General features: G+C 36.5%; 1 long non-coding RNA gene across 1 annotated transcript; it reads left to right on the plus strand.

Moving 5' to 3' along the window:
* The first annotated feature begins 54,071 nt into the window (after window positions 1-54,071).
* LOC149770734 (uncharacterized) lies at window positions 54,072-57,193 on the plus strand. The gene is made up of 2 exons (XR_016418482.1): window positions 54,072-54,439; window positions 55,646-57,193. It is a non-coding gene; the product is annotated as an uncharacterized LOC149770734 (long non-coding RNA).
* The last annotated feature ends 86,986 nt before the right edge of the window (window positions 57,194-144,179 follow it).

A 144,179-nucleotide genomic window follows, 5' to 3' on the forward strand; every position in this document is an offset into this window, starting at 1 on the left:
ATCTTTCTTTAGGTTTGGGATTTTTATGCCATCTATTTCTTTATTTCTTAATTTAATACTTAGGATTTCAATTGTTATTCCGTATAATAGCATATATAGTTTGAAACCTAGCCTCACCGATCTATGAATATCATATTTATCCGTCACAGCCCCGTTTAACTGTATACGGGCAGTTTTGTTGTACGGGAGTTCCAGTTTCGGAAGTTGTTTCCAAACCCGAATGTTTCCAGTATTTTATGGATGTAGTTATGTTCTAATCTGTCGAAAGCTTTTTCTTGGTCAACAAGTACCATAGCACCTTTCTGACCAGTTTTATTTAAGCAAATAGTATTGTACTTAAATTTAAAATGTTTTGAATATTTGTTACATTTCCCCTCTCACGTTTGATTTACATTTATCATATTAATCATACATTATTTACCTCTGTATGCTAAAATTCTGCTTAAAATTTTATGATCTATATTAAGGAGGAAGATGGGCCTCCAATTTATTAGATTCTCTCTATCACCCTTCCTTTTTATAGTACTGTTATCAGACCCTCCCTCCTGTAGTTTGTTATGGCATCATTCGTTAATGAAATATTGTTAAAGCGTTCTTTAAGAATCTGCGCTAACTCACTTTGGAGGGGCCCCGAGTGGCCTAGTGGTCTAAAGCGCTCTCCGTTACGTATCACTGCCATCTCACCTGTCTGCGTGGGTTAGAGTCTCAGAATCGGCTAATGTGTATATGTGAGAAAGCTTGCCAGTAGCTTCTCGTGGGTCGGTGGTTCTTTCCGGGATTTTCCCGGGTTCTTCCTCCACCATTAATACTGGCCGCCATGTATAGCCTATCGTGTGCTGAAAAATGGCGTTAAACCCTACAACACCAAAATCTACTACTCACTTTGGAATCCTTGGTAGAATTCCGCCGTGAGTCCATATCTACCCGTGGATTTTCGTTTCGCTAATTGTTTTATTGCAAGTTTAATTTATTTCATTTAGATGAATTCGTCACGTTTGTCTTTTAAGATGATATGGTCACGCATGGAACTCATTCTAGGTACTCCGTAATAATTTCTGGATCTATTTGTTTTTGTGATGTTTATACATTTGAGTAGAACTGTTTTTTCAATTATTTCTTCCTTGTTATTTGTTATTTTCAATACATTCCCCACTTCTGGTCTTTTCTTTTATATAGGCCCTCTGCCCGTTTGTAATTATTATTGAATTTGCCAGCTCTTATTTCCTTTCCCAGGATTTTACTTAACTGTACTTTAAGAACTTTTTTTAATTTTATCTGCAATAGGTTTTTTTCAAACGTAATTTTATTTCTTTGTTTTTTATCTTTTATTACCCATTTATTGAATGAATGTTTCTATAGGATTGTTCATCCGACTAGGATTGTATCACCTTGCTGGGAATTCCGTTCCTAGTGCGTTTCTTTGACCTTGGCTAGAGGTCTCCTTTATCCCATGTGTGCTATTTATGTGTATGCTATAATTTATTTGTAGGTGGGGATAGCCTTCTATATCAATTTTTTCCCAAGTTGTCCTGTAATCCTTGGATCCAAATGAAAAATTTGCTTTAATCATTTATTCCAATTATTTTTTAATTTTGGCGAAGTAACGGTGCGGTAACATGTTTACGAGAAAAATATCCTAATGTGTTGGTGTCTGCTATACATGTGTCGTTCTTCGCATCTATTTACTTGATAGGGTCAGCTGTATTCGGGTGGGCTCCTTATTTTCTCTAATTTTTTTTCATACTTCACCCAGCTCGGATTTGGCTGCCTTTTTGATTGGTTAATATTTATTTGCCACATTTTCCAAAAGTTCTTTTAGTCCCTCAGAGGGGTATGTTGTAGAGTCATGGAGCTGCACTAGGGTTAATCTATAAGGATAGTTTCACACATGAGGGTGTTTTCCAGACTCTTCCATGGGCCTGTTCACTTCCCGTAGCGCCATGTGACTTAGCCCCAAGGCGTCCTTGTTCTGTACTTTCCTCATGGGTGGTCCCTTTAATATATAGAGTGGAGGTACAATATACCTCTGAGTTACTATCTAGACAAAAGTCTCATTGCCTCCAACCTTACTTTTTATTTTTATTTACCTATGACAATTACTTGACCACAGACCCTCGTTGTTGTTTTAATATATTCAGTAATTTTGTATAGTCTTTTTACTAACATTCCATCTAAGTATAATATATTGTTTATTTGTAGACGTCGTTTTAACATATTTTGGCTATTGTCTTTATTCTATTTTCCTTGGATTTTGTACATTTGTGCCATCGTATGATATATACTTTTTTTCCGGGGGGTGGGGCACCAGACAGATGTTTCTTTAGTTATATAGTGTAATTTAAATTCCCATACGTAGTCTATTATACGTTTATCTATTGTATTTAATACTTTGTTACTAATATCTATAGATTTAGGTATATAATTTGTGTGCATACGTGTATGTTTTTGCTACTTGCACTATTTCCATAAGGTAATGTGGCGTTAGTTCCCAGATGTTCACATATTTTCCAATTGCTTCTTTTATCTGTTTAGTTTTCTTTCTCTTCCTCTTCGCCAAAGTAAATTCCCAATGCTTTGACTTTTTGCTTGATCAGGTGTGGGGTAAACCTGGACGGTTTCCTATCCAGATCCCTATTTTAAGTATTTCGGTTTTGTCGTGATTAATTTGAGATCTTGATGTTTTTCCAAATTTTTCGAATACATTGATCAGGTGTGTAAAGGAATATGAATCCTTTATAAAGTTTGTACAATCGTCTGCATGTTGCAGCATTTTAACTTTTATGTTTGGTATTTTGATGCCTTCAATGTCTTTGTTTAGTTTAATGCTTATGCTAAAGATTTCAATTGCTATTACATATAATAGCATAGATAGTGGGCAGCCGTGCCTCCCTGATCTTTTAATTTCAAATTTACCTGTTTTTGCTCCATTTGCCTGCACCCTTGAGGTTATTTTGTTGTACAGGATTTTGGTCCATTTTTGCAAGTTGTTTCCAAAACCAAATTTCTCTAGTACTTTTTGCATATAGTTGTGTTCCAATCTATCAAAAGCTTTTTCCTGATCTAAAAGTACCATAACACCTTTTTTTCCACTGTCACTTGAATGCTCAGTAATAGTTTTAATACTTATATATTGTGTTTTATATCCCTACCTTTGGATCCACATGTTTCATTTTTATTTATTATTTCCCCCATTTCCTTTTTTATCCTATTTGCTAAAATTGTGCTTAATATTTTATATTCCGTATTAAAGAGGGAGATGGGGCTCCATTTTTTTTAGTTATTCTCCATCTCCTTTCCCTTTGTATAGTAAGATGATTAACCCTTCCCTCGTACTTTCTATCATTACATCATCTCTAAGTAAAATATTATTATACAACCATTCCAAAATGGGCGACAACTCGCCACAGAATTTTATGTAGAAATCCGTGGTGAGTCCATCTCCCCCCGGGTAAGACTTTGAATACTTTTCATTATTTCTTATTGCGAGATGAAATCATCACATATGTCCTTGTGTTCTGATGATATCTCTCTTAGATACTCTTCAATATTATCGTCCTTAATTCCCTGAGATGTGTAGATTAGTGCAGTATGGTTCAATGTGTTTAAGATTTCAAACTTATCGGTTGTTTTCTTATCTCCATTAACTTTTAGACTATCCATATTTTTTTCTCCCCCTCTCCTAATTTCTTCACGTTTATATAATCCTTCTGCGTTTTTTTAGATATGTGTGAATTTTCCTGCCCTTATTTCTTTGCCCCTAATCTTTTCTTCTATAATTTTATTTAATTTCTTTTAGATTTTCTTTCTCCATTTCTGTTGTATTAGTTTTTTTGAGTGGCCAATCAATCGCTTCCTGCCCTAGAGTTAGATTTATACTTATCTGCGCGTGTTTCATAGCTATTATTTTAATTTTGTTTTTGAGTTGTCCCGTTCTTCCATAATGGTTATATTCCCGTTTTGCACAAAATTTATAAAATGAATTTTTATTTCTCTAATACAGTTTGGCTCTTTTAGTAGTTTGTTGCTGAATTTCCAGTTTCCTTTACCCCAGTTTTTTTGGTGTTCAACATTCATTTAAATATATATTGATTTGTGATCAGATACTTTAAAATCTAAAATTCCTGCTCCTTTATATTTTATCCCCTCAATGTTGCTACATAAAAATGTGTCGATCCTACATCCTTTATTTATTCTATACTCAAAGTTATATTCCTTCCTTGGCATATTCAGGATACGATATACATCCGTAAATTTGTGTTTAGTTATAAAATTTTCCATTTCTAATTTGTATCTTACGTCATGTGGTGTTAACTCTCCTTCCCTATCTGTTATCCCCTACGCAATTATAATTCCTTCCCATTACGACCTCTTCCATCGTGTATTTCTTCAAATATTTCGATAGTTTTCCCAAAAACTCTTGTTTACGATATTTGTTAGCTGGTATGTATAGATTTATAAAAATGTGTTTTCCCAATTTGTACATGTAATAGCCTCCCTAAGTCTTTGTCATCTTCTATCCTCTCCCACTTCAAACCAGATTTATTTTTAACTAATGTAGCTACACCTCCTCTTACATCATCTCCTTCAAAATCATTTTTTATTACAATCCCATTTAGATGACTGTCACAAAAGGTCTTTAGATCGTCCTTAAAACCGTTATGAGTTTCTTGAAAAAATAAGATGTCATAATTTAAATATTTTCTAAATTTGGTAAGTTTTTAATTCCATTTACGTTAATGGATAAAATGTACCATTCTACCTTTGAAAAACTCATCTATTTCTACTCTATCCCATGATAATCCCCTTTTACTTTTAATTAACATTGCCACCCCCCCCCCCTTTAATGTCTGTATGTTCATAATCACTAATTTGTAAAATACCGTTCAAGTGGCTTTCAAATGTTACTTTTATGTTATCTTTAAATCCATTGTGTGTTTCTTGTATAAACAACACGTCATAATTTAAGTCTTTCGGAAATTTGAATAATTTATCTCTATTAATACCATTTACATTAACAGACAGGAGTTGCAAGTTTTTTCCTTCCATTCCTGTCTCTTACCAGGGTGTTGCATTTTTTTCCTATTTATTTAGCTGTTTAGTGTTTAGCATGGTACATTATATATTTATTGATGAGTTGTCGGGGCGAGGGGGGTGGCACTGGTTCCCCCACCCCCCTCTGATGACATAAGTGTACTTTCGCTCTCTGTATTAGTTGTTGTTAGCGTTTCCTGTTCTGCATTGTTTGTTCCTTCCGTTGTGTTTGTTTTGATTATTTCGGTTGTTTCCTCTTTGTTACTTTGTTCCATTTCGGTTTCCATTTCTGTCCCTGTCTCATACTCAGATTCTGTATATTCCTCATCTTTTTCCTCTTTTTCACTCTCCTGATCTGTTTCTTCTGGTATCTCATTGCGTGTCGTTTCTAGCCCTGTATCGTTCTTTTTCTTCCTTGTTGTTGTACTTCTGTCTTGGGGGGATATGGAGTTTTCCTGTCTTTTTCGATTTCTTTTGGGAAGCGGCGTTGATGTTAGGGGTAAGTTGCTTTCATCTTGCTGACTGTCTTCTAAGCTTTTGTATCTATTTGCAATTGTAATCCCTTCATCAGTTTGTAATAGGGGCATCCGGCTTGTCTTGTTGGGACTTAAGAACCCTTCCCATTCTGGTGTCTTATGTCCTTCTATTTGCGTAATATCCAATTCCGGAAGATTTTGAATGCCCTCTTTGTCTTTTTCTTCTCTGACTTGCTTAACGAGGTTTAAAATTGCTTTCATTTGTTTTTCCTCCTCTTGTTGTTTTTGTTGTTGTTGTTGTTGTTGCTGCTGCTGTTGCATATTTGGATTGGCAGCTGCCCTGCTTGCATATGTCCCTGTTGAGTTTTCAGGTGGATTGCTGCCTCCTTTGCAGTCCCGTGGTCCATGTCCTTTTTGGTGTCACATTGGACATATCCTGTCGTCTTCACTCCCTCTGTACCATGTCTTGAGTTTAAACCCAAGCACGTAGAAGAATATGGGGATCTTTCTTGCATCCTCCCTGCTGACATATATTAATCTGTTACCAGATTTTATGGGAGCAAACCCCCATATTGTGGCCATTTTATGGGTGATTATTTTTACCCCCATTTTCTTCTCTATTTTCTCTATCAGTTCTTTGCTATCCACTTCCAGGGGTAATCCCATGACATGAACCTCTGTTGCACGGGGTTCAAAATTACGAATAAAGGGGGCGGTTTGTGTTATCTCAATTTTCTCCATGTTTAACAGCGGCATATCTCCCTTTGGGTATAAAACATACTTGTTTATGCCCCCGTTTTGTAAGGCCTCCACTTTTCCAATATCCACTCCCATGGTGTTTAACGTCATTAAAACCTCACTCTGTCTTGGTGGTGTGGCCGCTACCTCGAAGTCCAAGGTTTGGCAGCCATCGGGGTGGTTCACTACCATCCTTGTCTATTCCACTATTGTCCGGAAATATTTCTTTATCCTTCATAAATAAGATAGACCTGCTCCATGGGGGAGACATACAAAAAATAAAAAAGTGTGAACCCCTCCTGGAGCTTAGTCTTATCTTCTAACTAGAGAGGTGAACTTAAATACACACGATAATCTATAATATTTTTTTTTGGGGGGGGGGGGGGGGGGCACCATACAGATGCCCCCCCCCCCATCCTAATTACATTGATTATTTATGTGTTTTTGTATTCCCCCAGATTTGTTGTAATGTATCATTTCATCGTTTTTATAACGTGAATTAGGAATTCGGTATTTTTCCAATCCCTAGTGTGTCTATAGGGGAGTATCTCCGAGAGTGATTTCACTTATCCTCTCGGTTTGACTTCCCCTAGTTTGTTTTTCCTGTGACCTTGCTAGGGTCTCCTACATCCCATGTTTGTTATGTTTGTGTTATGGGTTATATATGCTATATTGTGTTTTTGTTGGGATAGCTTGTTGGATCAAATTCTTGTAGTGTATAACTTTTCCTATTATATTCCGTGTTTATATACACCGGAAGATCGTTATTATACTTTTATAAATTTGGAAGAACGGTGATGTCCCTTTAATTTTTTAATCTTATTGATTCTTATGAATGTGTTAAATCACCTTTCTTAATAAGATTAGACTGAGCTCCAGGAAGGGTTCACATTTTTTTAATTATTATGCTTCTCCCCCATGGAGCTGGTCTATCTTTTAATTATAAATATTCCTAAATTGGTCCAATAGTAGTATTTTTTTTTTTTTTTAAAAATTTAAATTTAAATTTAACTTGATTTGAGTTGCAATCCGAACTTCTAATTGCATACATTTTTTTGTTAAAATTTAAAAATAAATTTAAATTTAAATTTAAATTTCATTTCACAAGAATATTTGTTGTAGTTAGAGACAGAAAGGATAGATATTCGGTTTAAATTATTTTCAAGAGGGTTTCTTTCCAGACTCTTCCATGGGCCTGTTCATTTCGCGTAGCGCCATGTGACATAGCCCCATGGCATCATGATCTGTACTTTCCCTCTTGAGGTATTCCCCAAGTTAAAATTTAATTGGGCCACACTTTTTAATATTATTGACAATAAAACTTGAAATTTTGTATAAGGTTGGTTTGCTAAAATCACCATCAAGATATAGTAGACATTGTGGTTTAAAATTACTGTTTATATTAATTTCATCAATTATAATCTTTATATCGTTCTGTGTTTCCCTACAATTTAAAATTACATGTTTTTTATTAAAAGTGCCTATTTTACACAGCGGACATTTTGGCGGTGCTCTGACCATATGCCGTCTCGCTGCAACCTCTCCTGTCAACCACGCATCATGCATGTATTTGAAGGCGAGGCTTTGTATTTTTAAAGATCCTAATTGTGACCAGTGCCCCCATGCCTTTTTCCAGTTAACGTATAAATTCTCCCTTTCAACTTTACATTGTATATTTTTGGTTATGTCATTCCGAATCCATTTATATGAGAGTTTTTCGTCCTGGTCCCAAAATTCTTTTTTATCCCTATATTTCATTAATAACTCTTTTATGCTTTTAAACTTCCTAGGTGTTTCTAATAATTTCATTACTTTATTATTTATATATATCCCCTCCCTGTTCCGCAAACGAAACCAAACCAATATATATATATATATATATATATATATATATATATATATATATATATATATATATATATATATATATATATATATATATATATATATATATATATATATATATATATATATATCCCTTCCCATGGTAATTTAGGTTCGTCATTCAGTCGTTTAAATCTATTTAAAATATTGGTAATTTTTAAAATTATGGGACTTGGTATCCCTATTCCCCCCAATTCTCTTGCTTTGTACAAAGTTTCTTTTATTACATAATGTAGTTTAAAATACCATATATAATTAATTATAAGTTTATCTATGTTCTTCAATATTATGTTACTTATGTTGTTGGGCTTCATTAATTAATTAAGATTTACATACATATAAGTTTTGGCCACTTGGGCCCGTTCCATTAAACATAACGGCGTAAGTGCCCAGATATCGACATTCCGTTTTATCTCATTTTCCATTTTTTTACAGTTATCCTTCTCTTCGTTTTGGCCAAAGCACACCCCGAGTGCTTTAACAGTATCCTTGAATACATGGGCTGGTATGCTTGAATGCCTACCACGCCAGTCACCTATCTCTAATATTTCCGTTTTATCATGATTTATTTTGGACCCCGATGCTCTTCCGAATTTTTCATATTCCTTTATAAGGTTCTCAAAGGATTTCTGGTCCTCTAAAAAGTTAGTGCAATCGTCTGCATGTTGTAGCATTTTCACTTCATCTGTAATATTTGGAACTTTTATACCTTTAATTTCTTTGTTTAGTTTTATGCTAATGCTCAGCATTTCGATAGCTATTACGTATAATAGCATTGATAGTGGGCACCCTTGCCGCACTGATCTTTTTATGTCGAATTGTTCTGTCATTGCTCCATTATTTTGTACTCTGGATGTTATATTATTATATAGTATTTTAATCCATTTAACCCCTATCCCCTTTTTAAGTCTATTACTTAAGATCCTACTCAAGATCTTATAGTCTGTGTTAAGGAGAGAGATGGGCCTCCAGTTTTTCAAGTCTTCCCTAACACCTTTCCCTTTGCATATTAAAATAATTATCCCCTCTTTCATCGTCCCTGCCATTTCCTTATTTTTTAAAAGTATTATTATAATATCATTCGAGAATGGGCAACAACTCTCCACAAAATGTCATATAGAATTCTGCAGAGAGTCCATCTCCTCCTGGCGATTTTCCCTTATTCATTAATTTTATGCTTTCTAAAATTTCCTCTTGTGAGATAAAATCATCAGAGTTGTTTAAATTCATGGTCAATTTTTCCACAGGGTATTTTTTCTAAATAATTATCAATTTCATTCCCTGCTATATTTTGTGATTCGTAAAGTGTGGCATAATAGTTTTTAATGTTTCATAATTTCCTCTTTTTTTGTTATTGTTGTTGTTGTTGTTGTGTTGATTTTAATTTTATCCATAGTTTTATCTCCCCCCAATCTTTTCTCCTCCCTTTTATACAACCCCACTGCTTTTTTGTATATCCCCGTATATTTCCCTGCCCTGATTTATCTACCCCTGCTTTCTGTTTTATTTATTTCGTCCAATCTGTTTTTTAAAATGGTCTCGTTATCATTAGTGTTTAATTTTTGCAGTAAATATCTAATCGCTTCCCTTTCCATTTTTAGTTTCTTACTTTTTAAGTTAGTGTTCTATCGCTAATTTTTTAAATTTGACTTTTAATTTTTCCCATTCTAATATTATATCTATATTTTCCCTACTTTTAAGTTTATCTATCTCTTTTTTGATACTTTGCATGAATTCGATATCCTTTAGAATCGAGTTATTTAGCATGCATCTTCCTTTCCCCCATTTTATTCTAGTTTTAATTGTTACAGTCATACTTATAAGCTTTTTCAGACATTTTAAAATCAGTAATATTAGTTTCTTTGTGTACATTTTTATCATAATTATTACAGTAAAATTTATCTAAGCGACTTCCTTTATTAATTTTATATTCGTAAGTAAACTGTTTCCTTAATAAATTTTGTATTCTATAGACATCTATCAATTTGTACTTTTTAATAAACCATTCCATTTCTGGTTTAATCCTAATGTCATTCGGTGCCAGGTTTCCCTCCCTATCTATATTGTCTCCCACCCAATTAAAATCACCCCCTATAAGATTTCCTGTAGCATATTTTTCTATATATTTATTTAAATGTTCTAAAAATTCTTTCTTCTGATCCCTGTTAGCTGGCATATATATATATTATGTTTATTTCCTCAATTATAATATGCATCATTCTACCTTTAAAAAACCCTTCTACTTCTATTCTATCCCATGACAATCCCTTTTTATTTTTAATTAAAATTGCCACCACCACCCCTTTAATGTCTGTATTTACATAATCACTAGTTAGTAAAATTCCGTCCAAGTGACTTTCAATTGCTACTTTTATGTTATCTTTAAATCCATTGTGTGTTTCTTGTATCAACAATACGTCATAGTTTAAGTCTTTTGGAAATTTGAATATTTTTTCTCTATTAATACCATTTACATTAACAGACAGGAGTTGCAAGTTTTTTCCTTCTATTCCTGTCACTTACCAGGGTGTTATTTTTGTTTACATTAATTTACAAGTTTGATTTTTTAATATAATTTTAAGTATTATGTAACAAGATAACCGGGTGGGATATTTCGGATTAACAACAGAACACGTAATGACGACACATATATATGATTTAATGTGGCGATTTATATGAATATTGGATTATGAAGATGTGTGCGTATTTATAATCCAAATATTGGATCTATTTAACATAAAAACGCACAGTTTCAAAGACGGAAAAAATATACAAATAAATTTAGTTCAGTAACCCTAAAATACAGGATAATGATTTCACAAATGATTCAATAATGGAAAAATGAATATGGTTCACTCAAATAGTAAACAATGTAAGTGTTTACACATAGTAAAAAAAATGTATTCGCTCAGGTAGCGAAATTATGTCACTAAACAAGAACGGATATACAATCTATCCTTCCAGTCCTGAATAATACACTGGGTCTTACTAACCCAAAATTAGCATACAGCTAAAAATACATGTGTGGAGATGCACTCCGTCACCCGTGCACCATATCCGCTCCACAGCTCCTCCGAATCAATTTCACAACCAATATAGACTCCGGACCCTCGGAATACTATGATCACTTGAAACATTAGACCCTCCTGACACTTGAAATATTAGACCCTCCGGACCCCCTGGTCCTTTGACGGCTCTACAGCTGGGTCACCTTAGTCCCTCTGGACACTCCGGACGCTAGACATTAGACGCTAAGGCACCTTAAACGCTCCGGACACACGGACGTTTCTACACTCTGACAACACCGGACACCCCGGATATTCCTACCATCAAAACACTGCCCTACAGCTGGAGTTGTGCGAATCCTTTTAGCAGGCCGCTTGCTGACAAAACCATTAGTATTGTAAAGGTCCTTTACATGTAGTAACGTATTTATACCTTTAGAATTTTCGTTATTCTTTATCAAAGGCACCTTGCACGTGTGGCACAGGACGAATCGTACTCACGATTTCGAAATACAATAGACCCTGATATAATCACCCTCGGGCATCGTTGTACAGCGAAAAGAAACGAAACCCGAGTACATGTATTTAATTAACAACCTTTACACCATTCCGTGACATATTATTTATGCGCTTAATTGAGAATTTTCGGGGGGGGGGGGGGGCACTGGTTTCCCTACCCACCTCTGATGAAATTGTACTACTTTGGGTTTCTACTGCACTTGTAACTGTTGTTTGGATCGTACTTTCTGTTTCTGTGTTATATGTTTGTATAGATTCCATTGTTGATCCCATGTGTCCGGTGTCTTCTTCAATTTCTGTGTCATTTTCTGTGTCCGGTTCTGATTCTGTTTGCCCCATTGCTTCTCCCTCGCTTCCGTTTTCTGGGTCATCTTCTTCTTGTATTTGCTGTATTTCTGTTTTCGCGGTTTTCTTTCCTTGTTTATTCTTTTTCCTCCGTGATAGTGATTTTTCCTGGGGTGATATTACATCCGAGTTCCTTTTCGCCCTCCTCCTCTTGGGCATCGGCGTCGACGTCAGGCGGGTCTCTATCTGTGGGCTATCTTCTAGTTGTATGTTCTCATCTCCTAGAACGTCAAATCTATTTTTTGTTGCTATCTCCTTCGTTTTGCACGCATGATCTTGAGGTTTTGTTTGGGCTCAGGTAGCCCTCCCACTCTAGTGTCCTGTGTCCTTCTATTTTTGTGATGTCAAGGTCAGGGAGGGTTTGTATTCCTTCTTCTTTTTCCTTTTCCTTTTCCTCCCTGACTTGCCTTATCAGGTTTAGAATTTCTTCCTGTTGTTGTTGTAGTTTTTGTTGTTGTTGTTGTTGTTGTTGTTGTTGCTGCTGGGGTGCAGTTTTTTGCCCTTGTCCTGCCGCTTTGCTGGCATAGGTATTCTCCTGTTGTTTGGGTCTTTCTATTCCCCCTTGGCAGTCTCTGGGTCCGTGCCCTTTTTGGTGGCACAGGGGGCAAACTCTATCCTGTTCGCTCCCCCTGTACCACGTTTTGAGACGGAAGCCCAAAACGTAGAAGATCGGGATTTTCTTAGCGTCTTCCCGGCTTACATATATAAGTCTGTTCCCAGACTTGATGGGGGCAAAACCCCATACCGTCGCCATTTTGTGTGTCACAACTGTCACTCCTGTCTTCTTTTTAAGCTTTTCTACCAGCTCCTGGCTGTCCACTTCCATGGGAAGCCCCATTACGTTGACTTCTGTTAGTCTTGGTTCCATGGTCCTGATGAATGGTGCTGTTTTGTAGACTTTGGCTACCCTATAATTTTTTTTTTTTTGTGGAGGGGGGGCACTAGACAGATGCCCCCCCCCCCACTCCTAATTACATTATTTGAGTTTTTGTGTTCCCCCATATTTGTTGTAGTGTATTATTTCATCGTTTTTATAACGTGAATTAGGAGTTCGGGTATTTTTCCATCCCTAGTGTATCTATAGGGGAGTGTCTCCGAGAGTGATCTCACTTATCCTCTCGGTTTAACTTCCCCTAGTTTGTTTTTCCTGTGACCTTGCTAGGGTCTCCTACATCCCATGTTTATTATATGTTTGTGTTATGGGTTATGTATGCTATATTGTGTTTTTGTTGGGATAGCTTGTTGGATCAAATTCTTGTAGTGTATCAGTTTTCCTATTATATTCCGTGTTCATATACAACGGAAGTTCTTTTTTTTTTAATACTTTTATGAATTTGGAAGAACGGTGATGCCCCCTTAATTTTTGAATCTTATTGATTCTTATGAATGTGTTAAATCACCTTTCTTAATAAGATTAGACTGAGCTCCAGGAAGGGTTCACATTTTTTTAAATAATTATTATGCTTCTCCCCCCTGGAGCTGGTCTATCTTCCAATTATAAATATTTCTAAATTGGTCCAATAGTAAGAGAAAAAAAAATTCTGATTGCATACATTTTTTCTTTTAAAGTTTAAAATAAATTTAAATTTAAACAATTTCAATTCACAAGAATATTTGTTGAAGTTAGTGGTAGAAAGGATAGATCTTCAGTTTAAAATTATTTTCAAGAGGGGTTCCTTTCCAGATTCTGTCCTGGGCCTGTTCACTTCGCGTAGCGCCATGTGACATAGCCCCATGGCATCATTATCTGTACTTTCCCTCTTGAGGTATTCCCTAAGTTAAAATTTAATTGGGCCACACTTTTTAATATTATTAACAATGAAACTTGAAATTTTATATAAAGTTGCTTTGCTAAATTCACCATCAAGATATAGTAGACATTGTGGTTTAAAATTACTGTTTATATTAATTTCATCAATTATAATTTTTATATCGTTTTGTGTTTCCCTACAATTTAACATTACGTGTTTCTTATTAAAAATGCCTATTTTACACAGCGGACATTTTGGCGGTACTCTGACCATATGCCGTCTCGCTGCAACCTCTCCTGTCAACCACGCATCATGCATGTATTTGAAGGCGAGGCTTTGTATTTTTAAAGATCCTAATTGTGACCAGTGCCCCCATGCCTTTTTCCAGTTAACGTATAAATTTTCACGTTCGACTTTACATTGTATATTTTTGGTTATGTCATTCCGAATCCATTTATGAGAGTTTTTCGTCCTGGTCCCAAAATTCTTTTTTATCCTTATATTTCATTAATAATTCTTTTATACTTTTAAACTTCCTAGGTGTTTCTAATAGTTTCATTACTTTATTATTTTTATATATCCCCTCCCTGTTCCGCAAAACGAAACCAAACCAATATATATATATATATCCCCTCCCATGGTAATTTAGGTTCGTCATTCAGTCGTTTAAATCTATTTAAATCTCCACCATTAATACTGGCCTCCATGTATAGCCTTTCGTGTGCTGAAAAATGGCGTTAAACCCTACAACAACAACAACAACTATTTAAAATATTGGTAATTTTTAAAATTATGGGACTTGGTATCCCTATTCCCCCCAATTCTTTTGCTTTGTACAAAGTTTCTTTTATTACATAATGTAGTTTAAAATCCCATATATATTTTATTATAATTTTATCTATGTTATTCAATATTATGTTACTTATGTTGGTCGACTTCATAATATAATTAAGGTTTACATACATATAAGTTTTGGCCACTTGGGCCCGTTCCATTAAACATAACGGCGTAAGTGCCCAGATATCGACATTCCGTTTTATCTCATTTTCCATTTTTTTACAGTTATCCTTCTCTTCGTTTTGGCCAAAGCACACCCCGAGTGCTTTAACAGTATCCTTGAATACATGGGCTGGTATGCTTGAATGCCTACCACGCCAGTCACGTATCTCTAATATTTCCGTTTTATCATGATTTATTTTGGACCCCGATGCTCTTACGAATTTTTCATATTCCTTTATAAGGTTCTCAAAGGATTTCTGGTCCTCTAAAAAGTTAGTGCAATCGTCTGCATGTTGTAGCATTTTCACTTCATCTGTAATATTTGGAACTTTTATACCTTTAATTTCTTTGTTTAGTTTTATGCTAATGCTCAGCATTTCGATAGCTATTACGTATAATAGCATTGATAGTGGGCACCCTTGCCGCACTGATCTTTTTATGTCGAATTGTTCTGTCATTGCTCCATTATTTTGTACTCTGGATGTTATATTATTATATAGTATTTTAATCCATTTTCGGAAAGGTTCTCCGAATCCAAATTTTTCCAAGACTTTTTGTATATAATTGTGCTCAATTCTATCAAAGGCTTTTTCCTGATCAAAAAGTACCATAGCAGCTTTTTGTCCCTTAATTTGTAAATAATCAATTATTGCAGTTATGTTTAAAATATTACTTTGGATATCCCTATTTTTCGGCCCACAAGTTTGATTTACATTTATTATATCCCCTATCCCCTTTTTGAGTCTATTACTTAGGATCCTACTCAAAATCTTGTAGTCTGTGTTAAGGAGGGAGATGGGCCTCCAATTTTTCAAGTCTTCCCTGTCCCCTTTCCCTTTATATATTAAAATGATTATCCCCTCCTTCATAGTCCCTGCCATTTCCATATTTTTTAAAAATATATTATTAAATAACCATTCAAGAATGGGCAACAACTCTCCGCAGAATGTCAAATAGAATTCTGCAGAGAGTCCATCTCCTCCTGGCGATTTTCCCTTATTCATTAAATTTATACTTTCTAAAATTTCCTCTTGTGTGATAAAATCATCAGAGTTGTTTAAAATCATGATTAATTTTTTTACAAGGTATTTTTTCTAAATAGTTATCAATTTCATTCCCTGCTATATTTTGCGATTCTTACAGTGTGGCATAAAAGTTTTTAATGTATTTCACAATTCCCTCTTTTTCTGTTGTTGTTGTTGTTGTTGTTGTGTTGATTTTAATTTTATCCATAGTTTTATCTCTCCCCAATCTTTTCTCCTCCCTTTTATACAACTCCTCTGCTTTTTTATATATCCCCGTATATTTCCCTGCCCTGATTTCTCTACCCCTGCTTTCTATTTTATTTATTTCTTCCAATCTGTTTTTTAAATTGGTCTCTCTATCATTAGTGTTTAATTTTTGCAGTTGGTTTCTAATCGCTTCTCTTTCCAATTTTAGTTTCTTACTTTTTAAGTTACAGTGATCTATCGCTAATTTTTTAATTTTGACTTTTAATTTTTCCCATTCTAATATTATGTCTATATTTTCCCTACTTTTAAGTTTATCTATCTCTTTTTTGATACTTTGCATGAATGCGATATCCTTTAGAATCGAGTTATTTAGCATCCATCTTCCTTTCCCCCATTTAATTCTAATTTTAATTATTAGTCATATTTATGAGTTTGTGATCAGATATCTTAAGATCAGTGATGTTAGTTTCTTTGTGTATATTTATATCATAATTATTACAATAAAATTTGTCTAAGCGACTTCCTTTATTAGTTTTATATTCGTAAGTGAACTGTTTTCTTAATAAATTTTGTACTCTATATACATCTATTAGTTTGTACCTTTTAATAAAATATTCCATTTCTGGTTTGATCCTAATATCATTTGGTGCCAGACTTCCCTCCCTGTCTATATTGTCTCCCACCCAGTTAAAATCTCCCCCTATGATAAGGTTCCCTGTCGCATATTTTTCTATATATTTATTTAAATGTTCTAAAAATTCTTTCTTATGTTCCCTGTTGGCTGGCATATATATATTAATTATGTTTATTTCTTCAATTACTACATGCATCATTCTACCTTTAAAATACCTTTCTACTTCTACTCTATCCCATGACAATCCCTTTTTGTTTTTAATTAATATTGCCACACCCCCCCCCCCTTTAATGTCTGTACTTTCATAATCACTAGTTATTAAAATCCCGTCTAAATGACTTTCAATTGCTACTTTAATATTGTCTTTAAATCCATTGTGCGTTTCTTGCATCATCAATATTCATAGTTTAAGTCTTTTGGAAATTTGTATACCTTTACTCTATTAATACCGTTTACATTAACAGACAGGAGTTGCAAGTTTGTTCCTTCCATTCCTGCCTCTTACCAGGGTGTTTTTGTTTACATTAATTAACCTGTTTAAATTTGATTTTATATTAAATATTAGTATGTGTTTAGTTGTGAATCTTCTGGAGGGGCACTGGTTTCCCTACCCCATCTGATGAAAGTGTATTACTTTGGGTTTCTAAGGTGCTTGTAACTGTCGATTGAATTGTGCTTTCCGTTTCTGTGTAGCTTGTTTGTCTAGATTCTATTGTTGTTCCGGTTTCATCCTCAAGTTCTGCGTCGTTTTCCGTGTCCGGTTCTGACTCCGTTTGCCCGCACTCTCGTCTTCCTGTTCTTTTCCTTGTAATTGTTGGTTTCTATTTCTGCTGTTTTCCTTCCCTGTTTATTCTTTTTTCGTCTTGACAGTGGTTTCTCCTGGGGTGATATAACATCTGCACTCCTTTTTTCTCTCCTCCTCCTGGGCATCGGTGTCGATGTCAATGGGGTCTCTATCTGCAAGTTTTCTCCTGATTGTTGGTTTTCTTCTTCTAGTACGTCAAATCTGTTTGTCGTTATCTCCTCTTCGTTCTGCACGATGATCTTGCAGTTTTATTGGGACTCAGATATCCTTCCCACTCTAGGGTATGGTGCCCTTCTATCTTAGTTACATCCAGGTCAGGTAAGGTTTGTATCCTTTCTTCTCTTTCCTTTTCCTCCCTGACTTGTTTTATCAGTGTTAGGACCTCTGCCTGTTGCTGCTGTAATTTTTGTTGTTGTTGTTGTTGTTGTTGTTGTTGTTGATGCTGCCTCTGTTGGGATGTAGGTCCCTCTGCCGCTTTGCTGGCATAGGTTTGTTCTTGTGGGCTTGTTCCTATTCCTTTACAGTCTCTGGGGCCATGCCCTTTTTGGTGGCACAGGGGGCAAACTCTATCTTGTTCGCTCCCCCTGTACCATGTTTTCAGACGAAATCCCAACACGTAGAAGAAAATTGGGATTTTCTTCGCCTCCTCCCTGCTGGCGTATAACAGTCTGTTCCCAGACTTTATGGGGGCGAATCCCCAGACTGATTCCATCTTGTGGGTCACTACTGTCACCTCTGTCTTTTTCTTTAGCTTTTCCACAAGCTCTCGGCTATCCACCTCCATGGGGAGCCCCATCACGTGTACTTCCGTCAGTCTCTGCTCTATGGTTCTTATGAAGGGTTCCGTTTTATAGACTCTTGCTGTTATCCCTTTTATGCTTAGTTCTTCTTCTTTTAGCAGCGGCACCCCCCCCCCCTTTAGGGTAAATCACATACTTATTAAGGCCTCCATTCTGCAGTGCTTCAATTTTTCCTATATCCACTCCACTGGTGTGCAGTCTCATCAGGACATCACTTTGTCGTGGTGGGTTGGTGGCAAATTCAAAATCAATTGTCTGACACCCAGCCGGGTGATTGACAATCATCCTATTTTCCTCGTATACTGTGTGAAAGTACTTGCTCCATTTTTCTCTTCTTTTACTCAAATTATGTGTGGAAAGCACAATACTCTTACTGTGAGATAATTCTCTATTAGTTTTATTGCAATTCAAGCCGGTCAACCCCCTCTACTTTTAGCTAACTCTTATAGTGTTACTACAAATACAATGATCTATGAGTACATGAAGTGCAAACAAAATGCTGTTTGCAACAGAGAATTGTGAAATCAGCTCACTCTGCTCTGTCGCACAACTCCCAGCCGGGATAATATATATGCAACAGGACGGAATGGTTGAGAATCTTATGATTATACAACTGACTAATTAACCCTTTCTACCTCTCCTTATCGTTCAATCTATGGTAATTCCTTGCTTTGTACTTCTTTTTTTGGGGCACCAGACAGATGCCCCCCCCCCCCTTTCCTAATTACATAAATTATTTATGTGTTTTTGTATTCCCCCAGATATGTTGTAATGTATTATTTCATCGTTTTTGTAACGTGAATTTAGGAGTTCGGGTATTTATTCAATCCCTAGTGTATCTATAGAGGAGTATCTCCGAGAGTGATTTAGATTATCCTCTCGGTTGAACTTCCTCTATTTCGTTTTCTCTGTGACCTTGCTAGGGTCTCCTACATTCCATGTATGTTATATGTTTGTGCTATTTATGTATGCTATAATGTGTTTTTGTTGGGATAGCTTGTTACATCAAATTCTTGTAGTGTATAAGTTTTTCTACTATATTCCGTGTTCACATACCACGGAAGATCCTGTTTGTACTTTTTGAATTTGGGAGAAAGGTGATTTCCCCTTAATTTTTGAATCTTAATGATTCTTATGAATGTGCTGTATCACCTTTCTTCATAAGATTAGACTGAGCTCCAGGGAGGGTTCATTTTTTTTTATTATTATGCTTCTCCCCCATGGAGCTGGTCTATCTTTTAGTTATAATTGTTTCTAAATGGGTTTAAAAGTAATATTTGAGAGAAAAGTGAGGAAAAAAAAAATTAAATTTAAATTGATTTGAGTTGCAAACCAACATTTGATTATATATATTTTATTTAAATTTTAAATAAGTTTTAAAATTAAATTTAAATTTAAAATCCAATTTCAATTCACATAGATTTTTTGTTGGAGTTAGTGATAGAATAGATAGAAATTCAGTTTAAAATTTATTTTTCAAGAGGGGTTCCTTTCCAGATTCTGCCATGGGCCTGTTCACTTCGCGTAGCGCCATGTGACAGAGCCCCATGGCCTCATTATCTGTACTTTCCCTCTTGAAATCTATTTTATACTAAAATTTATTTGGGCCACATATTTTAATGGTGTTTACTATAAAACTAGAAATTTTGTATAGCGTTTCTTTATTAAAATCCCCGTCAAAGTATAGTAGACTTTGCGGCTTAAAAAAAAACTATTTTTATTTATTTCGTTTATTATTATTGTTCTATCATTTTGTGTTTCTCTACAGTATAAAATTATATGTCTTTTACTTAAGACCCTATTTTACACAGCGGACATTTTTGGCGGTACTCTGACCATACGCCGTCTCGCTGCCACCTCTCCTGTCAACCACGCATCATGCATGTATTTGAAGGTGAGGCTTTGTATTTTCAGGGACCCTAATCTAGACCAGTGCCCCCATGCTTTCTTCCAGTTCACATATAAGTTTTCTCTTTCTACTTTAGTTATTATATTTTTGGTCATGTCATTTCTAATCCATTTATATGAGAGTTTTTCGTCTAAGTCCCAAAATTCTTTTTTTATCTCTATATTTCATTAATAAGTCCTTTATACTTTTATATTTTCTCGGTGCTTCCAGTAATTTCATGACATTATTATTTTTGTATATCCCCTCCCTATTCCGTAACACGAACCCAAACCAATATATATATATCCCTTCCCATGGTAATTTTGGATCGTCGCTCAGTCGTTTAAATCTATTTAGTATATTAGTAGTTTTTAAAATTAATGGGCTTGGTATACCTAATCCCCCCAAATCTCTCGTTTTATACAAAATTTCTTTTATTACGTAGTGTAATTTAAAGTCCCATATATAATTAATTATAGGTTTGTCTATATTATTCAATGTTACATTATTTATGTTAGTTGATTTCATTATATAGTTAAGGTTACTGTACATATAAGTTTTGGCCGCTTGGGCTCGTTCCATTAAGCATAACGGCGTAAGTGCCCAGATATCAACATTCCGTTTAATCTCACTTTCCATTTTTTTACAGTTTTCTTTCCTTGTTTTGTACACGCCGATAAACCAACAGACTGTACTTGCCATTTTCAGACGATAAAACAGATTGTACTTCTCAAGAAGGAGTATAATAGTGCTGATATTTAATAAGTTACTTTGTATATCTCTATTTTTTGGGCCACAAGTTTGGTTTATATTAATTTCTTCTATACCCATTTTTAACCTGTTGCCTAGTATTTTACTCAATATTTTATAGTCTTTATTAAGGAGGGAGATGGGCCTCCAGTTTTTTAAATCCTCTCTATCTCCTTTTCCTTTATATATAAGTATTATTATTCCTTCTTTCATTGTCTCCGACATCTCATTATTTTTAAAAGAATATTATTATATAACCATTCAAGAATGAGCAACAACTCTCCACAGAAATTCATAAAAAATTCTGCAGAGAGTCCATCTCCTCCCGGTGATTTTCCCTTATTCATGCTCTGAATACTTTCAGCAATTTCATCCTGTGTTATATATTCATCACATAGATTTTTATATTCATTTGTAATTTTTTCACATGGAATTCTTCCTAATACTCATCTGTTTTTTAGTCTCTACTATATTCTGTGATTTATATAATTGTGCATAATATTCTTTTATGTGCTCCATTATTTTGCCCTTTTCTGTTACAACTGCGTCCGCTATTTTTAATTTATCTAATGCTTTGTCCCCCCCCCCCATCCTTTTCTCCTCTTTTGTACAAACCCTCTGCCTTTTTATATGTTCCCGTGAATTTACCCGCCCTTATTTCTCTCCCCCTAGTTTCAACTCTAAGTATTTCTTCCAATCTGTTTTTTAATTTGGTTTCTAAGTCTTTATTATTTGTTTTTTTGCAATTGATATCTAATTGCTTCTCTTTCCATTTTGAGTTTCCTACTTTTTATGTTGGAGTGTTTTATGGCAATCTCTTTAAATTTTACTTTTAGTTTTTCCCATTCTATCATTATGTCTACATTTTCATTATTTTTAAAGTTCTCTATTTCATGTTTTATTTCGTGTGTAAAGTTTATATCTTTTAATATCAAATTATTTAGCATCCATCTCCCTTTTCCCCATTTGATCCTGCTATTTATTTTTATAGTCATATTTATTAATTTATGGTCGGATATTTTAAAATCAGTTATGTTTGTTTCCTTATATATATTCTCATCATTGTTGATACATAAGAACTTGTCCAATCTACTTCCTTTATTTACTTTATAATCATACGTATATTGTTTCCTTAGTAAGTTTTGCTTTCTATATACATCTTTTAATTTATATTTTTTAATAAATTAATCCATTTTCGGCTTTATCCTTATATCATTTGGCGCTAAATTTCCCTCCCTATCTATATTTTCACCCACCCAGTTAAAATCACCCCCTATAATTAAATTTCCCATAGCATACTTTTCCATATATTTTGTCAAGTGTTCTAAAAAAGTTTTCTTTTGTTCCCTATTTGCCGGCAAATATTTATTTATTAAATGTATTTCCTCGATTACTATATGTAACATCCTACCTTTAAAACTTTTATCTTCTTCCACCCTTTCCCACACTAGACCCCGTTTATTTTTTATTAAAGTTGCTAATCTCTTAACATCTGTACCTTCATAATTACTAGTTAAAAATATCCCATCTAAATAACTTTCAAATGTAGTATTATTACCATTTTTAAATCCGTTATGTGTTTCTTGAATGAAAATGACATCATATATTAAGTTTTTGGGAAATTTAAAGATTTTTTTTTCCCTATTTATACCATTCACATTAATAGACAAGAGCTGCAAGTTTATTCCCTCCATTCCTGTCTCTTACCAGGGTGTTGCATTATGGTTATCTTTCATATGTAATTTAATATTCATTTGGTTGTTTGGTATTTAGAGTTTATATATTATATATTTGTTGATGAATTGTTGGTGGGGGGGGGGGAGCACTGGTTTTGTTGTTGTCTTTTTTTTTGGGGGGGGGGGCACCAGACAGATGCCCCCCCCCCCCTTCCTAATTACATAAATTATTTATGTGTTTTTGTATTCCGCCAGATATGTTGTAATGTATTATTTCATCGTTTTTGTAACGTGAATTTAGGAGTTCGGGTATTTATTCAATCCCTAGTGTATCTATAGAGGAGTATCTCCGAGAGTGATTTAGATTATCCTCTCGGTTTAACTTCCTCTATTTCGTTTTCTCTGTGACCTTGCTAGGGTCTCCTACATCCCATGTATGTTATATGTTTGTGCTATTTGTTATGTATGCTATAATGTGTTTTTGTTGGGATAGCTTGTTACATCAAATTCTTGTAGTGTATAGGTTTTTCTACTATATTCCGTGTTCACATACCACGGAAGATCCTGTTTGTACTTTTTGAATTTGGGAGAAAGGTGATTTCCCTTAATTTTTGAATCTTAATGATTCTTATGAATGTGCTGTATCACCTTTCTTCATAAGATTAGACTGAGCTCCAGGGAGGGTTCACATTTTTTTTAATTATTATGCTTCTCCCCCATGGAGCTGGTCTATCTTTTAGTTATAAATGTTTCTAAATGTGTTTAAAAGTTTTAAAAGTAATATTTGAGAGATAAGTGGAGAGAGAAAAAAAAAGAAAAATAAAGAAAAAAAAAATAAAAAAATAAAAAAATCAAAGATTAAATTAAGTTGGTTTGAGTTGCAAACCAAAATTTGATTATATATATTTTATTTAATTTTAGATAAGTTTTACATTTAAATTTTAATTTAAAATTCAATTTCAAATCACATAGATTTTTGTTGGAGTTAGTGATAGAATCGATAGAAATTTAGTTTAAAATTTATTTTTCAAGAGGGGTTCCTTTCCAGATTCTGTCATGGGCCTGTTCACTTCGCGTAGCGCCATGTGACATAGCCCCCATGGCCTCATTATCTGTTGTTGTTGTTGTAGGGTTTAACGCCATTTTTCAGCACACGATAGGCTATACATGGCGGCCAGTATTAATGGTGGAGGAAGAACCCGGGAAAACCCCGGAAAGAACCACCGACCCACGAGAAGCTACTGGCAAGCTTCCTCACATACCCACATTAGCCGAATCCGAGACTCGAACCCACGCAGACAGAGGTGAGATGGCAGTGATCCGTAACGGAGAGCGCTTTAGACCACTCGGCCACTCGGGGCCCCCTCATTATCTGTACTTTCCCTCTTGAAATCTATTCTATATTAAAATTTAATAGGGCCACATATTTTAATGGTGTTTACTATAAAACTAGAAATTTTGTATAGCGTTTCTTTATTAAAATCCCCGTCAAAGTATAGTAGACTTTGCGGCTTAAAAGAGCTATTTTTATTTATTTCATTTATTATTATTGTTCTTTCATTTTGTGTTTCTCTACAGTATAAAATTATATGTCTTTTACTATAAGACCCTATTTTACACAGCGGACATTTTGGCGGTACTCTGACCATACGCCGTCTCGCTGCCACCTCTCCTGTCAACCACGCATCATGCATGTATTTGAAGGTGAGGCTTTGTATTTTCAGGGACCCTAATCTAGACCAGTGCCCCCATGCTTTCTTCCAGTTCACATATAAGTTTTCTCTTTCTACTTTAGTTATTATATTTTTGGTCATGTCATTTCTAATCCAATTATATGAGAGTTTTTCGTCTAAGTCCCAAAATTCTTTTTTGTCTCTATATTTCATTATTAAGTCCTTTATACTTTTATATTTTCTCGGTGCTTCTAGTAATTTCGTGACATTATTATTTTTGTATATCCCCTCCCTATTCCGTAAAACGAACCCTTCCCATGGTAATTTTGGATCGTCGCTCAGTCGTTTAAATCTATTTAGTATATTAGTAGTTTTTAAAATTAATGGGCTTGGTATTCCTAATCCCCCCCCAAATCTCTCGTTTTATACAAAATTTCTTTTATTACGTAGTGTAATTTAAAATCCCATATATAATTAATTATAGGTTTGTCTATATTATTCAATATTACATTATTTATGTTGGTTGATTTCATTATATAGTTAAGGTTACTGTACATATAGGTTTTGGCCACTTGTGCTCGTTCCATTAAGCATAACGGCGTAAGTGCCCAGATATCAATATTCCGTTTAATCTCACTTTCCATTTTTTTACAGTTTTCTTTCTCTTCGTTTTTGCCAAAGCACACCCCGAGTGTTTTAACGGTATCTTTGAATACATGGGCAGGTATGCTTGAGTGCCTACCCCGCCAGTTGCCTATTTCTAATATTTCCGTTTTGTCTTGATTTATTTTTGATCCGGATGCTTGTCCAAATTTCTCATATTCCTTTATTAGGTGTTCAAAGGATTTTGGATCATCTATAAAGTTGGTGCAATCATCTGCATGTTGTAGCATTTTCACTTCATCTGTAATATTTGGAACTTTTATACCTTTAATTTCTTCGTTTAGTTTTATACTAATGCTCAGCATTTCAATCGCTATTACGTATAATAGCATGGATAGTGGGCACCCTTGCCGCACTGATCGTTTTATGTCGAATTTTTCTGTCATTGCTCCGTTATTTTGTACTCTAGAAGTTATGTTATTATATAGTATCTTAGTCCATTTTCGGAAGGGCTCTCCGAATCCAAATTTTTCCAGGACTTTTTGTATATAATTATGCTCTATTCTATCAAAGGCTTTTTCTTGGTCAAAAAGTACCATAGCAGCTTTTTGTCCCTTATTTTGTAGATATTCGATTATTGTGCTTATGTTTAGAATATTATGTTGTATGTCCCTATTTTTTGGCCCACAGGTTTGATTTACATTTATTATATCCCCTATCCCCTTTTTTTAGTCTATTACTTAATATTCTACTCAGTATCTTGTAGTCTGTGTTGAGGAGGGAGATGGGCCTCCAGTTTTTCAAATCTTCCCTGTCTCCTTCCCCTTGTATATTAAAATAATGATCCCCTCCTTCATTGTTTGTCATTCCCTTATTCCGTAAATAAATGTTGTTATATAACCATTCGAGAATGGGCAACAACTCTCCGCAGAATGTCATGTAGAACTCTGCAGAGAGTCCATCTCCTCCTGGTGATTTCCCCTTATTCATTGAGTTTATACTCTCTAAAATTTCCTCTTGCGAGATAAAATCGTCACATAGTTTTTTAAAATCGAGTTTAATTTTATCACAAGGTATTTGATTTAAGTAGTTATCAATTTCATTATCTGCTATTTTCTGAGATTCGTAAAGTGTAGTATAATAGTTCTTAATTTGTTTCATTACTTCCTCTTTCCCTGTGATTGTTGTTGTTGTTGTTGTTGTGTTAATTTTTATTTTATTCATAGTTTTATCTCCCCCCATTCTTTTTTCCTCCCTTTTATATAACCCTTCAGCTTTTTTGTAAATCCCCGTATATTTCCCTGCCCTAATTTCTCTACCCCTGTTTTCTAATTTATTTATTTCTTCCAATCTGTTTTTTAATCTAGTTTCTGTATTCTGGGTGTTGTACAGTTTTTGCATTTGATATCTAATCGCTTCTCTTTCCATTTTTAGTTTCCTACTTTTTATATTGCAGTGCTCAATCGCTATTTCCTTAATTTTGCCTTTAAATTTCTCCCACTCTATAATTATATCTGCATTTTCCCTACTTTTAATCTTATTTCATTTTTCGTAATTTGTATAAATTCTTCATCTTTTAGAATTGAGTTATTTAACATCCATCTACCTTTTCCCCATATTTCTCTAGATTTAGTTATTATAGTCATATTTATAAGTTTATGGTCTGATATTTTAAAATCAATAATGTTAGTTTCTTTATACACATCTTTATCATAATTATTACAATAAAATTTATCTATGCGGCTCCCTTTGTTTGTTTTATATTCGTACGTATATTGTTTTCTTAATAAATTCTGTATTCTATACACATCTATCAATTTGTATTTTTTAATAAAGTAATCCATATCCGGTTTTATTCTAATATCGTTAGGTGCTAAGTTCCCTTCCCTATCTATATTATCTCCTACCCAATTAAAATCAACCCCTATAATAATATTTTCTGTAGCAAATTTCGCCATATATGTATTTAAATGTTCTAAAAATATTTTCTTTTGTTCCCTATTTGCTGGCATGTAAATGTTAATTATATGTATTTCATCAATTACAACGTGTATCATCCTCCCCTTGAAAAAATTTCCTACTTCCATTCTATCCCATACTAGGCCCTTTTTGTTTTTAAATAGTATTGCCACCCCCCCTTTTACATCTGTGTGTACATAATCATTAGTTATTAATATTCCGTTTAGTCTGCCCTCTATTAGTGATTTCATGTTACCTTTAAATCCATTATGGGTTTCCTGTATTAATAGCACATCATATTTTAAATCTTCTGGAAATTTTAACAATTTTTCTTTACTTATACCATTTACATTTATTGACAGGAGCTGTAAGTTTTTTCCCTCCATTCCTGTCACATACCAGGGTGTTGCTTTTCATTTCTTACTTGTTATTTATCAATTATAATTTATTTTTGTTATTGTGAAAATTCACTGGAGGGGGCACTGGTTTCCCCACCCCCCTGTATTGAGACCATAGTGCTTCCACTCTCGGCCGTATTATTGCTTGTATGTTGTATTGAGCTGTCCGTGTTAGTCATTTGAGTTGATTCTTTGGTCCCTGTATCTGTGTCCGTGTCCAAATCTTTTCTCTTTTCTCCACTGTCCTCTGTTTCATTTCCTTCCGATTCCATTGTCCCCTTTTCTTCATCCTCACTGTCTAGGTCTGTTTTTTCCTCACAGGACTCCGTTTCTATCTGCTTTCCCTCTTCTTTGTTTTGTTTCCTTTTCGAGGTCGATCTTTCCTGGGGTGAGATTGTATCCGTTTTTCTTTTTCGCCTCCCTCTCTTCGGTATAGGTGTTGAGGTTAGTTGTGGTGTTATCCTCTTGCTGAGTAGGCTCTACCTCCAGGGTTTCAAATCTATTCCTTATGGTTATGCCTTCCTCGACTTGTATTTCTGATTTGCCGGTTTTGTTGGGGCTTAAGTATCCCTCCCAATCTAGGGTCTTATGGGCCTCAATTTTTTTAATGTCCAGTTCTGGGAGGGTATGTATAGTTTCTTCTCTCTCTCTAACAGTTTTTATCAGGTTCATTGTCTCCTCCTGGTGTTGTTGTTGTTGTTTTAGTGGTTGTTGTTGTGGTTGTTTTTCTTGCTGGGTTTCTTGACTCGCTGCTTCACCTTGTGGCCTTCTTGCTTCTTTTGCCCCGGGACAGTCTCTAGGTCCATGCCCGGTATAGTGACATAAGGGGCACGCTCTGTCGTGTTCAGACCCCCGGTACCAGGTTTTTACTCGAAACCCTAATACATAGAAAAATATGGGTATTTTGTTGGCGTCTGCTTTACTCACATATATCAGTCTATTGCCCGACTTGATTGGGGCAAACCCCCCCCCATATGGTTGCCATTTTATGAGTGATGGTCTTTACTCCCATTTTCTTCTGTAATTTTTCAACCAGCTCATTGGTGCTCACTTCCAGCGGCAGTCCCATAACGTGGACTTCCGTCGCTCTCGGTTCTATGTTCCTAATGAAGGGCACTGTCCTGTATACTCTCGCCACCATTCCTTTTATGATTATCTCATCCCCTTCTAGCAGCGGTTCATTCCTTTTGGGGTATATCACGTACTTATTCAGTCCCCCGTTCTGCATTGCCTCTATCTTGCCTATGTCGATCCCAGCGGTGTGTAGTGCCACAAGTACCTCGCTTTGCTTTGGTGTACTCTCCGCCCCATCAAAGTCTATAGTCTGGCACCCGGCCGGGTGGTTGACTATCATTTTGTTGTCTTCTATGATGGTCTGTAAGTATTGTTTGATTTTAAATCCGCCTGGGCCATCCTGTCCCTCTCGACCCGTTTCCATTTTGTTTTGTTTGTGTACAACCGAGAATGGGTCGCACACTACTATTATTCCTATTTCAGTTATTCTGAATGGGATTTCAAAGCTTGCGAGCCGGTCAATGCTCAAACAAATTATACTAAATCTATTGAATATCCTATTTAACAACTATGCAACATATACAAGAGCAAAAACAAATCTTGCACTATTTATATGTATGCTGAATATCACTCACTCCGTTCTGCTGCACCTAATCTCAGCCGGGATTAATATTGGGCAGCAATACAGAATAAGTTCAAGTGTTATGAAAAACTATATAAACAAAAGTAAATCTCAAGTTGTTAGTATGAAAACCCTTTTACCTCTCTCTACTACATACAGTTTGCTTTGTCCTTGCCATTTTCATGTTGTTGTCGAGCCAGGTGGTCTGCTCCCCTGGACGGCCTTGATGTGAATGTGTTCCTTGAGCTTGCTTGCTTACTTAATTGGACTTAAGTGGCTTTAGCACATGTGTGCATGTGCCACTGGTTTCTTATTGCACGGCGACCTGATAATTGTTCCTGGGAGAAGGAATGAGAGCCTCATCCCCTAGGCGTTCATGTGCACACGGGCACTGACAATTTTAACCACCAGTCGCGGGACCTTTTGTTAGGACCCATTGCGGTCTGACTTGAGGGCTGATTCATTTGAAGAAATGGACCTAAGCACTCGTGATACTAATACAATATATGTTTACCTGTTTGGTTTATGGTAATTTACCTGCACTTGCCCATTTTTATGTTAATATATCGGACATTTATTCTCGGTTTCCGGACGTGCCAAGGAAGGAAAAGTGCAGGGAAGCTATCATTTGCTGTCCTTGGCGGTGTCCACTGGATCCAGATTGATCGTTACGTTGAATTTTGAATTTAGATAATTGTTGTTGCCAAAGATGAAAAGGATAATATCCGATGCTGTTCTTTTTTTTATTAATAATTAGGAGAGACATAGAATGGGGTTAAGAGAGTGTGAGTTAGAAATTATTTTTTTAAACATTTCCCCTAAATTTTAATATTATTTTTGGTGGGCGTTTTACTAGATTGTTTTGAGTTGGCGATTTAAATGAACCCATGTGAAGTGGAGTGCTTTTCAATGAACCCATGTAAAGAGCAGTGTCCGTGTGATGTGAACGGCTGTGTCGGTCTGTGAACCAACGAGACATAGTCGGCCGTCATTATTATTGACCCGAGTTTGATATGGGTTTTGAATGATTATTTAATTAAGCTGTTGATTAATGATTATATCTTTTTTTCAGTCCTGTTATTCCTAGATATCTTAATATATTTTGAGTAGTTAAGTGCATATTTGAATTAGATGTATGTAGGAAGTTTGGTTATTTATAAAGTGATCTGATTTCCTTTTGACCTTTCTGGGAGTTGTTCCTTGTTTTCCTGTATTTTGTGCAATGATTAAATATATGGTTTTTAGTTGTTATGTTTGCGACGAGTGGGATTGGACCTATCATACGTCCGATTATATTGTATGTTTGGGCGTGCACGTATGGTATTTAGTGTCTGGTCGTGGTAGGAGAGAAATGGTTTAGGCTCGTTAGGCGGTTCCATGGTACAGGTCGGTGGTGCTTTCAGACAACATGGTATGTGCGGTCTAAATGTTGTCTTGAATAATTTTGAATATAACTCTGTGCTGTTTTGAAGAGTATGTTAAGAGTTAGAAACCTAGGTTGACAGCAGTGGTTATTGATGTTGCCACCTTGTGTGGCGGGCCCTAATGGTCGTGGGCTTTTGAGACCCCTTTAGCTGGTATGATTGTTTGAGGTCTTACTGATCTATCCTAAAGTGTTTTTATGTTGCAGCCTTGTGCCGCTGGTCCCGATGGTCTTTTCAGTTAGACCACCTTATGTCTTAATTTGGGATCTTATTTCCTAGCTCAAGTTTTACTCGCAGCTTTTTGTTGCTGGGCATAGTAGTCTTTGTGCTTTAGACTACCTTATATATGCTAATTTGAGGTCCTTGGATGCACTGTGGACGGCCCTGATGGTATGGGTTCAAGACCACCTTATACGTTCTAATTTGGGTTATTGTAGGTAGATCTATACATTTATATGGATGTCACCTAGGTTGAGAAGAAGTGTTTCAGAGGTGTTAATCAGTACAGACGCAGTTTACATACTATGCCATTTGGTTATTAGAGTGTTATGATAGGGAATTAGGGTAGCGGTACGTGCTAGAGCTATAAGTTATTTTTTATTATATCAGGCTGCATTTTATGTGTTTCAGATAGGCGTCTTTGCCGAGCTTTCTGATCTTATTAGACGCTCAAAGACACCTGGTCTGAGTTTCCCTATTTAGTAAGCCTGTATTTCCCTATGTATGTATATATGTATAATATATGAAGTTCCGCTGGCGATGTTGATGGTAGAGCGCCAGTGTTAATCATTAGGGCCTTTCTTTGTATGTTGTCCAGTTTCTTTAGGTTGTGTTTAGGTGCTGAATTGTATATTTGGCACCCGTAATCTAGTTTATATCTAATCAGTGCCCTGTATAAAGCTAAGTGTTTCTTGATTGGATCCCCAGTTGGTTCCTTAATGATTCTTAAGTAAATTAAGGTCCGTGTTGCACCTTTCAACTATTTCATTGATGTGTCCCCAATCAAGTGTTCATCATAATACATACCCAGAAATAGTTTAATCTTAACGAATTTAATTTCATGGTTTTGTATTGTTAATTTAGGGTACTGTTGGTTCATTTTACGTTAAGGAGTAAATAATACTTTAACGTTTTTTTTTTCATGTGACAGTTTATATCCCAATTTATCAGCCCATTTCTACATATTATTTTAGCTATCTTGTATTTCAGTAATTTTGTGGTTGGATGGGTTTCCTATTCTCCATAGCCCACTGTATCAGCAAATTCCAATTAGGTTAGATGCCAGGTTTTTGTCGAGGTCATTGATCATGAGGTTGAACAGGGTGGGACTCAATACACTTCCTTGATGTGTTCCATTTTCTAAGGGATGTAACTAGAGTTATTAATTTGCGGTCTATCAAAGTTTACTATGAAGTTGAACATTCGAACTGTAATGGCGTAATGATTAAGCTTGGCTATCAAGCCAGTACTCCATACAAAATCGAATGCCTTTTCCTGGTCTGTGAATACATTCAATGAGGTTCCTATCTTCTTTCCGTTTAGAGTTAAATGCCAGGTTGATTGCAGTTTCTAATCGTACAAGCTGGTCCGTAGTGGATCTTTTGTTTCTAAAACCGCATTGGTTTTCGGAGATTAGATTGTTATGCTCTAGGGGATGCTTCATGCGAGTGTGGATGATAGTTTCCATTATCTTACATATATTGTTGGTCAGTGAAATTGGTCTATATGAGATGATGTTATGGGGATGTTTAATTTGTTTAGGAATTGGTATAACTATAGCATTTTGTCTATTTATTAGGTAGTTTCCCGATTGTCCATATTTTGTTAAACAGTTTGATAGTGGTGAGCTTGATATTATTTGGCAGGCTTTTATACATAATGTATCCTGTTTGGTCTTCCCCTGGTGATGTATCCTTCTTTGGTCTTAATCCTTGGTCCCATTCATAGGTTATTTAATCCTTATTTAAGTTTGATTCTTTGGGGCCAAAGTCAGTGAATAAGTTTTGTGAGTTTTTTCTACTTTAATTCTATGTCGTTGGAATGTTTTCGTGTGGTTTAAGTTGCTGCTCATATGTGAGAAACAATTCGCAAGTTGGTCGACTTTGTCCTTGTTGGCGTTGGCAGCTGTAATATTTGGCGTATTGCTAGCTGTTTTCCCTCTAATCATTCAAATCTTATCCCATACTTGCTCAGAGTTAATTGTAATATTAATGCTTGTGCAGTATTCTTGCCAAGTTGATCTTTGGATTTCTTTATTAGGTTTCTGAGGTTCTTTTCCCTGTTTTTGTAGGTGGTAAAGTCTACAGAGTTGCCTGTGCGTCTAAACTTATTGAGAGCTTGCCTTTTCTCTTCAAGTACTAGTTAAATAATAGTGTTGCCACTAGTTTTTGGTATGCTAATGGAGGCTGCTTGAGTTATGTCGTTGGTTTGTTTTTCATAATAGATGTTAATATCTTCATTTTCTATATCGCTAGTGTTAACATTATTTAGACATTCTTTGTATTTTGCCCAATCTGCTCTTTTATATTGCCACTTAGGTTTTCGTTTCAGCGAGTCAAACTGAAATGTCATCTGTAGGGTGATAATTATTGGAAAGTGGTCACTTTCAAGTGTATCAGTTTGATCCACCTTCCATTTCGTCACCTGTGCGTTGGTTGGTGAGCATATGGTGAGGTCGATGGCGGACAGTGTTCCATCCTCAGGGTTGAGGCGGGTTTTGGTGCCGTCATTTAGGATGGTCAGGTTAGATTCCGCATCCCGTGTATCGACCAACCTGCCTCTTTTATCTGTCCTACCCCCCAGCTCGTTGTGTGCATTGAAATAGCCACAGATGACTATCCAATCTACTTGCTTACGATTATTGATTTGTCGGTATTGGATTGGATACTATAGCAATGCCACCTGGGTAATAGAAATTAAAGATTTATACGAAATCCCTCCACGTTTGTATTGTGAGTGATTGTATTTCTATCGCTACGTTGCTATCTAATGTTGGGGTGATTTTAAATGGGGTTATACTTGGTATGTTATCAATGATGAAGGTTGCTAATCAACCCACCCCCTGCCCTTTGTTTCTATTTAGGAAGTGGCCTGGGGCGTAACCTTGGATCTTGGGTAGTGATTCGACTATTTTTGTTATTTTGGGCTCTAGGTTGGCAGACGTCAGGTTTCTTGTTGTAGGGTTTAATGCCATTTTTCAACACGCGATAGGCTATACATGGCGTCCAGTATTAATGGTGGAGGGAGAACCCAGAAAAACTCCGGAAAGAACCACCGACCCACGAGAAGCTACTGGCAAGCTTTCTGTCACACCCACCTTAGCTGAATCCGTGACTCGAACCCACGCAGACGAGTGAGATGACAGTGACCCGTAACGTAGAGCGCTTTAGACCACTCGGCCATTTGGGGGTCAGGTTTGTGAGCTAAGTTTTGTAGCTTGATTTGTAGCTCATTTATGTTGCCTGACAGTCTTCTATAATTCCATTTCCATGTGATAATATTCATGCTTGTTGTATTATTCATAGTTGTGGTGGTCATTATATACTAGATTGGTTGATTGAGGTATTATTTAATCTTATTTAGGATTTGTTGGAGTTTGTTGTTTAATTGATCTATTTTTGTGTTCAGACGGCAGGAATCTTTTGGACAAGTCAGATTTGATTTCCGTAAGTTGTTCAATTGTTGTAACTTGTTTTATGTTGTGGTTGGGGCTGTTGATTGTACTGACATTTCCTTGATGTGTTGTTTGAGTGCTTTGGCAAATCATGGGTTTATTTTTAGGTGGGTTCTTTGGTTTGTTTTGGGATTGCTTTAGTTCGTTCTTTATATTATTAGCGTTTAAGGGTTTGTTTCTTAATATTTCCCCTTTTGCATCGTGTCATGGCATGTGTTTGGAATTCATTAGGTTGAGAATTTGGATTTCTCGTACAGTGTGCGGGGCAGTCTTGTGATTGGGGTAGGTGAGGGCCCTGACAGTTGGTACATTTGGGCGTTGTCCTATTGCATTTCCCCTATGGTTCTGCCCGCAGTTATAACACGTTTTCTGAAATTTACAATTGACGGCAAAGTGTCCAAAATGTTGACAGTTACCACATAGGCATGTTTTGTTGAGAAATGGCTCTGTGGGATATTTATTCCTATAGGGACCTAGTTCGACTGGTGATGAGAGTGGTAGCTGTGATTCCAGGACAGCAGTATTGGTTTCCTGTCCCTTGTAATTTTTCAATCTGAAAGCCCTATTGATGGGAGTCCCGACTTCTTTTGAGTTGAGCAGTTAATTTATCATTGCTAAAATTTTGGATTTTGCCTTTTAATTTTAAAACTGTTTTAAATGTAGGTTGCTGTTTCCTGGGGGTCGGTGTGGACGAATTATTGGCCTTGGCTGGGGATTCTTTGTGGGTTTGGTTTGGATTGTTGGGGACAGGTTCAATTGGGCGTATGTTTTTCCTAGTTTGGTAATGTTCTTCTACAACTACTAAGATTTTGTTAATTGATTCTATTTCGAAAAAAGTTTGCCATTTGACTTTGAGTGCAGCAGTGCACTATAATGTATCCTGTATTCGGTCTAATATGACATTGTCCAGAGTGCACCCTAAGGAGTGCCCCTTTTATGCTGTTTTTGAATAAGTTAACTAATTTGGTTGTGTGGATTTTAATGAATAATGTGTGTTCTATTGGTGATATTTTCTTGATTTCTTGTTGCTTAAGGGGTAGTGTCAGTTGAGAGGGTTAATGGCTGTTTTGTGGTTAGCCTTGTTGCTGGGGGTGGGGTTTCTTATTTTGGGGATTTCCATTAGTTCCACTGCATGCCTGGCGGGTTTAGGGTGATAGGCTTATCCAATTTGGGATTATCTGGTTTTTTACCCTCTGGTTTTTCGTGGGTTAAGGGGGAATTTCACTTTTCTGTCCCATGTATTATTATTATTATTTATTTATTTTTTTTTTTGGGGGGGGAGGCACCGAACAGATACCCACCCCCACCTAGCCAAAGAATAAGTGTTTTATGTTTCACCGAGTCCCCCAGATATGTTTCTTTGTTTTTTCATTTAAACAGAATGTCGATCAAAAATTTTAAACGAATTTTTGACGGGGTATTTATTTCCTAGTGTATTCTATAGGATTGTTGTTTCGAGTCGGTTTCGATCACCTGACTCGGAATCACTCTCCTGGTATCTTTGTTACCTTGGCTAAAGGTCTCCTACGTTCCGTGTTTGCTATGTGTGAATGTGCTATATGTTTGTTCGTGCTATAGTTGTGTTCGTGTTGGGACAGCCATCTATATCAAATTCTTCCCCAGTTGTCATGCGATCCTTATAACATGGATCTTCTAGATTTTGTACATATTTATATTTCCAAGTTTTTAGAATAAGAATTTTGAATTTTGGGCGAAGTAGCGGTGTAATAATATTTTTAGGGAAGAAAAAAAAAATTGTTTTAATGTGTGTTATGTGTGCGTCGTTCTTCGCAAATCTATATTCTGCTGAGGTCAGCTGTGCTCGAGAGAGCTCCATATTTACTTTATGTTTGTTACTTCACTCTCTCGAACTTGGTTACCTTTATTTATTTATTGTTTCCGAAAAGGGTTGCCAAAATTTTTATTTCCTCTACAGTTGAGTGACAGTATATGTGTTAGTATATACTGGTTTCTATTGTGTTGTATGTCTACTTTTTCGGACCATGTCGCATGTCTGATCCTTCCTTCCTAGCTCCATGTGAGTGTAGGTCTGTCCGTGTTTCATTCCAAAAATTCTCAAAGATAAAAGAAAGGTATTAGTATTCAATTTGTTTAAGTATAAATGGAGAGGTATACGTTCTACTATTATTTATCAAGAGTAGGCAGGAGCAATGTCGCATTGGGGTAACTACCGTTGGTAGTTATCATTACATAAGCCTCTCACTCTATTTTCCTATGACTATTATTTGGCCACAGGCCATCTTTGTTGTAACGATATAGTCAGTAATTTTATATAGCGTATTTTTAGTAAAATTCCCATCGATATAAAATACTTTGTTGTTTATATTTATGTTTTGTTTATTTCAGCTATTACCTTTTCCCTATTAATTTTTGTTTTTTACATTGTATTATCACATGGAATTTAGAAAATGGGCCTCTTTTACACAGTGGACATTTTGGCGGTACTCTGACCATGCGCCGTCTCATTGCAGCCTCTCCTGTCAACCATGCATTGTGCATGTATTTGAAGCAGAGGCTTTGAATTTTATGGGAGCCTAGTTTCATCCAGTGCCCCCATGCTCTGTCCCAGTTAACCTATAAATATTCTTTTTTCTGCCGTGCTTTTAATATTTTTGTTACGTCCTCCCTTATCCAGTTATATGTTAAGGTTTCTTCTTTATTCCATCATTTTTTTATCTCTCTATTCTATTAGTAAATATTTTATGATTTTGAATTTTTTTTTTGAATTTCTATTTGTTTTATTAATTTATTATTTTTGTAAATATCGTCCCTATTTCTTATGGAGAATCCATAACGGTATATGTGAATACCTTCCTATGGACTCTTTGGTTCTACTCTTAGCCTCTTAAATCTATTTAAAATATTGCCGGCTTTAAGTGGTATAGGGCTGGGGAGTCCTATCCCTCCCCTTTCTTTAGCTTTATATAGTGTTTCTTTATTAATATAATGAAGTTTAAAATCCCAAATGTAGCCTATTATATTATTATCTATTGTGCTTAATGCTTTGTTACTAATATCTATAGATTTTAAGATATAATTAATATGGGCGTACATGTATGTTTTCGCTACTTGTACTCTCTCCATTAGGCATAGTGGCGTTAGAGCCCAGATTTTCACATTCTGTTCGATTGCTTCTCTTATTTGTCTGCAGTTTTCCTTCTCTTCATTTTCTCCAAAATTAACTCCCAAAACTTTGACCTTTTTCTTGATTAAATGTGTGGGTAAACCTGGGTGGTTTCCTCTCCAGTTTCCTATTTTGAGTATTTCCCTTTTGTCGTGATTAATGTGATCCTGATGCTTTTCTAAATTTGTCAAATTCTTGGATCAGGTGTTTAAAGGAGTAATGATCCTTTATAAAGTTTGTAAAGTCGTCGGCGTGTTGTAACATTTTCACTTCTTTTATATTCGGTATTTTAATACCTTCAATATCTTTATTTAGTTTAATGCACATGCTTAGTATTTCAATCGCTATTACATATTATAACACAGATAGTGGGCAGCCTTGTCTCACCGATCTTTTAATATCAAATTTACCCGCCTTTACTCCATTCACCTGCACTCATGAAGTTATTTTTTGTTCAGGATTTTGGTCCATATTTGAAATCTGTTTCCAAAGCCAAATTTATCTTTTTGTATTAATGCAAGCCTTAACAGTCAGGGTGGGGTTATTGGTCTGCTTGATATGTTTGTCTCCTTTATTTTGACTGTATATTAAGTCCTTCTCGGTTAAAGGTTTCGATTGCCCCCGGGATTTGATTATGATAGACTACTTTGCTAGCTTTGTTTGGAGCGGGGAGATCCGGTGAAAGTGTTGTCCCTAGGCGCTAACTGAGTTTTGTCTGCTTCTACCCGTGTGCTTTGGGGTTGCCTATTGTTTGAGGGATAATCCCTTTTGTGATTGTCTGTCCCTGCTGTTAGTGTGGGTTCAATGACAATTGGCATTGAATTTTCAAACGGCGACTGTGCAATACTGCGTAATTGGGGATGGGTTTGCTGTTTGGTGATTGAGTTAGAGTCAAATCAGTGAAATCTGCAGTTATGGTCGAGTCCATTTTCTCGTTTCCTAATGTGTTCTCGAACAAATTAAAATCAATAGGCGAGAGTGGATTCGGGTGTTTCGCCTGCTCTCGAATGAGTTTTAAGTCTGGGGTGGAGGTACAAGGCAATTCAAACGCATGGATTTTCCTCTGGTTTGAGTTGGGCGTTAGGTTAAATTTCCTTATGTTGGTTGGGGTGGTGGTTATTTCAGAGTTTGTTGCTTTAAACGTTTGTTTGTACGTTCTACTTTGTTTCCATATTTGTTTGCTTTTGCATTGATGGATAGTTTGTTAGTCTTTGGTTTTATCGTTTTCCTAGCTTTCCTAGTGTGAAGAGTGTTAATAGAAGTTCTTAAATTGTTAGATTGTTAAGAGTAAAGAAGGTTGTTAATATCCTTATGACAGAAAAAGTTAACAAAATCACATGGGCTTGTAATTTGCAAGGATTCTGTCCAGGCGTGTACTAGTACGAGTCCTAGTGCCTGTTTTAGGGATTGAAGCTAACAGCTAGGAATTGTTAATTTGTTACAGAAGAGTTATGATTGAAATTTACCGTATTTATTTTCTTTAATTGAAAATCGCAGAGCGGTTTGATTGTGCTAAAACGTGTGCGGATTCAATCCAGGAGAGTTTAATATAGGTCCTAGATCCTGTTTGAGACAATAAGCGGCAAACTGAGTAGTGCGTAGTATTTAGTAGAGAGAGGTTAAAGATCTTATTAAAATGGAAACAGCACATAGTTCTGATTGCCCGCAGGCTTAGCAATTATCCTACCATTGATATAATACTAAATTACTGTAATGAGGTGGTATGATCCGAAATGGCTGCTGGGCGGACTGCTTGGTTGGATTTCCTTTGTCTGCACTGTTCAAGATGGCGGCTAATGGCTGCTAGGTGGTCTGGTCAAATTATCCTTGTTTCCTTTCCTCCTAGGCTTGATCTGCACTCTGCAGGATCTAGTGGTTAAAAGACTGTACATCATTAACAAGACCTTCTGTCTAGGAATAATACGTACCTAGATGGGTATAGCGTGTTGTAGTCTGGTAGACTTGTCTGGTGGTGTGTGTAGTTTGGATTTAGAGATAAAATAATATTGAAAGTCATCGAATTAACTTTCATTTGGCGATAATATGAATTTAAAATATCAGATCGAATAATAATAACACATACATGTGTTTCTATGAATGATCATCATTATTTCGATTGAATGTGGAAACATAACTCGAGACGGTTTTGCAACTTTCTGTGCAATGTAGTCGCATATAATGGTAAAATTATTTTACTATTCAAAATAAGGATCATATATGAGCTAGGTTATATTTGTCCTGCACCGGTGTTATCTATGGAAACCGTTATGCTACACACACAGTAGTGTGAAATATGAAAATCTAATTATATTATAGTACATGTTGCATATTTGGTATGTTATAGCAACAGTATGAAATATGTTTATTGTGAATATAACAATAAGTAATGTAGCAATATATTGCCATGATGTCTATGCCTGGCGAATAATTGGCTTGTCATCCAATCGATGCCTGAAAAAGGTTCAGGTTTGGGTTTTATGGAGAATTAAACAAGTCTCAAGTCTTATTTCGAGCTTGCCAAGAATGCCCTTAACACCATCTTGTGAAATAAGTAGTTGGAAGACGAACTCTATCTAAATCAGTGCATTATGCAGTCCATATTTTGTTGCATTACCCACGCTTGAAAGTCAGTCATGCAAAATAGTTTTTGACCCTCCTTTAATGACCTGCCTTAAGCGTTTAACGTTTCTTCTAAACTCCTTTGTCCGATTTCAAACATATTGGTATTATTATTATTTTAAAGTTAATGTTGGTCTTAGTGAATGTTTATTAGAGTGCCCTAGCGTTGGGTGTTGACTGCCTGAGGTTTAAGGTTTGTTTGTGGCAATCTTAACAAGATTCCTACCCAAAGGATTTGTTGTGGCTCTGAAATGAGCCTTTGTATTGTTTTCGTCCTGGCCGAACCAGTCATCTGCCGGACAGAATTTGCTGAAATTAGTTCATACGGGCTAATGCATTTTGAGCCATTTCCATGTTAATGTCTCTGATGCTGGTCCATACGTCAAGTCTTCGCTGCAAATGCTCCTTATAGATACGAAGATGCTGCCTTTTCGCTTGATTGATGCGGATATCAAAATAGCGGATGCGCTCTCTCAGGAAAATGACTTGTTCTGAGGTTATTTGGCCATTCGACCATGTACGTCCACTTGAAGGATGGGAAGGGAGCCACCATCCAACACGATTTAACCATTAATCTTAGTGTATGAGTACTCGTTTGGGGGATTTCAAAGTGCGCAGTCTATTGCTCATTTACTCAACAAGTTGGAAACAGGCGCCAACACTTTTTCTTTCTGCATGCATGCACTGCATGCTTGGTTTTCATACTGGAATGTCAGTTCAATTCATCAGATTTTCAAGACGGACATTCCTGAGTTGTGAATTTTCCCAGCTTATGGTAGTTCTTTAATTTCGTGTACCTTGGTACGTAATGTTTCGAACAGTTCATCGCATCGTGTAGGATTTAAGAGCTCTTTTTCCCCCAACTACCATGCATGATGTAATATGTCTTTTGTCGGGAGAGTGGGTGGCTTGTTTCGATAAAATTATGCTTATTTTGACTTTATTGGTTTTCCTCTGAGTGTGTGTGCGTGTGTGTGTGTTTTCTTAGCGGTTATAATGCATTGTAATTTATAGTGGCAATTTGATCTCTTGTCGTACTATGAATGTTATATTAAAACACCCCGGTCACGGTTTAGTCATTGCTAGAAAACAATGTCGTTTGACCACTCGGATTTGTTATCGTGGATCCAGGTATGCAATATTTTGGCTCATTTCATCTTAGTGGTTATTGCTTTTCTTGTTTGTGTGTTTGATTTTCTTTATTGATTTATTTTATAGTAGCACCTTACATTATATTTGTTCTGTTTTTCCTATTTTGCTAATGAATTCTAAAATGTCCTTCCCAGAGTCTTGTCTTTTGCAACTTATAAACTCCGGGTATGTGCTTCGTTCCACTACTAGTTTCTGTTGGGCTTTTGCTTCAGCCGTCTCCAGGCTGTAATTTGGGCATGTATTAAAATAACATATAATATATTGTTTCTGGAGGTAGGTAGTGGGGCAGTTTGTTGTTCTTCCCCTTTGTTGTTCCCCTACGCATCATGCCAGTAGGGTTTTACTTGTTCTTATTCTATTTATTAATGTTATGTCGTAATCTTTAAAATGTGACTTGATTTGGATGTTTGGTTTAAATGGAAACACAACACAAATTTATGAAAGATATAAGTTTATGGAATCAGTTAGTAAACATGTTTATATCTTCTACAGTGTGATTCAAGCTCTGAACACAATTCTCATTCAGTTATTTTACACAAACATTCACAAATGGAAAAATAAATGTGATTCGTTTATTATCATGTATGAAGGTAAGAATCCTATAATCTCGTGTAATGAACGTAACTCGATTATACTAAACTGAAACACACCATATGTTCCATGTAATCAGTTGAAACAACATAAACAATTGAAACAAATATGATCAGTTGTAATCAACACAACAATCGTGCCAAGCATATGATTCGTGGCACGGTCATTGGTACAGTCTGTACGATTTATAACCACGTATTTTTCATATAAATAGTTGTATAAACTTGCAAACGAAACATTTTGACCTGGTCCATATGTCCATTATCAAACGAAAGTTCTCCTGAATTGTTGGGTTGACTAACGCTTGTATTGGCCACACACACCCTTCATAGATCCACCATGCGCACAAGTTTACAAATCAGCACTTCCGTCCTTGTATGGCCCTGATGGTCGTACCTGCTTCCATCTCCTGACCGATATTCTGATACACCCGCACTCACATGCACATACAGACAGCTAAAATAAAACCAAACTTGTCATAATAGCAGGTACGGAATTTAAACACGTAGACACATGCTACTAGATTAAACTCCTAATAGCAACTTTTAACACTTCAAACGTTCACAACCTTTAAAATCGGCGTAGTGGTTTAGTTGTGGCAATCTTAAGATTCCTTTTTCAAAGGTTTTGTTGTGGCTCTGAAAAGAACGTTTGCATAGTTTACGTCCCGACACCGCCAGTCATCTGTCTGGCAGACTTTGTTAAAGTTCGTTGAAACGGGCTAATGCATTTTGAACAATTTTTATACTGGTATCTGTGATGCTTAGCCAGATGTCAAATATTCGCTGAAAATTGTCCTGGAAGATACGAAGTTGCCGCTTTTTCGCTTGATTGATGCGTTAGTGAAAAAAGCGCATGCGCTCTTCAAAGAAAGGGACTTGTTCCGAGGCCGTTTGGAAACGTATCTGCCATTGAACCATTTCTTCTCTCTTCATGGTTTATTGGTGTGGTCTCTCTGTCTCCATGATATAGAGGATGCCCTAGTGCCGAAAGTTGAATAAATTGTAGGTCTTTGTTACCCCCATCGTATGTGTAATGCGTTATAAAAATGAAACAGAACTGAGAACATTTAATTTTGGATTAACGTCTGTTCCTATTCTAGTGTTTTAATAGCTCTTTGACACAAGCTGGTCTCAAAAGCTTTAATTACAAGAGTGATCCTTGTCAGGAATCTATATTGTCAAGTGCGTACTATGAGTATGCTATATGTATTGCATGCTGTCCATGATTTTTGTATGGACTGGCCATATAATCACATATTTCATTTAGAGTTATGATTATGTGAATTATTGTCTAATACAAAGACGATTTTCTATTCTGTTTAAGAGAAACGGTAATAGCGTTGTTCACATGCTTCCGCGACAGAGGCTGATTCCGTCATTCCCATGCCATTGGTCCTTCTCTAATAAGATCTTGGTACGTGTAAGGTAGATACACAAAGTAGAAAAATTGAAGAATAAAATAAAACAAAAACTTATTTTTCTTTGATCAGTGCATGTATGTTATGCGTATTATACCTCGTAGGTCTAGTAAAATGTGTATGTTCCCCCGCACTTGTGGTGTCGCAATGTTCTTTGTATTGTCCTTGCCTTTGTGGAGAGATCCAATACGATCCTGGGTACTTTGCGTGAGGGGGCCCCGAGTGGCCGAGTGGTCTAAAGCGCTCTTCGTTACGGATCACTGCCATCTCACCTCTGTCTGCGGCGGTTCGAGTCTAAGATTCAGCCAATGTGGGCATGTGAGAAAGCTTGCCAGTAGCTTCTCGTGGGTCGGTGGTTCTTTCCGGGGTTTTCCGGGTTCTTCATCCACCATTAATACTGGCCGCCATGTATAGCCTATCGTGCTGAAAAATGGCGTTAAACCCCCACAACAACAACAACAACTTTGCGTGAGCAACGAAGCTTAGGCCTCGTACCAACATATGTCCCTTAATCTGCAAAGCCAAGACCATGTTCCACTATGTTTGTACTTTTCGTTCCTAATGGTGTTATGAAATATATTAGTTATACGAGGTATTCAGTGTTTTTGTTGAGGTGTTATTTTGTTACCACAGTTTAAAACGAGGATGAGTCGGCTTAAAACAAATTTAAAAGATATGCTTCGAGACTTCTTAAGTGTCATTTCCTAATGTCTGCATAGCTGAGTTAATATAATATATGAATTTAGAACATATACTCGTATCTATAATATAGTTTTTGTATAATAGTTGCTTGGTCTGCGCCCCCACCCCTAATATTCGTTTCTTATTTTATTTGCAAGTCTTTCTGTTGCATTGCTGGTACATCTAGAATAAGGTGGATTTTGGAATCGGTGTGATTCCAGTAAAGACTCCATGCTGGTATTTATTTTATTATGTCTCTTTTAAAATCCTGCTTTGTAAAAAAGAATGTCTTATACGTGTCCAAATTCAAATGTGGGTGACATAACTGTATATCATGTTTATCTTTGAATACATTATTTGCAATTGTATACATGTGTTTATCCATATTCCATATTTTCACGTTATCTTTGTATGTATATATTAAGTCTAATTTTTCTACAGCACCTCGGTGGTTTCAGGAGCTTAGCCAGTATATATATTTGTAAAAAAAAAATAGAAATATTGAATTAGCATAAATACCCATGGAAATTTAGGTACACTGCTTTTTTTAATCTTATTCAAAATATTTGTTTGTACAGTCATCTGCATGTAACAGTTAAGTTCCCCTTTTAAATGAGGTATTGTGATTCCCAACATGTCGAGTGCTTTAAGTTTATATCCAAAGATTATATCGCTATAACTACGAGTATCATTGGCAGTGGTCAAACCTTTCTTACTGATCTATGTATCCCCACATTCCGTGTTAATGCAAAATGTATTGCTATTCTGGGTGTTACATTTTAATACATATTTTTTTAAAAACCCCAATCCGCATCACTCTAAATGTTCTAAAGGTGAAGCCACGTTTTATTCGACCATAAGCTTTCTCCCGATCGAATAGAACATTACTCCTTTCTCACCCCCTACTGGTAAAAACACAATTATTGCGCTTATCCATAATGTTTTATTTAAAATGCCTCTATCCCACCCCCAAATTTTGATTTAATTCAATTATTTTATCCAGACAAGTTTTTATTATATTAGTGATGATTTTACTTAGTGCTAAGTAATGTTATTGGCCTTCAGTTTTTTATTTCATTCATGTATCCCTTCCCTTTATATAGTAAGGTATTTATCCCTTCCCTCAAAGTTTCAGGCATTTTCCCACTTAAAAGTATGTTATTGCATAAAAGTATTTCAATAAGTTCATTAGAAATCAGATGCGATTCCATCTGATCCTGGCGATTTTCCTTTCTCCAAATTAATGATTGCTTTATAAATTCTATTATAACAATATCTTCTGATGTTTTCCTATAGTTGGTATTTAACATGTACTTATTTACAAAATCAATATCCAGTTGTCGGGTTTTATATATCGTCATAGCATGTTTTAACACCTAATGTATTTTTTTAAATGTTAGTCTATTTTTATTTTTCCTCTTTTTAATTCCATCGTTTTTTTTTTTTTTTTATAGTCCCCTCCACTTATTATATACTTCTCAATTTTACCTGTCCTTGTTTTCATATATAGTGTACCCAATTTTACCTGTCCTTGTTTTCATACCTAGTGTACCTAATTTCTAATTCTTTTGTCAAGACCTCTAGGGGGTAATCCAGAAAAAAAATATTTGATGTAAGTTTCTTTCTGCTGGCTTGATGAACGACAGTAGAGCGTATATTTTCGTTTGCTTATCTCGTTTCCATTGATTCATCATTAGTATATTTGGGTACCTCTCCCTATACGAAGAGAAAATTGCATCCTCTGCCCCCATTTGGTAGGCCAAGTATGTCGCTGCCCTTCGTTCCCCTAGCTATTAAGCGTTCTAGGACCTGTGCGGGTCTCGGTCTTTGATTTTCCGCAAAGCTTGACAACCAGGAGTCCTGTAATCGTACATGACTCCACCTTGGTTTGTGCATGCTATAGTTGTCGGTAAGTAAGAATACTAGTCCCCCCATCCCCCATTCCTCAACATTCCCATTGTTCAAATTCGCCATACTAAAACTAATGCAAACTAAACAAAACTGTATGAGAATCATACTGTATGATATAACAAAATATAGTTTACACGGTGTAAATAATGGAAAATGAAAAGAAATTGTTATACCTTCTCGAGGTCATCGGGTATTGAGCAAAACTCGATAAAACGCAAATGATGTAATTCATAAGAATCGCAGGTGAAAACCGCCAGACTTTGCCACAGTAAAACAAAAAATTACAAAAACAGCGGGTGAATGAAAGATTCTATAAAATAAATCTGAAAATAACTGAAAAGTAAGATAAAATACTTAAACAATGGAGAAAAAAAAACTGATATCACACAAGGTATGCAAATAAGGCGGGTCAATTTGGAAAGATATATATATATATAAGGAGGATACTGTACAAAAATAGACTTTATTTTTCCAACTTTAATTCTATTACAACATACTATAAAATTTTAAAGCTATCTAAAGTATACTGAGCCATTTCCATGGTTTTATATATGATGCTTAACAAGATCTCAAGTCTTAACTACAAATAGTCCTGGAAGATACGATATTGCTGCTGTTGCGCCTGCTTGATTCGGTTTTCAAAATTGGGGATGCGCTCTTACAGGAATAAGACTTGTTCTGAAGCTGTTTGGAAACGTATCTGCCGTTGAACCATTTCTTCTCTTTGTGGATTTCTTGGTGTGGTCCCTCTCAGACTCCTTCTCAGAGAGGACTCCCTAGTGTCGAAATTTGAATGTTTTTATATGGGTTTTTTGTGCCCCAATAGTATGTGCAGTGCGTATATCTTCAAAATAGACTTTTCATGTATGTATTAATTTGGATTAGGGGTTTGTGCACCGTATGAAGTCGTAGTTCAGGAATTATGACAATTAATAGTAAATCTGGTAACAAATATGTATTTTAGGAGTAATTTTGAGACATGTCTAATGTAATTCGGTCAGTTTGGAGAGTAATCCTTTAGTACAAAAACTAACGTAACTAATAGGGTGTATTTTAATTTGGTGTTTGCAAGTACGTGATTAGTAGAGAAATAGTAATAATTCTGGCAAATTCTGTTTCTGGTGTAGTCCATTTGTTTTGCATTCCGTAATCAATAATATCCATCTGTAGTCCATAAATATATGCCATACAATATGGTGTCCGTTATTGTAAATTTATCATAAATTCTAGTGTAAGTATTGTCTTGAATCTGAAGTCCGTATTCGTTCCTTTTGGTGAATTGGTGGTTCATCTTTTCCGGCCAATTGCCTGTTAGTGGTATAATCCATTTGTATTTCGTAACCATGTTATTGAATTTTGTTTCTGAAGTTTTAGTTCTGTAAGTATTATCTTTAATCAAAATGTCCGCAATCGTTCCATTTCGTAATCAATTTTTTTTTCTTCAATAGACCGCTCACTGACAAGACTTTTCTTGATGTTGGTCTTAGTGAATATTCATGATAGTGCCCTAGTGGGGGTGTTGCTGCGTGAGATTTAAGGTTTCTTTGTGGCAATCTAGCAAGATTCCATTTCAAAGGTTTTGTTGTGGCTCTGAAAAGAGCATTGGATTGTTTCCGTCCTGGCAGAAAACGTCATCTGCCGGACAGAATTTGCTTTAGTTCGCTGATACGGGCTAATGCATTTTGAGCCATTTCCATGTTAATGTCTCTGATGCTTGTCTATATGTCAAGTTTTCGCTGCAAATGTTCCTGGTAGATGTGAAGATGCTGCTTTTTCGCTTGATTGAAGAGTTGCTGAGCAAAGCGTATGCGCTCTTTCAGGAAAAGGACTTGTTCCGAAGTCTTACCATTGAATCAATGCTTCTCTCTACGGAGTATATTGGGGTGGACCATCTCAGAATTACATCATTTGATGGACCCCGTAGTTCGGAAAGTTAAAGGAATTTATATCTCTGTTTTCCCCCATAGTATGTATGATTGTTTTGATTTTATTAGAAATTATTTCGTTTTTAGAAAATTTTGATATAGGGTTTCTACACCGCCCTACCTACTATGCCGCTACTTCACAACCTTGGCTCGTTTTGGAGTTAATTAAACAAATGATTCATGACAGTGTATCAAAAGTGTCCGGTCTGTGCTATTTGATTGGTATATTGTTTGTACGTTTTTATCCCTTTGTTTTTGTTCGGACTGGCTCATATGAACAAATTCTATTCAAGTTGTTCTTAGTTTACATTAGTAGAGTTTTGGAAGCATCTTAGTGTGGGCAATATGTTAATATAAAGGTGCATTGTATGCGTAGTTGTTGTTGTTGTTGTTGTTGTTGTTAAAAAGAAGGTAAGCAGGTGTATAGTTGTATCTTTGTGTAGTATACCTTGTATACGTATTTTTGTTGGGTCGTACAAGGACCTCCTAAGGTGTGCCATTTGAAAAGAAACGTTTTATATTTAAAGTCCATATTATGTTACTTAAGTTGAAAATCTTCCCTTGTTTTCATGATGGAATTGATATACAATATTAATTCGTTATATATTTTCTTATCATTGATGTTATTTGTATATAGGAATTGCATAGAATTTGCTGTTCCATATTTAATTATAATTTTATTTTTTAAATCTTGCCTTTCTGTATATTTGTTCGGGCATAGTAATATTAAATGTCCTTTTGAATCTGTATGACTTTTGCATAGTGGACAGTGTGATATTTTACTTGTTGCATGTCTGTGAAAAGTGCATCCTCGTGTCATCCGAATTCCATGTATATATAATAAAAAAAACATTCTTCCTGGTATAGGTGATTTTATTTCCGCATAATTTGTCGATAGTGATGGTCAATTTAAGTTAAGATGTTTCAATTATATTAATCGTCTTGACATGCCATATCATTTAATGTTCTATACATACTCTTATTTTTATCCCATATGTTTTGGTTGTCTCTGTATTTGCATAGCTATTAAGTTATTATTTCACAGCTTCCAGGGTTATTTAGTAATTTAGTTAATACATTATTTTTATATATTCTATCGTTAAAACGATACAAGTATACATTGTAGTTGGGGTGTGTTGTTTAAATATTTAAACCTATTTAAAATGTTGTATTTTTGTATGAAGCTTAAGTTTGGTGGGGCTAGTCTTGCTTTGTGCTTACGTCTGCGTATCGTTTCTTTAGTTAGTGAATTGTGTTATCCCAAATAAAGCTCTGTATTTGCCTTTCAGTGTTGTTAATCCTGGTTCATGTTGTACCGTGTTCATCGTGTAGTTCAATTGATTACACATTTAGGTTTTAGCTACCTGTATTTGGTCCATGAGGTTAATCTTCGGGTGCAACCAAGTTTTTATTTGTGCTTCTAACCTAATAACTTACGATAGTTGTTGTGCATAGAGCTCATCCAAAATGCAGTGCCTAATGCTTTTAATTGTTTCTTAATTAAATTGTGTAATCCAGGGTGATTACCCCGCCATTTAACCTATTAATACAACCTCTGTCTTGTCATGTTTAATTGCTGAACCAGATACTCTTCCAAATTTTGTAGATTCAGATTGTAAGTGTTTAAAGGATAATCCATCTCTGATAAAGTTTGTGTAATCATCTGCAACTAGTATTGTTGTAAATTTTCTTTTACAATTTTGGATTTTTACTTCCTGAATGTTGTTGTTTTGGTTCATTGATTCTATAGCTACTACATATAGCAGCATAGACAGGGTGCAGCCATGTCTAAATGATCCGTTTTATATTCATTAGAAAGAGCACTGTATACTATTATCAGAGAAGTGATATCGTTATACATTGCTTTCACCCAGTGTATCATAGTCTGTACAAAACCGCATTTTTCTAATGATTTGAAGATAGTCATGTACTATCTAATCAAAAGCCCTTTCCTGACAATATTCCTTCCCTTCCCTCCACAGCTTTGATTTATATCAATTTGTTGCGTATACAATTCCGTATCCTATTATTTTTACTATGGAATATATAGTCATTGTTTAACAAAGTTGTAGGTCTCCAGTTTATTAACATTTATCTCCCTTTCGTTTATATATTAAAGTAATAATTGTCTGCCCTAGCATTTTTGTCACAGCCATTTTAGCAGGATGTTATTTTATAGGGATTCTAAAAATTCAATTTCAGTTCATATCTAAATTTAATATAGAATTCCGATGTTATGCCATATGACCCTGATTTCCGTTTTTGTAGACATTTATTGCTTCTATAATTTCCATATTAGTAATAACATTGTCACACACCTCTCCTTTTATATATTCTGATTCATAATCTTTTTCATAATACTGTTTTATATATACTAATGTTTTATTTATTTAATTATATCATTTTCTTGTATTAAGTCAAACTTTTGTTTTGGTTTCCATTCTTCTATATAGCCCTCTCCCCTATTTATATATATTTACATGCTCTTAACTTGATTCCCTGTGTGGTACCCCTCTATATTTTCTCCCATTTTTAATTATTTCATTTTTTAATTAATGTTTTTTTGTTTTACTTTTACCATGATATTTCGATATTCGTTTAAGTACACTTTTGATTGCTTCCCAGTCTCTCCTTATATAACCAGTGTATTGTTCTTTGAACATTTTAAGGTACTGGTTGTCGTACATGAGAGCACTGTTCATTTTCCACACTTGTCCCCACTTTATCGTGTTCGGGATTGTTATTTCTAGTAACACTAGTTTATGGTCTGCAAGTTTCTCTTGTAAAATTTCACATTACTTTACAACGTTTGTCTCACCTTGCGATATGTAAAATGCGTCAGTACGACTTTCTTTATGGTTGTTATATGTAAAAGTAAAATCTCTTTTATTAATATTATTTGTTTTTATAAAAGTCTGAATCCATTTGAATAGTTTTTTGTAATTATGTCAATCCGTCATTTATATATGTTTCCGTTGTGACCCAGTTAAAATCCCTTACTAGAATACAGGGGTCTAGACCATATTTTTGGGTATAATGCTTTATATTTTGGATGAAATAAGTTTTCCTTCTATTTATACCTGGTGGGACAAGTATATTAAACAATTCCATGTATTTAATTTTATATAGACTAAAATGTCCTTTCATTTCCATATTTTTAAGGTTTAATCCCTTGAAGGTCTGCATGAAACCTGTAGCTAGCCACTCCAGCGTTATGTTCTGTTGGAGGGTTACTTATTTTTATAAGTGCATCTAGTTATTCTATTTTTTTTTTCATAATATATTCCGGCATTCCTTGCATTAATATGATATCATAGTTTTTGGCTTGTGCTATGATGCATTCAACTTTGTTGTTTATACCGTTAGTGTTCATAGTCAGGATTAGCGGTTTAATTCAGTCATCTTGAGTATATACTGGTAGGTATTTTTATACTTTTATTTAATATTGTTAGTAAATAATATTACTGTTTAATCAATATTTATTTAGTAACTAATAATAATGTGTAATCATTATTTAGTTAGTAAATGCTATTAATGTTTAGTCATTATTTAGTTATCTTAGTTTTTGTTAGTGGGTAGTTTTTATTTCTCTCCCTATATTCAAAACTAATCAGTCTTCTTTTGATGTCTCTTTTGAGACCAAGTGTTGGTATTGACTGTTCTGTTTCTTTTCTAGTTTTCATTGTCTCATTTCCCGGTGACTTGCATTCTTTAATGAAATCCATGATTCCGATGTGATTCTAGGCGTTGACGCTGTTTTTCTCCTTTTATGTGTTGCCGTCGGTGTTACAAATTCCTGACCCGATTTGGTTCCTGCAGCTGTTGCTCCATTGAAGTATCTGTGGAGATCGTCTCTTCAATCGCCGAACTTTCCAAATTGGTTTGTGTGTTATTGGGAGTTTGTTCCTAATTGTTTGGTGGTGCTGCTTTATGTGGCTATAATAGGGAGCTGTTTGTCTTTTCACTAGTTTCGGTCCTTGTCACGTTCTTTGTAGCTAACTATGGTCATTGCTACCTTCTTTTCTGCTGAGGTTGTTTGGTCAGCAGATCCCACTTATCTTGTGGACAACTTCCTGTTGTGTCGTTTTGTGCTTGCATATCTTGCTCAGGCCTCGGGTACTTTGTGCTGTGCTGATATTTTTCCCGTTACGGTATGTTGTCTGTATTGTCTTGGGTATTGTGTTAACCAGTGCTGCAGCGCAAGTCTTTGGGGCTGTATTAGACGGCGTGTTTATATCCTTATTTTGTGTAGCCTGCGGTGGCGCTTGCTGCTGCATTCTTTAGGTATGTGGTCCGTGTTCCCACATAGTAGCATTGTCGGTCATTGTGGCACGCCTTATACCTCGATTTTATGATACATTCCATGATATAAATAAGGGTGGTATCTTCTTCACTTCCTTACGGGAACGGCTCACTACTATCCTGCGTACATTGAGGGAAATCCCCAGTATGTGGCCAAGTGTGCACGAGTGATTTTTACCTCATACTACTTTTATAGTTTATTTGGTAGTTCAGTTGGAAGGCCTGAGAAGTGGACATCTTTCATCTTATATCTGATGCAGAGGCGGTGTTAGGAGTACCCGGGGCCAGAGTATCGGTATCTTGTTTGGTATGCTACTGCAAACACTGAATATGTCTAGACTGGATCAACTTTCGTGATTTGGCGCAGTAATTTTTTTTGTCATTATTTATAAAAGAAATTCTGTTTGTGGACAACAGCTTTTTTAGACGCAAAGCGCACAATCAGAGACACATGTTCTTTGTGATTGATGTCAGGCATATTGAACAAATTTCAGCTTATGAATAATTAACTTCATCATTTCAGACAACACCAATTCTTTGAGCTCGTTCTGGATTTGGTGTCCAAGATAACGATCACGTGTTTCCCCATCTTTAATACGACGAACGTGCTGCTGCATGATTGGATCAAGTTTAGCAAGCATATCAATCATCCATAAAAAAAAATTTTCTGTCTTCCCAAGAAAAGTACCGTTATTCTCGGCAAGACACTTGCCAACCGCCAGAATTCTTGTCAGGAATGCACGCCAAAGAAGCTTTCCTTTCTGTATCTGTTCCAGCATCATATTATATATACCACCATCATTCCTGGACATCCGCTTTAACGCTTAAAGCCATGTCTTCATGTTTTTAATATGCTCTGTAGTGAGTTCCCATTTTCCAATTTTCCTCCAAGATGTCTCCAATCATTACAACCTTCATTTGCCAATTGTCCCGTGGAAAATTTCCCATAAATTTCGCTACAAAAACAAAAACGCTCCATATTTTAACTGTGAATAAATCAACCATCGCTTATCTACACATTCTTTGTCTGACATCATCTGAATATAAAACTTCATTGCGAAATGTATCTTCTCCATTTATTGGATATTTATGGTCACTTAATCATCACTTTTATCATTGTCAGTCTTCGCTGCACTGTCCACACATGCAACGCTAGAATCCAGAACAAAATCAAAATCCTCTTGCTGTTTAACTGCCTCTTTTGAGTACTTATCCAATGCTCCTTTTTGAGTTTTATCAAATTCTTCTCTTAACTTACGAAATCTATATCGGTCCCTTCCACTCATGGCGTCGACGGCGAAATGGCTTCAAAACTCTGAACCACTGTTAATGTTGCCGCGTACACACCACTATTTAGACACTAGTTGAACGCAGTGTTTCACGAAGCATACTGAACTAAGGTGATGTGGTATCTATAGGATATTATAGTACCTGGATAGGAATAACCATAGACTCGAGATAGACGGAACATCACCCGCCTAACCCAACGGTTCCCGCGCAACCCTGCAAAAATTTGAAAAACTTGAGTTATCGTACAGCCGTTGCCCACTAGTGGCGTTGAGAAAATGGCTGTATCTGTCTGCATTTCTGCTGCCACCTGTTAATTGCGTTACGAAGTTGACTTCGTAACTTTGAGTGCATTACGTGCTGCCTGTATAACAGTTTCCAGTTTACCGGAGAATATAGCTTGACAAACTCATAAGGACGACCTTAGCTCTGAAGCGCGGAGTCCTCTCAAGAGCGGTGGCTGTAGCGATTGCCCGACTTGCCACCCCAAACGTCGTTCATGCTCCGATGTTATTGATCGGGAGCGGAGGTGTGTAGATCTTCACCGCTTTGCCTCTGAATTCGATTGTTTGATTATTCCGTATAATGGTTTGTCTCCTTTGGCGAAGAAAAAACTATAACCCTCTGCCACCATTTTGTAGTCCTTTATGTCTCTAGTCTTTGTTACTTTGATAAAAGGCATTGCAGTATAATTCAGCTGGGCGCGGCCTTTCTTTCTCAGCTTGTAAGGTCAAGGACCGGGCATACTGTTGATCTGTACGTAAGTATTAATCTCCCATATTCCGTATTCTTTATATATTTGTGGAAGTAGTTCTTAATCTTCCCTCCCATCTCTGCTTGGGTAAGCATCGCCATTTCTGGGCCGAAAACCTACCCACTAAATTTTAAAGGGTGTAAACCCTCTATAAACTTCAAATATACAGAAAAAAGCAAATAATAGTAATAATTAAATATACACATTGTAAATAATGGCACTTTAAAGTACGAGTATGAACTAAGATGTACCTGGTGGTCCTTCTAGAAAAATCACAGAAAGAAGATTGCTTGCTTAGGTCGGGAGCAATCCCCGGGTCATCTATCCCTTGTCAGTAATTGAACGTCTATCCCAAGAGTCTTTATACACAGTGACGCGGGTGTAACTTGAAACGTATATTAGTGTCAAACTAATTATGGCACATATCTGTTCCATCTATACAGAAATTTGCATCATTACAATGCGCAACTTTTCTTTACAGGATGGTTTTCTTTTCTTTGAGGATACAATTTGTTTCAAACCGACCTTTGAACACGTTCCTTATTCTAGAGGAGCGCATGTCCAATAATGATGACCGGATCAGGCGAGCAAAATATCAGCAACGAAGGTTGATTAAAGCATCAGACTGACAAGTTCAGAAAAGCTCAAACAGCATGTGCCCGCATGGCCGGATGGATCCTTTACAAAGGCTCTTTTCAGAGCCACAATTGTTTTGAAAAGGAACATTAAATCTGATCCAACCATCACCCAACCGTATGTTTCTTTTCCGAAGTAGCAGATTTCGATTGCTCATCGTTGTATTTGTATGACTGATTGTACTCTTCGCAATTCAGAGAAAATAAAGATAAATGTAATGATAATGAATGCTATTCTTTGTTGAAGGTTCGTCATTGAAACCTTATTTTTTGTGTGGCTGTTTATGCAGTCTTGGGTTTTGAAGTTGAGAAATTCTAGACACTATGACAGGAAGCCGCAAACTATAAAATGTATTTACATAACACGGCATTGTTATATCATAATCGATTATGCTGATGTCTTTAATTAAACCCAAATAGTCGTGCTACAATCGACCACCTCTGAAGAAGAGAACTGAATGACTATAATTTACCAGGTAATTGCGTTTTGGTTTACTTTCAGAACAATAAACTAGAACTGTTTTTATTGAAACTTCAAAACAAAACCTTACCTTTCGAGCATTCAACTTTCCGAATATATACTGAGCAAAATTCTATCTCCGTTGATTTTTGCTGCAGCGGTAAGAAACGAACATTTGTTTGGTCATTCAATAACACATGAACAGTCATCAAAGCAAGTCGAAGACCTTTAATCAAATACCTTTATTTTTCATCGTGATTGGATCGTATTTATTGTGCCTTGAAAGTTTCCAACACAAATGTTCATGCTTACGAACAATGCCAAGGGCGGTATAAAACCCCCAATTCCAGGTTACAATATTTTGAAACAACCTGGCCGTCGAGTTAAGTACAGATTGAACTTCTGTTAAGGACGTGGAACGTTTTAATTTGTTCACATGTTTTCAATTCCCCATGAATAGCTACGGCATGATGGTAGTTGTCTCTGGCCGACCATAATCTATGAGAGACCAAAAGCTATGCCAATGTACATGTAGCCACGTGCTACTAGGATAATATCAGACTGAATCGTTTCGGGAAACGTGTTGGTTAACAATGGTATATAGATCAAACGAGGACTTACATATATACGTTTAAGTTGTTTTCTAACAGGATTTGAGTAATACACGAAGTTTCTACCATATGATCGAATTCGTTGATTTTTCATATGCATGACTATTATTTAACACGTTGTGTAGTGTACTACATAAATTTAAGTTGTCAATATACGTCATTTCAAAGTAGTCGTCTCCATTTCATCAATTTCCATTTTAGTTTTCATCGCGCAAGTCTCTTACATGAATGCGAAATTTCAATTTATTTTCAGCCCCACCCATTACTTATATAAACGTCAGCTTTAGTCGACAATATTACCGTGGTACCGAGGAAGTCAAATCGAGACAAACTATTGAGGATGGCGATTTGTTTTGGCGACAAGGATTTTTTGAAAGCCAGGGTCATCCCTGAAATGGGTAAGTTAACAATGAATTATGAAACATATTTCAATAATATCTAGTTATGAGCCTTGACGAGCAAACGCTGACATTAATTCAACGGGTGTTATATTAAATCATTATGTAAATAAAATAGGCAATGATTTAAATACAAAGAAATGGGCAGAGAAACTCGGACTCTAATGATCACCTATCGTGTGTTGCGCATAAAAAATAGTCATAAGAGATTGTCGATTTGTTTTAACCAATAACATCTTAACCCATATTTTGCTTCACAAATTGTAATTCAAAGAGCAACCGTTCTTTCAAATAAGAGAACTTTTGTCTTGGACACTATATTGTTTTAAAAACTGAAATGTGTGTAGAATTTCCGTCTGATGTCACATTGTTTTAGTCAGACGATCAATGAAACAATGTTTACAGTCTCCGTACAAAAAGTTTGTTTCATCTGAATTTCTATTAGCTGATTTGGAACAGCAGGCGGTTGGCATTGCATCACATAAGAAACATTAGATTGTCTGAGCTATTTTACCGCATAACAATGGTGTGGTTTGTTAGGACGAACAGTCTTTCAGTAGAGAAGCCAGTTTTGGTTTGTATTTTTACCACACGAGTATATAGGGCGGATTCCATGTTACAGGATTACCGCCCTCCCAATCATCAATTGACCAATTCTACCCCCACCGCGTCCCTGCACAAGCATTCAAATCCAATAAAAAGAGCCATGACTTTAAAAAAATTACTCCATTATCATAAAGGCAAATCAAAAATGCTATTTTGGAACTATGTTTTTCTGTGTAACTTTAGCGCTAAAAGTTAGGAACATAAGGTAAACCCATTAATTATTTCCTGTTCCAGAAACCAATCAAACGACGCGATCTGGTTGATAGAGCAGAGAATGAGAAATTAATGTCTTACACGAGATTCAAAATCGTGATCTCTGGCATATATACATAACGCCATGTTAATGCTATTTGACAACAAAACGGCGTTTGACAACAAAACGGCGTTAACAAATAAACAAACTTCTTACTTTCTGTTCTGATGTTTTCTTTTTTCTGATGGAGACCACACCAATACACTATCGAGAGAAGAACTGGTTCAAGGGCAGATACGTTTCCAAACGGCTTCAGAACAAGTCCTATTCCTGCAGGAGCTCATTCGCTGTTTTCACAAATGCATCAAGCAAACGAAACAGCAGCAACTCCGTATCTACCAGGCGAATTTGCAGCGAAGACTTGACGTATGTATAAGGGTCAGAGACATTAACATGGAAATTGCGTCACGGATTTTGTCAATAGTGATGAATCGGTCGCACAGTATTCTTGCCTCATCTTTAATTCTATTGAAGTTTTGTTGTTACTGTACTGATCCATTACATTTTGGGGAGGTACAAGTTATTATAAAAGTTGTGAACTTCATTTAGAATTTCCTTTTTATTAGATAGCATTTGATTATTTATTTTCAGTTTGTCAGTCTTTTTAATCTTCCCTCTTTTCAGTTCAAGCCTTATGTATATAAATCGTTTAATTTCCCGGCTCTAATTTTAATACCATTTATGTCACTTCAGGCTCGAATAAACTGTGAAAACAAGAAGCTTTGGGGAAAAAAAAACATTAACTTACGGTTTCATAGAATCAAATCCAAAAATAATCCAAGAATACAATTTTAGTTGTTCTAATAACGAAACGTTCGAATCCAAGATGGAAGACGATGACGTATGCGACAGTCTGTAGTGGGTAGAAATAAGAATTATCACTCCGGTTTCTGATATCTGAATACATTTTTTTAATATAACTGTGCTTGTTCCACAATATTACATGAGAAAACGTATTTTCCAAAAACATAACAGAATTAACACTTTTGAATCCAAATAATGAGATAACTCCAAACAGCCCAGCTTCTACTGAACTTCTCCAAAATCTCGGTTGTATCATATTATTAACGTAAACAAGGGGTCACTTGATCATCTTCTCAAAGGTAATAGAAGGAAAGTACTTGGTTACAGATCACGTTTACCCAGTGTGACCCTGACGAAACGAATCACTATACTCTTAAGAAATAACAAATAATAAAAAGTTGTTTACATCTTAAAGACAAAGTGCCATCACGACATCGATAACTTGTTTACGATGGTTGCTACAAATTATGAAAGGAGGTAGGGATTTAGATCAAAACTAATAGTTAAGGTCAAATTATTTAGTGAATAAATTCACATGTAACGAAAACTAAAAAAACTGACAATTAAATTGAAATAAATATATATGAAATCAGATTCACGTAACTTAAATGACACTTTCCCCCATAAAGAACAAGATTCATATATAAAGCTTTTTTTATTACAGACTAATTATACATTAAGTTAAAAGAACTAAAATTACACAATATACTCGAATTAAACATTGTTATACGCGTTAAATTGCGTCTGTTATTAAATTATATATTCCTGTAATAACAAATTCCACCTTAGTATTTTTTTTTTATCCTGCGGATAACGGTCAAAATGATGTGGTCACTAAATACAAAAATCGAGGAAGAAGATGAACTAAGGTTGACGTCTAAATGTTGCAATGACAATATCAAAGCCTTCCTTTGTCGTTTGTCATGTTGAACTTCTATTTCTTTTTTCCAATTGATTTTTTTCTCTTTCTTTAATATTTCTTTACAATTCTTAAAAGTTCAATATTTGTGTATTCTCTTTACTGTACTGGTATGTTTCGACATAGTTATAAATTATTGTGGTCTTTCCCATTCAAGGAAAATATATGGTGGTTTGTTTAGTATGAATTCATTTAGACAGTACTGAACAGAGATCACATAATCATTATCGTTCAGGTGAGAACTGTTCAGTTTCCATACGCTTTGACCCACACATGGTGAGAATTTTAGTGCGTAAATTGTAACTGGTTTATGATCAGATAAAATTGTACCCGAATCAATATTCGCTGAATACGTATCTGATCTATAAAATGTATCAATCCTGCTCCCTTTAGATTGTGTATTCTACTTTATCTATATATAACAATCTGAATATATCTAGTAAATTAGGTTATTAAAGGTTTTAATATATATGCTGGCAGCATAATCTGCACACGACATCACTCTGTATGTCTAGATCAGTGTCAAACATGTTAAAGAAAATTTTCTAGTACGTAATTATTGTTAATATGTAGTTAGAAAGGTAACAAATTGTGTATGTTTGATATCCAAACTTGAGGGAACATATACATTTCTTATGTTCAGTGACTTTTCTTTTACATGTAAATAACGACCTCTTAGTTCAAACGGCGTAGACTATGCTTCTAGATTTAATCCCTTTTGTTTTCCTTCTAATTATTGAGGCTACCCGATATTTAATCTCCGAGGTATGCTCATTTAAAAACACTAAAGCGTCTAGCCTTTCTTCTATGGTTTGTGTCGTTGCTTTAGACGTATTGTGCCTTTCTTGTACACGTACGATATGAAAATTTCGAGATAAACGGATTAATTCATCTGTTTTCCCGCTGATACCAACGATACGAATTTCCGAGATTTAATCCCTCCATTTGTATTATTTCCAGGGTGTTAATGCTCATTAGGTATTGTTGATAGTTATCGTTCGATTAATGTTATATTATATGTGAATATGTTTTATAGTTCCTTCTTGGCCCGATATTGTTCAAACATAAGTTTATTCGTCAGGTTCTTTATTTGATTTTATGAATTCGTGTATTTCTTTTTCCGTAGGAATTCTGGGAGTGGACTGTATCCTTTTCCTCTTGATGTGGCTCTTAGAGGTAGAGGTCTGCAGGCTACCCCTTTATCTTTCTCACCTGGAACCGTGCCAGAGGTGTAGGGTTCTGTTTGCATGGGACACGCACCCAGCCCTGTGGACACGTTGGCCTTTTTGAGATTTGTTTACACTCTCATTTATTGTTACTTGTGAAGTGAAACTAGGCTCAGTTATCTAGTAGAAGGAAGCAACCGTATTTTCCACTGAACTAGTCTTTCTTTTCTAGCTTTTCCTTCTTCTCGGCTTCCCGATCTTTTCTTATTTCTTTCTTAGCCTTTCTCGTTTCTACTGAGCTCGTTGGCTCACAAGTCCGCAATGGGTCTGAGTTTGCAGTTGGGTGTGTACTGGCCGATGAGGTCCCAACAGTCTGGTCAGTTTGTGCATCTGGCACATGTTGTGGTTTCGACTCTGGAACTTCCTGAACTTGCTATTTGTTTATTTGAGTTGCAGAAAATGGCCTGGGCAGGTGGCCGCGGTAACACGATATGCAGAACTGGCACCCCCTGTACAAGGTTTTGACAATGAAGCCCATTACGTACACAAATGGAGATAGCTTCTTGGCATCTTCCTCACTCATTTGGGAAGCCCCACAAGGTTATCATTTTATCTCTAATTATTTTGGTTCCAAACTTCTCAGCTAGTTTAATTGTCAGTTCTATGGTCGGAACTTCTAGGCGTAGTCACGAACATTGCACTTCATTGAATGTATCACTTAACATTATAGTAACTGGTGGTGGAACACAAGTTAGATTTTGTGGCCTTTGACTTCCATAATGGGGAATGTTTTCCATACTACATCCCCTTGATGTCCTCGACACTTGTTCCTAAGTGACCATATACTGCCAAATTTCAGCAGGCCTTGGCGACCTTTTTCAGGGATACGCGAAAGGTCAAAAACCCGGCATCTTTCCTCCCGGTATGCTCTCAAGGTTCTCTTTTCTTCGTTGGTCTCATGGTCGGTTGGGAAATAAAATCTCAGCCTTTTCCCCTTCTCTTGCTTAGATTGCAACAAGTTTATACAATGTATAATATGGTTAGGTAATACAAAATTGTACTAGCTGGTACAGAGTTTCCAAATAATCCAATATTCTAAGTAATAGAAAAATACATTTTGTTTTCTATGAAGATCGCTCACTTTTTCTAAGCACAGTTTCACTCACCTGCTTGCTTAGGCGTCAATGTCTGCTAACTGCAAATTAGCCTATAAGCTAATGATCATTATCGGTCAGTTTGACCTACTGTAGATCCCAATCAGTTATAAAAGTCTAGGATACTCCCATTTGGATTCAATCCAATAACCTTTTAACTGCCAGGATCAGTATAGATTGAATAGATATGTTCCATAATTAGTTTGACACTAATCTGAGATGTGTCCCGTTAAGTCCGCGAGACTGTATATAAACAATCTTGGGCTAGACATTTCAGTACTCGGCAAGAGATGGATCACCCGGAGATTGCTCTCGACCTTTCTGTGAAGAGACAAGAATTGCTTCAGTGGCAGGTACGTTTTCAAACGGCCTCAGAACAAGTCCTTTTCCTAGACCAACGCATACGCTTTTTTCAGAAACGGATCAATCAAGCGAAAAAGCAGCATCTTCCTATATACCAGGAACATTTGCAGCGAAGACGTGATATCTGGAAAAGCATCAGGGAAATTAACATGGAAATGGCTCAGAATGCATTAGCCCGTATCAGCGAACTACAGCAAATTCTGTCCGGCCAATGACGGACTCTGCCACGACAGAAACAATCCAAAGGCTCTTTTCAGAGCCACACAAAATCCTTTGAAAAGGAATCTTGCTAGATTGCCACAAAAAAATGTTAAATCAAAAGTAGTCACCACGCCACTAGGGCACTATCATAAATATTCACTAAGACCAACATCGCCAACAAATGTATATAATAATAATAATAATGATAATAATAATAACAATAATAACACCAACAATAATCATGATAAAAATAAGCGAAAAATAATATTAAAATTTTTAATAATAGCAATAATATTTAATAATCATGGCAATAATAAACGAACCATAACGGTAATAAAGACAAAACTAAATGAATAAAAATATAAATCACAATGCTACTACTAATCATAATAACAATAATCATGACAAATTAATGAATAATAATTAAAATTTTAATAAAAATAATAGCAATAATAGTAATAACCATGGTAATTATAAACAAAAAATAATAAAGACGAAAATAAATTAATGATAACAATTTCAATCATGATAATGATAAATAATAATAATAATAATAATGATAATAATAATAATAATAATAATAATGTGAATAATTTTAATGATAATAATAATAATAGTAACAATAATTTTAATAATAATAATAATAGTAATAATATTAATAAACATTTTTGACACTAATCTGAGATATGTCACGTTAAGTCCGCGAGACTGTATATAAAGAATCTTGGGCTAGACATTTTAGTACTCGGCAAGAGATGCATCACCCGGAGATTGCTCTCGACCTTTCTATGAAGAGAGATGAATTGGTTCAGTGGCAGGTACGTTTTTAAACGGCCTCAGAACAAGTCCTTTTCCTAGACGAACGCATACGTTTTTTTTTCAGAAACATATGAAGCAAGCGAATCAGGGATTGTGAATCATACGTCGAGGAGAGCAGACGCACGTTGTGTGCGCTCTAAACCAAATGGTTTGTACAAAACAAACTGCAAGAAAGTCTGTTAGACAAATGCTTTGAAAACAAACTATACATGACAAGTACTGATCCTGATCTTAAAAATTATGAATCACACGGAACAAAATACATAGAATCTGCAATTTACGAAGAAATCTACTGTATATTTGAAGAGGATCAATTTTCACAAGCAGCACGAAATGCATGTGAAAAGAAGGTGCTTCAAAGAGCAAACGGAGAAGTGAGGAAACTAGAGAACTTTTTAATACAAGAAGAATAGAGACAAATGAAGGAGCGTTTCTGGAATGCACATATAGGAAAGGAACTCAAGAGATATATATGTTGGGAATACCTAGGGAAAGCGTAAAGGGAGTAGCTACAGTCATGGTAAATGTACAATACCCAGATTGTTTAAGCAGAATTTACTCTATCAAACCAAGAGTATATTATACGGCCCCGGTTTTACCTTTCGTAGAATTTCATATCGCTGGGGAAAAGACATTAATTAAGGAACCGACACCAATATTATGCAAGATAAAGAAACAAACCGGAGAATTACACCTGACAGACATACCGCTTGAAATACTATTGGAGGCGACGGTTAAAAAGTTTGAAGAGAAAATGAAAACAAGAGTAATCTCAGCAAGACATGATCCCCATGACAGCTATTTACAATGGAACAAAATTCCTAGAGATAGAAAAACGCAAACTACCAGAAATCAAGAGACTATTTTTTACACGGATGTTTGACAAAATAGTGGTACAAGGGGTGTATCTATCACAGAAAATGCAGCATATGCCATATGCCAACAGACTAGACGCACACCGCATAAACGCTCTCAAAACGAAGAGTCAATAACGTGAACCAATGAACCGAAACCGGGACGACAGACAGAACAAATCCAACAGCAGCAAGAAAAATTAATCTTAAATCCAGGACAAAACGTAATAAGCAACAACAAAGACAATAGGAGCAACAAATAGAAAAATTAAAACCCCAACAACAACAACCCAAAGAAAACCAACATACAATAAAAGGACTAAAACAACAAGCAATAGGAAACATGCAAAATTCTCAAGATTCTAAGCAACTATGCCAACAGCACTAGCAACAAGTACTAGGAAAAACCTTATAAGACGTATCATCACCAATAATCTCGGAACAAATGCAAGCACTACGGGCAAATCGGATACCCAAAAACAGCAAATAGAAAGTGAGAAAAAAGATGCAGAAGAAGCAGATGGTTTTTTCTTAGCATTAGATGAATATCTATAAAATTAAAAACAAAAATTGATAATATACCAGATACAAATGTGGAAAAATAAATTAAAAAAATACAATTTAAAGAATCAAATCAATCCAGAAAATAATACAAATATAGTAAACACTTACAATTAGGGCAGGAGGGTCTCTCCACGTGGTTTGCAAAAATCGGAGAGAGCACCCTCGACAAAAAAGGGAAACGGCAGCAACTTCTTATCTACCAGGAGAAGTTGCAGCGATGAAATGGCTCACAATGCATTAGCCCGTATCAACGAACTAAAGCAAATTCTGTCCGGCAGATGACGGAATCTATCCAAAGGCTCTTTTCAGAGCCACAACCAATACTTTGAAAGGAATATTGCAAGATTACCACAAATACATATTAAATCACAAGCAGTAACCACGACAGTAGGGCACTATTATAAATATTCACTAAGACAAACATCGTCAACAAATTTGTAATCATAATAACAATAAATAATTAAAATATTAACAAGCATAATAGCAATAACGATGGTAATAATAAACCAACGATAAAAGTTCTTTACATGCTTGGGTTTGGGGGAAATTTTCGAAACTGGATTAATCCAATAAAATAATTTCTAACTTACGATTAATGGGGTATTGACGCGTGACATCCCATAATATCCTGTCAATACTGTTAATTCCATTGAAACTTTAATTTTTTTTAAAGTAAATATAACCATATACAAGCGATAAAAAAAACAATTTGGAAAATAGCATTTGGCTCGACCATCGACCATGATAAAACTGAAATATTACTAATTGGAAATTGGCGGGACAACCACCCCGGTTTACCGCCCCAGCCATTTAATTAAAACAAAAACTGGTTGAGGCACTAGAAATTATGACCCCGAGTAGTATAAAGTGCTCACCGTTCCAGATCACCATAGTCTCACCTCTGTCTGCGTGGGTTCGAGTCTCAGGCTCGGCTAACGTGAGAAAACCTGCCAGTAGCTCCTAGTGGGTCGGTGGTTCTTCCTCCACCACATATACTGGTCGCTATATATATATATATATATATATATATATATATATATATATATATATATATATATATATATATATATATATATATATATATATATATATATATATATATATATAAAGTCTGTATTGTGCTGAAAATGGCGTTAAACCCTACAACAACAGTTTACCTTAAATGTAAACAGATACTAAAGAAAATAGAAGAAAAATATAAATCGAACTTTCGAAAAACTTATTCAGGTAACCAAGACTACAGTTGATTTTGCTAATTATGTTAAACACAATTGACAAAAAGATCATACATTTTATATGGACGTCTGGACAGCAGGAGAGAAAGTCTTCTAAACAACAGTCCACACACTTCCACCACCTTGTCACCAGTGTGGACAGCATACAGATTTTAATAACCATACAGTTCTACAATGTACAAAAAGAGCTCCGGACAAACTGAATAACTACTACAAATTGAGACTTAGTCATATGCAATGACCTAATATAGTACCTTTTTTCAATCATGAAATCAAAGCATGTACACATGTTCTGTTGGCATACGACTCCAGCCAGTGACAATTTACTACTAATAGACGGTTTCCCTTGTCTGTATACGGGGGTGGAGGAGCTGACACAAGTTGCCTCTCCAATATGCCCATTTCCTATCACACAGGGTAGGGATTCTTCCAAATTTACAATAAAAATAAACAAATATAACGACAACACGCAGCATTGTAGCAGCTAACAAGTCAAACTCTATATGTACAAAATAGTAAAACAGGTGGGACAGGCAGTTGGCCCAACTGAGAAAGGATCAAACGGTGCGATGTCCAATTGTACGTACCTCACACGAGGTAGTACGGATCACACCTGACCTCCCCAAAGGGGCGGCCAACATACAGAACATTCCGAAAAGACCAATACGGGGATACATAAACACTAATAAACCTAGGTAGGAAACCTACTTGCCGAACACTTACTCTGACAAAAGAAGATTTTGCGCTCACTGCCATCTCGTCTGTCAGCGTCGGTTTGAGTCTAGGGCTCGGCCAATGTGGTTATGTCAGAAAGCTTGCCGCTAGCTTGTCGTGGGTCCGTTGTTCTTTCCGGGATTTTCCCTTCACCTTTAATACTGGCCGCAATATATGGCCTATCTTGTGCTGAAAAATGGCGTTAAACCCTAGAACAACAACAAGAACAACAACAACCACTGGTTCACCGGTTTTTAAATAATAACTTGTGTGTAGGGAATATAGCCTTATACGATCGGAGTTCAATTTCACATATGGTAGGGAGGGTAGTAGAAAATGTGTAGAATTTGTCATGGGGTGGGAGGTTATGGACAATACAGCAGGACGTAAATGGAAAACTCTAGGACCATTAAGTTGTAGAAACATGTATATTGAACAAAATACTTAAATGAAATGGGGAAAGAGTTTTCGGAAAATAAGTAATCAAATTTTAAAGGAGGAAGATAATAGTTTTAATGCATTTTTACATGAAGAACATTACGATATTGTGAACTAATGGGAGACACCAAAACAAAAAAGAGGGAGACGAAAACGTAACGTAGAGTTAGGACCAAAAAAAAAGCATACTTAGCACATTTTAATTGATATTATTTTTAACAATAAGACGAGTGATGATTGATAGTAAAGAGCCGGGGGGGGGGGTTTGAGGCAAATAGCTTAATTAAACTGATAGTGATTGGGCTCGAGAACGCGTTAGCAGATCGGAAGTAAGCACGCCACTTTAATTTTGTTGTTTTTGTTGTTATCGGGTTTAACACTATTTTTCAACACAAGATAGGCTATACATGGAGGCCAGTATTAATGGTGGAGGAAGAACCCGGAAAAACCCAGGAAAGAACCACCGACCCACTAGAAGCTACCGGCAAGCTTTCTCACATATCCACATTTGCCGAGCCCGAGACTCCAACCCACGCAGACAGAGGTGAGGTGGCAGTGATCCGTGACGGAGAGCGCTTTGGGCCACTAGGGGCCCCCGCATGGATTTGAACCAAATGCAATCTGTGAAACAGTGCACCAATGGTAACAGCCTTCAAAGACGGCATTCCTGGTGCTTCTGCTCCATGTGGCTTGCTTTAGTGGCAAGGTCGTAATAGCGGGCAATAGCAAAAATTAAGTAGTACGCAAAAAGTATGCAATAGTAACGAGTCGTACATGCCTATGGTCAAAATACCACTATTATGTGAAGAAGGTACGAAGAAGACTTTTTCATTTCGTGAGGGTAGAGCAGATACGACGTGCTTCACTCGCGAATTAAAGCGGAAGGAAATACGGCGATAACATGAGTAATTTTACATGCAATTGATCATTTGGTTATAAAAGTTGTAATTAGCAAACTGCCAAATCTGCCAAAGTGAACTCCAAGCAAGCTAGACTAGGCTGAAGCATAAGAAAACTACAGTCGTTCTAACTAGCTTACATGAAAGACTTGGATAACGTAGAATCACCTATACAATTTAGTGCAAAACAGCAGGTCAAGACCCAGAAAACTAGAACAATAGGGACCCAAACAACCATCCCCCATCACGAAGTAATGCTCATTTCGACCCAAACGGAGAAAACTCTCCCGTTCAAACCCAAACTCTCTTAACAATCATACCTACTGCAAGCAATAAAAGTTAAAAGAAGAAAGAGAAAAAACTCTTAACCGCCTAAATCAAAACAAAAATACGGCAACTCAAATACGTAGAACCGATCGAAATGTTTCAGCACTTTTGCCATCTAATAGCACACCCATCGATCTGTTTTCATCAAGGATGAGAGGCATGGTGCCACAAAATTCGAGCCGAGAAGAGAAACGTTTGGACACTGCTCCCCTCAAATACAATAAAAATAATTTGATAATGGTTCAATACCGAAGAGCGCGGAAAGTAGCACAATGGCTTGAAATGGAACAAAAACCAACAGGAAACCTAAAAATCAATTGCACCACATGAGAACACCCCAAAATCCGCAAGGCAAGGATTTGATATACACTGACATATCACGATCAACTGAAGAAATCAAAATATTCAAGAACCAATGTCCATACGACTAAAACAAACAAGGAAAAGATAGAACTGCTGTCTTCTCTTTTTTGAGGCAGAGGCTATTCCCTGTTTGATATTTTTAGACCAGTTTGGGTACATTCCCCCACTTTTCTGTGGTTATAACATTTTGCAAAGTCTTTATTAAAGATGGTATTGTTACCCGAAGCTGTTAAGAGTTTATTATTATAAGGTTGGTATGGGTACTGTTTTCTCCGGAATTCTTTCATTTTATTACAAATTCAGAACTTCAGTGTAAACTGTCTCTTATCATAATGTAGATGGCAATAGCCATTTGTCTTGTTCATCCGTTTACCTCTTCTCTCTCCGATTTTCCCCCAAGTTAGTCTTGTTTTTATTTCATCTTCAGGTTCCGTCTCCCTTTCTTTCTGTTGTTCTTGCCCTTCTTTAGTTTAACTCCTTTCTGTTGCTGTTGATTTTGTTGTAACGACTTCCTATATCTTCTTTATTACTGTTATTGTATTTTATCCTTTGTTGGGTTGCTAGTGTTACTCCTTTATCCTTTCGATTGGAGGAAAATCGTCATTTCTGTAACACAAGTTTGTTCTTTCTCTAAATTCGTTGGGCATTATTTCTTCATGTGTCCTGTATTTCCACAAATCCTGCACTTACGATGGTATATGCATCCCCATGACCATGATTTTACTTGAAATCCGTGTCGGAAGAAGATTGGTTTCGTATTCTTTAGTTCTAATTTCTAGGATCCTTATACCGTTTTGCATTGTCCTTAAAAATGTGTGTCCATTCTAGTGTTTGGAACGTCTTTTCAAACTTTCTATTGTTGCCTGCAGGAGTATTTCTATCGGCAAGTCCGATACGTGTAGTTCGCCCGAATGTTTTCTAATTCTCCGTAATATTGGTGCTTATTCTCTTATCACTGCTGTTTTCTCTCCAATTTCCATTTCTCCGTCCGGGATTATTACCTGGTTTCCCAAATGGTCATAAAATATAGTCTGTTGTTCCCTTTATATTTATCCCCACAGTTAATTTAGTAAATTCCTTATTTACCCATTTATGAGAGTTCATTAATGATACCGTTGAAGGTTTTCTTTCCAAGGGAATCCCTGACAGATATATTTATTGGGTGCTCTCTTTTAATCGCATTCTAGGAATGAGCCTTCAGTTGTTTCAAATATTCTAGCTTTGAACTATTTCTCCAAATATGTAAGATCTCAGCAGTTCGCCATCTTGACCGTGCAGCACTATTCATTCAGCGGAGTTCTATTTTTCTATGTTATTCTTGTTTTCAATTTCCTTAAATTCCAGCCAGGTTTCTCGCAACTTCCTGCTAATCTATTATTCGTTCTGTGGACTTCTTGTTGTGGGGGAGGGGGCACCAGACAGATTCCCCAACCATATCCAAAAATAAAGATTTTCGTGTTTTTATGTTTCCACCTACGGTGGGTATGTGTGTTTTAACGTTTCTAAACATGATTTGATCAAACATTTGTTTAAATACAAGTTTTTGATGCGGTATTTTATTCCCTGGTGTGTTCTACAGGGTTGTTCGTCCAATCTAGACTTCAAGATCCTAGTCGAATTCACGTCCCTTTTTTGTATGACAGTGACTTTTGTTTAAGGTCTTTTATGTCCTCCTGTGTATGCTATATATGTATTTGCTTTATTGTGTGTGGGTGTGTTATAGATTTGTAGTTAAGAACATCATTTGTAAAACATTTCCGCTCCAGTGTTCTTATCTTTAATTTATTTTTTGTTTTTTGTTAAAAAGATTGTTGTTGTTGTTTGGACGCTATGACTTGTCCAGAGTTTTAATTTTGTATAATTTGGATATCAATTTTCGAGTTATTAATTGATAATCGGTTGCACTATTGAAAATAAATAACACAAATTCCTAAAGTTTTTATGTGTGTTTATGGTGACGTTTCTCATTTTCCCTCGGAGTTGTTAGGAGTGAGAAGGCCATGCCCTGTTTAAGGAGCCTTTATTGTCTGTTAATCATGTATATCGTTATATGTCGGCATAGATTTCTCTGCTCTCTTAAACGTTACGTCCAGTTATCCACTTTGGTATGACCAGAAAATTTAATGTACATTTTATGGCTTATATGCAGCAATCGTTCCGCGTATTGAAAAGGACTGTCTTACGATCTTACTCGTAAAGTTATTCTCAGAGATTCGGGATACCTGATGTTTCGCCTACATATAGTGAATATTTGGATGTTGTGATTTATGTGAATTCTTACAAGGACCTGAAATGGTATTTTTCATATTCATATTGTACGTTTTTGCCATACTTGTATAAATTCATTTGCTTTGAGTTTTGGAAATTGTTAGGTTTAACCCCTTTCGTATAAAAAAAAGAAGCAATGCGGGTAGAAAGACCAAGGCCGGTTTAAATACTGCAATATCTGGTAGCTAAAGGAGCAAAGAATAATATCACGGGTTTTAAAAATGGTGGTAGACGACTGTTCTTTCTTTTTTCCAACGGAGATAAACCTCTATACCGAAACAACCAGTCGATATAATTTAGAGGAAAGGTTATAACAATATATGTCCCTACGCCTCTAATTAAAAACGTAGGAGAGAGGACAGTAGAGTCCACATTTCTAGACTACATTTGGAAATACCAACAATGGAACTGCAAAACATGGACACATACTGAGGTTTTCCCTCAGTAGACACAGAAGTAAGAAAAGTTGTCATTGTTGTTGTTTTTGTGACGTTTAACGCCATTTTCAGCACAACATATGCTATGCATGGCAGTCAGTATTAATGGTGGAGGAAGAATCCGGGAAAACCCCGGAAAGAACCACAGACCCACGAGAAGCTACTGGCAAGCTTTCTCACATACCCACATAGGCCTAAACCGAGACTCGAACGCACGCACACATAGTTCCTATGGCAGTGGTCCGTAACGGTGAACGCTTTAGACCACTCGGCCACTCCTGGCCCCAGTGAGAATAGTAAGCCTCTCACTAGAAGATGCGAAGAAGTTACCACCCTTTTTCTACATTATGGGTTTCATAATAAAAACGTGGTACAAGTGGTGCCAGAACCACAGACAATGTCACAAGTGCGGGAATATCGGCCACCTCCCAATCGACTGTCAGCAGCAGGCACTGCAGGAGGCCACACAAAACATGGAAGCAGATACGCCTTCAAATATAATCCCTAAGACATACGCAGCAGCATTAACCAATGGAATACCAAGGATCATAGCAACAACATATACCGAAACAAAGAAAGTACTAACATTAGTCCAAGAATCTGAGCAAGTAATGCAGACTCAAAATGATAGCCTCTCACAAAGGAAATGGGAGTCAGCTGACCAGACCAGCTTGGCCGAGAGCGAAAAAGCACAAGCAAGAAGAATAGAGAAAAAGATACGATAAGCTAAACTAGTGGAGAAACAGACAGCCTCTTTCTTCTTCATAGAAGAGCTACAGTTTTCAGAGACCTCAAACAGTCTGGAGCAAACACCCGATAACATTCAAACCATCTTGGAAACGTCACTCATAGAATAAACAATAGCCATGGAGGAAAAGACACATCAATGGAACAACAAATATAAGCAGCAACAACAATATCAATCCAAACAAGGCAGAGAAATGAGACACTAATAGCTACCCAAAAAAGAATACGAACAGCATCAATGCCAAGAACTCCCTCAGATGCGGAGTTCATTAAGGAATGCAAATCGCCGGGAAAGAGCGCCATTTTTCAGCACGCGATAGGCTATACATGGCGGCCAGTATTAATGTTGGAGGAAGAACCCGGAAAGAACCACCGACCCACGAGAAGCTACTGGCATGCTTTCTCACATACCCACATTAGCCGAATCCGAGATTCGAACTCACGCAGACAGGGTTGTTTTTATTAGTAACCATCCAACATAATCAAGAGCTGGAGTGGCTACAGTTATCAGGCAGACCGCCAAGGGCCTAAACCTTGAAAACCTGGAAATACCACATCATTTACAAGGACATTAAGTCCACTTAAAATTAAACAAATGGATTAAACAAATGGAATATATATATATATATATATATATATATATATATATATATATATATATATATATATATATATATATATATATCCATTCAGGAATAACTAGAAGGAATAAAATGTAAACCACTATACCCCAAAGTTTACCTCAGACCCCTGCATATTAGGCGGGGATTTTAACTGGGTAACAGAATTCGACAAAAGTAACGGACAGACAGAGAATCATAAAAAATAACATTGTAGATGTTTTTCGATTTTTAAATAAGAATAAGAGAGACTATACTTTTAAATATGATAACCATAAAAAAGTAGGATTTATATATTTTACATCTCGGTAAGTGAGAGTAATATAACAAAATGTGAAATATTTATATAAAAAAATGATTTCAGATAATAAACTAGTGTCACTAGAGACAATAATCACCGAATACATTAAAATAGGGACAGGGCGTACGGAAGATGAACAGTAGTCTCGTGCTAGACAACGAGTAAATGAGCACTGTTTGCACGCACCTTATTAAGCTTAAAGAAGGATACACTGGTGGTATAATGACAGACTGGGAAAAAATATACTATAGCAGGGCTAAAAAAATCAAAAACAGTGGGTAAAGTAAAACATTCTGGAATCATGACACTAAAAAGGCCATTAAGAGAGTCAGAAAACAAAATAATTAATAAATGGGAGGAAATAGAAAGTCACACATGGTATTAAACCAAGGGCGGGAAAATATGTGAACCTATACAGAAAAAGGGAGAGGAATATACAGAAGACTAGAAACTAAGAAGGGAGATAACAAAAAGATGGCTAATGGTACAATTTATAACAATAAAATCGACATATTAGAATGTATAAACGAATACAATGCTAAAATCTATGAATCCCAAAACATCAACCAAGACGTAATAAAAAGTTATTACATAGGTGAGACAAATTATAAACAAATATCTTTAGAAGACAAAGAGAAGCAATACAAAAAGTGAAATCCCCATGCTCCGATGGCATAACCTCGGATTTGTTAAATTAAATTTAAGCATGAAACTAATTGATTTTTAAAATTTATCTATAATAATATACTTCTAAAAGGGTAGAGAATCATTACCGTGACCCTGTTACGAAATACCTGATATGGCATGCTTAGACCACCATAAATTCCACTATTTGACGTGTTTTACGAGCCATAGTATACTTTTTCTCTGCATCGCGTGCGCAGCACGTGCGTAATACATGTTAACGCGCGCGATTATATATGTTACTTAGGGATCTTGACTGACTCGGCTATTAGAGGGAAGCTCTTTATGTGTTTAGCTGTCGGGGCGGGATCGCCATTATGTCTTACTTAGGTTGAGCCACCGAGTTGGGTGAGTTATTTTCTTTTTAATCAAATCTTTTTAATTATTGTTCAATTTCGCAAAACACGTGCAATGTTGTATTATTTGGTTTGTAATGTCTTATCGCGTAATGATGCATTTATTACAACGCAGATTTGAACTTTGAATTACAAGTCACTATTAGAGGTTAAAGTATTAGTATATATCTAGAGATTTTACAGAAACTATTATTATGACCAATTTGGTTTTATTGTAGCTGTGATTGTCTGTCACTGTGAGTGTGACTGAATATGACTAGAGCTGTCTAAAGTTGTTTAGAGCTGTCTGCAGTTTCCAGAGTATTTAAGGCTGCGTGCTGTCGATACGTATGTCTGTGCCACGGACGTAGACGTAGCAAATTAAAAAGGGTGCTGTATGCTGTCTGTACGTGTGTATACGTATGACTGTACAGGTGGTGGATTCATAAAGGGTGCGAGCGGCCGATAAGAGTGTGGGCAAACCCAAGGAATCGTGCGACTGTACAAGGGGTCTAGAAGCATACGTTTGGATCATATGTTGTTCCAATTGCATTTTATATTCATAAGATTATTTTGAATCTTCATTGTGTTTATAAGATTATTTTGAATCTCTCTTTTTAGTGTTAAATACTGTTTGAAGCGTATCTGCAGTCCATGAGGTTTCTTGGATCTGTACTTCATATTGATTTAATATTTCGGTTTATTTTCAATGTGTGAATGTTGTGTAGAGTGATTTGAGTAAATCGTATGTTAAGAGCGTGAGAGAATCATTGTATTTTTACATCATATATTTTTCTTTATTAATTCATTCATAAATTTCCATCTTTCTCACACTGTGTTTTTCTTATTCATTTCTTTCTTCTTCTAGCCTTCATTTTTTCCTCCATGTGCATTCCTTTCGGAGGGGCCCTGAGTGGCCGAGTGGTCTAAAGCGCTCTCCGCTACGGTACACTGCAATCTCACCTCTGTCTGCGTAGGTTCGAGTATTGGATTCGGCCAATGTGGGTATGTGAGAAAGCTTGCCAGTAGCTTCTCGAGGGTCGGTGGTTCTTTCCAGGGTTTTCCCGGATTCTTCCTCCACCATTAATACTGGCCGCCATGTATAGCCTATCGAGTGCTGAAAAATGGCGTTAAACCCAACAACAACAACAACAACAACAAATTCATTTAGTCCAAAACCCCACTCGGTTTCTATTCTGCGACAGCGTTGTTTTATCGTACTTGTAGTTTAATTCATCAAGAGTGTATGGCTTATGTAATTTGGTAGCAAGAGATGGTACGATTCGGATTATTAACAGGGATATGAACACATATGGTAGATTATCTTCTCGCTATTATAACTAATATTGAAGACGTATTATGTATGTATTAGAGTTTTAGTATATCATATTTCTATTTTTTGGTATGCCATTCGTACGTCAGTCGTAAATAAGGAGTATTTCAGGTGTGTTAGTATTAATCCATTTGAAATGGTCAGATATTTTCATTTAGATACACAGAAAGCAGACTATCTGGAAAATTGTTTCTTTTCATATTCAGCTAACTAGTTGTGGATAACTAGGTGCGGACTGACTAGGTGTAGCCAGAGGCCGCAGCAATAGTGATGATAGACTGCCAACGTATATGTGCATGAAAAGTCTGTATGGTTGAAGTGACCGAGCCGGGAAGCGGGTTAATGGGCATATGAAATGTCAAGTAAACATTGGACATGCATATAAGAATTTCATTATAGTGTTTGACTGTAAGAAGGTCATAGTGTTTGACTATAAGTATGCCATTAGTGTTTTACTATATAGGGAAAGGTCAGCATATTGGTTGACCATAGACAAAAAGCATGGTAGTGTTTACTTATCTGCGACAACTTTATAATTATTGAACATTTCAAATAATTATCTGTTCTTCATCATGGTTTTCCACTGGATCCATATTATGTACCTTTGTATTTATTTTGATGTCATGTTACTTCATTAGTGCGAGAGAATGATACATCTTTTTATTGTCACTCGTGTATGTATGTTATTTCTTAAATACCAATTGTCTCAAAGGGTGTTAGCTGGATTACGTTACAGACCTTCATTAATTGCTTTGTATGATCACTCCTTGGCTCTCCACACTACATAGTGCTCTAGACTAAACGAACTGGGACTACATTTATCATTACCTAAATGTAAACAGAAGCGAGAAAAGAAACGTTTCTTTCAAAGCTGGCTGGCGTAGAACAGAAAGAATTCCATTTATCTCCCTTATTTCGGCTCAACAATTTAACAACAAATTCTACCGTTAATTTAAACAACCAATTCAGATCTTTATTAATTCCTCAACCTTTACGTCAACTATCCAAGAGATGACTCTGCGTATTGCATTATTCAATGCCCAGTCAGTAGGACCACCGGAAAAGCGCACAGAAATAGTTATATTAACGACCAGAATATTGAAGTATTTTTCCTGACAGAAAGCAGCAGCAGAGACTGAGCCCACCAACTATTTCGTCAAACAGAACCTTCTATCGAAAACACTCTTGATAGAAGTATTGTCTTCACAAAATAAACCCTTCTGGTCAGAAAACACTGATAAATAGGCTTTCTCCGCTGACCAGAAGGGTTATCTCATGAAAAATATCTACCTATATAATTACTTCTCGATACAAGGGTCTACTAGACGAAACATTCGGTGTTGTTTCAGTCTCTCTGCTGCTAGAAATACAAAGCATTTCTAATACAAAGTATTTCTAATCCTAAAGGATTTCTGTGAGTTAAAAAATTATAAAATCAATAATAATGGCAAATATCGGAGAAGCATATAGTGTTAGATTAGCGCGAGAGCGATTAGAAGCAATTAAAAAACTTCTTCCTGTCCGCGATAGTTTTAGAGAAAAACTTCAACGACGACAGCAAGCACAAGTTGAATTTGCTACGGGTACAGAACAGTTATTTAAACCCGTTACAACAGCTACTGAAAAGGCTGCGGCGGTCACTGAAAGAGCTTTATTGGGAGATATTACGGAAGAGGAAAGAAAAAAAGGTATTCTTCCAACGCTAAAACAAACCGCTGAGCAAACTGAAAAAATTGCAAGGAGAACTAAACAAACAAAAAAGATTTTACAAAAACTTCCAACTGATATAGCTGCAGCTCATCCTCCTGTTGATGAAGAAATACTTAAAGGGGTCAGTGAAATTCGTACTGAAGTAGCTGGAGTAAAAGAAAAACTTACACCTAAACCAATAAAAGAAAATGTTGCAATGATTAAAAATTTTAGAGGAGGGTTTGTCGAAGATATTAGAAATACTAAAAGTGAGGAACTACCTGAAAAAAAACATTAATTAGTATATTTAACAAATCCAGTATCTGAAAGCCTGGCTTTGAAAAAATAAACGATGATAGTCTTATCAAATGGATATATCGTATATATAAAAATAAAAAGCAAGCCAGAGATGATGATTCAAAGGGTTTTTTAAAGAAGTAGGGAAACTTTATAATGAGAAAGTGAAACAAGCAGAACAACAACTATCCACTCAGTCGCCTCCGCCATCAGTAGAAAGACAGCTACCGCCTTCACTTCAATGTATTCCATCCCTGCAGCCTTTACATCAACTTACTACACCTCTACCGTCTTCATATCAACTTACTACACCTCAGCCACCATTAAAAAATCGACGGCGGGAGTTAGCTAAGGAATTTGAAGAAGGGGGACCTCCCGGTGCTACTGGTAGTGGTCTTGGTGGTCACATTACTTGTCCTGATAGTGTTCTCAATGATGTATCGCGGTTAGAAGTTCTCATCGGAGGCAGACGAGCTGGTAATAACTCACCAGAAATAAATAATGAAGAAGCTGATATCTGTCAGCGATTATTTCAGGGTGGTATCATGGATGCTCACGCGTATCGAGAACTTATCGATGAAATCATTGACTGAAATCATCGAATTAGATAAAAAAAAAAAATAATAATGATCATACATAGCGCTCACCGTGGACCCGTCGTGGTCAGGGTAATAAATTCACGACTACCTGTTTATAGAGCAATTTACGGAGATGGACTAGGTGATGTTATTCAAAGCTTATTCAGAAGACTAGCACCCAAGGCAGCGCCGATTGCAAAACAACTATCAATGAAAGCTGTTGATGTTATTAAAGATAAAGCTCCTGGTGCTATCGGTAATATTGCCAGCAAGGCATTTACTGCAATCAAGGAAAGATTAGCGCGATTACGCAGACCAGTCAAATTACCAGCCACCGCAGAGATGGCTGCGGATGTCAGTAAGGTAATAAATCAAGCTGCAAATATAAAACTAGCAGAGATGCTGGATCAACCAATAAATACAAGTATGATATCAGGAAGTGGTTTTCGTTTCAGATGACTATGATTTACTATAAAATGTTTAAACGCGTGTCTGATCCAGCTTTCGATATGGATGCACCAGTACTCAAGGATGAGTCTGTGCGCGATTATCAGTACTATTCTTATGAAGCACGAGAACCAAATCAGCGGGGCAGAATTGAATTACAAGTACAGGATACAAGTAGATATTTCTTGCCCGCGGAAGCATTTATTGAAGTTACAGGTGAAATCGTAACAAATGTTATCGCTAATACACCATATGCAGCTGATGACCAAGTTGGCTTTGTAAATAATGGCATCATGGCACTATTTTCCAGCGCCAGATATCTCATAGACGGTAAAGAAAATGAGACAATTCAAGATAATGTCCATGTTGCTACGACAATTATTGGGCTGGCAAGATATTCAGATGATTACACTAGATCAGCTGGCCCAACTATGATGTTCGCCAAAGACAATTCTAACTTTCCTGATGGAAGACCTATCATCGTAAGGCGACCAAGAAACTTTGCCAATAATGCTGACGCTGATGTGTGGCCGGTGGTTCACAGCAACACTGAATACAACTTAGGGTTTGGAACACGAAAATTAATGTTGAAAGGTGATAATAGAGAATTTTCATGTGCGATTCCACTGTCTCACATCTTTGGATTTTGTAGAAATGTTAGAAAGGCCATTTTTGGAGCCAAACACACAGTTGTTCATCATCGAAAAGGTGATGACAATGATGCTATCTGGCGAGTAGCTGGGGTTGCTGACGGTAAAGTAAATATAAAAAGACTTGCTCTGTGGATGCCGGTGATGACTCCGTCACTCGCTGAAGAACAGCGGTTAATTTCTTTCATGGATCAAGGTGGTAAATCAATACTGTCATGGCTAACAACAACCACTGACGTTAATCAAAATTATGTTGATGGGCTATTCACGTGTCGTATATCATCACAGCAAGGTGTTGCGGCACCAAGACATGTCTTTGTTGCGTTTCAACTTAATTTACGATTAAACAATCAAGAACGTTCTCATATGATATTTGATCAACTTGGTATCACTGCAGTATCCTTGCGAATAAACGGACATCAAGAACCATCCGAGGATATAATATTGAATTTTGGCACTAATAATGTAGCACGTGTATATCACCGTTTGATGACATTTATGGGACGCGATCAAAATATTGATACTGGTTTGCAAATATCACAGTTGGATTTTACGAGTATGTATCCGATTTATTACTTTTCGCTGGAGCATCTTGATTTAGCTAAACAATCTGTTGTTGATTTACACCTCAGAGCTAACGTAAACTCAGGTAACCCTTACAGAACAATCGCGGTCATACTCTCTGATAAAACAGTGCTACTTGAAGGTGCTGGTGGACGAATGAGAGTCGTTGATGTCCCAGTGGAAAATATGTAACATTGGTAAAAGCAATGTGTAACAATTGTAACAAAACCGATGATGCCGTGGATAAGTTGTTTGGAAAAAATACGAAAGTCGTCGATATGAAACTTTCTGAAATCAAGACCAACATTGACACGATCAAACAAACACAGCAGGATATCGTATCGGGTATTCCTGAGCTCGTTAGCAAAACCAGTCTGATTAAAGTCCCCACTGGAGTTACCCCCGGGCATATCACCAACATCGTATATACGGTATCATCGGGATTCGCAACATGGTCCCGACAAAATAAATCTATCAAATATACAGCAACAGCCACTGGTGTGTATAGACTGTCTGTATTCAGTGCCGCTAAGTCTGAGATCTTCACAACATATCCCTGGAGACATTCCACCGATAAGTATTCCGGGGTTGTGACTATCATATTAAACAAGGAAACCGAAGAAACATTTATGCTGGAAGCCGCAGACAAGAAATTAACCGCAACATCTTACTGGTGGTGTTTGGAATTTGTAGCTGAAACGCCTCAATTGGTTACCGCGTAAAATAATAAAATGGCATCAACGACAACTCTAATGACAGAGTCATTAAATGAGCAGCAATATAGATATGATCAAGTACGCGAATGGCAGTCAGAGTTAAAAAACACTATTAACAAATGCGCAACAAAGATAAAAAAATACAAACGGCGTGTAACTGTATTAGACACAATAGTGTATTCGGCATCCGCGGTAGTTGCATCTACTGGGGTGCTATTATCAGCGCTGACACCAGTGACAACTGCAATTACAACTGCAGTTGTGTTTACAATTACAGTTTCAACATCAACGACAATTGCAGGAGTTGCTAATATAATTGCGAAAAAAATATCCTCGTGTGCGCTAACAAAATTACACGAATATGAAAAGTTAAACAGCGCGGCCACAAGCACCTACTCGAAATTGTCCTCGTTGATATCATCCAGCCTTGACGATACAACAATATCAGATTCCGAATTCGCGCAGATGGCAGCCGCGTATAACGGTTACAAAAAGAACTTTGATTTGAAAACGATGAAGATAAATAATGACGGAATTACTTCAGCAGATAGCCGCAAATACAGCTCCGGTAAAAACATCAATGATAACAATGTCTACAACGCAACCAGAGTTTAATATTAATTTTCCAACTGCAATTCCAATAAAAGAAATCGCACTGGCACAATTACGAGTATATCACAGTTGGCCCAATATCAGGTCGACATCATTTCACGAACAGTTGCCAGATAATTCATTTGTATTTTCGTATCAGAATAAACCTGGTGCCGATGGCACTGACGGTACTCCAGATTGGGACGTCATTCATTTACAGAGTCTTATCAGATAGAAGAAATCAACAACGAAATACAGCGTCAAATAAAGCGTATCACGGGAAAAGAAGCAAAAATATTAATAAGTGCTCACGAGCCAACGTTGTCAACGATCATCGAAGTCGCTTCACCCGGGTACGCCGTAGACATTTATAAATAAATCAGTTCAATCAGAACAGTATTAGGATGGTCTGAAAATCCACCACCGATACCACCAGAACCTAAAAAGTCTGATTATATCACTGACGCGCAGTGATATCACGAAATTACCCCGACATAGAAAGACCGTCTGGATATTATGAAAAATTCAAAGTTGAATAGTGGTTTGAGCTCCCTCAGTGCGGACGAATTTTATTGGTTTTTGGTTATAAAGGAAAAGTCCCAGACCCTGCTTCTTGGGGTGCTGGTGTTGGTTATGAGGAACCCCAAGATGATTATTTCATTCTTCACCTAAAAGATATTAATAAATATTTTAAAGAAATTAATCAATTACATAAAACACAACTAAAACAATTACGGCGACTCTTCCAAGAACATCTTTTCGATATAAAAAGTTCACGCAGCGAAATCATTTCACGAATCGAAATGTTAAATCAGCTTGCCGCAGACATGGAATATATTAACCAAAGAGTAATTAAGGTAATAATTGATCACACTGATACCGACACAGATCGTACTAAGAAAAGATTTCTAGCTGCATATTCACTGACGGAAGCCACGTTGCCTGATTATAAATTTCCAGGATACGTTTTCCCCGATCATCTTGAGAAAATTTGTTACTGATATCGTCGATGAATACTTCGATGACATACTTGACCAGTACAAAAAAAATACTGCCACCGCCAACTATCCTCAGACATGACAATTCCACAGCCAGTGATGGCAGACATTTCTCCGGGAATCGTAAATATCACTGAAGTGGTCGCGGTCAATCTTGTGTGTGACGCAATTGATGGCAGTTACAACATAGACACAACAGCATCAAATCAAGCCCAGCAAGGGTTTATACTATACTCATTTACTCCTGAAGAACCACCTGGGTTTTTGATTGTACAAGAGCCAATCAATCCAGTATTTCTGCAATGTTTAAGTCCAACGCTGACGAGGATGAATTTTAAAGTCACTGTCCAACAGGGTAGACTTTTGGACCTGAGAAATGAAACTATTAGTATTAATTTGCTGGTAAAGTCCTAAGGACTTTCAAATCGTGAAACGATTTTCAATTAATAATATCATGTTATAATAATGTCCAAAAAAATCTTCGATTCTCAATGAAAATGCAAAGCATTTTCCAAATACTTCCCAGAAATGCAAAGCATTTCCGAAAAAATATGATGATGATGAAAATGTCTCTGACATTTGCACCGACAGTGATCTCTCTGACAGTGATTTTATTGTTAGTGACAGTGATGAAAATGTCTCTGACATTTCCACTAACAGTGATTTTATTGTTAGTGACAGTGATCTCTCTGACAGTGACGACAGTGATGTCACCGACACCGACAGTGATGTCGGCAACAATAACAGTGCCATCACCGTCAGTGACAACGTCACTGTCACAATAAATTATATTAAATGATAAAAAAAAATATAGCATGTATCAGCACGTGAAATATTTCATACACGACAAACAAGTACTTGAAGAATATATCAAAAAATTATTCAGCGGAACGTCGTTGATAGGTGAAGTTAAAATAGTTATTGATAAATACGGTAATGATGACTTTTTACTGACAGAATCACAGTTGAAACAACTACAAGAGAATCGTATCACAATGATCATGTGTTTTCCAGACCAAATCATGAATTATGCTCACTCGTGTATTTCATGGGATCATCTTGATAAGATATTGCAGTGAAAATCCTTTAGGATTTTCGCTAGCGTTAGAAATGTCAAAGACATTTCCAGAAATACTTTATTCTGGGCTATTTACTAGTAAATCGGACGGTAAAAAAGTAATATTTTTTTTACTTTCGATTTCACTTCCAAGTATTTGACTTCGTCAATGACGAAATGAAGGTGAGGTATTTACTTCCTCGTCACTGACTTCTGAAAATCCTAAAGGATTTTTAATGCAAGCATTTTCATCCTTGACGCTGTCAAGGGACATACAATGCTTTAATTTTCTAACCCGATTATTTATTATCTTTTTAGTTTCATACTCGGCTGCCAGTGCCAGCCTGATCTTTTCAAGTGCACGAGACAATGGAACAAATTCATTTATTTGTGCTTCTTCTACGCTGGCCAGTGATTTATACAAATTATTTAGGATCATCTTTATTAATCGATATTGAGCAGGAAGAATATAACGCCCTGCGCATTTAGATTCATATAACGATTCAAAATCAGACAGAATTGTTTCAGGATTTAGTGATAAATTAAATCCTTGTTTTTCTAATTTTTTAATAGCATCAATCACATTATTGATATTTTCGTGATTCATATTTATATTTATTTTTATATATTTAAAATAAAAAACATCACATCTCCTTGAGCTTCTAGCTTATCATATGATAGGCTACCAAACTCAGGAGCGGAAACACGACCCCCAATGAGCTCCTAACCTGTCAAATAACAGTCTAGAAAGCCCAGAGGGGTGACGAGACATTCCCCATTTGTGAACCCCTAGCTTACCATTTGATACGCTAGCAAGGTTCATATAGGGACAACACAGTCCTAGGGACTTAATTCTAACTTATCCTAGGGACGGTACAAACATATAACTTAATTCTAACTTATCTTAAGACGGCACAAACATATAACTTAATTCTAACTTATCTTAAGACGGCACAAACACATAGTATTTACAATATTTACAGTAGAAGCATACTTACAGCAGTAGAAGCATATTTACAGCAGTAGAAGCATATTTACAGCAGTTGTATTTACAATATTTACAGTAGAAGCATATTTACAGCAGTTGTATTTACAATATTTACAATTGCATATATAACTTATCCTAGGACGGTACAAACACATAGACAACACAGACAGATGTGGGGTTATATTCTACGTCCAACAAAGTTGCACCCCCCTCCCCAAAATCAATCCCGTTGGGTGGTAAAAGACCACCCATGACGGGGCGATAACGGAGAAAGTTGTGCAACTTCGTTGGGTTTCGAAACCCCGTATATTATTCGGACGATATTGTATATAAACCGACTGATACTTGGGAGTTCAAAAATAGCTCAGCGAGACTTGTTTAAAATGTTTTTTTCTTAAATATGATTGTGTGAAAAATACAGATGAACCATAAACCCGAACAAGTGTAATAAAATAGTGATATTGTCTGTAAAAAAAAGATAAATACGCGTTTGTCCCTTGATTTCATCAAGGACTTTGTCATTCTTGACGCTGTCACCTTGATAAAATGAAGGGAAGTTATTTACTTCCTTGTACACAGAAAACCGTCGTTGTGTTACCTGTAAAATAATATACCTCTGTAGTGGTAACAGACAGTTAACAAATTCTGAACTGAATTTTAAACACTGAATTTAAGCTCTGATTTATGAAAATACTGACAAACGCGAGACTGTGACGCAGTGTGTATACAGTTGGATGTAAAAAAAAATACCGCACTGGATAAATTTACCTATCAAGGAGTGTTGCGCAACACTTCCTGACAAGGGGAAATAATTGTATCATTGACTCTCACGCAGTCGCTGTAGAGTTATCTCCGTTTGGAAAATCCTCGGATTATAGTAAATTACCTAACAATAATGAAAAACAATTTTCTGCTTATATGTTTTTGACAACGCGGATTTATATATTTTTTCTGCGACTTTTCGTACTGAAGCCACACAAATATCAAAATGCTTACTGGCTGCATTCATCGAATGAAATATTATTTCTTCATTTGTATCTAAATTTATGGATACAACTACCCTAGACTCTCTCTTCCCCCCCCCCCAGCATTCCCAGCCCTACAATTTTGGCTTTGTATCACAGCTCTTAAATTAGATAAATTATTATTAAGTTTTTGACCGTCAATGTGATCAATTACAAGACCGTCTTTGATCTTTCCAAAGAAACACTCGTACACGACCCTGTGATTATAATAGTTTTTACCTCCAGAAACCCCAAAATGGAGATAACCAGAATTATTAACAGCATCAACTGGTTTTTTCAATCTACAGTGTCTCACTATTCCCTCGCGAGATGCTTCATAATTCTTAATGATAGGATGTGGGACAAATTCTTGATTCATATGTACTTCATGTATTTGTCTAATTTATAATTTGTCTGAAAACTTAGTTATATAATCGCTCTCGGATTTATTCATTTTTATATATAACATTTCTTATTCAAATATTTGTCTTAAATATAATATGAAGGAGTTATTTGGCGCCGGGAGATTCGATCTTGACAGACTAAACAGAGACTCACGACGACGGAATCTAACTGATCTATTTAATATTTTCAGGGATGCCAAAAAAAGAATTCCGCGACGACGGTGCTTCTCATGTATGGTCGTTATTTAAAATTATCCGCGACATTGACGAAATCATCGATGACAGCATCGATGTTGTCGAAGTCATCGATGCTACAATGACTGATGCCCGAACAAAAACAATTATTGATTACCTCGCTGATGGATAACAAAGTGATGAACATCAACGCGGTAAGAAATATTTTTTTCAGAATAAAATTTATTGTGCAAACAGATTCCGATACGTGGATTATCCGTGACAAACTCGACCCTGTTCTTGCTAACGGAAAGACCATTCTGTTAAGTAGAGATTCCAAACCAGGAATGCCGACCGGGATTGATAAACCATATTACGCTCGAGCGTATCCTGTGACCGCAGTCATTTATGGAATCTATCTGGTAAAAAAAACAAAAATTGATAAACTCACCCCGATGAAAATGACTTCGTCGTTGACGACTTCATCGTTGGCGTTAAATTGTGTAGCCGAGCGAGTAATGGAACATTTTAAAAACGCAAAACGAGGAAACGGTTTAACCGATCTGCGACGTGAAAAAATAACAGCATGGGCTGAGCAAGTCAAGGATACTGGGGCATCAATAAATGATGTTGCTGTGCTATCAAGTAAATTAAAATTTTCAATAACAGTAAAAACACTAACCGGGGAAATGTTATATAATTCGAAGCATTATAAAATGTCAGGATCACCGATTGAAATTATTGATCATAACTCTCATGCCTGGACTGATGCGGTTACAATATTTCCACGAGATCATGTTGTAAAACTTTACTCGGAAAACATATTTGATGTTATTTACACGCTGAGTAAAACCGACCCTGTGTCAGTGTGGTTATTTAAGAGTTCCGAAGATGGCGAATATGATCAATTTGTAAAACCCAACGGTGTATTATACCGGACGGAGTCGTTGCAACAACAAATGAAAAAACTCGCAGAGAAATATGTGAAAGAAAACATTGAGCTGTTATTGGTTAATTGTTTTACAGTTCCAAGTGTTGCCGCTCACGCCGCAAGAGAAAGAAATTCGTGGAGACCAACCCGAAGTCAGTTTCTTTCGGATATACAATTAAGTTGTGTCGACTATGGGCATGGCGGGTTGTGGAATACCCGGTATGACTACCGGGATATGATTTCCGTGGATATGATTGCTTGCTACCCAGGAAGCTTTCTCGGGATGGGCGAGTGTCGCGAATACTTTAAGCGATTTGGACATTCCACGAACTCGATGACACGAGTTGCTATAAACGGTCCTTTACCCGACTTTGACCTGACAGGATTTGCTCGTGTGACTTCGTTTGAATTCGCCGTGGGACTTCATCCTTGCTGTTATGTTTGGTTTGGCAGACACTTCAGTGAAAAGCGCTGGGCACCAATAATGTTATTGCGATATATGCTTGACAGCCGAATACAGGTATCGTTGACTGTCAGTGAAGCAATCATATCATATCAACCACAGACCTCAGTTTGGTTGCCAACACCGGAGCGTGTCAGTGTAGATGAAGTTATTAGCGAGTATGCACGAGAGAGTCCAAATACACCGATGGATGTCATTATTAAAGAAGCTCCTAAAGTTCTCAAGATCAAACATAGCAATAGTGAAAAAATAGCAAAAGATCTTGGACGAAGAATAATTGGTAAATTTACTCAAGGTGCTGCATATGATCACAAACTACATCACTCCCGACTGATTATCGATGATGCTGAATTGGATTTTATAATTGCTGACGCTGTTGCGAGAAATATATTTTGCAATCGGGAGGATGTGTTCTTGTCCGACGGGAAAATGTTGGGCACAATTGTAAGTTATATGTACGGAGAATCGCCTCAATACACAGATTTAAGATCTTCAATGCTGGGTTATGTTTCTATAAATTTGCTATCAATGATAAATTGATTTCCTGACACCGCAGTTAGAGTTGCAACGGATTCATTTCATATCAATAAAAAATATTCAGAATTACTGGCATTTACAAGGAAAGTCGAAGACTTTTGCGATGAATCATGGAGTTCGTGGAGAATAAAAGCGGAGATGTTACACGAATATTGTGAATCCGCTGATGTTGCAATTAAGGATGATTATTGTAAATCAGAAATGTCAGAAATGTCGAACGCACCATCTGTGTATGATCCAATCACTAAACAAAAAACCGTTTATTTAAACGGGCCGGGTGGGTCTGGTAAGACAACTCGAGCGATTGAATTATTTGGAAAATCGGATATGATTGTGCTAACACCTACACACAGGCTTGCCAGGGAGATGAAACAGCGAGGAGTCAATTCTTGTACTTATCACAGCTTTTTCAAATATAGCGGCAGTGTGTGGACGTCAGATCGAATGGGAACAAAATATATTCCCGAGAAAATAATTTGGGATGAGATATGTAGGGTGCCCTTGGAAACATTAAAACATTTCTTGATTGGCTGCTAACGAAAAATACTGCTGTGATTATGTACGGCGATCACGGTCAACCATCTCCGTTGTCGGCGCATCTCCACATGTTTGGTTAAAAGATTTTGTTGATTATTACGAAGAAGTGTCTGATGATCATTAAGCACTTGATGCAACGTTGAAAGAATTTAAAACATTAATCAGATTACAACCGAATAAAATTCAATGTGAAGTTATGCTCGAGATGATTTCTGAAATTTCAATGAGCGACTTTTGGGGCGTGTGGAAACCAGACGATTTGATAGTAGCAAGTAGAAAGATAGTCAGAGACACACTTCAACAGCAGTTATTTCAATTACAACAAGAAAAGTTTATAATGCTGCCAGTGCCGTTATGTTATAGACCAGCTGATACGCGGTTACAAAATATAGATGTTGATATTCCTGGGAAAACAGAGAAACAGAATTTAGTACTGAATGATATTGTATTAGTTGTTATTAATGCTGTCAAAGACGCATTAAAAATGAATAAATCTCCGTGGACGCTAGGATACGCAATGACAATTCATTCATCTCAAAGACAAACTATTAGTGATACAACTGTCTGGATCGTTGATGATCAAATCGAATGGTTAAACTTAGTCTACTTAGCAGTGTCCAGAGTAAGAAGAATATCTCAACTGCGAAGAATTGTACTGGAAGATTCAATAGCTGATAAAACTAATAATGAAAACAACAGCATCACCGATGATGATGTAATAAGAAAAAAACTCTCTGGTTACAAACAGAGTGACAAACAAAATAATCGCGACTTTGATCTTGATGTTGAATTTATTATTGAGTTAAAACAACAGCAGAGTAATCACTGCGCGAGCTGTAATTGTATAATGCTATGGCAGTATTCCAATAAAAATTCAAGACAATTTACCGTAGACAGAAAAGATAACAGTCGTGGTCATCCACGCGATAATATCATGTTGACCTGTCTTGAGTGCAATCGACGTCGGGGTGCTAGCGCTAGTTAAGTGATCGCGGTGGTAATTGTGTGTCCTCAGGAATCACATGTAATTGCTCACGATTGCTGGTCTACCAGTGGATCTTGTCACGGTGGTTATCTTGTGTGTGGTAACACTCCAGATAGGATCAGTTGCTCTTTTTTTACCACCTTCAAGTTCACCTGGTTCATATAAATATCTAACTGTAACATTACCAGGTATTGGCTGCGCTGAAGAATCACGTCGTACGGGTATATTTTTTTTGTGATCGCGATGGCAGGTTTCATTTTGGTTTTTCGTGTAATCTCATTATTTAGCGCAGCTATCACGCTTGTTAATCTTGCGACCCATTCGCGCGATCTCGTATCCTGAATAAATTCCTTCGCGTATTGATATCCAAATAACCGCTCAGCAAGTGTTCGATTAAATCGCTCAACAATTGCCTGATCGCGATGAATTTCAGTATGTCCTCGTCTGATGGTGACGTTATGTTGTTTCATCAGTGATGATACTGCACCCTGAAATTCTTTGCCAGGATCAACTTGTAATAGATTTGGCCAACGTAGACCACGTTGATAAATTCGTTTAAACGCAGAAGCAACCTCAGATGCTGTTTTAGTCGTTAACGGTTCAGCATCTTTGTATCTACTTGCAACATCAACTACAGTTAACGCGTACTTGTATGTACGTCTTCGGATAGTATCATGTGGCAGAAATAATATATCAGCCTGATGAACCTCATTTGGCACACTAACATCAAAATGTGCAAAGTGAATTTGTTTAGGACGCGGCAGATAAATTTGCCATGTTGCCTGTTGGGATAACCAATTTTTAGCAGTAACTTTTGTAACTTTTGCTGCTTCAGCGAGTTTACTAATTGCTGCGCTACCTCTCCAATATCCGCTTGGGGAATAATAAATCGACTCCATTATATACCAGTACCTAGGGCTAATTTACCTTTCATTGCGGATTTTATTAACCAGGATGCTAACTTTTCTTTGAAAGATTTATCAGTGATGGCATTTAACGCATGAATTAATTTCACGTCCGCGAGATGGCGCTGTTGCAAATCCTTACTTCGGTAAGCTACATCATGCGCATGACACGCCTTATCAATAGCATTTATCGGATACTCACCGGGATTTGGCTGATCCTGAGCATCAAGTCTGATATCAAGTCGGGTTCCAGGACCACAGTAATTATATCCTGGAAGATGTTTTTCTCCTGGGCATTTAGCCCACGGAGTCCCTGGTAACTTGGCTAACTTGGCTGCGATATCACCTCCTTTTCTTATAATAAATTTAAAAATTTTTGTGCCACATCGGTCACACTTGCCTGTAAGTGCTTGTCGATTATTTTTAGTTGCAATTGTTGTCATATCCGCAGTTGGGGTATGTGCTCGGCATTTCACACAATATAAATCCATATTATTTTTATGATATATCTAATGGAGATTACTGACTTTTCTGCGTGAGAGCGACGAAAGCCAATCAAACATAACTCAGTGCTACCAAATTCTGTTCGAATGATTATTATAGGCCCATCTGGGTCTGGTAAAACGCAGTTGTTACTTAATTTAATAATGAAGTGGATGAAGTGGGATAAATTATATTTGATAGCACCATCTGTGGACGATCAGCGATGCTACAACGTGTTAAAAGATCTTAACGAGAATGCAGCGTCGATAAACGACGGTGATGATGTTATTGAATTTATTACTGACATCGATGTGTCGCCGGGTATCGATGATATTGACGGGAGCATCAATAATTTAGTCGTGTACGACGATGTGATGCTGGACAAACAAACAAACCCTGCCAGGATATTCTCACGTGGACGACACAGAAACGTTGATGTGATTTATGTAACTCAACGATATACACAAATTCCGAAAGTGATCAGAGATAACTGTAACATTCTTGCGCTGTTCAACGGCGTTGACATACACACGTTAAGAAATATACATCAGACTTGGTGCAGCGGCGACATGGACATAAATAAATTCAGAAATTTCTTTAGTCGTGCTCAGGCAAAACCACACGGATTTGTAACGATAAATTTACATGATCCTCGGACACGGTATCGTGTTGGGTTAGATACAATTTTTAACTGGAAATACTTTGTATTAGAAATGCTTTGTATTTCTAGCAGCAGAGAGACTGAAACAACACCGAATGTTTCGTCTAGTAGACCCTTGTATCGAGAAGTAGTTATATAGGTAGATATTTTTCATCAGATAACCCTTCTGGTGAGCGAAGAAAGCCTATTTATCAGTGTTTTCTGACCAGAAGGGTTTATTTTGTGAAGACAATACTTCTATCAAGAGTGTTTTCGATAGAAGGTTCTGTTTGACGAAATAGTTGGTGGGCTCAGTCTCTCTGCTGCTCAGAAACATGGCTAAAAACATCAGGCGATAAGTCCAAGTGTGCGGATCTAACACCCACTGGTTACTCCATTAAGTCGTTCCCCCGTAATCCTCGCGGAGGTGTAATTGCTGTAATCACAAAGAACTCCATGAACAAACGTCTTAACCACACCACAACATTCAATTTCGACCGCACATTGTTTGAACTAGTACAAACCACACTGGAGTAGTTTCCGAATCTTCTGGAGTATGGAAATTCGATAGGAGGCAACATGATTATTCTTGGAGATTTCAACTTTCACTGTCCTGGAAACCAAAACACATCAAAAACTCCTAGATTCCATTAATGTTTTCAACCTCAATCAGTTAACCAACCTACTCACAAACATGATCACATTTTACACTGGATTCTTCATAGACATGATAACATTTTACGGTCATCCCTGGTATACCATGACCTTGCATCAGATCACCTATGCATTATATATGCCATCTTGACGTATCAGTCCCTAACCCTCCACCTTTATCTGCAACTAAGAGAAACATCCGTATGATAAATAGAACCAAACTAATGCACGACATCCAAGCTAACCTAACAACTTGCTTACATCCTACCGCAGAACAACTCGATAACTGCCTGCGTTCATTGCTTGGCAAACATGCCCCAGCTACCTTGGATGGTAGCATCAACATCATTTGGGTGGCTAGATTTGACTATTTGGGTGTCATCAGCGTACTATTGGTGAGACGCTGGATGAATGTATATAATGAAGATAACAGGTAAAGAGAACATGCCCCTCTGAAACACAACATAGATCGACTGGGCTGGAGTGTGATCCATATGCATACACAATTTGTCTCCTATTGAGCAAGTGGGACCTGCACCACAGTAAGGCTGTATCATGAATGCCAAATATTTGCTGGAGATGGTGAAGTAATATATCATGGTCTATTGTGTCAAATGCTGCAGACAAATCAAGGAGGGTGAGGACTGTAATCTTTCCGCTATCCAAAGCAGAGAGAATGTCATTACCTACTTTTAGAAGAGTAGTTTCAGTACTGTGGCAAGGGCGATATGCAGAATGTAAATTGCTAAAAAGACTTAAATTCAGCAAGGAGGAACCAGAAACATAAATGTATATACAAAGTATCAAACTATTTACTACCTTATATTCAAGATAACTGAATCATTACAGGTGATTTCAATACATATTTAGAAGATCGGGACAAAATAAACAGTATAACATTCGGAAAATAGGATCCCTGATCCTTAAAGACCTAATTACAAATGAGTTTACTGATACATACAGAAAACTGCATCCGACAAGAAAGAATTTACATCTATAAGAGAAAATTCAGCGACGAGAATAGATCACATATGTAGGCAATGAGCTAAAAGATAACATTATTGATAGAAGGATTATAAAAGAGAAATTTGGCAACCACAATATGACAACTCCACAAACAAAAACTCCTAAATTCCCAAAATGTGGAAAAACGCATTTGAAAACTAAACTCAATATTAGATTTACCGGAGTGCCAAATAGAAGTACAAGATTGTCTGAACTCAATTATTGAACATGAAATGACATATGGGACGAAATCACAAGTAAAATCACTCGATTCCGCCAGAAATATTCAACAATGAAAGCAGGAACCAATAAACTTGTAGAAAAGGAATGTAAGAAAATAATAGAACAAGAGACCATGCAAGACTTACAAATATAGCCCTAAAGACTCTAGATGAAATATATGACTCAAAGAATATGGCAGAAAAAATAAAAGCTGGACTACAATATGACATATTTAATATAGGAAAAAAAAAGATTTACAGGAGAGAAGAGATAAGGAAAGGAGCAGAAAAAAGGATAACACAACTTAAAACAAACAAGGGGATTATAGAACGGAGAAAATAAATATTAGACCACATTAAAGAATTTTATAAAATTCTCTATAAATCACAAAACACAAGAGTCAAAGAATATGGAAATAAAATTATTTTCCCATACATCACGGAAAGGGACAAAGAAACATGCGAACAGGAAATCTCCGAAAATGAAAACGAAGAAGCAATTAAACCGGTAGGAAAACATAAATCACCTGGGCTAGATGGTATTACAGCAGAATTTTATTAAAAATTCCGCAAACAAATACCAACAGCCCACGTAAAAAGTATACAATGAATGTTTCACAAAAAAAAACAAATGACGGAAAGCATGAATAGTGGACTAATTGCACTACTCTAGAAAAATAGGGGAGAGAAAACAGAATTAGTTGGAGTCCCATATCACTACTAAGCTACATTTAAAAAAAAAAAAAAAAAAAAAAAAAAAACATGCGGTGAAAAAGGTAGAAATACACAAAATAATATATTGTCAATGAAAACAATTATAGCTTATATGCAACAATTTGAGTGTTGCCTTAATTCAATTTTACCAAGAAAAGGCGTTTGACAGAATTAAGCTAAATTTTTGACTACACATCATTAACAAATTCAGTTCTGGACCCAATTTCTCTCAATGGATACGAACTTTATATATAAAGGAACCAAATCCCAAGTACAGGTAAACGAACTAAAACAGAAGCTTTCCCTGTACAAAGATCAGTGAGACAAGGGTGTCCGCTGTCAGTGTTGTTATATGAACTAGGTATAGAGACTCAGTTTATCAATCCAACAAGATTCTCAAATAATTGGAATTAAAGTACCCAATATCAAGCAGGAATCAAGGCATTCCAACATGCTGACGACTGCACTAATGTTATTTCTACATTTCATACAGGTCAACAATTAATAAATCAATACAATTTATTCGGAAGGGGATCGCAAATAAATCAGACAAAACAGAAATAGTATTAATAGGGAAATCGAAGGATAAAAACCTGAGACAAAAACATTTTATATGGAACGAGAAAATATGCAAAATATAGAAATTTACCTTACAAAGGGAATGAGATAAAGGAGTGATGAATATACCCAATCTAAAATGTAAACAAATAACAAATTACATATAAAGGATAAATAGTCTCCCCCCTGATCCAAAATACCGTTGGCAAGGTATATATACATAGGCTGCGTTGGTTTCCTAATACCACACAAATAGGACATTTGTAGAAACAATCAGCTAATTAAAATCATAAAACCGCCTAAAGTAGTACATAGGCAAACGGAAAAAAATGAAATAAACAGAAATATGGAACCCAACAAAAACGAAAAAAATTTAGGAATTAATAGGAATTTTAAACTGACACCAAATAAGGTGGAAGTGCACCAACCGTTATTCCAGTGGGATGAAATATGGCTAAAATAAAACACCCCAAATAAAACATGCTAATATATATAGCTATTTGCATGACGAGTGATGGACTGGCGAAAAGGCCTTTCAAAGGAAAATTATTAAAGAAAACTATAAATGTCCATTCTGTAAGAAAATGTTTGACATTAAAAAACATAATCATTTCTTGTGAAAAACCTGAAAACCAAAAAACATGAAACAGAGAAATAACAACAAACAAACTAGGCTATTTTGATGATTCCAACTTATTATACACAAACATGATAAAAGATAAAATACTATATAACAAAATAATTGTATATTACACGCGATAGCTATAAGACAAAATATATGGATAGAAGACAACATTTGGTAAAGCCATCAAGAGATGAGCTATCTAGAGAGCACCATTCCCCCACTATCCTTCTACTTATTTATAAATAAAAACAGCACAGGATATTATCATTTTCATCTTTGGAAACAACAATTATCTAAATTCAAAATTCGACACAACCATCAACCTGGATCCAGTGGACACCGCCAAGGACAGCAGAAGCAGCAGGAAAGGCAAACCCACCTTTGTCTGAAAAGCGTCGAAACGTCGAAAATTAACCTTCCTACAAATGATCGAAAAATTAAAAGCGTCGACAAAATTTAAAAAAGCGTCGATACTTTACTGAGAAAATCTCTCTGGAATTTTTCCGATTAATATTACTCCATTGTCGTTGGTGATTTTTTCTAGTTTATTATGCACGTTGTTTACGCATTTACGTCTTAATTGAGGTCGCGCCCTTCCTGCTGCTATTAATTTATCCAAATATTTTATCGAGACCTACACGATATCGGGATCTAGGATCACATAAATTTATTGTTATAAATCCATGCGGAGTAGCTTGCGCTCGTGAAAAGAAATTTCTAAATTTAATTATATCCATATCTCCGCTACACCAAGTTTGATGAATATTGCGCAACGTATGTGTGTCTACGCCATTAAGCACAACTAAAACATTACAGTTATCCCTCAATATTTTCGGAATCTGTACGTATCGCTGAGTAACATATGTCACATCAGTGTTTTTGTCTTCCTCGAGAAAATATTCTAGCTGGATTTGATTGTTTATCCAGCATCACATCATCGCATACAACCAAATTATTAATAAATCCGTCTAAATCATCAACGGACGGAGCTTCATCAATGTTAGTTATAAATTCAATCACATTCTCGTCATTCAACGGTGTTGCGTTTTCATTAAAGTCTTTAAGTACGTCATAACACCGCTGATCATCAACTGATGGCGCCACCAATTATAACTTATCCCATTTCAACCCATCTCATTATTATTATTCCCCAAGAGGATACTGGAAAGGTAACGCAGCAATTAGTAAACTCCCCGATGCAGCAAAAGTCACACGTATTACCGCTAAAAAATGGTTATCTAAACAGGCAATATGGTAAATTTACCTACCACCACCGAAACAAATTCAGTACGCTTATTTCGATGTCAGCGTCCCTAATGAAGTTAATAAAGCTGATATTCTGTTTTTACAGCATGATACTGTACGTAGAAAAACGTACAAATACACGCTAACCGTTGTTGATGTTGCAAGTAGATATAAAGATGCAGAACCGCTATCAACTAAAACAGCATCTGAAGTAGCTTCTGCGTTTAAACAAATTTATCAACGTGGACCCGAACCACAAGGTGGTCTACAATGGTCACATCTGCTACAGATTGATCCTGGCAAAGAATTTCTTGCTCCAGTATCATCGCTGATGAAGCAACATAATGTCACCATCAGACGAGGACACACTGCAATTCATCGTGATCAGGCAATTGTTGAACGATTTAATCGAACACTTGCTGAGCGGTTATTTGGATATCAGTATGCAAAGGAATTTATTCAAGACAAGAGATCTCATGAATGGGTTGCAAGATTACCAAGTGTGATAGACGCGTTAAATAATCAAGTAACTCGAAGGACCAACATGAAACATATTAATGCAATTAAAAAAAAAATTATACCAATACAACGACGTGATTTTTCAACGCAACCAGTATTAGGTAATGTTACTGTAAGGTATTTATATGAACCCCGTGAACTCGAAGGTGGTAAAAAAACAACTGATCCTACTTGGAGTGTTACCCACACATAAGATATCTAACGTAACAAGATCCTCAGGTAGACCCGCAATCTACAGATTAGATTCAACTGCTCCTCAACGTGGATTTACACGTGAACAACTACAAGTAATTCCTGAGGATACACAATTACCACCCAGATCACTTAACTAGCACCACTACGTCGATTACACTCAAGACAGGTCAACATTACATTTTCTCGTGTATGACCGCGACTGTTATCTTTTCTATCTTCGGTAAATTGTCTTGTATTATTATTTGAATATCTCCATAACATCACACAATTACAACTTGTACAGTGATTATTATGTTGTTGTTTCAGCGAGCTGATAAATTCCACGTCGAGATCAATATCGCATTTATTTTTTTATCAGATTGTTTATAACCAGCTAATTTTTTTCTTATTATATCATTATCAATATCATCATTGATCGTTGACTCGTCCAAGACAATTCTCCGCAACTGAGATATTCTTCTGACTCGAGACAATGCGAGATAAACTAAGTTTGACCACTCGATACGATCATCTATAATCCAAACAACTGTATCGGTAATAGGGGCCCCGAGTGGCCGAGTGGTCTAAAGCGCTGTCCGTTACGGACCACTGCCATCTCACCTCTGTCTGCGTGGGTTCGAGTCTCGGATTCAGCCAATGTGGGTATGTGAGAAAGCTTGCCAGTAGCTTCTCGTGGGTCGGTGGTTCTTTCCGGGGTTTTCCCGGGTTCTTCCTCCACCATTAATACTGGCCGCCATATATGGCCTATCGTGTGCTGAAAAATGGCGTTAAACCCTACAACAACAACAACAACAAGTATCGGTAATAGTTAATCCTTGAGATGAATGTATTGTTGTTGCATATCCTAGTGTCCACGATAATGCATCTTCAACAGCGTTGATATCAACTGTGATAATATCATTTAATAATAAATTCTGTTTCTCGGTCTGTCCTGGTATATACACATCAATATTCTGCCGCCGTGTATCAGCTGGTCGATAACATAACGGAACTGGCAATGTTGGAAACTTTTCTTTATGTAACTGAACTATTTTTCTACTTGCAACTATCAGATCTTCGGTTTCCACGTCTGCAGAAAGTTATTCATAGAGGTTTCTGAAATTATACCACGCATTACTTCACGCTCAACTTTATTCAGTTGTTGTCTGATTTTTTAAATTGTTTTAGTTCTTCATCAAGAGATCTGTGATCATCATTTATTTCTTCGTAATAATCAACGAACTTTTTAACCAATTATGTGGAGATAGTCCAACAAACGGTGGTGGTTGACCGTGATCGCCGCACATTATCACAGCAGTATTTCTTGTTAATAGCCAATCGAGAAATATTTTTAATATTTCTAACGGCACCGTGCATATTTCATCCCAAATGATGATCCTTGGAATGTATTTCTCGCCCATCCTTAAAGATGTCCATGCATTGCCGCTGTATCTAAAAAAGCTGTGATAGTACATGATTGTACTCCTCGTTGTTTCATCTCTCGTGCGAGTCTATTTGGGGGTGTCAGCACGATTATATCTGATTTCTGAAATAGTTCGATCGCTCGAGTGGTTTTACCAGAACCTCCCGTTCCGTTTAGATAAACTGTTTTATTTCTAGTTATTGGATCGTACACCGATGGTGCAGATGATAATTGTAGTGTTTGATGTTTTTTTACAATAAATATCTTTAACCGCAACATCAGCTGATTCGGAATAATCGAGTATATTTTCCTTTTTTATTCTCCACGAACCCCATGATGCACAAGTACCGATATGTAGTTGTTCCAGAAATCCTGAATATTTTTTATTGATATAAAACGAATCCGTAGCGACTCTGACAGCGATTGTAGAAATTCTGTTTATCATAGATAATATATTTATTGAAACGTACGCGAGCATTGAAGATCTTAAATGAGTAAACTGCGGAGACTCACCGTCCATATAACTTACAATTGTACCTAATTTAGTTCCATTTGACAAGAAAGCTATTTCTCGACTTACAAACGCATTTTTATTCGTTGTATCAGCGATCATAAAATCTAACTCAGCATCATCCATAATTAATCCATGCATCAATTAATAATGCTGGTTATCTGATGTTTACTGCTAATGGGAAGAAAAAATATCTGTCATCGATTTGTGTATGAATGTCATAAGGGGTTGATCAAAGACGGTCATGTGATCGATCATATTGACGGGAATCCTCAAAATAATAATTTATCCAACCTTCAAGCTATTATACAGAATGAGAACTTAACACGGGGATGGGTGGGTAAATACTCAAAAATCCCTAGAGCAGTTAAAGTCCTTCAATACAGAGACTAGCGAAGAAATTATATTTCAATTAATAAATTCAGCTGCGAAATATTTTGATATCTGCCAGCCTTCAGTACAAAGAGCTGCAGAAAATAAATATAAATCCGCTTTCTCACAAAAATATAAACAGAAAATTATTTTCCAATATTGTTAATGAGATAAACTATCATCACTATCAAGTAACTACGTAGAATTATATTTATTAACCATTTATTTAATTTTTATTTTGGATCCAAGCACTCTCCACTCGTATACTACTTATTTTTCGACTTGAGCGAAAGGGAGATAATTTTGTAAATATATTTCTCCGTAGATTTCTGATTTTTACGGTCGTAATTAGTCAATTAACCATTTACGTCGTAATTAATATCAATAATTATACTGGTAGAAAGATATATATGGTTTTTAAGCTTATAAAATAGAAGACTGAACGTATTTTACATCGTACAATATAGCGAGTTATTTTAAAATCTGTTATGAGAAATCGAGGCAGAACGCGCTGTTTTACTGCAGATATTTACAATCTGTTCAGAAACCGCTGCTATAATACAGAAATATTTAAACCGATCTGTAGGTAATAAAACATTTGATGGTGAAGTGGTAGGAGATGTACATATATTTTATCAACGCAGAACACGCTGTTTGAGTGCAGATATTTACAATCTGTTACGAGAAATCGAAGCAGAACACGCTATTACATTTATATATTTACAGTGTGTTCAGAAACTGATCCGAAGGTAACTATAAAATATTTGATGGTGTTGGTGAAAATAATTCAATTTTAAGATACTTTCGCTATTATGATAAAAGATTCTATTTTTCAAGGCAGAAACCGCTGTTTTAATGCAGAAATATTTACAATCTATTCAGAAACCGCTGTTTTAATGCAGAAATATACACAATCTATTCAGAAAACGCCGTTTTATTATATCCATACAGAAATATACACAATCTATTCAGAATCGATATAATAATTTCTGAAACATATATTTGTCAGATGATTCCGTGGCTTATTGCTAGCGTGTAGAATTACTGAACTCGAGGCCCGGCGATCGAGTCCCATGACTGACAACTGTCCGTGGTTACGCTTATTACCGATTTTTATAATTAATTGGGGCCCCGCCAGCCCTCGAAAATCAACAGAAAAAAAGATAACCTCCCACCACGTCACCAGTGGTGGATACATGTTTTGTATCACCCACGAGCTGATTATGTGGGGGTGTGTGTCAAAATCTGTTGAGCGTAGAGAAGGCCCCGTATTCCGTCCTTAATTAAGAAATATGTTTGCACTGTCCTTAATTAAGATTTATATATACTGTTAATAAAATGGTTAGGGTTAAATACGCTTCAAATGCTGCAAATATATGTTGTACTGTCCTTAATTAAGATTTATATATACTGCAAATACAATGCTATAAATATGCTTCAAAATGCTTCAAAAAACGGGGTGATGACCCCCCATTATATATATATACCGTATAATAATGTATTACGAAAATATTGATATTATTTCTGCTATTAAATATCTAGAAAAAAACGGAATTAATATATCTGATAAACTAAATCTGAAAAAATGATTTTTGATTTTGAAATTTTACAAGAGTGTAAACATCAAGGAATGCACACACTATCATCTGAATACAGGTTCACAAAACGGATTCAGGCGGCGATGTTTCAGTTAATAGCTACTATAGAAGATGATCAAGTGAAGGAATTCGTCCCTCTCTCCTCTGCAGTAGAAAAAATTCGATCGGAATTATCCCCCGAGTACGAAGCAAAGAAAATAATTAGTACTGGTATAAGACAATTAAGAAAAATTATGTCAGATCATGAAATGACCGAGCACGTGTAATATTTTATCAGAAATATTTTAAATTGTTTTTGAAATATTTTATTTTATTTTATCAGAAATATTTTTTATGATAAAATTTGATCATTTTACATAATTCTGAGTACCAACTACCCCACCAAAATTACGAATTTGATCATTTGACATAATTATTAGTACCAACTACCCTATCAATTTCACAAAAACTAAAATATTTCAGATAAAATAAAAAAATATTTCTGATCAAATAAAATAAAATATTTCTGATAAAATAAAGTAAAATATTTCTGATAAAATAAATACTTTTGATAAAATAAATAAAATATTTCTGATAAAATAAAAAAATAAAAATATTTCAGAAAAAATAAAAATATTTTTGATCAAAGATCTATGATCAAAAATCATTACGATACAAGTCTTTAAGACAGAAATCTTAAGATGAAGATCTACGATCTTACATGTAGATTCACAATTAATTCCTCCCCACACAGGTCAATTAATCGTCCGAGGTGGTCAGTGAGTTTGAAATTGATTCGTGATAATACACTATTATGACACCGAATATAAACAGGATTGGTTGGTACTTGCACGATCAAATCCTCAGGGGAAACTTGTGGTGTGAACGTGTATAAAAGTTTTCCTTGTTGAGCCTGATTTGACTTTCCAAGATCTATTTGATAGCTGCCATTGATTACGTCACAAACAAGATTGACTGCGATCGTTGATGTTATATTAACGATTCCTGTCGAAATTTGTCTACCGCATCCGTATGGGTCGTTATTGTATCTAAGAACAGTTGCTGGTGGTATCATCGTTCTCCATGCCTCATCAATTTCATGAAAGTTTTCGCTGACAAGATCATTGAGAGATTATTTAACTCATCTACTTTGTACCCGAGAAATTTAAAATTCAGTAGATCTGTTACGAAATGCCCGATATGGCTCATTTAGTCTTCCATAATTTTCATATAATCAGGTTGTCTTGTTTCACGCGCCGTAATATTTCTGTAAATGTAATTTTTCGTCGTATCGCGTGACACTTTTATTGATCGCGCGGCACGTGCGAAATAATATATTATTGCGCACTACTATATACATTGGGTAGAGATATTGAAGGGCACAGCCAATATAGAGGGAAGCTCTAAACATATTCAGCTGTCGGGCAGGTGCCATTGTAATTTAGTTAGAGCCAAACAGTTGGTTGAGTCGAATGTTTTTTAGTCAACTCTTTTTATTATTTACAATAATTATCCAGTTTCGTGAAAGCACCTTCATTGTTGTATTATGTGGTCACATCGTTTATCGTATTTGCAATTCAGTTTGTTAAGATATAACGTAGGCAATGTGGTAGCGAGTTAATTTCATCTAGTCGCTATCACGACTAATTTCAAAAACATATTATGTATGTATTGATGTCATAGCATTACGTATATTTATTTTTATTGCATAGCATTCCTATGTCATACTTCGTACCTATCGTATATTCTTAAAGCAGTTGCAACAAAACCCATTCCAATTAAATTAGACTATTGGAAAGGTGTGTTTATTTTCCATATTCAGCTCGCCGGTTATGAGCAGCCGGATGGGCTTGTGGATACCATGAAGTCTGGTGTACCATTACTAGTTGTTGTTGTGGGGTTTAACGCCATTTTTCAGCACGATAGGCTATACATGGCGGCCAGTATTAATGGTGGAGGAAGAACCCGGAAAACCCCGGAAAGAACCACCGACCCACGAGAAGCTACTGGCAAGCTTTCTCACATGCCCACATTGGCTGAATCTTAGACTCGAACCGCCGCAGACAGAGGTGAGATGGCAGTGATCCGTAACGAAGAGCGCTTTAGACCACTCGGCCCATTACTCGTATAACCCACCAATTCAGTGTCAACGTACGGGTACAAGTGCGGAGGGGAAAGTGACCGTGCCAGAGAGAAGGCCGTGTCAACCTGTATTTTCCAATCAATTAGTGTTTTGACTACAAGTAAAGCACAATAACAAGTAGTGTATTGACTACAAGTAAAGCACAATAACAAATAGTGTAGTGACTACAAGTAAAGCATAATAACAAGTAGTGGTTTGACTACATGTGAATTATGACAGTAGTGACTGACTACATAAATGTTTGCAACCAGTAGTTGATTATATAGATTTGCAACAAGCATTTGTTTATATGAAAGTTTGCTAGAGATATTTGTATACATGAAGTTTATATGGAGCTGCTAGAACTTTTTGACTACATGAATGTGACATAGTAGTCAAAGTATATTTCATATGTGTTTTATATTCATTTTATATGCTTTTCTGCGTTATTTTCATATCATTAGTACCAGAGTTTAATATATTGTCATTTGTCATCCACGAACGTGTTTATTGTTTCTTTAAAACCCTGCCCGGTCTCAAATGGTCAGCTCGACTACGTTACAAGATCTACATCTTTTATCGAATATGCCTTTAAAAAATCTTGTTTGTCCTTGCCGGTGTTATTAATTGTTGCCTGGATTACTCGCCGGTTGATATATTCCATGTCAGATACAAGCTTAGTTAATACCTCCACGCGACCAATTATTTCTCTACATGAACTCGTTGCATCAAAGGTGCATTCTTGGAAACATTGCCGTAGTCGCTCTAGTTGTGTTTTGTATTCTCGGTTGATTTCCTCAAAATATTCAATGATATCAGTTAGGTGAAGAGCCTTACCCGCCCTCTCCCCCCTTACATCTTTTTCAATTTTAAAAAGCCAGGATACATCACCTTCACCACCGAATAAAATTCTGTAATCAAATATTGCGTCTTTTATGTCAAGTAGATGTTTTTGTATGATGGGGTAATTTCATGATGTGATTGCCTATCCGTGACATAATCAGACTTTTTCGGTTCTGGTGGTATTGGTTTTTCGGGTGGAGGAATTTCAGGTCAACCTAACACATTTCTGATCGAAGATTGATAAATATCAACGGCGTAATCAGGTGAATGTATTTAATCGTTGCTGATAAAGTTGGCTTATGAACGTCAATTGATATTTTTGATTCTTTTCCTGTTATTGATTTTATTCTGCGCTGAAATTCTTCATTGATTTCCTCGATCTCATTACTAACAGTTGGTATTCCAACGACGACCCAATCAGGTGTTCCATCTGGTTTGTTCTTATCAGCAAACACAAGCGAATTATTTGCTGGTGTACCATTAAATGATTTCGATCTGATGTTTGGCCAACTATGATATACTCGTAATTGTGCTAGTACGATTTCATTTGCGCGAATCGCAGTTGGAAAATTAACGTTAAATTCGGGATTAGTCGAGCTTACCGAGATCATTGTTGTTTTTGGTGGCGCTGTGTTTGTCACGATCTGTTGAAGTAGCTCTACTGACGCTGTCAGTGATGTCATTATTAATACTCGCACCACCTTTAACAGCACTGTTATATATTTTAATCCTTTCTGAAAACTCAAAATCAGAAATTATTCCGTCACTAAAGCTTGCTGATAACAACGAAGATAACTTCGAGTATGCGACCGTCGCTGTGTGTAATTTTATTATGTAATCGGATAATTTTTCATTCATGCAGGTGCATATTTTTTTGCTACGATATTGAAAGCACCTGCAATTGTTGTTGTGGCTGAAATACAGATTGTTACGGCTACTGGTGCCATCATTTTCATTGTTTATAATATAACACCTGTTCCAGCAACGACAGCGGATACTGAATAAACAATTACGTCGACGATAACTAATCGTCGACGATATTTTTTACTTTTACCGTATATTGTTCGATGTTATCTTTTAATTTTACCTGCCATTCACGCGCTTGATTATACCTAAATTTCTGAACGTCGATTGAGGTATTCATTATATATTATGCCGTAAATAATTGAGGTGTTTCAGCTACAAATTCCAAACACCACCAGTAAGATGTTGCGTTTAATGTCTTATCAGCTGCTTCCAGCATAAATATTTCTTCGGTTCCTTTATTTAATACACCAGACACAACCCCGGAAAACCTATCAGTGGAATGTCGCCACAGATACTTTGTAAATATCTCAAATTTTTCAGCACTGAACACAGATAGACTGTACACGCCAGTGACTGTTGCGGTATATTTAATAGTTTTATTCTGCGTTGACCATGTTGCAAATCCAGATGATACTGCGTATACGATGTTGGTAATATGCCCGGGAGTAACTCCAGGTGGAATTTTAATCAAACTGGTTTTATTGACGATTTCAGGAATCCCCGCTACGATGTCTTCGAGTGTTCGTTTGATCGTATCGATGTTAGTTTTGATATCAGAGAGTTTTATATCAGCGGTGGGCTGAGTGCCAAAAAATTCCTCTGCGGTTTCCTTAATTTTTCTAAAATTTCTACGGAGATTTGTAAACCCGTTTACGTGAACATCATACTCGTCCCGCAACGTGCATAATTTGCCATCTACGGTGTTATATTTGGTGTCGACGTATTTTTTGGTTGCTGCGCCTTCGTCGGATGTTGGATCCCTCAACACTACCTTATTCCCGTTCATGCCGAGTTCTCTCGTCATTGTATCGCCGGTGTTTCTTAAACGATTAGCAACGCTTCTTGCAATTTCATCTCTGATGGTTGTAAATGATATACTTGAATCCCTGATTTTTCCGCTGTCAGTAAACACAGGGATGTTATCCGTGACCGCACCGAGTACTTGTCGAACTATATCATTCCATTTGATGTTACTCGTTTTTAAAACACCATATCGGTCCTGAAAAACATCAACTTCATCTCGGTCAACTCCAGCCAGCTTCATAATATCAGCGAGTTCATCTTTAGTCGCGTACTTTGACAGATCAATGTCATCGGACTTTTTCTTACTTTTCTTACTTGTAGAGTAAGATCTTCCGTAAATATCAACCATTATAAGATATAAAGATCCGTTTAAAACGATTTACGCGCAACGAACTGGTTACTTGTATAATCATTCGCGACTTTATGTGGCGGTTTGGATGATTTTGATATGGCGTTAAGTACATTAATTGCTTCACGGCCGCATATTGGCGGATCTGTCATTGTTTGTGTTGGTAGCGTTGAATACCAAACTTTTTTTATGAAGTGGCTCGACATACTTGATAAATTCAACAGGTGGATCTAACCCGTACGAATCGAAATAAACAATTCCACGTGGATCAATTGCGTATGATACCCAATGAGTACCGGGTCCTGAATTCGAGTCAAGATTAATAATACCCGTTTCGAGTTCGTTCGGTTGTTTTGGTAATTGATCTCGCATAAAAACACCTCTAAAGGCAGATATTTTTAGTTGTTTAGCAGCATTAAGTAAATCAAAATTTGATGCTGGAACGTCTAACGTGTTCTTGGAAGCCTCAGACCTCTTCCCCAACGAGATCCTGGTAATCTTAGGCCGAGTCCCTTTTTTTGCATCCCTTTCCTGTTGCTTTCTTTAGAACTATTCCAGTAGCGGTTCCAACAGCACTTAACGCAGCTGCTTTTGCTACGGCTGGAGCAATAGCAGCTATTAACGCCGGTATTGCTGCAAAAAGTGGAAAAATACCACCTATTTTAATCATATATTTAATGGCGCTCGGAGAAAGATGAAATTTAACTCCGGTTTTTGATTCTAGAGCTTTACTGAAATGTTTAATCAGATCATTTGTCAACGATAATTTGTTTGGACCGCACTAGAAATCTGATCTCGCTTTAGTGATATTTTTGTTCCGCATTTGTTGGCGTTTTTTGATTGACGTTTCTTCATCTGACCTGGAGTCAGAGCAACATTAACATGACTGTACGACATTTTATGATAAATACTTACCACGCTCCAAATAATGATTAAAGATTTTCCACTGGTGCAACAATGACTCTCATTCGACCGCTACCACCTTCAAGTAACATGGCTTATCGCTGAGTATGACCGCGATTACTCTATAATCAACACCACCACCTGTATTTAATATTGCTTTAAGATGTATATCAACGACAGATTGTTTTGATAGATCAAGATGCTCCAGCGAAAAGTAATAGATAGGATACAAAGTTCTAAAATCATGTTGTGATATTTGCAAACCGGTATCCACATTTTGTTCACGTCCCATGAATGACATCAAACTATGATATACACGTCCTATATGATTTTGTTCATAACTTAGTTGTATATTTTCTGTTGGTTCTTGTTGTCCGTTTATCGGTAAAGAAATATCTGTGATACCTAGTTTGTCAAATATCATATGAGTATGTTCTTGATTATTTAAACGATCATAATTCTGAAACGCAATAAAAATATGCCATGGTGCAGAAACACCTTGTTGTGATGCTATATGCCATGTAAACTGACCGTTAGTGTTACTTTGTATACTATCCGTGCCTGTTGTCAACCATGACAACGGGGATTTACCACCTGTGTCCATGAAAGAATGCAATTTTTGTTCTTCTGCGATCGTTGGAGTCATTACCGGCATCCACAAGGAAACTTTTGTTAATACTACCTTACCAGCATCACCAGCAGGTCTCCACAGAGCATCGTTATCATCACCCTTTCTTACATTAAACAACCGTGTATCTAGCTCCAAAAATATCTTTTCTAACATTCCTACAAAATCCAAAAATATGCGATAGTGGAATTGTACATGAAAAACTTCTATTGGCTCCTAGCAACATATTTTTACGCGCTGCAAATCCCAAATTGAAATTTGGATTAGAACCATGAACTACTGGCGCCATATCAGCATCAGCGTTTCCGGCAAAATTTCTTGGTCGTCTTGTATTATACGGATCCCTTTCAGGGTGACCAGTATTATCTTTTACAAACATCATCGTGGGACATGCTGATCTTGTATAATCATCAGAATATCTTGCTAATCCTATTATTGTTGTAGCAACGTCAACATCTTCCTGAATCGATTCAAAATTTTTTCCATCAATCATATATGTGGCGCTATCAAATAATGCCATGATCCCGTTGTTGACAAAACCAACTTGTACTGCATCTGCGTAATTGGCATTAGTTGTTCTTACAATTGTACCTTCTACCTCAATATAAGCCTCAGCGGATAAGAAATATATATTTGCATCATGAACTTGTAGTTCAATTCTTCCACGCTGATCTGGTATTCGTGTGTCATAAGAATATGACTGATAATCACGTACCGATTCATCTTTAAGGACAGGTGCTTCCATGTCAAATGCTGTGTCGGACATGCGCTTGAACACTTTATTTTAATTATTTTCGTCTAACACGTTGATTACCGCGTACGGGAAATTCCACTTCCTGATATTAAACTTGAGATATTATTTTCTAATTCACCGAGTCCCTGATCTGCTAACGCCGCCAGTTTTTGATTTGCAGCTTGATTTATTTTTTTACTGACATCTGCGGGCATCACTTCAGTACTTGGTAATTTTACTGGTTGTAGTTTTCGTCGTATCAATCGTGCTAGTCTATCTTTGATCGCCGAGAACGCCTAACCAGCAACATTGATAATTGCACCAGGAGCTTTTTCACGAACAACATCGATAGCTTTAATCGATAATTGTTTTGCAACAGGTGCTACTTTTGGGGCTAATCTTCTAAATAATCCCTGAATAACATCACCAAGTCCATCTCCGTAAATTGCTCCGTAGACTGGTAGTCGTGAGTTGACTACTCTGACCATTACAGGTCTACGATAATTATTGTGTATGATCATCTTATTTTATTGAGCATTTATCTAATCATGGTGACTAATCATCAACAAGTTCATCGATAAGTTCTCGGTAAACACCGATATCCATAATACCACCACGAAATGATCGCTGGCAAATATCAGTTGCTTCATTAATTATTTCTGGTGAATTATTTCCGGCTCGTTTTCCTCCTATAAAAACTTCTAACCGCGACACGTCATTGAGAATATTGTCAGGACAAATAATACTACCTCCCAAACCACTACCAGTAGCTCTAGGTGCATCATGAAATTCTTCTTCTGGAGATTGTGATCGAGGAGGTTGTTGTTTTTTTTTTGTCGTTGAGGAATCTGTGATTTTTTCTGTTGCTGCGATGGTGGAATTTGTGGTTTTTGCTGTGGTAGGGAAAGTTGTATTTGTGATTGTTGCATTCGTACATAATATCTATCTATTGCGTCTAATAACGCAATATATCTAGGATCAGCGGTTTTAGCTTGATCAACTCCATAGCGTATACGATAAATCCATTTTTGCCAGTTATCACGACTTATAGCATCATCAGCATACTCGGATTTTAAAAGTATTCCTCGCTGATTATAAGATCTTATGATAAACTCAGCTAATTTATATACGTATCCAAGTCCCTTTATAGCATTAATACTTTTTTCAGTAAATTTATCGTTTACATCAGCCCAAGCCCTTCCTTGCTCTGTTTCTGTTTCTGGTACATGATCTTTTATATCACCTATTTCAGCAGGAATTTTACCAATACCTTCAAGTATTTCTTCACAGATGAGTGGAGGCTGAGCTGCAGCTATATCAGTTGGAAGAGCCCGTAAAATTTCTTTTATTTTCTTAGCTCCTGCTGCTATTTCTTCGGTTTGTTTAACTGATGGAAGAAGTCCTTAAGTAACTTTTGTGACGGGTTTAAATAACTGTTCCGCACCTTCTGCGAAGTCAGCTCGTGTTTCCTGCTGAGCTCGTAAGTTTTCTCTAAATGAGTCTCTAACAGGGAGAAATTTCTTAATTGCTTCTAGTCTCTCTCGGGCTAATCTAGCTGTTTGAGATTCTGGATGGACCATTATTTTGATATAACAATTTTTTAATTAATAGCAGCAGGAAGGGCGCGACCTCAATTAAGACGTAATTGCGTAAACAGCGTGCATAATAAACTAGAACAAAATCACCAACGACAATGGAGTAATATTAATTGGAAAAATTCCTGAGAGATTTTCTCAGTAAAGTGTCGACGCTTTTTTAAATTTTTATTTTTCGATCATTTGTAGGAAGGCTTATTTTCGACGTTTTTCAGACAAAGGTGGGTTCGCCCTTCCTGCTGCTGAAGATGATAACCTCCCTGCGCTTTTCCTCCCTGGCCACGTCCTGACACCAAAATAAATTCGATATATTAACATAAAACTGAATTCCCACACAACCAAACAGGTAAACATAAATATTTGATTAGCATCATGAGTGGGTGGGTCCATTACCTCTCATGAATCAGCCTTCCAGTCAGACCGCAATGGGTCCAAAATAAAAGGCTAAAATTATCATTGCACCGTGTACACATAAACGCATTGGGGGATGAGGCTCGCATTCCTTCCGCCAGGAACAATTATCAGGTCGGCGTGTGATCAGAAACCAGTGGCACACGCACACATATGCGAAAGCCACTTAAATCCAATGTAAGTAACTAACCAATCCCCTATGTTTTCAATCACGTTCGCGTGATTGCAAATTTCAATCCCTCGCAACTGGAAAGCATTATGCTAGCCTAATAGCACCAGCACGTAATTACCATCTCATGGGAAAAGCCCCACAGTGAGCCATCGTAAGAGGACCCCTTGAGACGGTCTACATTATTTATAAACTCGTATTACTTTGGCCGCCTCCTTACGAATTATGTTTGCAGTATGGTCTTTGTTTAAAACATATATAGTCACAGGGTTATCGAGGATTCGGGCCACAATATGTTGGCACTCTAAGGACGGGGTCCATGGAAGGCCTTGTGACTAAAACACTATAAAGCATTGTATACAAAAATAATCACGCTGAAACAATAAAACCCTTTATAACAAGCATGGATACTAAGGTACCATACAACAACTGAAAGATTATACAACTGTTTTAATCTTTTCTATTTGAATATTTTTCGAATTAAACAAAACTTTGATAAGGACGCGTACAACAAAGTATCGATCTTCTTTTGTTGCGGCTACCCTCAGTCGTACTGAAGAAATAATTCTAGCGAATTTAACAAGACACTGTTAACATGGGCTCCTGAACGTCCTTCAAAACTAACTGCTATGTTATCAGGAATACATAGACGTATCAACTACGGCATCCCATTGAGCTGAGCAACTAGGCAAGATTGGTGGTCTGCAAAATAGGGTATCAACAAGTTTGTAATATACCCTAAACACCAAACCCCCCCCCCCACTAGAACTAGACGAAATAACAAAGGGATGATAGCGACTGTGACAAAATCTGCAACCTTCGTGAGGGAGATCGAGCCTAGACCCATGGGGGTGCACATAATGGGCCTACCTCTAGACGTAACCAATGATGTGCTGATTCAGAAGATAGAAAGGAAATTAAAAGCGAAAGTCAGCACACACAAGATGACCACTGTATGGGGATTTGCGCCCATTAAATCAGGAATAAGAATAGTCTCTGTCAGCAGGGAGGATGCAAAAAGAAATCCTATCTTCTTTTATGTACTTGGTTTCCGTTTAAAAAGCGGGTACAAAGGCTCTGAAGATGACAGGATGTGTCCAAGATGTTTTATGACAGGACACGGTCCAAGGAACTGCCCAGGCCAAGGACAAACAACATATGCAAGTAAGGCAGCCTCACGAAGACGTGATCCAAATGGTGACCAGCAGCAGCAACAACAACAACAACAACAAGAAAAATCAAACCAAGAGCAGATATTTTATCAGGGAAGGAAAAGAAGAAGAAAAATGGAAACCAAACCAAAGAGGAGGGATTATAGACGACACATCCACTACCGGAAATTGACTTAACTTGAATTGAGGGTACCCAGAAAACACCGGAGAGGGAAGAAATATTGAGTTCAAATAAAACGGTGAAAATCAGGACGCCCGCAAAGGAGGGGCTAGCACTGAAAAACAGATTCGAAGGGTTGAGAGAAGAAGTACTACAAGAAGAAGAGAATAGCAGAGAGGAAATGAAAGAAAATTAACTAACGGGAGTGGGACCCCTAACATCCACCCCGCTACCCAAGCTCAATAGGAAGAAGAGAAAGGCAGACTCAGGTCTCGAATCGCCCCAAGAAAATGAAGAGGGAGTAAGAGACCCAAAACCGAATGCAGACAAAAGAGAAGACGGGACAGCGAAAGGAAACAGTACGCTCAAAAAAAGGACAGAAGTTGAGGAAACCGACGTAAGTTAAATGGAAACGGACATAGCGAACAGGACGATGAAGAAGAAAGAAAATAAGAAACGGAGACAAAAACTGAATATGAAAGTACCGAAGAAACAGGAAACACGATAAAGACAGAAACGACTGAATATGAGACGGAAAATACATTACACGAAACAATCCAAACAACCCCGACCAACATTTCGAATGGGGGGGGGGGGGTGCGTACCAGTGCCCCCATCTAAACCTAAAATCTCAAAGAAAATAATCTTAAAATATCGTAGAAAGCATAACCATTAATGCGACAACCTGGGGAGGGACGAAAATAGAAGGAAAGGACTTCCAAATTTTGTCCATAAATGTAAATGGAATAAATAAAGACAAATTACTTAAATTCGGGAATGATTTTGAATATGATATTTTATTCCTTCAAGAAACACAAAATGGTTTTAACTAATGAAATTAAAGTAATATGTGAGAACAAATTAAATGGGATTTTATTAACGAACGATTATGAAGGAAAGGACATAAAAGAGGGGGGTAGCAACACTAATTAAAAATAAACGGGGGATTTACTGGAAAAAGATTGATGAAGAATATTTTAAAGGTAGACTTTTACATATAACTATTGATAAGACTCATTTTATCAATTTATATATGCCCGCAAATAGGGAACATAAAAAATATTTCTTAGAGAAACTTACTAAATATCTAGAACAATATACTATGGAAAATGTGATATGGGGGGATTTTAACTGGGTTGGGGAAAACCTTGATAGGGGAGGGGAACTAACAACTAATGACTTAAGAATTAAACCAGAATTAGAAGATTTTATCAAAAAACACAATTTCACGGATATATATAGACCTTTAAATATGCCAAGAAAAGAGTACACTTTTGACTATAAAACAAACAAAGGTAGTAGATTGGATAAATTTTTAGTAACAAACTTAAACGAAAAAAATGCACAAAGAAGCAGGGATCATGGATTTAAAATTTTCAGACCATAAACTCATTTATATCAAAACAGAATTATATAATAACATAAAATGGGGTAAAGGAAGATGGATGTTCAATAATTTACTATTAAAAGATCAAGAATTTACAAACGAAATAAAAGATATAAAAACGTTTAGAGAAAATGATAAAAAGATTTAAGGAAATAGCAATTAAATTTTCACAGAATAGAAGCAAAAAAAACAAAAAATGGAAAAAGAGGCGATAAAACTACAACTTAAAAAAACAAACACAGCAGAGCTAAATATGAAATTAAATAATAGATTGGCGGAAATATTACAGGAAGAACTAAGGGGTAAAGAAATTAGAGCAGGAGAATTTACAGAAGTATATAAAAAGGCAGTGGGTCTATATAAGCGGTAAGAAATAAGAAAGAGGGGATAAAAAATTCTAGATAGCTTAAAAACTACGGGAAATAAAGTAACTAAAGATAAAAGTCAGATTATGAACCACATAAAAGAATTTTACAGTAACTTATATAAAACGGGGCCAATCGCAGATAATAAAATTGACATCGAATGCGAGATGATATCAGCAGAACATAAAGACTTATGTGATGATTTCATCTCGCAAGAAGAAATAATAGAAAGTATACAAACATTCAATAAAGGGAAATCACCAGGCGGAGATGGACTCTCCCCAGATTTCTACATGAAATTCTGAGGAGAGTTATCGCCCATATTGGAATGGTTATACAATAACATTTTACTAAGAAATGAGAAAATATCAGAAAGTATGAGAGAGGGGATAATAATTTTAATATACAAAGGGAAAGGAGACAGGGAAGAACTTAAAAACTGGAGACCCATCTCCCTCCTGAATATAGATTATAAAATGTTAAGTAAACTTTTAGCAAATAGAGTTAAGAAAGGTATCGAGAAAATTGTAAACATTAATCAGACACGTGGACCAAAAGGAAGGGATATACAAAATAATATGCTAAATATAAGAACACTAATATATTACATACAAGACAATGAACAAAAGAGCTGCTATGGTAGTTTTTGATCAAGAAAAAGCTTTCGATAGAATAGAACATAACTATATACAAAAAGTGTTAGAAAAATTTGGTTTCGTGAGTAACTTCCGAAAATGGACTAAAATCCTGTATAATACAATAACCTCAAAGGTACAGGTTAACGGAGCCATGCCATATAAATTTGACATCCAAAGATTAGTGAGGCAAGGATGCCCACTGTAAATGTTATTATACGTAATAGCAATCGAAATGCTAAACAACAGCATAAAACTTAACAAAGACATAGTAGGTATTAAAGTTCCAAATATAAAAGAGGTGGTAAAAATGCTACAACATGCAGATGATTTCACAAACTTTATACGAGATCCAAATTCATTTAAGCACTTAATGAGGGAATTTAAAAGATGTGGAGAAGTGTCAAGATCTCAAATCAATCATGAAAAAACAAATTATGAAAATAGGAAACTGGTGAGGTAAACACTTAGGATTACCCCCACATCATATAAAAGAAAGGGCCAAATCACTAGATATATACTTTGGAGTAAATGAAGAAAAAGAAAACTGTGAAACAAATGGAAGAGGAGATATAAAAAAAATGTGAACATCTGAGCACTAACGCATTTATGCCTCATAGAACGAGCCCAAGTGGCAAAATCTTATATATATATATACGCAAATATAAATTATATCCTAAAATCCACAGATATTAGTAACATTACATTAAATAAATTAGACAATAAATTTTTAGACTACATATGGGATTTTAAAATGCATTACATTAATAAGGAAACTCTTTATAGGGCCAGGGAAAGGGAGGGGCTAGCTTTACCTAGACCCATACTACTTAAAATCTCGAATATATTAAATAGATTTAAGAGGATACAAGCAGAACCAAAGTTAGCATGGGAGGGGATATACATATATTGCTACGGGTTTACATTAAGAAACAGGTCAAATATATACAAAAACAATAAACTTTTTTTAAAACAATTAAGACATAGCAAGAAAATTCAAAAGCATAAAAGAACCTTTAATAAACTAGAGGGATAAAAAAAAAACTATGGGATAGGAAAGAAAAACTAAAGTATAACTGGATAAGAGAGGATATAACGAGGAAAATTAAATGTAAGGTAGAAAGCGATAACATGTATGTCAATTGGAATAGAGCATGGGGGCACTGGTCGAAACTGGGCTCCCTGAAAATGCAAAGCGTCTGCTTCAAATACATGCACAATGCATGGTTGACGGGAGAGGTTGCAGTGAGACGGCATATGGTCAGAGTACCACAAAAATGTCCACTGTGCAAAAAAGGGCCTTTTAGTAAATTACACATCATGACTCAATGCACCAAAACAAAAGAAAATAGAGTCCAAATTATAGTTGAAATATGAAAAAATGATATGTACAAAAAAAAAACCCATTATATTTGGATGGAAATTTCAGCAAAAAGACTGTATATAAAATAACTGAATATATAGTAACCATAATAAAGGCCTGTGGCCAAGTAATTATTATAAAAAAATAAACACAGAAATCCAAAAGCTAGCTAGCTAGCTATATATATATATATATATATATATATATATATATATATATATATATATATATATATATATATATATATATATATATATATATAATTGAAAGAAACCCCTATGAGGGAAGTACGGTACGATGACGCCATGGGGCTATGTCACATGGCGCTACGCGAAGTGAACAGGCCCATGGAAGAGTCTGGAAAATACCCTCATGGATGGTTTATCTATATATACATACGATAACAATGTCTCTGCCTTATCTCTCAATTTACTGATACTAACACAAGTACAGCTCCCATACTGTACTATACACCCCGTTAGGGGAAGAAAAAAAAGTTTATCTCTTAAAAAACGTTTGGAAATAAATAATTAAAAGACAGTCTGCTCGAGAAGGGAGAAGTACAAAAAATAAAAAAGTATAGACCCCACCTTGAGCACAGTGAGTCTTATGGAAAAATGCGAGAGCGACATATATAGGTACACACATATAAACCACTAAGGTTTAAACATAATCCATATCTAGATAACGCTAACTCGCCAAAATTCAAAATTCCATAAATCTCCCAAGGATAAAGAAGATAAGACAACTGGGTTGAAATTCGACAAAAATTGCTGTCCCAACCTAAAAACAAATATAGCAAGCACAACATATAGCACAAATATATAGCATACACGGGACGTAGGTGACCCTAGCAAGGTCAGCTTAATAGAACTAGGGAAGTAATTCCGAGAAGATGACAAATCATTCTCGGATGAACAACCCTATAGAAACACTAGGGGCAATTTAGAAACATCCCAATCGAAAATTATAATGATTCAAAATTAATTTTAAAAGAACCAACACAAAACGCACCTTTGGGGGATACACAAACACAAACTATTTCTATATTTGGTTAAGTGGGGGGGGGGATCTGTCTGGTGCCCTCCCAAACAAATTTCTTTTAAAAAATGAGCAACTAAACTGTGTACGATAATGTGTAAATCCATCCCTGACAAATACGAGGAGAAATAATCTAAATCTTGCAACACTAATCCTATTAACCATACATACGACCAAAAATAGATTTACAGGACTGGAGGAAGAAGAAATATCGGAAGAAGAAGAAACAGATTTAACAGATTCAGAACAGACAACACCGCTAACATCAACACCAATCCCAAGAAGAAATAGAAGGAAAAGAAAGGCGGAAAGCGGGACTGAATCGCCACAGGAAAAGGAAAACGAAACAGAACAAGTAAATATTGATAATGAGCCACACAAAGAACAGGAGATAGAAACGGAAAACCTGGCGCAAAAGAAAGAGAAACGGTAAGGGATGAAAATGAGACTGAAAATGAAATGGAAAATGATGATGATGAAGAAAAAAGTAACGAAACAGAATCCGAATACGAGAGCATGGAGGAAACGACGTCCACGATGTGAACAGAGACTGAAACAACGGAAAACAACACAAATCTGACGGAAACATCATCGAACGATACAAACAATACTATGGGGGGGGGGGGGGTTTACTACCCCAACATGAAATTTTCCAAATTTATATAAAATAACCAAATTGAAAACAAATTATATACAATTTAAAATCGAAAAACCATAATGCGACACCCTGGAGAAGAGGAAAAATGGAAGAAATGAACTTCCAAGTCTTATAAATTAATGTAAACGGAATCAATAAGGAAAAAATTAGCAAATTTGGTAAATATTTAGAATACGATATTTTATTCTTTCAGGAAACGCATAATGGGTTTACTGATAATACAAAGGCATATTGTGAGAATTATTTAAATGGTATTTTAATTAAAAATGACTATGTAGGATGCGATATAAAAGGGTGGAGGGGTGGCCATTTTAGTTAAAAATAAACCTGGTTTTAATTGGGAAAGGGTAAACGAGGGGGGGTGTTTTTAAAGGTGGGATGATTCATCTAAAATTTGGGAAAATACATTTTATTAATATTTATGTACCAGCAGATAACAAAAGAAAACATATTTTTATAAATAACTTAACTAAATATATCGAGCAATATAACATGGAAAATATAATAATGGGGGGGGGGATTATAATTGGGCAGAAGAAGATATTGATAGAGAAGGGGGTTTAACTATTGAAGATTCGAAATGCAAATTAATAATGAAAAATTTTACTAAGGATCATAAACTTACGGATATATATCGCAAACTATACTTATTAAGAAAAGAATATACTTTTGAATACAAACAAAATAAAGGGAGTAGGATAGATAAATTTTTATGTACAAATTTTAAAGAGAGTAATTATAAAGAAGCAAAAATATTAAACTTCAAGATTTCAGACCATAAATTAATATATACAATAGCAACTGTGACAAATGAAAATAAATGTGGAAAAGGGACCTGGAAACTTAACAAACTATTAGAAGATCCAAATTTTATTGTAGAAATTAAAAAAATAATAAATAATAGTTTAGAAAAAGGGAATTTAGACATAATTAAAGAATGGGATGAATTGAAAATAAAATTTAAAAATATAGGAATTAAATTTGCAAAAGAAAGGAGCATAAAATTAAAATTAGAAAAAGAAGCCATTAAATTTCAATTAAAAAGAGAAAATCCAATAGAACTCGAAAATAAACTTAAAGATAGACTAAATACTATAGAGGAAGAAAAAATAAGGGGTTATGAGATAAGAGCTGAAAAATTTACGCGGGTATACAAAGAAGCGAGAGGGTTATATAGGAGGGAGGAAATTAGAAGAGAGGGAGAGAAAATAATAGATGTTATAAAAATCAATAATGACAAAACAACATCTGATAAAAATGAAATTATAAAACACATAGAAGAATAATATACTAAATTATACAAATCACAAAAAATAGAAGATAAAGAAATAGATGACTACTTAAAAGATATCGAATGTGAGAAAATCCTATCAGAACAAAGTCTTATGTGATAGTTTTATCTCACAAGAGGAAATAATAGAAAGTATCCGAGACCTCACTAAAGGGAAATCTCCAGGAGGAGATGGGCTCACCACGGATTTATATACGAAATTCTGTGGAGAGCTGTCGCAAATCCTGGAATGGTTATATAACAATATTTTATTAAGAAATGATGCAATGACAGAGAGTATGAGAGAGGGAATAATAATATTTTCGAGCGGTTTGCTGCAGCATGTCGGGGCGAAGGAGGGCTGTCAGGAAATGAGTGCCACCTTGACACCACCCAGCGCGATGGTGTCAAAATGGCGGAAAAACCGTTCAGGTTCCGGGGACAAGGGGTAGAAGGGAACGTCACATTTGCACGGTTTTCACACGGGCCGACACGCCTCGTCGAGACTAACTGAGAGAGTGGTCGATGATGAAAATCGGTGGAGGTTTGGCGGAGTTAGGGGCATTTTTTCACTCAGCGGGGGTTCCTCGCGGAGAAAGCCTTGGCACCAAGGGTATCTCCACGGGAAGCAAGAGGATCGAAAAAACGACTAAGTCCGAAAAGTGCCAATTTCAGCTATATTTCCAGAACGGCTGGGAATAATTTCGAAAACCAATAGTTTGCGTGCCAAGTCGGTAGCTTAAAGTTGGTTTGCTCCGAAAGCCTAAGAGCGATCTTAACGTGCGACCCATCGGTAGATGGGCCTCGATGAGACGCAGCTGGCAGTGAAAACCCCATTGATTTCGGCTCGTCCGATCGTCCGTAAGTCAAATAAAACGAATGCAATGGAATTCGCAATGGTCAACGAGCTCCGAGAATCCGATTATTTTTTTTTCCTGGCCAAACGGGTGGATCAATGGGCAAGTGCAAGACGGCATTAGATCTGGCTTGACGAGAGGCGTCTTGGAAGAAAAAATAAGTCCATTGGACCTGTCCGTTCGTCCGTAATGGTAAGAAAACCGATTTTTGGAACCCGACGAGACGCGTCTGCTCGTGAGAGCCGTGGTTGAGTAGCCGTGTCCGTTCGTCCGTGCGCTCTAGAAAACGTTTTCAGCCGCGCCGAACCATACGAGTGAGAAGTTTGCTTAAATTGAGTTTGCTCGAAAAGTAATGCACCGATTTTGACATGCGACCTACCGACAGATCGGTCTCAGCAAGACACATCGGACGGTGTCAGAGATATCTAATTCCTATCGTCCGTTCGTCCGTCCGCGGAAGAAAACTGAACCGTTCATATCAATGTCGGAAGCGGGAGACATTGGATTGAAGCGAGTTTTGAGCATAGCCACTTAAAGGTATGTTGCCATGCCATATGTCGGAAGATCGCCTGGAAGAGCCGCATCTGATGGTGCAAACCGCATGAAAATCGGCTTGTCCGTTCGTACGTGCGACCTGTCCATGTGCATGTCGCTAGACCGCGACATGGGGTTGAAGCGAGTTTTCGGCATCGCCACCCGTGAAAATCGGCTCGTCCGTTCGTCCGTACGGCTAAGAAAACGCATAGTTCAAGGTCAAGGCCGGGAGCGTGGGAAAATATGGCTTAGATGCAGTTTTTATCTGGAACGGGAAGAGCTATCTTGAAGTGGAAAGCACCGGCACATCGGCCTTGACGAGTCGCATCTGCCTGCGAAAACGGCGTTTGAATCACCGTGTCGGTTCGTGTGTAGGACGAGGAAAATGAATGATTTGACTGTTACGAAGAATGGGAGAGCGGAGAAGACGGATCCATACTTGGAGTTAGTATGTGATTACGATGGCGCACAAAGAGAAATATGGATACCAAAAAGAAAAGAAAAAAGAAAAAATAAAAATAATAAAATAACAAACAATACAACAAAAGCATAAACACAGGAAGGAGGAAGAAGAAGGAAGGCGGGAAGAAAGAACGAAAAAAAAAACGCAATACAAGTTGATATTGTACGATACCATTTAAAACACTTTATGGAAGCGTTCGATTGTCGTTTCTATGCATAAACTTAGCAACTGTAATCCATTCCACTTCATTTTTCATGATGGGAAAATATTGTCCCACTTGGGCAAAAATTTGCCCAAAACCTACATGGCATTGGAAGCATATGGCTTCATTCACCTTAGGACACCAGCGTTACCTTTTCGTACAAACAATATTATGTAGGCATTTTTGTCAAATTCCTTGGTATGACATTGAAATCACTTCATACAAACAATATAAGTGATTTCGTCAAATTGCGCTCTTTGAAAAATTTCAAATTGTGTGCAATTCGATCATGTGGCATTGATAACACTTTACAGAAGCGATTAATTATGCTTTGTCTGCATGAAGTTGCATTTTCCATGATGGGAAAATATTTTCCCACTTGGGCAAATATTTGCCAAAGGTTGGGAAAAAATATGCCCAAAACCTACATGTTATCTGGTTTTGAGCAAAAACTTTCCCAAGAAATGTACCAAAAAGTGGCCAAAAACCTACGTTATTCAGTTTGGGGCAAAAATTTGCACAACAATGTACCGAAAAGTGGCCAAAACCTACCTAAACTTTTCCGAGACAAGCTCAACAGGGTCTTCTTTCCCCGTCGTTTGTGCCAAGCCCGTTCCCTTGGCTGTGGTTTCGCTAGACAGTAGATAGGGACAGTGGGAATCTCGTTAATCCATTCATGCGCGTCACTAATTAGATGACGAGGCATTTGGCTATTACAATGAGAGGTTTCCCTCTTTTTCCGGTTATACGTCCGGTAACGCGTATTGTATAATTCACTGTCCCCAATACACAGCGCCCTATTCCTGGCTAAAGCCACGGCGGGTAGGCAGATAATTCTAATTCGATCTTAGAAGCCCACCCCATGACTCGGGTAACTAGCAACTATCATCTGGCGCCCAGGTAATAACAGGACTAATTACAGGGCGCCAGACGAGACCGCTAGAGTCTTGACTGGAGGTGTTCATCATTCTATGTGAAGAGTGTTGCGTCCGGTGCGTTTTCCTTGTTTGTACCTCGCTAGTTGTTTATAAGGGGAAACAGCCCATATCTTTTACAGATCACCTTTACTCTGTATAGTTTGTAGGCATGTTTCCCCCGTAGCGTTATGTATTTCCATTCTGGTTCTCCGGAATATCGGCCAGACCTATGATCTCACCGAGCAGATCTTCTTGCTCGTCATCTGGGTCCTCTGGTATCTGGTCGGTTTGGCTCAAACCTGCAAAGGCTCTCATTATCTTGATTGAGTGGCGGAGTACCCACTCACAGAGCTCAGCCATAAAGGAGCTACTACTGAGCGATAATGATTCTAGAACCTTCACAGTTTGCTGAGGTAAGTCACCTCTAGCGCCAAGGACAATTCCAAAGGCTCCTTCACAATGGGTGTCCGTTTGTTGTTCGACCAGCGCACGCAAACAGTCATATTTACGAGATTTCTCTCTCATGGCCTATTCAGTCCTCTCTACCAGGTTATTGCTTTACCAGATGATTGTGGGATCAACGATCCAAGAGCGACCTCCCTTCGTAACTACCAAGTCTGGCTTGAGGAGAGATTCGTTGACACGATAATGAGGTTCCTCAAAGACGACATATCCTGAGTTCCTCAATTTAGTTGTAAGTCGTTCTACAACTTTGTCATGTCTCCGAATCCGTAACTGTAATATACAGGGACAAACACACATTACATGGCATACGGTGTCACCAGGTGCCTTGCAGTGGCGACATCTGACATCCGCTTTTCTCCTGCGAATGCCCCTATTCGCGGTTACGCGGGTCGGAAAGGTATTCGTTCGTATCCTAATTGCATCAGAGTACTCCCGCTCCGATAGGATACCAGGCCGGTTTATCCGTCTATTAGATGCGGGTATCTTTTTAGCCGTGCCAGATGCCTTATAGTTGTCCACACCACTGTCTTGTGTTCTCTGGTTAGACCATCTAGATCTTTCTTCCTCACGCCATCTTGGTACAGCAAGCCCAAAGTCATCGATGCATTTATTCATCGTTTCCTCCAGACCTGCTGCGATCGCTATATCCCTGATGTTGTTTTCTGAACTCAGGATCTTGCGCCAGCTTTTGGTTACCATCCTAGGGACGGTTTCCTCTAGCTTCGGCAGATTCAGCCCACCGTCACAGGTCGCTGTATAAAAGAAGTGGTTAGTTGTGGACTCCGGGAGGTGAAGCCATTTATTGACCACATTGTTACTACCATATCCAGCTTCCTCAGTGTGCCTTTGGCCGGGCTGCTCAAACCGAGTTCATACAACAGTTTAGGGATTAGGTTTTCCGATACGATCCTTACTTTCTGTCTGGGCTTTAAGGCCGCCTTGCAAATCTTCTTACACCAGTCGTCCAAGGTAGCCACTGGTGAAGATTTCTGGAGACCTGTCCACGGGTCTATTCTGCCACCTAAAAATACCGTGCTCTTACCTGGTTCAATCCACGGAATCTGTACACCATCACTCTTGAAAGCTTCTACAGTGTTTATGGTGTATGTTTTTCTTCCATGTGGACTTATCGTAAAGGCACAGGACTTTTTGGCGTTTATTTTGAGACCCGTTTCTCTGCTGAATTTCGAGAACAGGTCCAGATTTGTTTGCAATTCCTTGGGGCCTTCATTTAACAGGGTTGAGTCATCTGCATAGGCCAACGAACCTATGGTGACTCCACCCGTAAAGTTAAAGCCATTGTGCTGATCCTCAATCAGACAGATTATAGGATCGAGGGATATATTGAAGAGAAGAGGCGATAACGAATCTCCCTGCTTCACTCCTCTAGTGATGATAATTTCCGTGCTTAAGTTCCCATTCACCTTAAATGAAGTGGTGCAGTCAGTGTACAGGTCTGTTACTAGCGAGACCCAGTGTGGGTTTACCTCGTGTCTTCTCAGACCTGCCTCTAAGTGCCTATGAGATACCGTGTCGAAGGCCTTTGTCAGATCTAACATGGCTACACAGAGGCTCTTTCCACGGCCCTTAGCTTGTTTGATGGCCTGTTCGAGGAGGTATATATTTTCATGACAACCCGACGCTGGAATGAAGCCTCTTTGCCTCGGGTTCATTACTATAGCTCCCGATAGTCTTTCAGCTAAGATAGCCGTATACAGTCTTAAGATGGCGCTGAAGATTGTTAACGGACGCCAGTTGTTAATGTCCTCTAAACCATCGCTCGTCTTTGGCAACAATATGCTACGTGAGGTCTTGGTTTGTTTAGGGACACGGCCCATAATCAACCATATGTTAAAGAGGTTTGTCAGAACCTCGAGATGTTCAGGCTGAAAGACAATGCCTCCCAGCTTTATCCCATCCGTTCCAGGGGCCGATTTAAGGTTCCGACCTTTGATACACTCCTTAACCTCATCATAGCATACTGGTACGCTGAGTACTGCCTTATTAGCCAGTACTACCGGCGATGGATAAGAGCTAAGGTCAACATCCTGGCTCAAGCCGCCAAATCGATCTCGATACGTGGATTCCACGGTCTTAACAGGTATTGTACGCTTCGTAGCCTCAACACCCGAGATGATTTCTTCGACAAGCCGCTTTTTATCTCCAGCAAACATCGTTTGTGTATGCCTGTATGTTTCTGCTTTTTTCTTCGCTCTATTACCCCTTCTTTCAATTCGCCCTTTCCGGTTTGGTTTTCGCCGCCCCTGCCTCGTGCTAGCAGGGGCGGCGTTTGGTTTCCATGCCACAATGATTTTATCATATAGGTTTTCACTCAATTCCTTTATTTCATCGTTCAAGTTTTCACCTGCTACTTTTCTGAGTAATGCAGCGCTCTCTTGCACCAACGGACTGGTGACTGGCTCATCAAGTGTGCATGCAGAGGTGCCTTCGCCCTATTGTATTTGTGCGTTCCCAAGAATTAATGCTGTGTTTATACCGGCTCGATCCACATTAATACCGGTATTGATTTCCACATCTCCTGCAATGCCCTGTTCATTTAGTGGGATGTGGTCCTCCACTACATCTTGGTTGGGTTTTTCGCACTTCAGGCCCAATTTCCTTCTGCGATACCTGATTTGCTCAGCTGTATAGTCTGGCAAACGTTCGCCAATATAGCTTATCACATTTCGTTTTCCGGTCCGATTTGCTTCCTCATTAAGTTTTACTAATGCTTCGATGTCAGCCACGGGCCAAGGTTTGTCCCTTACAGGACAATCCTTATCACGCCTCGCCTCCCTTTTCACTGCTTTCTGCTTTTCAGCTTGAGTCACCCTTCTCATATTAGCAGTTACTGGGTGCACATGGCGTATATGCTGACCCAGACCAGTAGCGGTAGTGCAAGTGAACGTGCATTCCCTGCATGAGTGTCTATTAGTTTCCTCATGTATCGGTGGTGTACCCTGACATTTAGGGGTGTGGCATGCCGCCCCATGCGCTTTGTCAAAGTTTTTCCCACATGCCTGACATTTATATACCATTGACAACCCTACATGTTGTTTAGCACAGTGTGCCTTTATCCTCCTAAGGGTATTAAAGGCCACACCTGTGCATCTGTTACAGATAAAGGTGGATGCAGTGAAGAGGATAACCATCATTTCCTCTCCCTGCTCCCTGGATGTGTTCCGTCCATCGCCGTTCACCGGAATGCTATCACTGTTGATAGCATCCAGATTCCTTCCCGCAGATCCGATGGTGGCATCTGCAGGTTGGCTATCCCAAGCCGGCGTAGCTTCAGGATAGGTGGTCGTCGTGGCGCCACCACCTTCCATATTGAGATCTATTTGATTTGTATTCATGGTGAAATGAAAGGTTTTCCCGTATAACTTTGCCATTATCTATATCGTTTTCCGTTTTCCTTTTCCGTTGTCCGTTTTCCCTCGGAATGTCTACACTTAGCGAACACAGCGGGGGATCGAGTACCCGTTAGACATTCCTTGGGAGAGAAGAGGCTATATCTTATTTGCGCATTCTCTCCCCATAGTAATATGAGGCAGCCCCGTATCCAACTCGATACAGTCAAATCTCAAAACTCCATCTAATCAGATCCAACCCCCTCCACCACCACCTCCTTCAGGTTATAGTGCGTGATGTTAATTGGAGATGTGGTATCAGGGATTGTACTGATTTTAACAGAAACGATTGTTATAGTTACTCCCGCCGTTTACCCGGGAATAATAACAATAATATACAAAGAGAAGGGTGATAGGAAAGAGCTTAAAAACTGGAAATCTCCCTCCTAAATACTGACTATAAAATACTTAGCAAAATATTAGCAAATAGGATAAAAAAGGAAATGGGGAATATAATTAATACAAATCAAACGTGTGGACCTAAGGGGAGAGACTTACAACATAACATTGTAAGTATAAAAGTATTATTGAACATATAAATGATACCGGACAAAAAGCTGCCATGGTACTTTTTGACCAAGAAAAAGCTTTTGACAGATTAGAACATAACTATGTACAAAAAAGTACTAGAAAAATTTGGCTTTGGAGATAACTTCCAAAAATGGACTAAAATCCTGTACAACAGAATACCCTCAAGAGTACAGGTAAATGGAGCTAAAGCAGGAAAATTCGAAATTAAAAGATCAGTGAGGCAGGGATGCCCACTATCTATGCTACTATACGTAATAGCAATTGAAATCTTAAATAGAAAAATTCAACTGAACAAAGAAATTGAAGGTATAAAAATAACGAATATAAAGGAGGAAGTCAAGATGTTACAACATGCTGATGATTGTACTAACTTTATAAAGGATGCAAATTCCTTTAAACACCTGACTAAAGAATTTGAAAAGTTTAGTAAAGCGTCAGGATCACAGATTAATCATGAAAAAACTGAGATACTAAAAATAGGGAACTGGAAAGGTAATTACTCGGGATTACCCCCACATTTAATTAAAAAGCAGGTCAAAGCGCTAGGGGTTTATTTTGGAGAAAATGCAGAGAAGGAAAACTGTAAAAAGATCAAAGAAGCAATCAAATCAAATGTGAAAACCTAGGCTCTAACGCCATTATGTTTAATGGAAAGAACTCAAGTAGCAAAAACGTATATTTATGTGCACATGAACTATATTTTAACATCTATTGATATAAATAGTAAAATTTTAAATACATTAGATAAAATTATAATAGACTACATTTGGAATTTTAAGTTACACTATATAAAGAAAGATATATTGCATAAGGTGCAAGGGGGGGGGGGGTTAGGACTCCCCAGCCCCACCATAATAAAAGTAGGACATTTTTTTAATAGATTTAAGAATATAAGAGCAGAGCCTGAGAGTCCATGGGAAGGTATTTATATATACCGTTATGGATTCTCAATGAGAAATTTAAATGACATTTACGAAAATAATAAACTATGTAAACAGTTAGAAATACCAAGGAAATATAGGAGTGATAAAGATTTAATCGTAAAATACAGAGATAAAAAGGATTTATGGGACAAAGATGAACATGTAACTTATAATTGGATTAGGGAAGAAATGACAAAAAAAAAATAAAAAGTACAATAGAAAAAGATAATACGTATGTTAATTGGGATAGGGCGTGGGGAAATTGGAAAAAATTAGGATCATTGAAAATCCAGAGCCTCTGCTTCAAATACATGCACAATGCATGGTTGACAGGACAGGCTGCAGTGAGATATCGTATGGTCCGAATACCGCCAAAATGTCCACTGTGTAAAATAGGACCTTTTAATAAATTTCATGTAATGTTACAATGTAAAAAAACAGGATCGTACAAAAATTATGAATGAGATTAAGAAAAATAATATGTCTGAGAAACAAAATATTTTATATCTAGATGCGAATTTCCACAAAAAGACTTTATATGAAATTAGTAACTATATTATGAAAACGATTGATGCCTGTGGTCAGGTTATAATTATTGGGACCTAAGGCGAGTGCAATGAAAACTATCGATGAGATAGTTACCTTTAAAGGATTTGCACTCGCACCAGCCGCCCCCCTCCCTCCTCTTGGAAATTTTTGATAATTTTTTATTTGTTATTATATATATATATATATATATATATATATATATATATATATATATATATATATATATATATATATATATATACATACATACATACATATGCATGTGTGTGTATATATATATATATATATATATATATATATATATATATATATATATATATATATATATATATATATAACCACATTACGAAAGACTTTCTGATTTCGGAAGTAATGATTTCATATAAACAACTATTTCGAGGGAGTGAAAAAGTATAAAACATTAAAGAAAATGCAGAGCTCACTCGAAATTGGATAAATATATACAAAAACTGTGAAGAGCGACACATATATAACACACTTTAAAACAATAACATAAATTGTTTTCTGAATAAAATGTAACACACCGCTATTTCACCTATAAATTCTACCATGTAATCAATTAATCTCTGAATAAATTTTGGGGAAAAAATATTCGGTAATAAGGATCATAAAACAACTGGGAATAATAAGATATATGGCTATCCCTACATGAAAACAATTATAGCATACACAAACAAATAGCAAAAACACCAATAGCAGACACGGGATATAGGGACCTCTAGCCAAGGTTACAAAATAAAATAGGAGTGGGACTTAGAGATAGGTGATGAAAACCTACTCGGAAAAACAAACGTATAGGAGACACTAAGGATTTAAAATACCCCGGCAAAATATTTACTAAATTTTTGAACCAAATTCTTTTGAATAAAAAACACACTGCAACATATCGGGGGGAATCAGAAACACATAAAAACATTTACTCATTGGCTAAGTGGGGGGGGGGGGGCATCTGTCTGGTGCCCCCCAGAAAAGGTAAAAAAAGAAATGGAGCTAGTGACGGAAACACTTATTCCCGCCCAGGCGTTAAGCGCAATTAAAGGCTTAGGCCTTAACAGTGCCTCCGGCTGGAGCATAAGAGCGCAGCAGAAGCGAACCACGCTCTTATTAATATGGGAAAATAAAGAAGAAAAAAGAAACAGGCCAAGAACTCGACGTGGAGGGAAGAATATGCAACGTCAGCGGGAGCAGAATATGCAAACCCATACAGTTAGCAGTCCCACTACAGCGAGTCACCAAAAAACATGCAGCCAACAGCAGTCAACTCCTAACAAAGAAACCACCCCAGCGGGAGTGGAGAAAGAACAAAGGGCCCAGGAAATTTATTTAGCTGTACTGCAACAACAAATATCGGAGCTGAAAGCAGTTTTCTCAACGCTCACTCCTCTACTACAGGCAATTTCAGCTAGAAGGAATACCACAGAAACAGCGGCCGACACCCTTGCAGCCGACCTAGAGGTATCCACTTCTTCAGAAGAAGAAACTACAACTAACCCTAAAGAAGAAGAAAATGAAGAAACGGAGGAAGATGAAGGGAATATTAACCCACTCGTTGAGAGGTACACAGAAATGGGATTGGAACAGGCACTATACGATGTCAAAAAAGCAGGCCACCTCGTTAATGCAGTTCAATATATTGTATACAAATCCCTGGACGTATTTCAACCAAGACCTTCTCAATGGGGATATGGGATCAGAATCCTCACCCAGTATTACCACCGTGCCTTCACCAGACCCCCACTAAGTCAATTGGTAGAAGCCGCTGACTACATCGCAACACATCACGGTTACTCGTTTCCAGACATCAAGAGCTTTGAATCAAGGAGTGGTGCCAAAATCGTGAGAATGGAGGAGCGCCGGGGCACCTTCGAGCTGGAAAATAGCCCTTTTTAGGGCTTACAAAATTGCCTTTTAAATCATAGGGAGCCACTTTGACTTGGCTTCCCTCCTTGGTTAACTATCTTTGCTGATACCAACTTGATCCACTGGACCACCGCATAAAACTTTTGCAACTTTTTGAAACCTAACAGTGACACAACTCTTATATGCCGCTTAGACATATAGTTAAATTGGACTACTAGGGCAATTACTATGTACACAAAGTACTAGACTAGATAGAACAGTTAGGGATAGGAAAATTATCAGACCTGTACGATTTGAACTAATTGCACATGTGGCTTACACATTATTGGTAATATTATTGTCCATTAGCAAAACTGGATTTAATTTGAAATAAGTACGTGCTGGCATTCCAGGGAGTAAACAACATCCATGGCTGGCTTGCCGAGTACCTTTCCTCCTTCGCCACGCTCGGATTTCGTACAAGTGGGAAGATGTGGAACGATTTCCACTTGCCACACGACCAGGTGTCATAATGTGACGTCGTCGCTGCCGACCAATCGCAGCGGACGTTACATACTGCTTGGGTTGACACCTGGGGCAGTTTAATGCAAAATTTGTACTAACATGAGTGCGTGCTTTCACTGTTCCCACTCATGTAAGAGCCTTTCATTTAGGTTGTTAAGAACAAAGTTTCTACAATCTAACGGCTATAATCAAGAAGTACTCTGTGAGTACATAATTGCCTGGGGGATGCGGCACCATTCCTTCCCCCAGGACTAATCAAAAAGGTGCCTGTGGCACCAGAAAAGAGTGGTACATGCTCAATGCGAGCGAACACCACTATAATTCAACGAAGTAAGTAAGTAAGGGAGAACTAGAGATCATTCGACTCAAGACCACTGAAGGGAGCAGACCGCTAACCAGACGTCCGGACTCCCGGACTTTAAATTTCGTTATACCCGTCTAGGCGCGCTCTTGTCTAGACGGATGGTTGTTTGACTAAAGCTGTGCACTTTTTTAACCGCCAAATCCTGCAGATCTACACGCAAGCAACAAGAAAGGGAGACGAACAAAGCAAACTACATCCGCAATCTTCAACAAAGGAAAACCAGCCAAGCAGCCCGCCCAATAGTTAGTAGGATATCTAACGCCTTGTTTTATTTAATTCATACATACAAGGTAGGAATATTACTAAGCCTACGGGCAATCAAAACCTAACTTACACTTAGGAAACAGCGAATATTTCGACAAAAGATTAGAAACATTGACCGCCTTAATTTCCCAAAAAAAACCGAGGTTTTAGTAATATAAACATAGAAATAGTAGTGTGCAACTTGTAATCTCCGAATACAGCTCAAGCACCTACCTGTGGAAAATGGAATCTGAAACAATGCCACCAAGATCAGTGCCACGGGGACAATAGTTGAGGATAGAAGACTCATTGTTTGCCACCCAGAGGGGTGTCAGACGCTAGATTTTGGTGACACTCAATCCACGCCGAGGCAAGGGGAAGTGCTGATGGCGTTAAATACCCTAGGTATAGAAACAGGGAAGATTGACGCCCTACAAAATGGAGGAATCAACAAGTTGGTACTCTACCCCAAACAGAACACCCCTTTAACTGAGACAGACACCATACAAATCAAAGGAATGCAGGTCAAGTTTACAAAAACTCCGCCCTTTATCAGAGAAATAGAGCCCAGGGCAACCGAAATTCACATTATGGGACTCCCAATGGAAGTAGAAAACAGCGAACTAGTTCAAAAGAAGTTTGGGGCAAATGTTATCACACACAAGATGGGAACTGTGTGGGGCTTTGCCCCCATTAAATCTGGAATTGAGACTAATTTATGTGAACAGAGAAGATGCCAAGAAAGTACCAGTTTTCTTTTATGTGCTAGGATTTAGGCTCAAATCCTGGTATAAGGGGTGCGAAAAGGACAAAATGTGCCCTAGATGTCACCAGACAGGACACGGCCCCAGAGATTGACAGGGGACATATATACCAGAAGCGACAACTTATGCAAGTAAAGCTGCCGCCAACAAACCTCTGTAACAACAACAGAGTACCCAGAACAAATTTTGGAACTAAATTTTGGAACTAATCAGACAAATAAGAGAAGAGAAACAAGCAGGGAACACGATACGAACACTACCGGAAATTGATATAACAAACATTGGAGAAGGACAGAAAAACCCCAGAATGGGAGGAAATTCCACACCGGCAAAAGAGAGCAACATATGTACAAAGAAGAGATTTGAAGCATTGGAGATTCAATCAATACAAGAAGAGGAGGAAAATGAAATCATAGGGATCCAACCAATAACGTCGACACCTTTACCTAGAAGGAATAGACACAAAAGGAAAGCGGATTCAGTATCACCGCAAGAAATAATCACATCACCAAGAAAAGAATCCACCCAGCAAAGGAAAAGGAAACTCATAAAGATAAGAGAAGATGAGGAAACTGACAATTTGAATGATAAAGGGAAAAATGAGGATGAAGAAGATGAGGAAATAACAGATGGATACAGAGCCTGAAACAGAAACTGAATACAATAGCAATGAAGACACAACGGAAACCGTAATGACCGGAACAACGAGTGAACCTAACAGCACACTACAGGAAACAAACCCAAGAACATCATCAGAAAATGAAACCACACCCAACTCCTTTGAGGGGGGTATGGAAACCAGTGTACCCATTTAATTCAATAAAACAAAATCCATAAATCACAATATTTATATAGAGGTATAACCATCAATGCGACACCCTGGGAAGAGACAGGAATGAAAGGAATGAACTTACATCTCCTGTCCATAAATGTTAATGGAATAGACAAAAATGAATTACTCAAATTTCCAAAAGATATAAATTATGATATGTTTTTCCAAGAAACGCGTAACGGTTTTAACAACAAAACTAAAGCACTATGTGAAAGCCATTTAAATGGTATTCTTTTAACTAATGACTATACAGGAGATGATATAAAGGGGGGAGTGGCCATTTTGATTAAAAAGAGCCAATAGGGATTATAATTTTTTTTTAGAGAAACTAACAATGTATTTAGAAAAATATACAATGGAAAATGTTATTATAGGGGGAGATTTCAATTGAATAGGAGAAAACATTGACAGAGAAGGGGAATTAACATCGAATGATTTAAGAATTAAACCTGAGATGGAACATTTTTTAAGAGAACATAAACTGGCAGATGTATATAGAAGATCAAATATTTTAAGGAAGGAATACACATACGAATATAAAACCAATATAGGCAGAAGACTAGATAAATTTTTGTGTACAAATTTTGATGAAAAAATACATAAAGAAGCAGGGATATAAAACATAAAAATTTCGGATCACAAACTTATATTCATGACCATAGAAATAAAAAATAAAAAAGATGGGGAAAAGGAAAATGGATGATTAATAATTCACTTTTAAAAGATATTAATTTTGTAAATGAAATAAAACAAGAAATAGAAGACTTTAAACAAAAAGAGATCATAGACATTATGGAATGGGAAATTTTAAAAAAGAAATTCAAAGAAATAGCGATTACATTTTCAAATATTAGAAGTAGGAAATTAAAATCTCAGAAATACAAAAAAAAAAGATACATACAAACAACAAAATATACTATATCTAGATGGAAACTTTAACAAAAACACAGTCTACAAAATAATAAATTGTATAGTCACAACAATGAAAGCATGCGGTCATGTTATAATAATAGATAAAAAGTGATATAAAGTCCACCATGAGGAAAAAGTGCAGATAAGGACGTTATGGGGCTATATCACATGACGCTACGCGAAGTGAACAGGCCCATAAAAGAGTCTGGAAAAGGAACCCTTATGGATTGGACATTTAAACAATATATATATATATATATATATATATATATATATATATATATATATATATATATATATAATTTGTTGTTTTTTTTTGTTTTTGTTTTTAACTTAGGGTCCCCTTATTTTCTAAAAATATCTTACATTTTCTTTCTTTTCACTTCTCATTACTAACAATAGTACAGCTCTATACTGTACAAACCACCCCGAAAGGGAAGACAATCTCCATGTAGAAATATTCTGGCTCTTTGACATAAATTTCAAATAAAAGATAGATAAACTCGAGATGGGAGACATACATAAAATAAAGAAAGTATAAACCCCACCTCGAGCACAATCTAATCTTATTTTGTATGTGAGAGTGATAAAATTAGTACACATATAAAACAATAAGGTTTCAAATTTATATATATATATATATATATATATATATATATATATATATATATATATATATATAAATAACACAGTTCGCCAAAATTCAAAATTAAATGAACACTCCCGATGTAAATATAAACACGAGAGAAGATAAGATAAATGTTCTTTATAATAGTTTTTTTTATTTTATTTTTTAGATTTGGCATAGTCTGCTGTCCCAACATGGAAAAAAAATAGCAATCAGAACATATCGCACACACACATAGCAAACATGGGACGTAGGTGACCTTAGCAAGGTCGACAAATTTACAAGGGAAAAAATTCCGAGAGGATAATATAAATCATTCTAGGATGAACAACCCTATAGACACACTATGGAAACTTAGAAATACCCCATTCCAATTTCTAAATCAAAAGTTATTTTTAAAATTCTTTAAAAACAACACACCTTCGGGGGTAACAAATACACAAACTATTTAAAAGCTTTGGCTAAGTCGGGGGGGGGGGGAATCTGTCTCGGCCTTCAGATAGCATCAGGATGAATTCTAAGAGCAGAAACCACTAGAACAACCTTGCTCTTAATATGGGAGAAGACGATGGGGAAGAAATAACGCTTTTAGCACCCCTGACGTCCACCCCGTTACGAAGGAGTCGGAGACCAAAAAGAAAGGTAGAAATGGGAATATCCCCGCAAGAGAAAGAGAAGACAGTTTTATGGATCAATCGGATGTAAATTCAAATAAGGAAATTGGGACAAGAAAGAAAATTCAGCAATAAAAGAAAAAGAAAGAACATCAAGAAATAGAATCAGATACAAGTGAAATAGAGAGTGAGAATGACCATGATGTGGACCTAGTTGAGCATAGAAGAACGGACACAGACTCTGAAAACCGGAGTACGGAAGAAACCAGGAGCACGATAATGACAGAGAATACGGAAAATGAGACAGGAAATGCGGGAACCACTACAGCTCAGACAGACAATGTCAATGACTATAGTGATACAATGGAGACATCACAGTACAGTACAAATAGCACCATGGGGGAGGGGGAAACCACTCCTTCAACCTAACTTAAAATATGAATATGAGATATAAACTCAAACATCTAGGATATAAATGCGACAACCTGGAGAAGCAGAAATGGAGGGATCGAACTTCCATATTCTATCTCTTAACGTAAATGGGATAAATAAGGACAAAATTTCTAAATTTAATAAAAATTTAAAATATGATATCTTATTTTTTTCAAGAGACCCATAATGGTTTCACAGATGAGGTTAAAGCTTATTGTGAAAGCTACTTAAATGGAATATTGATAAAAAAATGACTATATAGGAGAGGACATAAAAGGGGGAGTAACCATATTGATTAAAAATAAACCGGGAGTTAATTGGGAAAGAATAGAAGAACGAAAAGATTTTAAAGGTAGGATGATCCATATTAAAACTGAGAAAACACACATTATAAATGTATACATACCCGCAAAGAATTATAAGAAACATGAGTTTATAAAGGAGTTATCCAAACACTTAGAAAAATACAATATGGAAAATATGATAATAGAGGGAGATTATAACTGGGTTGGTGATAACATTGATAGGGAAGGGGAGTTAACTACTAATGATATGAATTGTAAAATAATAATGAGAGAATTTGCAAATGCACATAAACTCACAGACATATACCGGATTTTAAACATGCCACGAAAAGAATTTACTTTTGAGTATAAAAACAATAAAGGAAGTCGGATTGATAAATTCTTATGTACTAATTACAATGAAAAAATGTATAAAAAAGCAAAGATAATAGATTTTAAGATCTCAGACCATAAACTTATATATATATAAAAATCACAATATCAAATGAAAGAAAATGGGGAAAAGGATTATGGAAATTTAATAATAAACTGTTAGAAGATCCCCAATTTATTATAGAAATAAAAAAATTGTTAAACAACACAGTTGAAAAAGGGAATAGGGATATAATGAAAGAGTGGGAGGTCTTAAAAAATAACATTAAAAATAAAACAATAAAATATACACAAATGAGAAGCATGAAACCCAAACTTGAAAAGGAGGCTATTGAGCTACAACTGAAAAAAGATAACCCAGTAATACTTACAAAAAATTAAATGATAGATTAAACCAAATAAATGAAGGGAAGATAAAGGGCAAAGAATTAAGGGCGGGGAAATTTTCACAAATTTATAAGAAAGCGGAAAGACTTTACAAAAGGGAAGAAATTTGAAAGGGGGGGGGAGTAATAAATGCTTTAAAAAAGAGGGAGATAAAATTACAACTGATAAGCAAGAAATTTTAAAACATATTGAAAATTACTATGCCCAATTATATACTTCCCAAAATATTGATAATACAATTGATGAATACTTAAAAGACATTGAATGCGAAAAAATTCCAACAGAACATAAGAACTTATGTGATGGATTTATTTCGCAAGAGGAAATATTAGAAAGTATCCGGAACATCTCAAAAGGGAAATCTCCAGGAGGAGATGGACTCACCACGGACTTCTATACGAAGTTCTGTGGTGAGTTGTCGCCAATCCTAGAATGTTTATATAATATATTACTAAGAAATGATACAATGACGAACAGTATGAGGGAAGGGGTCATAACATTAATATATAAAGGGAAGGGAGATAGGGAGGACCTTAAAAACTGGAGGCCCATCTCCCTCCTTAACATGGATTACAAAATATTGCGTAAAATTTTAGCAGACAGGATAAAAAAAGGGATGGGGAACATAATAAATACCAATCAAACATGCGGACCGAAAGGAAGAGATATTGAGCATAATATACTTAGCATTACAACCATTTATAGAACATATAAAAGAAACTGGACAAAAAGCTGCCATGGTACTTTTTGACCAAGAAAAAGCATTCGACAGATTAGAACATAACTATTTACAAAAAGTATTAGCCAAATTTGGCTTGGGAAATAATTTCCTAAAATGGACTAAAATCCTGTACACTAAAATAACTTCCAGAGTGCAGCTCAATGGAGCCAGAACAGGTAAATTTGAAATTCAAAGATCAGTGAGGCAAGGATGCCCACTATCTATGTTATTATACGTAATAGCAATTGAAATTCTAAATGGGGAAATTCAACTAAACAAACGGACTGAAGACATCAAAGTACTGAACATAAAGGATGAAGTAAAAATGCCGCAACATGCAGACGATTGTACAAACTTTATAAGGGATGCTAATTCCTTTAAGCACCTGACCAAAGAATTTTATAATTTTAGGAAAGCGTCGGGATCACAAATTAATCATGATAAAACTGAGATACTTAAAATAGGAAACTGGAAGGGCAACCACTCAGGGCTACCCCCACATCTAATTAAGAAGCAGGTCAAAGCATTAGGAATTTTCTTTGGAGAAAATGTAGAGAAGGCAAACTGTAGGAAGTTAATAGAAGCCATCGAACATAATGTGAAAATCTGGGCTCTTACGCCGCTGTGCTTGATGGAAAGGGTACAAGTAGCAAAAACGTATATGTATGTGGATATGAACTATATCTTAAAATCAATAGACATAAGCAATGAAATTTTAAAACCAACAGATAAATCTATAATTGACTACATATGGGATTTTAAACTTCATTACATAAACAAAGAAATATTATATAAGGCTAAAGAGAGGGGTGGGGTAGCACTCCCGAGCCCCATCTTGATTAAATTAGCGAATACAATAAACCGTTTTAAGAGGATAAGAGCAACACCGATGAATCCATGGGAAGGTATCTATATATACCGTTATGGATTCTCAATTAGAAATAGGGAAGATATATACAAGAATAACAAATTAACCAAACGTTTAGAAATATCTAGACCGTTTAGGAACATTAAGGAAATAATCTTTAAATACTGAGATAAAAAGGAATTATGGGGTTTAGAAGAAAAATTGACATATAACTGGGTTAGGGATGAAGTTACAAAAAATATTAAAAGTACAACAGAAAAAGAAAATATATATGTAGACTGGAATAGGGCATCGAAAAATTGGACGAAATTAGGATCGCTAAAAATTCAAAGCCTCTGCTTCAAATACATGCATAATGCATGGTTGACAGGAGAGGCCGCAGTGAGACGGCGTATGGTCAGAGTACCGCCGAGATGTCCACGGTGTAAAATAGGACCCTTCTCTAAATATCATGTAATGGTACAATGTCCAAAAACACAAACTAATCGTATAAAAGTTATAAGCGAAATTCAGAAAATGAATCCATACAAAAAAACAAAATATTTTATTCCTGGATGGAATTTTTACTAAAAATACGTTATATGAAATTAGTAACTATATCATATCAAGAATGAGAGCCTGTGGTCAGGTCATAGCTATTAGGAATTAAGGTGGGGTTTCCCCTCCCCCACTTTTATATTTTTTTTTTTTTTTTTTTTTTTCCTACACCCCGAAAGGGAAGAATAATTTTGGCGTTTTGGCATAAAATATCAATTTCAAAAGATGGACCTGCTCGAGATGGGAGAAGTACACCAAATTAAAAAAAAAGTATGAACCCCATCTCGAACACAGCCCTATCTTATTCTTATACGAGAATGGAATATAGGTACACACACAAAAACCAATAGGGTTTTAAATTAGTATACATACTACCACTCATCGTCAACATTCAAAATTTAACAAATATTCCCGATGTATTATAAACACGGGAATGATAAGACAACAGAGATCTTGAAATTCGGCATAGCGGCTGTCCTAACATGGAAACATTTATATCAACCAGAACACGTAGCACACACAAATAGCAAACACAGGACATAGGAGACCCTAGCCAAGTCGATAACACACTAGGGAAGGATTTCCGAGAGGATGATAGAAATCACTCTCGGAGAAACAACCCTATAGACACACTAGGGAACTTAGAAATACCCCGCTCTAAATTTCTAAACAAAAAATTAAAATTCCAAATTAGAGATAAAATATACAAACAACACACCTTTGGGAGCAACAAATACACATAAACCATTTACAGCTTTGGCAAGGGAGGGGCCATCTGTCTGGTGCCGCCCCCCCCCCCCCCCGAAAAAAAATTAATATGGGAGAACACAGAAAAAAGATATTATAAGCGCAAGAGTCGAAGAGATGTAAATTCGAGGCAACAGAAGGAGCAAAGTAGGCCACCTCAACCGCCCCGAACATCAACCACGACCAACGAAATCATCAAACCAAGGCAGCCAACTAAGTCAGATGCTTCAGGAGAAGTACAATCAACGAGGGCAAGACTCCAGTATTCGACTGCCCTAGTGTTCCCAGAATTCGATCTGGTAAACACTTCAATGCAACAACAACAAACTTTTGCGAGCGTTGTGGCCAGTCCACCCAAGAACAGGGCCAAACGATTTACATCTACTCCTACTACAACGACTCAACCTCAGCAGGTAAATAAAACAATGACGATACAATTTATAAATTCTGCTCAACTTACACCAACTTGTACATTAGAAGATCCATTGCTATACGAAAAAATCATAAAACGAGCAACGGCGGCAAAAAAACAGGCAACTCATGGCGACGAGGAAAGCGACCCTGATATCCTGAGACTCCACGCCCTTGAACTACACGAAGCCACAGTAGATCAATCACTAGCAAACGAGTTCATCCAGGCCGTCAGTAGTGTAGCCTGGCAATCATTGAAAACCAAAAAACCCTGGCCAAAACAATGGTATACCTGATGGGATGTACTTCGCCAGGACTACAATACTGCCTATACACAAGATCCGGTGTCGACCCTCATTGATGCAGCAGAATTCCTAGAACAAGTCGATGGGATAGAGGCACCCACCAAGCAGCAACGCAAGGAAACCCGAACAGCGGAGGAAGCGGGTCGACACACCTTCAAGAATCCTGCTGAACACAAATAGCCCTTCTAAGGGCTTATCTAAAATTGCCTCGTTAAATAGGTAACCATTTTGGCTCGGTATCCCTCCTTGATAAATCCTACCCATACTAATCTGATCCATTGGCACACAAAAATAAATTGGCTAAAAAAACTTTTATGACCTAACAGTGACTCGCTAAGACATATAGTTAAATAGGCCTATAAGGGAAAATCGATGTACACTATGTACTAATTTAGATAAGTTCTTAGGAAGTAGGAAAACAAAGACTTAAAAGATTTGAAACACTTGCACAGGTGGCTAACACATTATTGGCATTTTTTGTTCATTAATACAACTGGTCTTCATTTGAAATAAGTACGGGCTGGCGTTTCGGGGAGTAATTGACATCAGTGGCTGGCTTTCCGAGCAAGTACGGGCTGGCGTTTCGGGGAGTAATTGACATCCGTGGCTGGCTTTCCGAGCACCTTTTCCTCCTTTCCTACACTCAGACTTCGTACATGTGGTAGTATGTGGAGCGATTTCCACCTGCCACAGGACCAGGTGTCCTAATGTGACGTCATCACTGCCGACCAATCGCAGCGGGCGTCACATACTGCTTGGGTTGACACCTGGGGCAGTTCAATCCAACTTGACTAACATGAGTGCGTGCTTTCACTGTTCCCGCTCATGTAAAAGTCTTACATTTAGGTTGTTAGGGACTCAATAGACCCACAACCTAACGGCTAGAATTAATAAGTACTCTTTGAGTACATTAAAGCCTGGGGGATATGGTACCATTCCTTCCCCCCAGGAGTAATTAAAAAGCACATTATGTGCATTAAACAGAGGTACGTGTTCTTAATGAACGCGCACCTCTATAATTCAAATGATGATGATGGAAGAACTAGAGATACATTCACATACACAGTAGCAGTAACACATGAATATGGAACAAATAAGATTGACAGTAAGTCTCAATAGAGACGACTAAAGAAGGATCATAACCATTGAAGATTACAGGGTAAAAAGTCTACCCGCTAAATCTAACATTTAAAATAACAATCTAAATAATCCATATAGTGTTAAAAAAAACAACCTTTTTGTTTTAAATAACAACCTAAGAACTAAAATAAACATAATTACCAATTTCATAGTCGAGATGGATCTAAAATTGAAAATTATGACCATGAACGTTAGTGGTATAAATAATAAAACTGAAAGTATCACAGCACAAGCTAAGAAATATGATGTAATTTTAATACAATCAATGCACGGAATGCCGATACACGTCATGAAAAAAGTAGAGGAGGACTTAAACGCCTTAGTGTTTACTAGTAACCACCCAACATAGAGAAAGGCTGGAGTGGCGACAATTAACAGTCAGACCGCAAAGGGACTAAAACTTGAAAATTTGGAAATACCGAATGACTTACAAGGACGCTTAGTCCATTTAAAATTAAACAACTGGGACATATTTAATATATACATATTACCTGGAATTACAAGAAGAAAGACTACCTTTATACAAAACCTAAACCGATATACTCAAAAATTTGTCATGGATCCCTGCATTTTAGGCGGGGATTTTAATTGGGTAACTACCGAATTAGACAAAAGTGAATGGCTAACTAAAAACGACAGGACAGTTTTAAAGTGGATTAGAACATTTATAAAAACAAATAACATTGTAGACATTTTTAGATTTCATAATAAAAACAAGAGAGACTATTAGAATGTATGAGACAGTACTTTGTTGAAATATATAAATCTCAAGATATAGATAAAGAGATAATAAACAATTATATAGCGGAAACAATGTATAAGCAGATGTCACTAAATGACAAGAAGTTATGTGAAAATTTTATTACTAATAAAGAAATATTAGAGGCAATTAACAGTCTACAAAAAGGGAAGTCGCCAGGCTCAGATGGCATAACCACGGAATTTTATAAGAAATTTAAGTATGAATTAATATATTTTTTAGAACTATTATATAATAATATACTGTTTAAAGGGGAGATGCCCAAAACACCAAGGGAAGGAATTATTACTCTAATATATAGAGGGAAGGGAGACAATTTAAAAAAAAAACTGGAGACCAATAACTTTGCTAAACAATGATTACAAAATCCTAAGCAAAATAATAACTAATAGAATAAAGAATTGTATAAATAGAATAACTGACATAAATCAAAGCTGAAGGGGAAATATATTATGAACAAAGCACTATATATAAGTGCTATAATTGAATTATTAAACATTACAGGAGAAAAGGGAATCATGTATCTATTAGATCAAGAAAAAGCTTTTGATCGAATAGAACATGATTACATTTTTAAAATATTAGAAAAGTGTGACTTTGGACCTAACATGATAAACTGGGTAAAAGTCATGTGCAATGATGTAAGTTCTAAAATAATAGTAAATGGAGACCTTTCATAAGAAATAAGTATACTAAGGTCAGTTAGACAGGGCTGTCCCCTGTCTATGCTGCTATATGTAATAGCTATAGAATCCCTGAACATAAATATCAACCAAACTAACAACATTTAGGAAATAAAAATACCAAATATGAAAAGAGATTCAAAACTATATTACATACAGATGACTGCACTAACTTCACCAGAGATGGATCGTCCTTCAAACATTTACAACACAAATTCACAAAATTTGGGAAAGCCTCTGTTTCAGATAATAATCACGACAAGACAGAGATTTTACTAATAGGCAACTGGAGGGGCAACTACCCAGGGCTGCTCCCCAAACTGATTAAGAAACAAGTAAAAGCAATAGGAATTAAATATGAAATGAACTCTACTCACAAAAACTACAGCGAGTTATTAATCAAGATTGAAACACTAATATAAACTTGGCTGCATACGAAAATAAACCTCATGGATCGCATACGGGTAGCTAAAATCTTCATGTATTTCCAATTAAACTATAAAATGAGCTCGATACAACAAACAGAAGAAATGATTAATAACATTGAAAGGAAAATACTGAGCTTTTTGTGGAACAACAAAATCCACCATCTAAAGAAACACTATATATGCAGACATAAGGAGAAAGGAGGATTAGCTCTACCTAACCGGAGTCGAATACAAAAATCCAATATTTTGAACAGATTTAAATATCTAAATAACTCTCCCCAATTACCATGGGAAGCTATATATATATATATATATATATATATATATATATATATATATATATATATATATATATATATATATATGTATATATATATATATATATATATATATGTATATATATATATATATATATATATATATATATATGTATATATATATATATATATATATGTATATATATATATATATATATATATATATATATATATATATATATATATATATGTGTGTGTATATATATATATATATATATATATATATATATATATATATATATATATATATATATATATGTGTGTGTGTATGTATATATATATGCGTGTGTATATATATATATATGTATATATATGTATGGATACCTATGCCGTTTTAATAATACAATATATCAAAACCATCTAGTAATTAAACTATTAAAAAAACTGGGAGGTGTAAAAGAATAAGCGAATTATTATATAAATATAGAGATAACAAAGATGTATGGGACAAACATAAGATACATATTATATTAAATGAGACAGCAAGTCAAGATAAGCACCCAGTAGAATTCAAACATCCGAACCTAAACTGGTCAATAATATGGAAAACCTTCGCAGAAATTAACTCACCAGCTATACAAGGTAGAATATTTATATATCTACATGGAAACTGGTTGACCGGTGAGGCGACTTTTAATATACATATAACTAACACATTACCAAGATGCAGGCTATGTAAGAACCATACTAACCCAAAAGAGCATCTAATATTAAGATGCCCAAAGAAGGATACAGAGAGACAAATCATAGAAAACAAAATTATAAGTAAATATGGAACTTTTAATGAAATGCAGCTATTATTTAATATTAATATTGAGGAAAAGCATATATACAATGACCTAACAGGGTATATTAACACTATTATGAAAATAAGGGAAGATTTTGAATCATAATTCTAATTTCTAAAATATAATCCAAAATGAATAAGATATAAATACATTGAAACTGTTCATAAAAAAATATATTTTTTAATAATCTATTTTTTTATATCACCATAATAAGACAGATTTTTTTCTGTAAAATAGAGGTCCTTGTAAGACTGCACTATCTTGGAGAACAAACAACTATACATACAGCACATACATAAACACAAATACCACTGCTTCTATCAACACTATATTTCTAAAAATACAACTATTCTACAACCTATTATCTACCCACATTAAAGTGCTTCTATACTATAAAAGAAATAAGGACAACTCGAAAAGATTCGATTTAGTAAAGCCAGTCCGAACACAAACACAAGAATAAAAGCAATCAAACAATATAGCACCATACAAATAGCATACACCGGACAATATCGATCCACTGGCCTGGATCACTTATGTAAAATAAGTCCAAAAAACCAGCCAGGGCAATGAAGCTTTGAGACACTAGGGCGGTGTGTAAACCCTATCAAAATTTGTCCAAATGAAATTTGTAAATAAAAATATACAAACAACATACTAAATAATAAAAAACAACAACAAAACAAACATAAAATCCTTTAATTTTAGGAACTAGGGGATTCGTCAAATGATGTAATTCTGAGGCAGACCACACCAATAACGGAATATGGAAATAATCCCAGCTCAAGTACGAACAGTAGTCTAAAAGAGCAAATTTTACCAAACTCCATGCGATGACCGAATGTGATAAAAATTAATAGGCAAATACTAATTATGGAAATAGACAAAAAATATAAATATCAGATAAATAATATTTTATATTTGGATGAAAAGTATGACAATAAAACAATTGTACAAATAATAAATTATAATTACGACAATGTTATCTTGTGGCCAAGTGATAAAAATTAAAAAATAACGTTATTTTTTATTATTTTATTTTATTTTTAATTTTTTTTTCTTATAATAATAGTAAATTGCAAGGTTAAAATAGATACAGGGAACGCCTTGTGGGAGAAGTATGACGCACAGACGCCGCAGGGCTAAGTCACAAGGCGCCACGCGAAGTGGAAAGGCCTGCGGAAGAGCGACTGAAAATCCCACAGGGCGGAAATGGACAAACAATACAAGTACACGGGGACTAACACAGTTAAAGAACAACAAAGAGACTAACTTCAATGTCAAAAACTCTTTCGAAATTTCTGAAATCCCACATAACAAAGGAGAGGCGTAGCTCCGCAGATAAGAGAAGCATATACAAATAATTAAAAAAATGCGTCTCCTTACTCGGACTATGCCAACTTCAATATTAAAGTTTAACGAGAAAACGACACACAATGACCACTCATATAAAACATTAGCTTTATTTTATTTTTCTCAAAGTTTAAATGCATCGTTTTCTCGGCAAAATTCGGTAAGACAACCAATAAAAAGGGATGTTGCTGCCAATGCCAATTCGGACTGCAACTCTCATTTCATCCCCAAACTCGGACCAAAACTTCTGGTCTACAAAATACAGATCTCTACACCAAAAAAAAAAAAAAAAAATAGATAAATAAATAAAATACAATTTTTTTAAAAAAAGTATAGTACAACTACCGGCGAAATACGATACACAGCAGTCCTAACACAAAATATATCGCAAAACATATTTTGATATACACAGGACATAGGCGACCTCTGGCAAAGGTCAATGAGAAAAGAAAAAAAAAATGGGGAAAGGAGTTTTCCGATTAGGAACAAAACCTATGTCGGTGGAACCACCCCTTAGATAACACTAGGGAACAAAAATACCCCACTCAAAATCTCTAAATAAACAAATTTTGAACTAAATTCTTTATATAAAAGAGAACAAACTTACACACCTGCGGGGGATACAAATACACATTTAAAAAAAAAGAAAAAGAACAGTAGTACAAAATGTTTTCTGTACTACAGAGCGCTGTATCTAGCAAACAAATTTTGAATCTTGTTACTGAGTAAGATGGTCCAAGAAGGTACTACCATGTACAAAGGGGCATGATTTGACCAGTACTTCCATGTACACATTGAGAAAGGGGATGGTAGAGACATACTTATTGCCTCCCACCCCAAAGGGTGTCAGATGTTAGATTTCGGGGCGGTAGCAGAATGCACCAGGCAATCTTATATCATTACCGCCTTTAAGGCAAAGGGCATACCCATCGAAGGGATAGAGGGTATACAGATTCATCGTCTACCCT

The sequence above is a fragment of the Sinohyriopsis cumingii genome, unplaced genomic scaffold (genome assembly GCF_028554795.1).
Source record: "Sinohyriopsis cumingii isolate HCF-2022 unplaced genomic scaffold, ASM2855479v2 utg002441l, whole genome shotgun sequence".
NCBI classification, from domain to species: Eukaryota; Metazoa; Mollusca; class Bivalvia; order Unionida; family Unionidae; genus Sinohyriopsis; species Sinohyriopsis cumingii.